Source organism: Solea solea, chromosome 16, assembly GCF_958295425.1.
Source record: "Solea solea chromosome 16, fSolSol10.1, whole genome shotgun sequence".
Classification (NCBI taxonomy): domain Eukaryota; kingdom Metazoa; phylum Chordata; class Actinopteri; order Pleuronectiformes; family Soleidae; genus Solea; species Solea solea.
In genome coordinates this window covers 9,362,139-9,506,317 of record NC_081149.1, presented here as the reverse complement: position 1 = coordinate 9,506,317, position 144,179 = coordinate 9,362,139, and the positions used below count along the sequence as shown (strand labels likewise).

Below are 144,179 nucleotides of genomic sequence, written 5' to 3'. Positions count from 1 at the left end.
CTAGAACGTGGACTGTGTTGTGATTGGCCAGCCAACGAGAGCTTTGCCCGGACTAGTGCCCGCACCAGGAGGTGCTACGGTGGTGAGAGGAGTGGTGAGGTATACTGATGACATCATCAACATACGGAAGTGCCGATCCGCTTCGCAGAGCCCAGGAAAACAATAAAACCCTATTTTCTCAGCAGTGGCTGAACTGTTTGTTCTGAAACTTTAGGGTTTCATAAACGAGGTAATGACGCAGATACACACACACACAAACGCAGCGTTAATTGGAGCTTCCGGTCTATGTCGCCTTTAATGATAGAGGAGGAAGATTTGTCACAGAGCAGCACATGACATGCGAATGTGCCAGGAGCCGAGAAGGGAGAGACAGACGTCTACAAGAGGATCTTTGTGCTGCTCAACCTGCCCCAAGGTCCTGTTGCTATGCTCCAACCCACATCCCATCATGCTGTCAACGTGAGGACGGCGGCTCATTAGTTTCATAATGTGCCTGTGTGAGAGTGTGTGTGCAGGTGGCGACACACGGCCCCGTCCACTGCCTCACATATTAATGTGGAAAAACTCCAGTGAAATACATGTCACAGGATTACGTGTCTGAGAGCTGAATGGCGTTCTCCCACCAGCTCCTCTTCTTCTTATTTCTTCAGCCAAGAGGCTAAAAAAAGGAGCAGCCATCACCGTCACATCCTCACTTTAGGAGGACAAGCTCGTTTTCGAGCCGCCACTGACACAAAAGGCCGACATCGATCAAGACTCTGGCTGTGCTGATCACCTATAGTTCCACAAACGCTGCCCAGGAGTCTGAAGCACAAGGGATCAGTGTGTGTGTGTGTGTGTGTGTGTGTGTGTGCGAGAGTGTGTTTTCCAGTGTCCCTCGCTGTGTATGTGGTCATATTAGATTCAGCTTGGGAGCTAATGGAGTTAAGAGGCTCTTGATTTTCTCCGCTCGTATGAGAAGCTACATGACAAACATGTGACTGAATAATCGTTTAATGGAAAAGTCCAACATATGACATTTAAATGACAACAACAGAGCAGACATGGTCGCTGTATTTGGACAGAATCTGTACAATAGGCATCACTAATGTTATTTTTATATTATATGATTATCATACTGTTATTAATCATATTATTATTATTTCCACGGGGCAAAGCTAAGTCTATATAAATGATCACTGAAAAGGTTGGAGTCAAAGCTTCAGCAGCACATGTCACTGAATAACTGCCATGCACGTTTATATAAGTGAGATTAAGTGTGAGTTTGTGTTTTCTTTTCTTTTTTACACCAGAGCTCAAGGCGATACAAAAAATAGCTGTGTGCACACACACACAAACACAAACATGTTTTTATAACTTTGTGAGGACACATCATAGACATAATGTATTCCCTAGCCCCTAACCCTCACAACTAAGTGCCTAAGCCAATCCGAACCCTAACTCTAAAACCAGGGTCACACTGTCCTCACAAACATAGGTTTGCACGTTTTTCTTGGACCTTGCAAATATATTAATACAAGTGCACACACACACACGCACGCACACGCACACGCACGCACAAAGCCAGTTCCACAGGAAATAATATCCAGGGGGAATAAAAAAAGCACTGGCAGTAGCATTAAAATGACTGCAAGTTACAAATTTAATAAGAACGACTTAATGAAATGGAACGTCTGCCTACAGCTACAGTATATTATTTGGTACTCGGACAACATTTTATGATGTTTGAATACCAAACAGAGAAAATGGAAACCCGTGATCAGGACAGGAACTGTAAACCGAGCGTCAGCTCGTCAGTTTGACGCAAACATCAGATAACGCTTCGTTGTTTAGTGGCACTGTCAACATGTGAAATTAGTCACTTGCCCTACATTAAAATACAGTTTATATACTCATCTGCCAGAGCATACTACTACTATAGTACACACATACTATACTATAAAAAAAACAGCATTTGTAGCAGTTTAAATTATAACATACTGTCCTGGATGCTTTTCAATGTGTTTTTTTTCACATTTAAATGCAAGTACTTTCTGATAGAAATGAAGTGTAATGGAGCAAAGAGAGGTAAGAATAGCAAATACACATGTTGCACAGCAGCCAGTTACTCACAGCGCTGCAGCCGAGGCCCGAGGACTCGATTTGACTTCTCGCTGTGATGATGAGCCACTTCAAATAGAATAAGAAGAGAGACCCGGGCATATATTAAGAAGCCATTTCACACAAGTGATCAATCTGTGCCTGTGAGGGGTTTGGTTGTGTGGAAACAAACGGTCAACACTGTGTGAAATGTCAAATACAAAGATATACAAAGTGTTTCCTTCAATTTAAATCACACACACACACTCAATAAAAAAAGTCTAATTATTGTGTCCAAATCAGTGAATCCAACTTAGTCTAAATGAAATTGTACTGAATTGACAGTCAGACTAACATACCCAGATACAAATATGAGAGAAACATTTTTGGGCTAAAAAAGGAGACGGAATTTATGCTTTGTCGTCTTAAATACTTCAATATTTTATTCCCTGCAAGTGCTTGAACACTGGGACAAGGACAGAAACATACTGAATTACTAATGCTATGACTCGAGTGAATTCAGACAAATTTGGCATTGCCGGGAGTTGTAAATAAAAGTATAACTTTGCTATGGTAGAACCTGTCAGCTGAATTCCCCACTTTTTATTTCTGTCTTACTTTGCCAAAGGAGTTGGACAGTAGTTTTAGTAGACTTCACTATGAAAACTCACTTTTAAATTGATCAATTCTTATTTATGGATGTGTATTCGCATCATCAGCAGGAATAATAATTATGTTCACACCGGAGACAGTAGCCACTTTCAGACATGGAAACTGAAAATCTCAGATTGACTGTGCAGCGCCACAGAACTGCTGCAGTGACAGATGGGGAAGATAAAGTGGTGCAGAAATGGTCTGCAGAGTCCACGACTCATGCCACTTTATATGTTTGAATTGTCTGAAGATGTTTTAGGACACGGTTTATCCACGTACAGTAAAGGTTTTCGCTGTTGCACTTGAATTTGTTAAGGTGTGTCTGAAATCAAAGCGACGAGTTAAATTAGCTACTTTTTTACCTTTACTTGGGTAGATTATTAGAACTATAATTCTACATTTACCGGGGTAGAAGGTGTTAGTTATCCTTCCACCAGACCAGTGCAATCTGTCATTTCTGTGCGCTACTGGCTGCAGCTGTGCAGATTGAGTGATGGAGCAGGGGATGATGTTGGATCAATCAGGAACGTCTTAATATACTGCAGGTGACAGCGTCCCGACAGATTTAACCCTGACTCCCAGCCTGAAAACTAATGATTAGTTACCCGCCGCTCATGCTCGCTCCTTCACATAAAACGTGCGTCTGAGTGTTATTTAAGTAACAGAGTAGCCTTCCTTCACTGGTGATGACAAGTGGCAATGGTGGCCTTTTGCAACCTTGAGGGAGCAGGAGACTATTTAAAGGAGTTGGCCCGGTAGAGAAAGGTTGAAATATCTTTCCTATAATTGTGATCTGCAGTTGAATCTCACCAAGCACCTCGTAGTACACGGACGACTCAAAGACGGAAATTGTGTGTGAAAACTAGAGCTGCACGATTATGGTCACAAACTATCGCCATTGCGGGAAAATACAAAATTGGTTTGACTGCACAATTGTGTATTTAAATCTCATTTTGCACAACAAGATTCCTGTGCTGAACATAGGCAGTTGTAGCAAGAAGAGATCATGTTTCTGCCCTCCCGTGTGCTGCCACTCAGTCAGGTCTGATAGTATTGCTTGACCATTTGATCAGATGAAGGTTCTAGCACGACTCCACTCGCTCAGCTCTACTCTTCTCTTTTTGTTGTTTTATATGTGACACAAACACACAAACTAGTCACAAGCAAAGCAGTTGTTTTCCATGTACGGAATTATTAGATAAAAACAAAATAGTTCAGTACTTCCTGCAGAGTCTGTCTGACGCAGTCACTGAACGGAAATACGGCTGAAGGGGCTGTGATTCGGCTCGGGATTGTCGCTAAATACACCAAACTCCTCTTTTAAATATTGAGATTTTAGAAATTTCCTTTGCTAAATGTTGGATATTAATGCATGTTTTTAGGATATTTAAAGTATTTTTTAACTGATCTACATTTCGGCATTGTTCGGTTTGATTCAGAGCAGGGACTGAAAAAAAGCACCAGGTACCAGCTACTATCGCTAATGGAAAAGCAAAAAAAAACAACAAATAGAGTCGAGCCGAGTCTTATTAGAACTGTATAGTGGAAAAGTGCCATTACATCATTTCTGTTCATGGAGACCAAACAGAGGCAGCATAATAACATTAACAACAACAAAATATCACCAAAATGTACGTGCTGCATCTTTGACATCTGAGAACACAAACAGCATAAAGCTGCTTTGTCACAAGCTGTGTTTCTTAATCAAATAACTGCAGTGTGTTTTCGCCCTATGGTTATATTGTGATTTTGATGTTGATATTTTGCAATTAATTGCACAACCCTAAATAAAACTAGCACAACATTCACACAGTGTCTACTTCAAGAAATACTTTGTAACAAAATTAAATGACGCTATAAATAGTGACAACAGTAGATAAGCCTTCTCATGCGAGTTATACTTACTTAAATGTCTAATATCAGATCAGATTGAAACTGAAGAGAATCACAACATGGCAAGATAAACACAGTGGGCAGTTTCACTCAATACTTCACTAGGGGGGAATAATTCCTCTTGCAGATCTCTGTTGCTGTACTCTCTCTGCACCCGCTGAGTCCCTGGCAGTGTGACCTGATTGTGCTCAGTTGGCCTGGTAGCCTCTGGCCCACCCCACCCTAAACCTCTTCCAGCCAGAGCTCATCCAGCCAATGATCTGCTTTGTTCCCCCGGCTCACACTCTCCAACCATCTGGACAGACGCCCAGGAGTAAGTCAGGATATTTGAGGTGAGACACACCACACGGCCTATGTGTGTATGTGGAAAAGGGAAACCGTGGAGTTTTTGAGTTATGGTTGTGCTGTATATATTATTGTGCACAGCTGTGGAATACAACAGAAAAGTTACAATGACAGCCAGCTACAAGTGACGCTAAGGGTTTTATAACACATAAAGAAAATAAAAAAACGTGGCAATTCATGGATTTTTTGCACAGTATGTAAAATGCAGGTCTGAGAGGGTTCATAAATCATGTAAACATACAGAGGCAAACGGGGGTTAAACAGCAGTCTGTGAGTGTGTGTGTGTGTGTGTGTGTGTGTGTGTGTGTGTGTGTGTGTGTGTGCATTTTGTAACCACAGAACAACAGATGCAGATATCATCCAAACAGGTAATGCAAGCAAGCATGTGGTTTCTCCACCACAGTCGCACTACAATTAAAAGATTAAATATATACATATATATGTACACACACACACACACACACACACACATATATATATATATATATATATATAATGTGTATATTCTAATAACAATGATAGAATAAAAACTGTCCTTGAATGCACCACAGAACAAGATTTAAATGAGTCCCTGGAAAGTACACTACCTAAAACTGTATTAAAAAAGCTGCAGGATGTTGATTTCATTTGCATGTTGTCATGAATGAAAATAAAAACCTGCCTACTATTGGTTTGCAGTGAAATATAGTTGTAAAAGGGAAAGGCCGTCCCCTCAGCATTCAGAAGAAAAAATTGTACTTCCCTTCTTTATTTTGTTTCAGAGTCACAGACTTTAAAATCTAATTATCTGGTGAAACTTAAAAAAAAGCATATTTTTATAATTTATTCGTTAGATCAAATCATAACAATCTTTACTAGAGGGGGAAAATAATGAATTACATTTACTCACTTTACTGTAATTGAGTAGATTTTTTGTTGTTGTCCTTGCCATTGTTTTTTTGGAAGTACTGTACTTTGCTACATCTTAAATCACATCCGTTACCGAGTAAAAAAATAATATTAAAATAAAATTCATGCACCAGAAACTGGTGAATGATGAGGACAGGTGAATGATGATGACAGGTGAATGATGAGGACAGGTCAACGATGAGGACAAGTGAATGATGAGGATATGTGAATGATGAGGACAGGTGAATGATGAGGACAGGTGAACATGTGAATTATAAGGACATATGAATGATGAGAACAGGTGAATGATGAGGACAGGTCAACGATGAGGACATGTGAATGATAAGGACAAGTGAATGATGAGGACAGGTGAATTGGCGTTAATTAAGGTCCCCGAGTGAGTTAGAAAGTTAAAGCGTTTGTGACCTTTGACCCATTTTGACTGATACATTATGTGTTTACATATTCTATTTTGTCAACACTTTTACTCTTGAATAAATTTTAAACAAGCTACTTTTTTTAGTACATTTAACTTAAGTTATTTTACTTGTAGGCCTACTTAAGTAAAATGTTATGAAAATAGTGGTACTTTTACTTGAATAGAATATTTCAGTCCTCTTTCCACCTCTGATCTTTACCTTGTCAGCTAGATTCACACTTGTCAGAGCATCTTTTTTCTCCTGATCTTCTGGATATAGAATTTGACCCATGTTTTTGTTCGTGTGTACAACGTATGGCTGTGCATCCATGCGTGCTGGTGTGAACTTAACAGATCCATGGAGTGACATTATATAATTGGGGGCTCAGAGGGAATGTTAAATGTGGACATGCCCTGCAGCTGAAATCAGTGGAAGCAGGAATGTCAGCTTGTTGGGATTGGGAAAAGCCCTGCAGCCAGAGCAGAGACACACAGTAAGGATGATCATGGAGCCTGTTGCCTCTGTCCGACAAGTCTGCTGTTATGTTATGAGACATCCAAGTTAGTGTCAGTCAACATTTAAAAGGCACATTATTGTACATCCATTTATGGCCAAACACTGAGCTCAGTCAGAATAAATGGCCAAATGTATCGTTTTTATCTAAAATATTAATTAAGCCAGGAAATGATCGTGTGAGTTAAGTGCCATTTGCCCATTTTTCCAGAATAAGTTTCAATATATGGCAGTTATTTATAGTTTACGGCATGTTAAAATAGTGTATTAACAATTTAAAATGAAAATAAACGAAAAGGTTTTTTTTTGTAGTTGTGCACGAACACCATATTTTGCGTGTTCAATTTGAAATTTGAACAGTATAACACATTTAAACAATTAAAATAACATTTGTTTGAGTTTATGTCCAAAAACAGGCCGAAAAATGGAAATTTATGTACAGGCGTTTTCCAACTCTCTCCTCTCTGGTATCGTGAGTGAGTGAAATTACCATAGTAACCACATGCAACTTCTCAGCTTTCAGAAAACATTGATATTTTTCCAATAGCACAAAACCGTCGTGTAATTACGGTAATGCAAAGTGTGCTTTCTCAAACGTGTCGTCTGCAATATGCTCGATGCTAAAGGATTAAGCCTGATCAGCTCTGCATTGCTCTGTCCTCGTTTTCTCAGTGTAGTGGTGTTTGTTCTCGTGATCTTCCTGCTCTGCACACAGGAAAAATATTCACTGTATTTCCATCACAACAGCAACAATAGTGCTAGCAAAGCAAGATGGCTGCAAACAGATTTGGGGTATGGCTGGAAAATGCCAAGAAGCACCCGCAAAAGCACTTTGATGGGATTAAACATTTACTGCCTGGACATAGAACACGTTTCACTTCATAGAATTCCTCAAGGGTCATAAATGAGTTGTTTTGTTAAGTGATTTAAATCAGTTTCTCCTTTTGTCCCTGATGGCAGTCATGTTCTAATTATTGTCATAATATGCAATAATATATCATACAAAAAACTAAAACTGAACCTTTTAACTCAATACTCAGTACTATTAATTAATCTCTAGTTGACTAAATGCACTGTCCCTTTGCTTTCCAGTCTGTTGTATTATTACATTACATTATATTACATTATAGAGGCACAATCCTTCAAGGCGGCATTCAATGTTCATCTCGATAAAATCTCAGGATCCCGTGAAACCAGAGACCAAAAATAGCAGCAAAACATGGCAGTTTTGTTTTTAGAAGGATTCAAATAAGGACAGAGTAATGAATTGTTGATAGTTGCAGCTGAACTTAGTATCTTTCATGCAGTGCTATTACTATGTGACTAAAAAAGGAACAACTGGCCTGCACATAAGAAAACACCAACACAAATGTGTCTGCATTATGAAGTTTCAATGCTTTTACTTGTAATACAGGCGACCTTAAAACAGACCAACAGAGCTCTACTTCACAGAAATGTCATCATTAAACCATCTGGCACCTGAAGTGACACTGGCCTTTGTTTCCAAACTAGAAACACGCTTTGAGGCCAAAGACATACAAACGATCAAAAACACTTCTGAAGGAAATCACATCATCACCACATCCACATAGTTTCCCTAACTCATGGATTCATCCGTCTGTCATCTGTCACGGTCTCAGTAAATACCCTCCAGACAAGCTTCTTAAAAATGTTTGCTTCAAATGAATGTCCTTCCATTCAACATGTGGTATTATTCACGGCGATGCTGCTTAATAAATAACTGACAAAGAAGCGTTCCCACTTGAATAACAGCAATAATATCTCTGGGATGACCATGTGCACAAAACAGAGGGCTTTAATCACACCGCGAAGAAAAACCCTCTGAAATAATCATCCAACAAGAAGCTTAACCTACATACAGCTCCAATTGTAGAGACAGGACATGCAACAGATCCAGACAAATAAGTTCACCAGTCCATGTGTCAGCTGAGGGCATTTGGGGTAATCGTTGAAACGCCCCGTCCCTTTCTCTTCTTAACCAAACACATGCAGTAGTGGGAACTCTAATCTGTCAAGACCTTTGGCAACACGCTGGTTTCAAACGGCTGTGTCCTTTCCACACGCAAACAGCATGACTGGACGTTTCTGCGCGCCCTCTGTCTCCGAGGCATGTTTAAACAGAGATTAGAGAATCTATACATTTGCTGCTATATCACTCAATAGCATCAGTGTAGTGGACGAATGCAAAATCTCAAGACAAAAGCAGATTCAAGGTGCTGCACAGGATCTTTGAAAAACACATTTAAAGACAACACAAGACAGAATTTGTACAACCAAGGTTGCAGATTGTGATCCACAAAAAAAACCCCCAACAACTATTAGTGGAGATAAAAGCACAAGGTCTTTGATTTTTGTTAAGTTTGTTTAAGATGATATAATGCTCATTGTGTGATTACTTTAACATGAGTGCTATGTTTGTTACAATCTTTCTTTTACAACTCCAAGTTCAGAAATTGTGAATAACATCTATGACAGATCCCAATTGTGTCTGAGTTATCAGACTGAAATTGGAGCACAGACAAATATGAGCACTGAAGCTTTAAGGACCCCATGGTCTCAGTGTTTTTTTTCCCAGGAATCATGAGAGAGGCCCCATAGCAGACAACCACAATTTAAATTATGGAAATAATTTTAATAACATTTGAAAATTAAATTACGGATCACCAGAATCATCAGAAAAACAGGCGTTTCATGGGCAGCAGCACCCTGACGTCTACCAATTGTCTTGGGTCACAAGACTGAGACAATGAAATAAGCGTATTCGATGTTTTTCAGCCTATGAATTAATATAAATTCATATGCTCTATAGGTTCTGACACGCTAATGCTGTTTAAAGACAGATAGAAATCCACTGCGTTTTATTCTATGTGACATTGAGATTTGATCTAAAACACACACACTCTCCGGACACGGCTGAATAATTTAGGTCAAATATCTGATTGTAATTTTTCTGACATAATATTGCAACTTGATTTGAAGTCAAGCTTCACTTTAATCTTTAATGTGTTGCAGATTTAACACAAGACACCACCAAAAAATCGACTACTTCACTGTGATGCCAGGAGAAGAATTTAAAGACATGATTTGTTTCTAACGTGTCTGTTTTTAGAAACATTCAAAAGCAGAACAAATTGCTGATTGTCCTGTTTAAAATTGTGATTCATATCAGAAAATGATAAAAAGATTAATTGTTCAGCTCTACCGGGACAGTAGATTGACCTAAGTATAAAATAACATTATTTAAAAGGTTTCTTAAGGAGTTAGCTGCAGGCAAATGGACTTCCATCCTCCTTAATCCTATACCATCTGCCCCTCATGCATTCTGCTGTCAGGTCACCCACTCTGCTCTCGCGCCCGTCCATGTCGTGTTCCTAAACAGCGTGTTTAACGACATCTGACAAGTGAACAAACGTCGCAGGGGCCCTGCCGTGTCCCTAACTAGGACCATGGGGTTGGGGGGAAGCCCCACACAGAAGCTCTGGGAGGGAATGTTGGAGGTCTCTGGGGCAGTCAGTGAGGGGTTGTAATGAGGCCCTGGATGAGAGTGTTGTTTACATAGTCCTGCGGTAGGGCAGATGAGAAGACCCTAAAACCCCCGGTGCTTGCAGAATGCAGACACTGGGTTTAAAGAGCTACTGGGACAAGACACAGGAGGAGATGAAACTCTGAGGTAAAGCTCAGAAAATCCCGACCAGACTAGGTTTGAAAGAACAGAAGGCTTATACTGTATCGCCAGGGTAAAACTGTTACCCATCAGTTTTATGATCAGGCAATCCTGCAGATTTAGGGTTAGATTACACCCACTCAGTTGGTGCTTTTCCATTATACAGTTGTTTAATGTCGTTTTCTAATGCCATAGTTCTATACATGACACTGCCGTGACGCCTGAAGTGCAAGGCCCTTGTGTAAAGTACATATAACATATAAAAGGCTACAAAGATTTTTTTTTTTTGCAAAACACTTATACAACTATACCTATGGGGATTATATTCAGTGTCAATACTAAATGTTACACACTAGACAAACAGTGTGTTCTTTTGGTGTCGTGTTATTGTTGGCCACTGTTATCTTCTTTCAAAACATTTGCTGGAGCACAGTGACTCCTGGGATAAGTTGGACATGCAAGGATCCAAAGGTTGGATACTGTATGTTGTCGTATGGATACCGTGCATGTGATACAATGCAGCCTCTGAACAGAAATGGCCCCTAAATTGAGACACAGTGTATATTCCTCCTATGTTGTTGAGGCTAGGGAACAAACTCATGTCCTCCTACATTCATGGCAACATGAATGTAAAGCATCTTGTGATTTTCAATTTCAAAACTTTTGGATAATCCAGAACACACACGGCAAACTTCATGTCTACCTGCTCACCTACATCTAACGGTCTCGCAACCAAGTCGCAACTGGCCATAACGCCGCCCGTAAGTAACAGAACTCCCATTCTGAAGCCTCACAAATTGCGATATGGTTTTGCAAACCAACGTTCAGAGGCATGAAATGGTTACCAAGATCCTATTCAATGGTGCCAGCTGGTGCCATCTCCTATGTGCCATTATTTGTTGTCTTATTTCCTGCTAAATGGGAACATAATTTACAAAATTGCCACCATGTGCTATTAAAGAAGACCTGGAACTAGTGATTTAAACCATTAACTCTGCAGGAAAATGTTTACTGGCATTATGACTCAAGAAGTAGGTTGATTTTCCCATAGACTTCCATTCACATGGAGTTGTTTTTTTTCAACCAGCATAGTTGCTGCCTTGTGACTACTGAATATATTTCTACATATGCATGGGTGACATTTGGTGTCAAAGTGTGTTTGCACAGGGAAGAAACTTACTGATATATACTGAATCATAGTTATAGTGAAGACAATGACATTATTTGCCCAGCCATAATGGCAACTTGTCTAATCACAGCATCATGAATCCCAAAGTCTTTCATTAGAAATGATGCACGGCTGGTAACAAACCGTTTAAAAGCCTGTGAACGTGATTCACCAAAGCTTCAGAGGAGGTAGAGACAGAAGCTAAAGAAAGACCTGGGGACAGACTTTAGAGCAAGACTCTGCCTGGCCTGTGCTGGAGCTAATAAAAAACTCTCACGCTGCCAGAATGTGCAACTGCAAACTCAGGCTACAGCACTCACTCACTCCGTCAGGGGTGTCTGTGAGGAGAGGCAGGACATTATGTATCTATGAGCTGACAGAACACAATGTTGGTGCTTTTCAAATGACACATCGCTTATTGGGAGGACAGTTCATCTCCCAAATGCTGACATGGCTGCTTTTTCCATATCTCATGAGCCTGGCAGGTCATTTCTATTCTTCGTGCTCTTTTAAATAACCGCTCGATCTCACCCTCGCTGAGCTGCAGCTGTAAAGTAAGAGGCTCTTGCAGCATAACATTCAGCCGCTGTGGACTCGGCCATCCTGCTGCGTGAGGAGGAGATGCCTCTGCTCTGCGTGAGCTCACACCCATGAGGAGAATGATCAGATTCAGGCAGTTGAATCAATGCTTTTCATCAGCTGGAAGAAAAGGACGCGCCGCTTTATTAGTTTAGCCGCGCCAGTCACTCTGTGTTTACATGTGATTGAATTAAATAGATTTAACTTTAACCACATTACCCTGAGAAAACCTATTCAATATTACACCTGATTCATTTCTATTAGAATGTCATAACTCTATTAACCCTTATCTATGGGGCGACATGTTCCCAGCCATTTCCTCTTTCAGTCATGCAGACTCAATCTTGCTAATTCTAAAGGACGTGCGTATGTGTGTGTGTGTGTGTGAGTGTGCACGTGTTTGTTTTTTGTACGTGTCAAAGGAAAGAAAGAAGGTAGGGCAAATAGGGGTTATGTATTGTATCAACACCTTCGGATTCGTTTTAAGACGCTGCGGACGGTTTGTGAGAGCCACGCCCTTTGGTCTTCTCAGCTTGTCATGTGTCAGAGGTCAGAGTGTTGCACTTTCTCACACACAGCATCTAACTCAGTCAATCCCAACACCCCCCCCCCCCCCAGCCCTGTGCTGCTGCTGCTGCTGCTGCTGCTGCTGCTGCTCCCCTTACCACGTCTCCCCTTCAATCATGGCCAACTCCGAGCTTTCAGCAAAGGTCAACTCCACCTTTACCCCACAGTGAAAACAGCTTCAGGACCTACTTAATGACAGGCCTGGTTGATTTTGTTAAACAGTGTCAAACAGAGTTGAGCGCTGAGAAGGGCTAAACCAAAAACACTACAGATACATGTGTTAGTTGATTAAAATTATTTAAAAACGTTTTTGATTTGGGTAGAATCTTTTTTGTTTTGTTTTTTTATGACTGAACGTTTTTAAATGCTGTTGCTTAAGAGACTGAAATGAAGTCACCCCTGTGGTCAGGTAATACCAGTAAGTTTCATTTCCTTCTCAGGCATTTATGAAAATCCCCATTTAAGTTTGGCTCATAAATACTCAATATTAGTCTGTCTCCACATGTGTATGTGGAGACAGACCTCTGCCTTCACTTCAGCCATAGCTGTGGGTGTAGGAGGTATTGTATCCCATCTTTTGAGTGAAAGCGACTGCAAATCAGAAATAAACTCAACAGTAACAAGGAACGTTATTTCAAATCCTCCACCTTCACGACATTTCTCAGGAACTCTCATCACAACTGAAAGCACAGCTACATGAAAAACTGAGTCATCAGTACAATCAGCAGTTATTTCCCTTTTTGATCAAATCACCACATTAAAAAAGCCAGGTACTAATTACCACGTGGATGCATTTCCATTCAGCCTTTAAAGGTGGCAACTTGATTATAAGAACGCCAATGTGTTTTGGAGAAAACTATCAATAAGAAGCACCAGGGTGTTCTGTCAGTCCTCCAGTTTTCAAGGACCTTGTCTCAGGCCAATGTGCAAGATGGCGGATGCCAGTCCTGCAGCAGCTGAGCATGCTTTGGCCCTGGCACTGGCTGAATCTTTAACGGGAATAAAATGAACATGAAATGTTTATTCGTGAAGCGCTACAGCTCCACGTATGATGCTGAGGTACAATACTTTATCTTTTCACACACCAACATGAGGCAATTACACAAAAAGTAATTTAAACTGTAAATTGGAATTTTGCTGGTAAGCGATAGTGAATTTGTCCGTTGCATTTCGCCCATTCTTTTTACACAACAGTAATGAACACACACAAACCACATACAGGAGCAGTGGACTGCACTTATCTGCAGCCGGGGAGCATTGGGGGATTGGGTGCCTTTCTCAGGCCCAGCCAATCCCTTGACCCATGCGGGCTTGAACCATGAATGATCTACAGTCTCATCTATTGTTTGCAGCATGACAGCTAGTTTGAACACAGTTCCCTTCATAGAAACATGTACTCATTCAGTACAGACTATTTTAACGCTGTGGTGCGTAACTTTTAAATATAAACAAATGTCTGTAACATTTAAACCATCGTTGTCAAATTAGTTCACAGGACCGCAAGCTCATCGTATGCAGGAGTTACGGCACGTTGATGCGTTTTTAACACAGGCGCCCTCTAACCTCACCAACACTTCGATGTGCGTGGTTAAGTTGAAAAAAACATACTTATGGTTCATATTCAGGGGTCGGACAAAATGACCCATAGTTACATTTCAGTTGTAAGACAGGTCGGAGTTCACACAATACTGTGTAAGCCAATTAGCTCCACACGAGCAGTGTTTTGTTTCTGAGTCTGTGGTGAAATTCCCACGCTGCACACACACAGTTATGCCTTTTAAGGAACTACTGAGCATGCATGTACTGTAAAGTGTGACAGCTTCATACAGCAGCACTGTGGATGAAAACACCAACATGAAAGGTTTCAGAAACAGATTCTCCAGTTAAAAAATAAATCAAACATAATTATAGACACAATGCATGGAATATGGGCTTTTCCCCCTAACACAATCTGTCCTCACAAACTGAGAATCAGTCATTCTGTTTCTATGTTTCACCGTTGACCCGGTGCTGGGTGCGGCCGAGTTGTTCACGATCGAGGGCTCATCCTTTTTCTGTAACCACAAAACAAGTGTCACCCTGAACAAGGGGAAAACAAAAGGCATCAAGTTCACGACGCTGCATGCACAGTACAGTGATTATGGTAGTAGCACGGGGATAATCTGGATAAGCTGAGCGTGAACGTTGAAGTCACACACAGTGCTTCAGCCTCGTCCCTCACCCCCGTGCTTTCCCCTGCCTGCGATGATTTTTCTAATTCACTATGTATTCATTTGAAAACAACAAATTGGTTAAAGTTCCAGTCTTTTACGCACTTCTTGTAAAATCCTGGTCATTTTTTTGTTTGTTTTTATTATTCCTTCATTGTATATTACAGTTTAGAGAAGGTCTGTGAATGCAGATTCAGTATAATCCACAACAATAGAGTAGGAGTGGGGATAAGAACTGTACTTCATTGTACTTTTTTATTGTGTAGTCAGTCTGAATTTGTAACAGGATATCTATCGAAAGGCATTTTGGTTTGCATTGCAACACACATGGTTCCTATGAAAGATAGAGGTCTTACCGTTCCAATCATTCAGGCTTTTCTATAACACTAAAAATAAGGGGGGGGGGGGGGGGGGGGGGATTTAAAGTAGTAACAATAACATCTAGTGATTTCCCCTTTTCTCCTTCTATCAGTAATACACAAGCCGCCTTGTGCCTTGTTGTGAGCACAACAAAGAGCAGTGGTATGAGATCATGTGAAAATGGAAAATGTGTTTAATGAGGTTTGATGGTAATCCCACACAACAAGAGCCATGGCAGTGGTACACGGTGTATGCACACACAACATGCACACAATATGTTTTTCTCACCCCCCCCCCCCACTCTCAGCGTATGTATTTAACTGTATACATGTGATTGACTCACATGTATGCCTCTGAGCAGAGGACGAAGAGAGCAACAGATTTGATCCAAGACTATATTCACATTAGATCAGATGGAATTTGATGGTTCCCGTTTTTAAACGGCAAGGGTCTTTCTTGCATGTGACTGTCATGGGAACATGACCGCCCTCTGAAAACAACACGCGCACACACAAACATCTTTGTGGATGCGTCACTAACGACAGAAAAAGGTTATATGAAGTCATAGACGGGTCAGATAAGATGTACCTTTATTCAGCCCACACAGGGGAATATCAGAGGCAGAACTTATTTTCTTTTTTGCTCTGCCACATATCAGATATTCCGTATATCTCGTCTCGGATTACTTGCAACGACGTGATGCAAATTGCATTTGAAAAAGAGAGCTGATGAGAGCGGATAATTTTATTTTCTGTTTCTAAACCCCCCCCCCACACTTTATTCACAACAGCCTGGTTATCTAAATGCTAATTGCTTGCTCGAGACTTTTCGTATCTTGTACTGCATCTACTGACATCAGTATTAGTAGATACACGTCTTAAAATAAGTCAATCACATTCTGCTCACAGGACATTAGCGGGCATACGGTATGTATCCCTCTTAACAGCCTGTGCTAAATGAACCTTTTATGTATTCATGTTGTCTATGTACAGTGCTTTGAGGTAATGTATGTTGTGATTGGGCGCTATACAAATGAATTGAATTTATGGTTTCGCACAAGAGTTCATGCTTTTTATTTTCAGATATCCAATCTAGTCATTTTGAACAGTATCAGGCCAAACCTGCATTTCTTCCACTATATGGGTGAATTGTTATTAAACGTTGCGGATGTTATGTCTAATGGTGTTTTTTCACTTTAACTTGGCTCGGCTTGACTCTACTCGGTTTGGTATCAGGCACGTCGTTTTTTATTACCATAGTACCTCCTCAACAAGGATTAGGGTTAGGGTTGGGTTCATCGTAGTCACGTTGTTTTATACACAACACACAAACTATTGACAAGCAAGATGTTTTCGGTGTATTGAATCATTAGAATCAGTTTAATGAAAAAGATAAGTTCAGTCATCCTGCATGACCTGAGCACAGATTCCGTCTGACTGAATTGACTGGGTTGTGATCCGGCTTGCGATCGCTTACTTTCAGCAGTGCTACACCAGATTCTACTGTTAAATACTGAGATTTTAGAAATGTCCTTGCTTAATGTTTTCAGGGTTTTTAACTGATCTACAGTCCGGCATTGTTTGGTTTGATTCCTGTGTCGGACGTCGCGCTCATGACTCTTCCAGTGTCGACACTCTCTGCCAATCAGTGGCCGGCAGTCTGTTGACGAGACTGTTACAAGCATGTGCTCACATTTACATTAGAATGCATATTGTGAACATAAATAAAGAAAATTGGAAGCAAACCTTAATCTTTGCTACATTAACATCTGGTATAATCAAGTCAACAAAGCATCATCCGTTTACTCTTAGAAACTAGTATTTCTGAGGTAATTGTTTTTATATTAAAGCAAATAAAAATGGTTCCGTTGTGTTGTTGTTGTTGGGAGTGCTAGGCCTGGTTGAAGACGCCAGTGTTCATCCGACAATGCAATGGGAACAGATTTGCTCACAGGATCAATACGGAATAACGGCTCCACAAACGCAAACACGGACTTTGCATTATATCCCACCAGTTCCTGGGGAACAGACTGATTGACTGAGAGCATTTCATCCCTCTGGTGTTGTTACAAAAGAAGATAATAAAGTGTAGTGCAACCGTGGAGTGGGGAAAAAAGCAGCAAAAGTCACACACATCGAAAATGAACACGGAACGAACACAGAAAGAAATAAGGCACTTGTTTACCAACAGCAGTTTGTGTGTTTGATCCTATTTCTTCTCTAATGCACTCCACAGTACATCACTTTTTAAGATTTGTGTTCCTCATTTGTCATCTTAATCATTTTTTCATTAAATACCTGAAGTCATCCTTGAACTAAATCTATATGTAGCAGGGTGGGGGAACACATTCTTGCATTTCACTGGCATGCATGACAAGGCTCATGAATAATGGCAGCACAAACAACTGAGCTAAATTGTTTATGCTGTACCTCCCATGTGAATGCATGGGCTATTTATGTGCTACTGACATGGTCTTTGTTTGCACAATCTCTCTATCTTTACCTACTACAAACAGAGGTATTTAATTATCAGTGAGCAGTCCATTTCCAGTCCAGTCTCATTTGCTGTAAGCCTGTAATAGGATTGAACACAGCAGAGGCAGTGTGGCACCTACCTCTTCATGCTCAATCAAAACACAAGTGTCTCTATAGAGAACCTGCTTTCAGGTGTGACGTGAAAAGGAAATGACAATAAGCAGAAGCTACAAAATGTGCTCACCTTGTGTGTTTGTGACTCTTTATGAGAAATGTTCTATGGCCTCAACATCATCACTAAAACAATGATTTAGAATGCTGCAGATAACATGAGGCAACATAATATTGGCAAGGGGGGGGAATTAGACCCTGAAGCTGGTAAATCAGCAATGCTGACATATTCATCTTCAACAAGGCTCATGTTATTTGTGATTTATCTTACAGCTGAAAATATTGGTGCATATGTCAGAAAACCACAGTCCGGAGATCCCGAAGGCAACTTGGAAACACTGTCACAATTGTCAGTCGACTTTTTCAACTGTAAAATCTGTACATTATAGCACGGTGGCAATTCTAACCAGCTTTAAATTGACCTCATAACGTTCATGATTTTCCATCAAGCTCAATTATTTATACTTATTTAGACCGTGAGATAACACATGGTCACCAGTGAATATTAAGTAATGAAATTAATAAAAGCAAACAAACATTTGTGGCAGCTTTGATATGTTCTTAATCACAGATCATTAAAAGGCATTACTGTTGTTTAAAATGCACCGAAGCAAAAATGCTGTTGGTCATAAAGTAAATTTAAGAACAACTGCCTGAACTCGAAGGTACTATTTTAAATGGGCTTTTGACAATAGAACAATTAGTTTAGCCATCAATAAAAGACATTCATTAGCACATCAGTCAACCGTTTGCCGGAATTCCTAAGGCATTGCCTTAAATCTGTAATATATCTAGAAAGATTGCTGATTTTTGAGCATCATCGAATCTGTCCGTCTCTTTAATACTTTGCCAATATTGATATGTGGTATGGCTTTTATCGTCCAGTAGTCTTTATAACTAGCAGCTGTTGCTAAGGCCACATCCATACAAACAGCCTTTTCAAGATGAAAACAATTTGCGTCCAGGACAGCATTTCAGACGTTAGTAATATGCATCCAAACTAAAACACTTAAAAGGTTATATCACATGACCAGTCAGATAACAGGGCATAATGTATGCATGCCCATGCAAACAGGAAGCTGACTCCCTTCTTGGCAGTTGTTTGCTTAGTTTCAGAAACGACTACTGACAAGAAACAACAACGGTGAGATGTTTGAGCAGGGAATTCTGTCATGTGAGAGATGACGAGAAGAAACTGAAAGTGTTAAAGTGTTAAAAGAAGCTTCTTTTTTCTTTGCAGCTGTTAGCCGAGCCGTGGCTGACAAAAAACGATCAGGAAGTGATTGTGGGTAAATGCAACATCGTTTCCAAAGGTTTCCTTTTCTGTCCGTTCAGAATAAAACTGAGCCAGCAGCTTTATTTCGACTTCTCCATTTTAGGGCCTCTAAAACATCAAAGCAGTGTCATTGTGATGTTTTAAACAAAAACAGTATGGATGTGCCTAACTGTGACCCATCCACCAAAGGGAAATGTTCAGCAGTGCCTTCTGCACTTATGATATTGTTTCACTATCTCCTAACTTTTAGTGAATCTACACTGGATGGTTATAATGTTATGACAGGTAATAAAAATCTCTCCTGGTGAAATGAATGGGATTTTTTAATTGCAGCATTCTTTAGTGGTGACTTCACACACAGTAAACGTTTGGCAATGTAAAGATGTTAACAGTGTGGTTATACAAAAAAAGAAATGCTTGCATGAACAGCATCACATTCCTAAATCCTAACGTATGTGGATCCCCAAAGAACATTTAAGCACAAGAGTAACGTTTCGTCTGCCAGGAAGGCTGAAGGTTTGCTGCATCTGCTGCTTGAAATGTTGATCATTTCTCAGTGTCTGTGTCTGAGTTACTGTAGATGCAGCTTTTATATTACTGGCAGATGGCAGTGCTCTTAATACTGATTCCACTGCACTGACTTCAGAAGTAGGCCAGCAGGTCAGGCTATATAAGGTTATGACCCACTGTGTGACCAGTGTGGGTGTGAAAAGGAGAAAATAAACTGCCAACACTCTGCAAATAACAAAAAGCTTTGATGTCACAATGAAATATTGTATTAGAATCCCTCTATGTCTACAGCCATATTTTTTTTTTTACCAAAAATAATGTGAATTTGTTCTATCCTTAAATTTACTTTTTTGGAAAGAAGATATCATTGGTTCTTCTCAAAAAAGGGCAATGATGTAGTGATGTCAATGTCCCATGATACACACCACAACAACTGTCAATAAGATGGAGAAAGAGTTCAGCGACTGGCTCATACTGATATTCAGCTTATAAAAATGATGCCACCACTAGAAAAAATAGCAAAAGAACAAAGACAATCCCCAAAGTGTCAAATGCACGTTATATAAAGCTACAGCAACTTCGGCAAAATCAGCAAAAGTAAAATCCTGCATGTCTTGCAGCTTCTAACATAAAACATGTATAAGAGGAACTGTTAATTGCCCCACAACCAATATGCCCCACACATGTCCTGCACTTAACAAAGAAAGTATGTGAACCACATTTTCAGACTGCACATGATACAATTTCCTTCAGGGTCCAGATGAAGCCATTCCTTCACATACTTAATGTATGAGAGATTAAGCATGACTTAAGGCCCAAGGCATTAATAACACACAAAAGATGTTGTGCAGTGTAGCTTTCCAGCACGACTATTAAAAGTGTCAGAAATCAATAACTCATACGGTGACTGATCCAAGATTTTACAGCAAACCATACTTTTGCAAGATTCTCAGATATATTACGGCATTCCTGAGTTTTACGGTGATAGTTCGGGATGTTTGAAGTGCGACTGCATGAGATACTTGATCATAGCTAGTGTCTTTAAAGTTAATTATAATATGAATAAGATATGGAAATTACCATGAGGTTACAAATCAGTTGATAGTGATAATTATCACAATAAAACGCAAGATCATTAAAGATTAACTTCTGCTCCTGAACTTCCTGTTGGCCAGAAAACCACAAACATTCATTTGAGGTGAAAGCAGCAGGGATGGGGATCGGTATCAGTCAGTATTGGTACTGATCCGAAAATGGTCAAAACCACTGCATCACATATCGGACGGATAAAAATGTAAAATCTGATTTGAATTCAATTATTTCCTTGCCTTGCAGCAACGTTTCTTTCATCTCAGCACAGAAAACACAGTCATGTATGAGAGAAACTGACCATGTGAGAAAAAAATCCCCAACAATATCCTTCTTTAGAGCACAGCCATATTTGTGTTCTGTCGTTTCGTGAACTTCCCACAGAGTAATGATCTGACCTGAGGATTCATACTGCAGGAGGAAGCAATTCACCGCTCTTTGCTCCCCAAGTGCTCCAGGGATCAGCTGAGCATGAGTGTCACAACCTTAAGCCACAGATGGAGAGATAAAGATAAAATTTGTTCTTATCTAAATTACAAAGTGAGCTCCTGAAATCAGTTTTGATAACGTCAAACAGATTATGCATATCTATGAACCTTAGTCAGCATTCGTAATCATGCGTGCTTCTGACTAGTGTCAAGTCGCCTCTAGACATTAAAAATAACATGTGGTATTTAGAGTGTCATGGGCAAGGCTTTGTGCTGTGACCCCACAGTGGCAGCAAACACCGTTCTGCTCCTGTATGTTTGGGCCTGCAGGGGAGTATTGTGTAAACATGGGGAAAATGAGAAAACCCGAGCACGGATTCCAATTCTTGGCTTATTGAGGGCTTGAACTCTGTCTGATGTCTCCTTACACCAATTTAAAGTCACAGCGACAAAACTGGAAGCACCCTCAGCGACATAAATTGGATTTCAAACGTATACTCCCCTCTCTTGATTTGTGGTCTCCTTCATTTCCCTCGGCGCAAACTTGCCTTTTAGAGTCTTCTGGCCTATTCTTGTTGTTGTGTCACTAAGATAATCACCCCGGGGTCTTATCATGCTTCTCAGTGTCAGCAAAGGTTGACTGCCACCCCTCCTCCCACTTACTCGCTGCCCAGAAAAGACGGGAAATTCCATAGAATTTAAACAATTGGTCCATTTACATCGGTGGTTCTCAAACTTCTGAAGTCAAGAAATATTGAGCTCTTGAAATAACACCATTATTGACAAACGTTAAAATACAGCGGTGCAAATGGGTCGAGCAAAGTCAGCTACAGACACAGGAGGCAGATTTATTCCTAATATGACAATTTGCTCACTTATCCTCCTCCTCTTCCTCACATATACTTAACCCACTGGTATAGAGAAATTAGATGAAGATGTATTATTATTACTTAATTCATGATTCATTTTCTATGCAGTCATACCCTGGTATGTACAGTAGAACAGTTGTTCTGATTTTACCACCAGTACCACTGGGGTTACACATACCACAGTTTAAGAAACATGGATTTATATAATAATATTGGGGGGAAAAAAATATTAATTGTGTTAGTACAACTTTTAATGTACTTTTTATGTAAACATGTCAGTCTGACTGAAATTGTAAAAGTCAGATAAGCACACCCACATAATGCGATTGGGAGTCGATCACTTCTGCATGTACACCTTCAGTGGAACTTGCGGTAAAAACATGGCAAGCATTCAGCATGGCAAGGATTTTTTGGACTGATGAGGAGACCAATTTTATGCTCTGTCGAAGTTCATGGATGGTAGGAAGACTCAGAATGGCCCTTAACATAGCCACAACTGCCAAATACAAAGATTTGACCCCTATTGGAGTGGAGGTGAACAACTATCAAGCTAAACTGGGCATTGAAACATATTGAATGAAAATGATAGATGAAGAATTAAGGACAAGGGGAAATATAGTAGTATGGGAAATAAAAGATCTTCACATCTTAGAGCTCTTTCTTACCTATGGTGCCTTTTATACTGTTGGGTCAAAGATTATTCATTGATCCAACACCCTACTTTTTATTTTCTATTTTTCAAATACAGCTGTACAGCCAAAGAGCAGGCAGATCTCATGAAACTGCTGATAAAACCCTGCAGATGTAACTCACCGATGATCAAATTTGAAAGTCTTGTGTGGAGCAGGCAGTGATCATGGGACAGAAGTGCACGCTCTGGATGCCAACAATCAGCCACGCTTCTCAACAGATGGATCAGACCACTACTGGCCTCGACCAAAGTCAGAGCTCATGCTCACGTGACCAGTGGATTAGCGTTAGCCCAACTGAAAGGGGGAGGAGGTTAGGGTGTATGTCACCACATGCTTCCTGATCACTTCCCTTTGAAATGATTTCACCTCTTCTGTCACTCACCCCCATTTTCAGTGTTATGAATGTTATACTTTTCACATGACTTCCTTGATCAATTGCACTGAAACTAAGGATCAAAATGAAATGAAATTCTTAACGTCCCATTTAACTCTTTCCTCCATACATCCACCTTTTCCTCCTCTCTTTAGAGCAGCAGGACTCCCATTAATAAACACAGTCACTAATTTGCAAGTGATTTCCGACACCTTTGACTCATAGCTCACTCATGTCCCAACCACTGTTCTAATCGGCTCACTTCCAGCTACTCGTGATGTCAGCACTGAGAACATGTCCCCAGTGCTGTCCTTACCACCCCCCACCCCCCACCCCCTACTTAACAGCACTCAGATTTTCTCATCAGCCTCTCCAGGTCCGCTAACTTTACACTTGTCTGGCAGCGGAGAGTGAAAATTTGAGAAGCACAGATGAGCTTAAGGGCATGCCATGCTGTGAGCACATGGCACAGTGGGGCTTGTAGGGTAACAGAGTTCCCATAGATTCTTTGAATTCCTTGACAAGACCTTGCTAAGCAGTATTTTCAAATCGTTTCTGCAATTTTAGATCTAAAACCATTTGGTAACATCTACATTAAAATAATGGACTGAGAGCCTTTTGCATTCATTTTAAAATCACACATAAGGATTGTGGCAACAACACTCACCAAGCTGCTCAAGATGCACCATCTACTTGTTAGTGACAACAGGGGCTGAGCTGGGCAGAGACACAACTATGTATGTTGTGTAGCTCTTCACAAATTACGCAAGCACCCCACCTCCCCCTCGTCTCATAGTGGGTGACAGTGATTACGACATTGATGGGAGGATCGTTAAGGAAAGAAAAATACAAACAGAATGGGAGAGAAATACGGAAATTGGAATTAGGTGATCCCCTCATGTGTCTGCGTAATTTATGGGTAACACTTTGGGTGACTGTCTGGCAATAGGAAACGGTTTACATAGGTCAATATGATATAGAAGAAGGAAATGAACCTCCAGCAAAAACTTTTTGAGGGTTGCAGATCACAATCCAAATAACATATACAGGTCACAACCAGCTATGCCAGAGGAAGTGCAAATTCAATTAAATCTGGTGCTGAAATCAACATTTTGCAACATGAATGAAATCGTGTATGACACATGGTGTATTTTGTACAGGAATTATTTCAGATTCTGCACATTGACAATGAAGACTAATCCCACATGCAGAAGTAAATACAAAGCTGTCAAGTGAAAAATCACCAGCCATACAAGGTAAATGTTGGGAGTCTGAAACTTTTTTTACTTCATGCTCCCAAACTCAGAATAAACACATTTGCATGTTCTCAGGTCTCCATATTGCCTTAAGCTGCATGATCCATGGATAAAACATTGGTTTCCCCTGTCTCCCCTGCTGCTTCACCTCGTGCAAGTCGTTCAGGGACACTGTGTGGCTGACAACTCATGCCCGATCATGTGCCATATGTCTGTGCCACCCACCGCCCACCAAAAACTCCTCCTTTTCACAGAAACTTGGGAAAACCCTCCATCCCAGCAGTGACAGAGGGAGCATGCAAGATCACATGGTGTTTGCCAACAAGGTTAAAAGCTGAAAAACACTGAAAGAGGACAAATTACCAACAAAATGAAGGTTATAGAACAATTCTGAGAGTCATCATCAAATCAATTTATAGACAATTCCTGTTGCCTGTTTGTAGAAAATTCAGACTTATTCATGCTCAAATTATATAAACCAAGAAACACCGAAGTGTAAGCTTATTCTAGCACCACAAACCAAATACAAAAGTATCACATTCTAACCATTTCTACCACTGCGATGAGCAGAAATGACTCAGAGAGCAGTCACAAACTTTTCACACAGCAGGAGCAGCATTATCACAGTGGGTGCAGGACATCAGTGTCACAACATGTAATTATTAGTTACAAAGAGCCATGGGTAACTGTGTCTTTGCCAACATGACGGTAGGGAGTCGAGACAAAATCTCTCCGTAGGTCCAAAGCAACCACAAACAGTCTTATCACAGGCAACTCAATAGAGGCATCCAGTAGAGAACAACACCACAAAAGGATGCAAACTGAGAGGGTGTAGTCTCTGCAGGTGAACACATGAACAAACACCCGGTTCTTCAAATGTCTGTGTGAATTCAACTCTTGTTATTGATGAAATACAAGTTGACAAGTCTGGATTTGAATTCTCACACTTTTTTCATACAGCACACCACAAAAGAGATATTCTTTTATGTTCATGACTTAAATTCAGTCATCATATTTCCACAAAAACTCACCAGAAGACTAACAAAATCAAAGCAGAACCAACATAAATATGGATGATGTTGTTTTCTGGCAGTGCATCATTTTTGGATATGATTTTTTTTTCATCAAGATATACTCTCAGACCTGATTGAGGGAGCGTTTTTGTTTATACAGCAACAGCACAAGGGTGGGCGGGGTTAAGAAGTTTTTATCTGATCAAACTAGTGAACGATTGGGGTTTTTCAGCAGTATTAGATACTCCTAAAACTTTTCTGTTCTCTCTGTTTTCATCCATACTCAAACCTGTGTGCTTACTCAGCATTGTGTGTTAAACGTTACACACTACAGTTTTAAACCAAACATGTGTCAAGTTCAGCCTTTAAAGTGTCATGTGACAAATGTACAGTTATTTGTAAACAAACACCGGAGTCTTGATTCTGGAATTGTGCTTTGATTGTGCAGCTTTTGTACTGAACTCAATGAAACATCCTCTCACACTCTTTCTATACCACACATCAGTGGAACAAATGAAATGACAGTTACTCCACTGTTTATATGTAACACACATAGACAGAGGCAGAATTCAAATAGCACAGAACTGATAAGGAATGACCAAACATAACCCTGCAGGAATATGTTCGGCAACAACTTTCAAATTCATGTTTCAGTTTTTCTGACAACACCACAATGGCTTCATGAAGAGAATCAACACAAACACCAGGAGCCTTAATATCTTTTAAAATAAGACACAGAATCTTGAGCCACAATCCTATGTATGACTATAGTGGTTATATTTTGACTATTTATTTCAAAAGACTAGTGCTACAACTAACAACTATTTTCAATTTTTCAATTAATCTGTCGATCATTTTCTTGATTAATTGAGTACTTGGTCCATAAAATGGCAGAAAATCGTGAAAAAAAGTTTCAACATTGTCCAAAACCTCTGGTTCTTAAATGTCTCCAAATTAATTTGTTTTAATGATTTCTTTTAATGAAAAAATTCCCATTTAAGAAGCTGAAAAATCAGAAAGCTTATTTTAAGTATAAAAAAAACCCACTCAAACCAATGTATCAATTATCAGGATAGTTGACGATTAATTTAGTAATTGATTAATGAAAATAATCAAATTAAATAATCGTTCCAGTGCTAACAAACACAAAAACATATGGTGAGATTGTACTTTTAGTGACTTTAATAACACATTGCCATAGAGACCACAATTAAATTTGTGGAAACTCAGTACTAAACAAATACATATTTTATCTTTTGATTTATTATTTATTATTACAATATGTCAGGCTGCAACTTACAATTATTTTTATAATCAGTTGAATCTAGTGATTATTTTCTCGATTAATGGAGGAATTGTTTGGTCCATAAAATGTCAATTTGTGTCTCCAAAACCTCCAAATGATGATGTTCTCAAATATTTTGTCTATAAAACCAAAATGTATCAGTTTGAATGATTTCCCTGTTTGCTGTGGAGCAAAGAAATAAGAAAATATTTACATTAAAAAAAAGGCTGAAGAATCAGAACTTGTTTTAACTATTAAAAAAAAAAAACAACTCAAAATCTATTAATTTAGAAACCAGTTTTTCTGTGAAATAGGAGGAAAGACACCAGAAAACATATGCAATTAAAAGGCTGGAATCAGTTGGCAATTCACCAATTACTAATTGATGGACTATTGCAGTCCAATAATAAAGCAAATTTTGCTTAAATAAATAGCTGGATTTGCAGTGACATTTCTGTGTTGACATATAGGAACCGTGTTACACTGTATGAAGTGTTTGCATGGTTGGGTTTATCTTTGAGCGAACGCCAGTCGTCAGAAAATTGTGATCATGTACAAAGTACAAGACTTTTGCACTTCAGTTACAGAAGCTGAAGCTGCATTTGAAAATAATTATCATGATAAGGGTCAGACGATGAGAGAGTGATTTTGTGAAAGTTGAAGAGATTTGTGAAATTTTAAACTTCTGAGGGTTTTTGTTTTGGACAGAAGACAACAAATATCTGTGAAACACCGAATAGTTGGTTATATCTCAAAATGTGTGTTTGTACAATGCATAAAACATTATATTCATATATACATATATATATATATACACATGAATATATATATACATACATACATACATACATACAGATATATATATTGGACATTTGTAAGATTACAAGTAAAGGTTGTATCAGAATACTGTTACTGAAATACTGCTCAGGCCAAACAGGAAATGAAGCACAACAGCATGGTGCCAAGATACACACACACAAAACCCTAACCTTAACCAAACCACAATTCACAGCCCTGAGCCCTAAACTTAACCATTTCCTCGGCAACGAGGTTCTGTCTCATTGGGACCAGATTTTCAGTCTATATGAGGATGACTACAGGTCCTATCAGGATCGGTGTTTGTAAGAGAATGACGTAAATCCATAGTTCTCAAACTGTGGTACATGTACCACTGGTGGTACGCGAGCCTCCTCTGGTAGTACTGTTCTACTGTATATACCAGAGAAGTGATGGGGAGTCGAAGAAAGAGGGTTTAGAAAATGAAATAAATAATAAAATAAATCAATTAAACAATGGTACTTTATAGCTCCTTATACCTTATATACCGCTCCATCTTTACCAGTGTGTGACGTATATGTGTGGAAGAGGAGGATGATGAGAGGGCAGTTTTTCCAAGAGCTCAACATTTAATAATAAGGTGGTACTTGGTATGAAAATATTGAGAAGCGCTGGTCTCAAGAAGCACTGGTCTCAAGAGTTGATATATATATATATATATACATATATACACATACATATATATATATATATATAAATACATACACACACACACAAACACACCTGTTAATCTTCATAAGTTTCATAAGTCTATTACAACATAACCAGAATCATGCACTACACGTAGGGCTACATACACACACGCTCTCTTTGTGTACTTGTTTTTGTTGCCTCCTCAGGACCTCGACTCCAAATCGTCTATTTCAGGACCAGTAGTCCTCACGAGGACCGAGGGAGAAGGTCGTTTCTGAGTCTCTGTTTAAAGTGTAAACTTAAGTGTAATTTACTAGGGTTGTGGTGAATGTTATGTACTGTAGTGACGAGGCTGCTGCTGCTGCTGCGGTGCAAATGAATGGGGAGTGAGTGCAAGAGCAGCCTGTTGATGGAAGGAAAACACGCAACAAAAACAAAACAAAATCATATTACACGAAGTATGTGTGTTTGCGTGTGCGCGCGCGTGTGTGTGGCAGACGCTGACACACACACTCCGCAGTTTGTTTACAAAGCGCTGTTAAAATATTATTTCGCAACCGGTGAGGAGGGGGACAGAGTGGACAGAGTGGACAGTGGGACGAGACAGCATTGACGTTCACCTCCCCACACACACACACGCACGCACGGCAGTTTTCGAGAGACATTAAAGTGTCACGCTTACCTCCGTGGAGTGGAACTGTTGTCCTTCCGAGAGCAGAAGCTGCTGCAACGTTAACCCACGACACGAGTGTCTCTCTCCCTCTCTCTCTCTCTGTTTCTCTTTATGTCACTCACTCACTTACTCACTCTGTCAGCTAGTTTTGCAGCTCTCTCTCCCTCCCTCTCTCTCTCCCTCTCTCTCTCTCCCTCCCTCTCTCTCTCTCTCTCTCTCCCTCTCTCTCTCGCTCTCCACCCACTTCCGGCGCTCTGTCACAAACACGTTCAGCTGATTTTCTTCTGTGTCGCTGATGATTGACTTGGATTCATCTTCTTCCATCGGGTATAATTAATTATGAATTGAAAAATCATTCAGGAGAACATTTTATTGACGAAACAACAAATCAATTCATCAAGAAAACAGCTGGTACAGTAGCTGGAAATAACAATAATAATAATTGAGTTGCAGTCTTACTATACACTGCAGATCTGAACACAACAAACGACAGTTGTTTTCTTCAGGGAGTTAATACAACATTATAAAAAGAATAATGTAAAAAATGACCAATAAAATATAATTAAAGACAGGGGCAGGCAAGTCTGCTAGTGATGGTAAAATAAGTTATTGTTATTATTATTATTATTATTATTATTATTGTTATCATTACTATTATTTATAAATATGGCATTGCATTTACACTGGACCAAAAGTGACCCATATTAAGTGAAATCTGCATATAGAGTAAATGCAGCCAGAACAGTGAGAAACAAAGTAATTTAGTAGTAATTATTCAAATGTTATAAAAGAAAAAGAAGAAAAACAAACACAACTCTGTCTAATATGTCATTTGTCATGGGAGTCACTCAAAAGGGAGTCACTGTTAACACATTATCGTTAGTTGATTTATTTATCAAGAGTACATACTTATTCTATATAAGTAGTACTGTGCTATTAGATTTGTTGTTTTAGTAATACTATAATGGCTCTTTATTAGTCTCTTTATTAGAATACAACCAGAAAATACCGTTTTTTTAAGTTACCAAAAATCGAATTGATTTTAAATTGATTAGTGAACTTTTTAACAGTTTAATTGCACTTTGTTCAAATGGTGTCTAGTTTGGTAGAGTGTGGAAGTTTTAAATGCCCCCTTGAAAGGAGCGGTTCAAACTGAGACAGATATTTTCATTTGGACACTCAGCATATTCTCGTCGTTTCCCTACAGTGGTCCATGTGGTCCATGTCCATGTTCAGTGTTTAAACACTTTGGAATTGTATCAGCAGTGGTGAGGTATTGGTATCAGCACATCGTGACAAGTAATTGAAATCAGCTTAAACTTGTTCTCCAAGTTTATTTAAGTATTTGATCTCCTGTTTTGTTTCCACTTTAAAGAACTTTTTGTTCCTCAGTCTTGTCAATCTATCCCTAAGTATTTTAGTTGAGTATCTTCATGTATTGTAAACTGTGTTGACATGGTGTGTCTTCTGCTCCTGACTAATGAGTTGTTAGTGTTAGTGATGAGTCATGACGTGTAAGCCGCTCACTAAAAATGAAAAAAATCTATTTGCTTTTGCAGTTGAACAAACTGCTTCTTCTCTTTTGTCTCTCCATCTTGGATTCTTTTTTGACAAACCTGTGAGAGCAATCAGAATATAAAGAGATCATTTTTATTTGTGCTTTGTTCAATTTAGCATTAGCAAGTTTGCCAATGTGGGTTGTGTTTTATTTCATTATTCTTTTGATTGTGTGTGTTTTAAACTTTATTTCCTGTGCAGTTGCACCTGTTCCTGTTGCTGTCTTGACATAAATGCATAAGTGGACAAACACAGTTTTAGATGTTACATATTTGTATTCACATTTTAATCATGACTATTTGTATATTTTTGATAACATTCATGGCACAAAAATCAATCAAGTTACAGTCACCCAAATGTATAATTTAAACACTACAATAAATAAATCTGTTGATATAATAAATTAATAAATTCAAACTGGCCTTGCTTAATGTCATCACTGCAGCACATAGTTTTATTTTTATTTATTATTATTATTATTATTATTATTATTATTATTATTTAATCTGCTGTCCAAATCCCATATCTGTCCATCCTCAATCTGGAGAGCAGCCCCACCTGCTGGTTGAAGAAAAACATTTATTACACATATTATTATTGGTAGTAGTGCAGTAGCAGTATTAATAAAAACAAATCTTAAAAAAAGAAATAAGAGAAAGACAATACCACACAAAAGAAGGTAAGACATAATAATAATAATAATAATAATATGATAAAAAAATAAAACACAAGATTAAAGAACAGAAATGTCACTGTTAGTTTTATTTTGATATTCTGTTTTTCTAGTGGGATGAAAGGAGGAATGAGAGAGACACGGAGAGAAATAGAAAGAGGGGAGCGAGGAGATGAAGGTGGTGGAGGCCAAAGATAAATCTGCCAAAATTAATTAGGAAGACAACGTGCGCCTGAGGCTTCACCGGCAAACAAGACAGCCATGTATGGAAAAGCCTGAGACAAAAACAAAATCCTCATAAAAGGGCAAGAGCCACCGCTGTGAGCGCGCACACGTTAATTGTTGTCTGTTTTGTTATTTATTCATGCTGCAGGAAGAACCATATATGTATGTATGTATGTACGTATGGGAATCAAAATAGCACATGTGTACAAGAAGTGAAGTCCTGCTTCTTCTTTCTTTCAACATTACTGTAAAACAAAAAGGAATAATGAAGCTGCACAATAAACTGACTTTGAGAGAGAGAGAGAGAGAGAGAAAAAACCCTGGTGACCCTGTGTTATCTGAAAAGCAGAAGAAACTCATGGTTTCTTTTTCCCGCATTCAAGTCAGGAGGACATTTATGTCTCTCTTTATCTGCAACACACACACACACACACACACACACACACACAGTCTGGTTTCTTTGACTTCAGAGGACATTATATGGATTTATGACTAATTTCCTGGAGATTTAATCTAACCTTAAACGTAATTACGATAGGCCTTATCCTAACCATACAACATGTCTTCACTTTAAAATGTAATGGCTTTATGTTTATGATGACCTGCTTTTTTTGTCCCCATTGAGGAAGACGAGTCGTCCTTACATAACTGTGTAAACAGATTCAGGTCATGAGTAATACCTGGAACACTGCAGTCACGTCCATTTACAAAAGTCATATCCATTAACCTTAACACTAACTTTAACCTCATTGCGACCAGGTTTTTGGTCTTTCTTGAGGACTAGATGGTCCTGACAAAGGTCCTAAAGACGTAACAAATACAAGACCACACACACAGTTTCATTGATTCTCCAGATCGATTGGTCGTGTCCCAGAACTGAGTGGTGACAGTTGCCTCCTCAGACGGCTGAGTCAGCAGTCACTGACGGTAATAGATTTTCATCTCCACTCCCACTCAACCTCCTCTAAACCAGAGAGTGTGTGTTTATGTCCTATCAAAGAGACAAACAAGAGAGAGAGCAAACATCTTCTTCTGCTAACTGCCTGTGTCTGTATGAGCTGCCGTATCTCAGCTGCTCATGGGAATCCCAGCAGTCACTGTTCATGTCACCAACCTGAGGGACAGTGTACAGTAGCTGGTGTTTGCACACATGCAACACAACATGGGGTTTCCAAGCAGGGAAGTCCAGAGATCATGTGTCGGGACCTTGTCCCTGAAGTGGCAGTGAGAAATAACAGTAACATACAAAAGAGGAAGTGCACCGACACCTCTGCACGTGTAATTACCAGAGGTGGAAAGTAATCAATTACATTTACTTGCATTACTGTCATTTATTTTTGTGTACTTGTACTTTTAAAGTCATTTTTAAAATATTACTGTGTGTTTCTTTTAAGTGCTGTACTTCACTACGTTTTAAATCACACCTGTTACTGAGTAAAAACAGAAAAACAAACATGCACCGGAAACTTTGGCAGTGAATGATGAGGACAGATGAATGATGAGGACAGACAGGTGAATGATGAGGACAGACAGGTGAATGATGAGGAATGACAGGTGAATGAATGATGAGGAAAGGTGAACGATTAGGACAGGTGAATGAATGATGTGTACAGATGAACAATGAGGACAGGTGAATTGTGTTAAATTGAGGTCCCTGAGTGAGTGACATTTGTGACCTTTGACCCATTTGGACTGGTTTACATATTTTATTTTGTCAGCACTTTCATTTGTAACAGTTTGCCTTTAATTAAAAACTATTCATGTGAGATTTGTGTCCCCTTGTCCTTATTGCACACCACAAGAAACAACCCCCAACTTTTACTAGTACATTTTAAACAAGCTACTTTTTTTTTACTTGCATGATTTTTAGAGCAGTACTTTTACTTTTACTTAAGCAAAATGTTATCAGAATAGTGGTACTTCTACTCAAGTAGAATATTTCAGTACTCTTTCCACCTCTGATAATGACACATGATGTCTCCTGTGGGTTTGTCTCAGACTGAAATATGTGAGACATTTTTTTTATATTTCAGTTTGTTAAAACTGATGCACTTAATTTCCCCGTGCAGTTTACATACACATACTGTAAGTTAGATATTACGCATTTATGATTTAACTTCTGCAATTCATGTTCATTCTATCATGTGAATATGAAAATGACTCACATATATAGATCATATAATCTTAGTCACGTGTGTTCTTCAGTTCCCGGACGTTGCCAGGAAGCTTCAAATAGAAATACAACAGAGACTTGCATATCTATAAAAACTGTATAGTATAAAAAGTATAAAAGAAAGGAATAAGAGTCATACACAATAAAATATTTACATCTGGGTCCATTTAAAGATAGAAAGTCCCAGAGTTCCTTTAAAGACATAAAAACGTTTATTAGTTTTTGTATTATTTATCACGTTGCTCCAGTGCTCGTCTTAAATCTTTGCAGTTCCCCCTCCTTCATTAACGGTCTTTTGTTGTTATTTCCCAGCCTGCACTGGTGCACGTCGGCACATTTCCAATAATGAACTCCACTGTAGAGCTGAGTTTGACTTTTCTCTCACCTCATCGCTTTGTCGTAAATCGAAAAAAAAAAGGTCAGTTCTTGTCCAGCAGTGGCTTGATTTGGCGTTGGTGTTCCTTACGCAGCATCTCTAATCTTTGTTACATCTACAACAGTCAAGACTGATTTAACTGACAGGAAAGTTAAAAAACTACTTTGAAAAATATTTGTATTACAAACGAAAGGATTTTTTTGCACTTTAATTTAGCTTATTACTGCCTTTGGCTAAAAATAATAATTAGAAAAAAGACCTAAGATCATTAAAAAATATCTCAAATACAATGCTTACTTATGGAAACTTCGGCATTGTGTATATCAAGTCTTCAGAGTTTTCAAAATTGTTCTACCAGCTGTGTCCCTTTATAAATTTCTGCATCAATCATTTTACTAATTTTATTTTCTTACATTTGCTGCACTTCTCCTAATGCTACATATGTTAATATTTCGGTTGTTTACATTAAAAATGAGTCTTACGCTTACTGAAACCGGTTTAAAAGATTTCACGAACAAGCCAGAAACGAATTAAAAACTCTACTCCAGCTCCTCTACACGTGCCTGTGTAATAAACAGTGAAAGCCAATTCATTCTAGATAGAATTTGAAATACACTGATAATGACATGTCAGCTCTTTGTTCACTTGTTCACACTGAATTTCTTTGATCAAAATTGAAGAAATCAATGCATCAATTCGTCGACAATGACAATGACACGTACCAAACAGTATAAAACCTCTAGGTCCAACTGGTTTTATTGCCATCTGTCTGAATAGTTACAGCATATTTTACAGAAAAACTTGACGTGTATCAGTTGCATTAAAGTCAGCTGACAACAGATAACTGGACTGTGTCGAAGGTCGAAGGTCACCTGCTACACACCTTCAAATGTGTACGTTATCGGTTTGAGTGAAAAAAAATCTTTAAAACCATTAACATTTGCAGTCGATTTGATAATAATTTGTCCCCAAACATAAATCGTTGAATGACTTGACATATCTGAGCGTAATTGACCTCACTCAGCGAAAACAAAAACTTGCTCACAGAATCACAAATTACAGCATTTTTAGAGGGAATTAAAAGAGCAACACCTTTACAAGTTATAATCACATTACAGATAAAGTTCACGGGTGATTTACTCTGAAGGTCGAAAAATCGTCCATCTTTCCCACTGTGTCCGAGTTTAAAATGCGACAAATTGATCTGGAAAAATATAACAAATATTCAATTTTGCGTAAAAACTGCAAAGAAACAAATTGAAGTGCAATCCAAAAGGTATTTTGAAAAAACCTGTGGCAAAACATTTGGCAGGACTCATTAATGCAACAACAAACAAGAAATGAATTGCAGTAAATTCTACTACAAACATCTCAAAAGCGATATATAGCTTATACACCAATAACTTTCATTACATTTTCTTACGCAAAGAAACATAAAAAGCACATCAATTCATCACAAACTTCAGGAGACAAAACAACGTTTTTAAAAAAATACAATTCCAGATACTATCGGGTGTGTAGAGACGACTGTGAAGACGAGGAAGTACTGAATGCAAAGTCAGTAATTAAGTCAGTATTGATCAACAGTTTCACAGAATAAGTGCAGGTGTAGATTCAAAGTCTAAAAAAGGTGGTAAAGTCTTTCAAAAGCATTCGATTTCCTGACTACTGTGTGAGTGCGTGTGTGTTTATTTTATACAGGAACAAGAGAAACAAACTGTACAGGAGGAGAAAAAAAGAGAAAACCATCATCAGGTCCTGGTTCACATGGAAACCTCTTCACATTGGTGACGCGACGTCCATGTCCAAAGTGAGGGATTCTGTGGGGAAAAAATTAAATAAATCAAAAATATAAGCATTAAACAGATGACATTACTTATAAATCAAGTTATACTGTGGAATGTTGATCAGACGGAAACATGGATTTGGTTTATAAGGACAGAGTTAAGGCCAATTCATAGTTTCCTAGCGTGCTTCATTCACCAACTATCATCAGTATTGTCACAATTAATCTTAATCTTAATCTGCTCTGAACACATTACATCTGCATTCAATCCCAGAGATGAGGGCAGGGAGATTATCTTTTTGGTTTGTTGAATAAATGTAAAGTTTTTTCCAGCTTCTACTTAAGAACTGTGCGTATATTTTGAAATAAAACTTTCTCTCTCTCTGACCACAGACTAACCTATTTCCCTTAGTAATGGAACCATAGACAGGTACAGTACATGTGGCCCTGGACGACATAAGCAACTCCCTGTGGAAACAGAAGCGTGAAGAAGCCTTTTACGGAGCAAACGACTCACCCAAATGTCCTGGATTAGCTTCGGCTTCATTGTGCATCAGAGAGTCGAGGGTACGAGGCGACATGGGGAACAGGTCACTGGTGTTTCCAGAGTTTGTGCTGTTTAAAAATAAAAGAAGAAGAAGATGACACATACTTAACATTACTACCTTAACAGATTCACAATGCTGCCATCCCGCTGGTGACATGTTAACAGGCCCTGTGTGTATTTAGAGTTTGTCTTCATCACAATCAGCACGTTTACATGCACAGTTTAATCGAGCTAAGGCCGTAGTGTGACTAAGACGGGCAATCGGACAACTTGCCGAGTCTGAGTACACACGAGGAGGAGGAAATAGATTTGATTGGCCGTAACCATCTGACTCCACCTCCGTAGGTGGCGCTGTATCTCTCTATAAGCTAGTGTGTATTGAATCAGTTTCCTGTTGACCTTAACGTCACAGAGATTGGACGGTGAGACAGATTGCACTGAGGTTCTGTGTGTTTCGTACCTGCTGTACACGTTAATCGAGATACAAACTCGACGGTGCATGGCTCTTGTGGTTGCTGAAAGACGCAACAGTACTGCACTTTACACACCGTCTCCTTCTGTATACGTGCAGGAGTAATCGGACTATGAATCGCAACATCCAGGTGTGTTAGTCTGATTAAGACTAGCTCGATTTTAGTCTGACATTAAGAAAACCAAATGATTGTCTTAGTCTGACTAACAAATTAGTAAACTCATGAATATATCCTGTGTTACACTGAATTCACACAGACGTGTCAGGGACCTTGTGCTGGGGGTGGCAGTCTGAGGTTAGCAGGGCAGTGTCTGTTGTGGTCGACTACTTCATAATGGTTGCCAATGTTGTGTGACACTTTGTGCAGTTTGTCCAACAAAAAACAACAACAGAGAGACCAGGTCACCTCCTTCTTTTGGTTGTGGAGTGTTTGAACTGGACACATAAACGTAAGTGCTCGCGCTGCCACTTGGAGGTTGAACATTTTTCAACTCCTGCCACACACAACGAAACTCCATTCAAAGTGAATGAGAAGCGTTTCAGTTGACGCCACGACCCCCGTATGTGTGAATACAGCGTACACGAGTGAAAACTGTGCCAACAGCTCATCAGCCTCATCATTTTCTGAAAGATAATGAAGCATTTAGCTACAGTACACAGAGTCATGATCAAATAAAGATGAAACATGAAGATTTCTCACAATAAATGGAAAATGAAGACATGAAAGCCTAAGTTTACAGACACTAAAGGCTTTTATGTTGAACATTGCATGTTAATGTTAATGACGTTAACTTCACATCAGTTGTTGGTTAGCACAGTGGTCTGGACAGAACAGGCCATTAAACACTTTCTTCTGTCTTTTCTTCAAATTTTAAATTCAGTTTCCTTTTGTTTTCTTCTTCTGTCAAACTGACCTATTTCCTTATTGATGAACTATTAACACATGAATGGGATTATCTGAATTCTCACACACTCATAATGCAAACTATTTTTAATCCACCCAAAGAGATTGAGATGACTGAAATGTCACGGAAACAAGAGTGCGACCTGAACCAAATTAAGGAGAAAAAAAAATAGATGAATGACAGGGAGGTGCATTTGAGTTAGTCAGGGAAAAACAAACAGGAAGAGTATGCCCGGAATCCCACCCTACCTTTAAACACACAGACAAAGTGACGTGATGCACATACAGCCCTACATGCCACCTCCCTACCCCCCCTGAATGCCTACCCCGGGAATCCGCTCCCAAGCAGATCACTGTCCGGCAAGTCCATGAACACGGAGGGACACCTACGGAGACAGGTCAGGATCTCACTGAGCAAACCTCACAACCAACCAGCACCAAACCCACGACCAACCAAGCAACCTGTGTACACACACCCCACTCTGATCTGACCTCAGTCAACATCATACTATCTAGCAGCCAATCCCACATTTAAAGATGCTCTTTAAATTAAAAAAATATTTTTTTACATTTCCAAATGTCAGCTGTTTGAAGTAACTTTTTTACAAATTGCCTAATATTGTAAATTGTGCTCTATTTAAGTGTGAATACAGCAAAGAAAAAAAACAACCTACAATGTCATTAGAAGAAATGTAACATTTTGAGTGGGTGCAGGTTTTTCACAGTGACTGCATTCTGATCGACAGAATTCAATAGACATTAAAAGGGGCAGAGAGGACCACTGCTTTATAGAATTCTGGCTCCCGATTGATTTAAGTGTGAAAGAGATTCCTCTAGACCCCATTCATGCCTGTATTAACATCAGTATGTCTAAATGTGTCCTCACGTCTCATCACTGAAAGCATATGAATGCAACCCGTCCTCAGGATGGATTAGAGACCACCTCCTCAGCTGAAATTCTCTGAAATTGAAAACCTTAATTGAGCAACTTGAGTAGAGCATTAATTCACAGCTTCTCTCTCTCTCACTCACACACACATACACACACACACACACACAAACACCCATAATAATGCTGACAGCGAACAAATATGTAGTCAGACTTGTTAAAAAACATGTTTTTGTTCTTGCCAACCGTCATGTCAGCCTGTACTTGAAAGAAAGAAGAAGGGGGCGCCCGATGCGATAGAGAATCTATAGTAAATCTCCATATTAGCTGGATTCACACACAGAGACGGTTTCTGTAATGACAGTGGTGACTCACACTGAAAGTACAACTAGCTTCGTTCTCCTTTCTTAGAACATTTGGAAACAATCGCCATGTGAAAAAGAACTTTAAAGAGGGAAGTTCACGTGTCGATCAAATTCTATTTTCCTTGAATCCATTTTTCACGCCAACCTTTATGCATGGCACAGACCACAGATACTACACAACAACAAAACGTCCATTTTTGGGTGCAATGTGACATATGTCATTGTCCACTATCTTGGAATCCGATCACAGTGCTCAAAGTACAGACCTGACTCTCGGGGTGTTCATTACCAACCCTATTATCACAGCACTTATGGGCTGAACAATGTTGTCAAAGGGCTCACTACATGTTATCTTATCAATATATTCATTACAGACAGACCTTATGATCATTTATGTATCCTAAAGATAAAGAAGGGATGACGGATACTTACGTGTAACACAGATGAACTTTGTCTTCAAGTACGGCTGAATAGCTGTCAGGGAAAAGAAAATATTTGTAATATTTGCCAAAGAAATTCTGTCCAGTTTGATTCTGGCCTGAAAATGGTGTCTAACTTGCCAACATGCAGTCCTTTATTATTTAATTTAAGTGCCTACAAAGGTGAGGTTGAATCTTTCCACTCATTTTCAGGACCTCATCATTTATCATAATTTTATTTAAGGGACTTATTTTTAAACTTCTGTATCTGTATGTTTTTATAAAATGTGCACCTTTATGGGCATTCAAAATAAAGGTAATTATGGACAGATGAAATGCAATTATTTTGACAGAAAAGTTTCATATCAGTGCATGTGAGGTCACTTACTGCTCGTAGAGTCTCCGCCAATCTCAGGTTCAGGAGCCGCCTCTGGCCTGCAATATTTCCCGAAGGCTTCCTCTTTGGGGATATCGGGGTAGAGGTAGACGAGAGGTGAAACCAAGATATTGGTGGCATCCATGATCTTGTAGCCCATGATGATGTCGGCGAAAGACATGCTGTTGAGCTGCTGCTTGGTGTACGGCTCCACTGACTGAATCTGAGTCTTACCTGTTGTCACAGTAGGGAAACTGGGTGTCACACAAAAAAACCAACAAGACTGTCTTAAAACTAACGGAATGGTAAAGGGAGGCTGGAAGCACTCACCGCTGATGTCTTTCTCGACCCATGTAAATGTTATGCCCCCTTCCTTGCTGCTCTCACTGAAGCGCAGCAGAAAAGTGCCAGGAGGTTTTGGACTGAGAATGGCCCCTCTCCCTCTCCTTACTGATAAAACCCATGATGTATCTGTAGATAAATGACAGGAAGGCACATAAACATACAGGATGTTAACTAGGCCCTGTATTAAAAATAGTATGTCTATTTTAAAACAGGCCAAAACACTTTGTAGGAATATAATGAACAGACATCTCCAGCAGAGACTCCTCAGTGACTTGACTGTAAACAAAGAATTGACCCCTCACCCTTCATTCCACAGTGCCAGGATATACTTCTTCACCAGGTCAATGATGTTTGTCCAGCCACACCCAGAAGGAGAAGCCTTTACCCGGCCATGTTTTCCTGTGAAGAGACGGGAAATAAATAAATTATATGTAAATAATATGGTGACTTAACACCACATGTAGCTGAAAGGAGAAATACCTTGCAGAACTTGGCCCAGGTGATCTGACAGCCAGAGAAGTTGACACAAGGCCCTGGAAGGATAATTAGAGATAACATTATACAATTGTACATTAAACAGTTTGTAGTTAAATGTTTTACAGGCACTCACCTAGTAGTTTCTCAGCCAGTGTGGTGAGCTGTTCAATGGTCAGCCCTCTCTTGGTCGTGGAGGAGAATTGCAGCTTAGCACCTCAGCCACCTGGTCCCATGTTCCGACCGGAGGCTTGGTGAAGAAGTTGACGTTCTGCGTAGACACAACACGTACACTCATTTCACACAAGTTTGTACTGTGAGGAAAAATAACAGCATTCTGCGGCTGAGAGTGAAACAGTAAACATTCCCCTCTATCTAGAGTTCAGCCCCTTTCCACCAGAGGGGTGCTGTGTCTTACCTTAGGGTGGTTTTGTAAGCATGTTGTACCACAGGATGGAAGCCCAGGCGTTGGGCATCTGGCAGATGTTGGAAATGACAACCACAGGCAGGGAATGAGTCTGCATGAAAAATATGAAAGAGTTTTTTCATGTTAAACTTTTGTCACATTAACACAGCAACTGAGGAAAATGTCCAGAAATGTATTGGTTCAGTTTTGCACAGTTTTATTGTTCACACATGGAGAGTGCAGCAGGAGACTGAACTAAAATCCAGGGGTGGACTCCAAAGACTCTTAAAAGGGTTACTCAACTTTTAGTGGTGTGTAAAAGTTAAACGTGTGAGATGTGTGTCCTTGTGGTTCTCACCCTCCAGATCTATTTTCAGACCTTGGTGATAAACTTCTGTCTCAAACGTGATAAGATGCAGCTCCTCAGTGACAATCAGAGAGGCCTAAAGAGGACAGTTTAGTTAAAGCTATATTGCAAAAAAACCTGTTTCTGTTTTCTGTGGTGAAAACAGATAAGATTTAATATCAAACTATCCCACTGAGAAAATAGAAGAGTACTTACATCACTATTGGTCCGGCCGCCGTTACCGCACCTCTGTTCTCTAAGGGTCTGTATGAAAAACAGGAAGTCAGGGCTCTGTATCAGGCTTTCATCAGAGAACATCTGATGACTATCAAACATTAAGTGCTTCGCCTCCATAACTCACCAAGTGTTTAAACTCTGCTGACAGGCTGCCATTGTTGGATTCCTCCATGTTCATTACTTTTGTGTTGGTACCAAGGATGTTAAACTTTCGTGACCTGATAAAGTCAAGAGAGGACAGAGAGTGAGACTCTGAGAGTAAAGGTTTTTTCTTTAAAAGTGTTCTAGAAGTCTTACCCTCGAATTGCAGCCACGTCACCCGATTCCCTGAAACATAAACAGATCAATTCAGTGCAGCACTATTTTCTCTTGATATGATTGCGTTTATCATAAAGAAACAAACAACTCGACTTACTTGTCAATGCAAACTTTAATTTTCAGCTGGTAATTGAGTTCAGGAAACTTCACCAGTAACCTAGCAACAGAGATGAAAACAATGTCAACAAAGTAATTTGGATATAAAAAGTCAGAGTTGCAGTCTCTGTGAAATTGCCACTGACACATTTGAACACTTACCTGACTTTATTTGTGAACTGCACCCCTGTTTTGATCACCAGAGGTCTGTCTGGATGCATGGGCATACATGGCTGTCTTTCCACGACAAAAGCGCTGGAAGAAAGAGTGTTTCATATTTCAGCCACTAAACTTCACACCTCTGTTGTACAGACTTTCATTTTAAATGTCAGCTCTTAAGATTCAACGCATGAGTCTATATCTGATGATTCACAGGGCGAGTGCGTTTGTTGAATTTAGACTGAGAGATGTGTGAGAAGGCAGAGCTTTGATCTTCAATTCTCTCTCTGAGCAGAAGTACAGTGAAGATTTATCACATGCGTTACCTCTTCATCAAATTTCTGAACAAGTCCACAATCTTCTCCTCCAGGGCAGGTCGGTGCTGAATGATGGGGTCTCCTTTGTAGGACACCTTCTGTTGAAGCTCCTCCAGCTTCTTGATCTGCTGACGAATCTGGAGTTGGGACTCAGCCAACGACGTGATCCTGTTTAGAAATGAAATACAGTTAATGTATTTACATACACATCTTTAAGCAATGCTTAATATTATGTATACTTTGACATACTGGTGTGTGAATACTAGTATTTTTTTTCCCTTATCCTAATACCTAATGAATTCAAAAGTGCATCATAAGTACAAAATGCAAAAATGTGCTTGATTACCATGTTTCCAGGCGATCCAGGCAGATGTTAGGTGGACCTCCAATACAGGCAATCTGCTGTCTTCTCTTCCAGTCTGCTAGTTCATCATCTGTCAGATTCTTCTGTACATAATCCATGGCTGTCAACAGGCCTCCCATCTCTGTCACAATTTGCTGCAAGACAAGAAGCACAGACATGTCAAGCAAGCTAAGTTAAGAGAACATTTTTGGTTTTTCAACTTCCTTTCATTATTGCTGCACGCATTGCTTCATTATTTTTTTTCTTAAAAACTTGATAAATGCTGCTTAGTGCTTAGTGTATCCAAAAAAATGGGCATCATACAGTATATCTGCCATTGGCAGCCATGGATCATAATAATCTCATTACACTCAGGCATTGGTACCCACCCTCCTGAGCTGGTCTAAGGCACTCAGCATCTGTTCAAGCTGAGCCATCTTCTGTCTTGTAGCAGCCGCCTGGCTGTTTCCATTCAGGTCCTGGGACAACTCTGAAATGTAGGTGGACATGTATGAGTGTACTTGAAGGTTCATAAAAAGGCAATTTTAAATAAACTGTCATCAAAAACAGTGTCGAGGCCAAAGCTAGAATATACCTCCTTGACTTTTCAGTGTCTTGTAATTGAAGTCAAAGTCATCTTGCAAGTTCTCAAGCATTTTCATTTTCTGTTCCATATCCTGTCGAGAAAGAAATGATCAAGATTTGCAGAACAGGAATCGTCATGTACGTTCAGATATTTAATAAGAGATGATCTGATGCAAACTTACCTGCACCCGCTTCCTGATGTCTTGAAGGTTGTGCTCCAGGATCTGCTGCTTTTCTGTGACTACTGTACCAGTGGGATGAGCTGCCTGACCGTCCTGCAGGAGAGTCAAAGAGATTCTAAAATGTAAAATCATTCTGCCAACACAAACACATTGTCTAAATGACATAATTCAATCTAAGGCTTGGTTAGTATGTTTCATACCTGTGCAGCAGATGTGGCAGTCTGCAGGAGCCTTTGCTCTTCCCATAAGCAGCGGGCAACAATGCGGGCAATATCCATCGGCTTCTCCAAGTACTTGCTCTGCAGATGCTGTTTAATCCTGCGCAGGTTATGCTGGTAGAGTACATTGTTTTCCTGCAGGAAACGGCTGTACTGCTGATCTATCTCTCCTAAGAGGTTGTGAAACACCAGTGTTGCATGTGACTCCTTATTGGCAGCGTAAGCCCTTGTAAAGGAGAAGACGAGATAATCAAGTTATTTAGTTCCTTCACAGAGCTGGTTTAATATTTAAAGACAGATACACCTGTTTGTGCCACCTTCACATCACTGCTTTTTGGATCTCATCAAAGTGTCACAGTAAGTACGAGTTCTTCAGCAGATATGAGGTTATATATTAATTTGGCCCTCATAACTTTAATCAGTATCAATTTGATGAGACATAGTGAGTTTAAATAAACTTGGATTATCCCTTCATAATAAATGTGCCCCCTCTATTCAGAATTATGAAGACCTTTAAAGACCCATCTCTTCTTTCTGGCGTTCAATTTTAGATGTGAACCTATTATCAGGACAGATTCTACTAGATGTTACCACTTTAAACTAAAAGTCATATCTCGATATTTTTTAGTTGAATGGCGATGCTCAATATTTTTTCCAAGCATAATGTTTAATGTTTATTTTTTCTAATATTTACATTGTATCTAATATGCTATACTGCTATATGTCCAAAAGTGACTGACAGTAATGGAAAATAAGTCAAAACTCTGTAGTGTGTGAACTATGAACGAGCTAGTTCCCGCCTCCTCTGCAAGAGCTGAACAATAAATCTAACACACCAAGAGAGGCGGGACTTAAGGCCAACAGCCAATCATCAGCCAGTCACACTCAAAGCCTGTGTCATGTTTGAGGCAACGACAGGAGAGCCGCAGTGAGCGCTGAAACGAAGTGGCCAGAGATGTAGCAGCAAATGTAGTGAGGAAAACTGCATAAAAAGTGTGGTCGTTGAACCCTCTCACCGGAAAAAGTGTGTGTTTTAAAACACCCACCTCTCCCACGGGTGCGACGCCCCGGTGTGTGTGTGTAGGGACGCAGGGAGAGGAGAAATAGGTGCGAACTTGCGGCTCATGCTCATTTTAACGCAAAATTAATTATATCGATACAATCGATATTGTCCCATGTTATATCTCGCTTAGAAATATATCGATATATATTAAAATATCGATATATCGCCCAGCCTACACTATTTTACTTTTTCCATGATTTACTGTGTTTTATGTTCTTGTTGTAGCTTTCTACCAAACAAAGCACGTTGGTCAATGCTGGCTGTATTTTAAACATGCCAGAGAAATACAGCTGACTTAATTTGAAATTTTTGGGAGGGAGAAAGAAGGTAAGATTTAAAAAAAAAAAAAGGAGGGAGACAATGGATGACATAACACAATGCTTTCTGTGTGACAAACTAAATAGCAAGTCAGGGTGAGAAGGCCTGTCACAGCTATTACACAATCATCTGCTCACATATATTTGTTCTAACTGCAATTATTTTGCGTAATTGTTTTAATTAATCTTTATACGAACAGCAGCTTACAGGTGGCACTCTTACAGTTATGTCATCTGGTTGAGCTTCTTCAGCTATGATTCCATAAATCATCATGGATGAGTTAAATGCAAAGCCCAACAACACATCACTTGTCTCAATGGGGACATGTTGGTTTTAAGCAAAATAAGAAACGTCCATCAATTAATAATATGACATGTACTAATTAAAAGGCTGATTTTTATGTCATGATTTCCAAAGAGTTTAATTATTTCTTACCAGTCTTGGCTCTCAATCCATGGAGCTAGAAACTGCCGAAGCTCCATGGGGAAGCTGTCACTGTACAGGTGGTAGAGCTGCTCCAGATACCTGGTCTCCAGCTGCTGTAACTGGTTCCATTGTGCCATCCTGACATACACCTCCTCAAACCTACATGAAAATGATACATTAAAAGTTGAGCAAGGTGTTCAGAAAGCACATGCTAATAAATCTATATTTAAAAAAAAAAAAAAAAGTCACACATCTTAAAACTGACCACAGAGAAATGGCTCAATGTCAGGTTTCCTCTGAAAAGGCTGACAGACCTTCAGGAGGCCCGCCTTTATGTGCACTCACTTCCTGTTCATTGAAACGTTAAGCCTCCACCGAGAAATACACACACATGAACAGCTGTCGACTCCCATAGCAGATGGGAGTTAATGGCCTTTGAGTGAGGGTTTACCCCACCCGATTTCACCAGAAATTGAACCAAAACCACATTACCTTCTCTAGGCTGTTGGGAGGCAATGGCAAGTATGGATTTGAAACCAGAAACCAGAGAAACACAGTTTATTTGTTAAGGATATCGGTCCTGGCTTTTCTTTTAATCATATTGTGCATTAACAAGCACAAAGCAATGACTATTATCCTTGAGCTCCACCTGGCCTTCTCATCTTACTAACAGCAGCCTGCAACCCAGAGAGCTAATGGCTGTGCGCTAAAAATAACCAGACAAACCATAAAGTTGTCTCTTTAAACATCCATCCACCTTCAATCATGAATACTTTGTTGAAGACCCTTACGTAACTTTTGGATACAGTTTCACTTTCATGCACATAAGTCAGTTTCATAGTGTCACTGGCACTGCACAATGCTGAGTGTTGCAGTGCATAAAGGAGAACTGAAATAAAGGCACAAGACATTTACAAAAGCTCTGATCCTTGGTAAAAGAGTCAACAATATCACTGTGATACAGACAGTGCTTATGGATATTTCTTTTTATCATAGATAATGTTATGCTGAAAAGCTTAAAAATAATATTCTATATATTTGTTCCATGTTCATGCATGACTCACACCGTTTGAACACTTGAACTTTGCACACTTGAGTCATACATTAAGATATTTGCAATCTTTCACATCACCTCCACTCAGTCCCAATGATAATTATCTGTTTAATCTTGTGCGACATTGTGTCAACAAAACAAGCTTTTTCAATTTCCTTCCTGCAGTCATTTTAACAAATTGTAGAAAAAAAATTGCAAGTGTAACAATAGCAGTAGGTGGAGGCCTGTGTTGTAACCAAACAGAAAGATGATTATATTAGTAAATTACAAGTGTGTTTTGACATCTCAACAGGTCCACTGAGAGAATGGTCTTTCATGACTCTAAATGATTGTGCAGGTGTCTCTGTGTCAGGGTTCAAGTCATGGTTTCAATTTATTGTTTAACTACATTTTAAGGCCACGTGTAACTATATAAGTATTCAATGTTTTGTTTAAATCAAGTTAGTGTTTCAGGGAAGCCACATGCATTCAGATAAGCAGTTCCGTTCAGCAGTTATTCACACCAACATCCTGAGAGAAGTTGGGTTTTTTGGACATAGTCACATGCCTCACACAAACTTGACAATTGTCATTTCCCTGACATATGAAAGTGGTGTATCTGAATGGAGTGAATTTCTGGGCATCTGAAACTAAGAGTATCACTGATGAGTCATTGTCAAAACTGTGGTATTTGTTTCAATTTTTAATCAGTTGAGTAAGGCTCTGTAACTTCCTATATTGCTGGTAATTTTGGGTTGGGTATATGAATGGTATTTTAACTAAAATATTTTACTTACAATTCCCCTGATATACAAGAGGTAAACAATGTAAAGCTGCATTGGCAATGAAACAAGAATAATAATTACATGATATGTTTCTGCATTGTGAAAATTAAGTGAGATATAGTACACACAACTACTTTGAATGTGTACCTCCGATTTGTTGAATGTTTGTTAACCAAATTATTTCTGCCACAAATAAATAGAATGGATTAACTTAAATCTAGCACCACATGAATGATGCAAAGTCACTGAGGCACCACTTGACTTTCATCACAAATGATGATGAGGCACCACTTGACTTTGATCGCAAATGATGAAGGCAAAATTAATTTGGATGTTGACCTGACAAATTCAATAGCTCCACAAAATCTGAATCATCAAGGCTGGTGTATATTGTAAAAGTTACTGTTGTAGTCACACACTTTGCAAATGAAAACCTTGTGGCTCAAGATGGTATGTAAACAAACTTTGTGAACATCATTGCATATACCAGGCCTGTCACATATTTTCTGATTGCCCAGTTTCCAATGCTTGGCACTTGTAAGGCACAATGAGCTATCCCATAAACCATGTGACAGATATTCCAGTAAGTACTTCCTGGAACTAAAAAAAACAAGGGACAGTACCAAGCATGCTGACTTTCAACTTTTGTGGTCTTTAAACAAGGGTGACACAACAAACCAGTAATATGTACGTCATTAAGAATGAATGTATTTGTTTAGTGTCAGCCATGCTTTGTTTATCAAGCAATATTGAATACAGTAAATAATCTGATATGGTACAGTATATCACCATGATAACACAGGTGGTTACATGATGATATTAAATTTACCAAACATTCAGAAGATTACAGGTGTTCACAGACCTCAAAATGTCATTTATAGAGACAATCGTTTGAGTAAATTGTATAATGGTGTGAGGTGTCTACACATGTTGGCCTGCATATTTAATCAACATCACTACCTGCTAGGTCTGTGTGTTGACTGTTCAGTTTCCAATAATTAGCAATGGTAAAGCACAATAAGTGACTCCATAAAACCAAATTCCATCTCTAAAATGTAATGTGGAGAAAGTAACCAGTGTAAGTGATTTGTATAAATGGTATACTGGTGTAAGGTGTCAGATAGCTACAGGAGGGAGGAGATGGGAGGATATGGGCGTGACGATTCAAAGCAAACACAAACAATGACCCATGTTCCAATGGGCACAAAAAAACATTATAATTCATAATGGACCTAATTTGAAGTGTCACAGTCCTGTTTGGCAACAACACACGTGGCCATTTTGGTTTTTGTTTAACATCAGCACAGCAGAACACGTACGATCACGACTCCAGGGGCTGAAGGTTAGGCTGTGATGTGACCAGCATCGTTAGCAGCAAGCAGAAGATTGAACTGGCATCAGTTAAAATGTGGAAACGTTACTACACTTATTGCACCATAGACACAGTGTGTAACAGCACGAGTGCGTTTTAACGTACGGCAGCTGCACTTAGAGCTACTGAAAACACAGCTATGCTCTTAATGAGGTAAGTTGTGACATAAGTAAAAAAGCGAAGTAAATAAAATACAAAAGCAGAAGAGGTCGTAGTCGCTTACCTCGTTTGTTTTCACTTCTTTGGAAAGTTTCTCCGAAGGAAAAATGTGGATGTTTAACTTATTACCTTATAAACACTGACCCAACAAGTCGGTGACAACCTTTTTAAACACCGAAGACACGTATGGCGAGTAACGACACAATAAGGGGGAAAAAAATCGCAATTTCTTCCTTACTATTCGGAAATCACTTCACGCAGACTCGTATGAACCTCTTCTCTCAGCCCATCCTCTACATTGCAGTCTTTCCAGCCACACAAACTTCACTGATTATTTTACTGACAACTCTGACAGCCAATAGAAGCCAGGAACTGTTCTTTAGCCAATCAAAGAGCGGATTTAATGCAGTAAAGGCGGGGCTTATCGTCTGGGTTGGTTGAGAACGTCGTGTTTACCGCTGTCTCAACTAGGCTGTTCCCACTGCTACACCCTCCCGGCGGAAGGACCGTAGAGCAGACACGCGCGCCGACCCGCTGCGGAGGGCGGACGAACAAGTCGACAGAACAGCCAGACTGGAAGTCATCTGAATTACTGGCAGTGCTGACGTCATCGGGAGTTTAATAACGCCAGTGCTGTTCTTCACTGCCCTCCAATCACAGGTCTATGTCTTATTTACCTTTCTCTTCCTTTTGTACGTAAGCACATGTACTGGACTAAGTAGTGCACATCAATATCCATACAATAAATAAAATAATACGTAATATGCATTTTTCAGTAAGCTTTTATTTGCATTGAGGTGATTAGGCAAAAATAGGTCTTATACACAACAGAAAAGACAAACCTAGTTTTCTGAAAATGCATAAAAGCTCCCTATAGTAATCATGTTTAACACTTTTATGTAACTAATCTCCTTTAAATGACACATATTAGCTGTGCATAACCTACATCACACTTGCAGCAGGCTGGTTCAGTTTTTTTTTTTTTTTTTTAAATAACCAGTAACTTATAAAAATGTACATTTTGTCAAAAACACACGTTTTCTTAAAGGGACCGATATCTTACAAGTGATTCACTGATTGATGTGCATGTCAATGTGAGGAGGATTTTTGTCAAAAAAAGAAATCAATAGTATTTCTAGTAGTATAAAGGAAATCAATAATAAATGTATTTATACAATGTGATGTCATGGGCTGATTCTTTGCATCATAGTCCACACAATCGCAAACACACACACACACACACACACACACACACACACACACACATCCTTTCTGTCTGTCCCTCTGACATCTCTCTACCTTGCTCAGTGCTCAGAAGGAGCACTCTCCTTAATTGCATCCCCCAGCCTATTGATTATCTTAATGGTGTTCCATGACACACAGTGGAGCTTCGGTGTGTCTACACCAGTGCATCAAGGTCACATGCAGCTTCTAGGCAGGAAAATGGAGCCTCTATATGTACATTCACCATCTGTGGCCCTGCTTTACATCATCAAAAGCAGCTTTGATGATTGAATGCTGCCTCTTGTTTTTTCTTTTTTATGTAAACTTTACATTAGAGCAAGTACAGTCCAGGTAGCTTCCTTCTAATCCTCAACAAACATCTTCTCTACAAGATTAATAATCATATTTGTTTTCTTCACTTTTCTGTCACTGTTTTTGTTTCCTTCCATCACGGTGGACATTCCTTGTTTGCGCAAAATTGCAGAATGCCGCTGCTGTGTTCTGGCATTTGTTAAAGTACCATGCCAGTCATCTTACCTTACCTGGCAGCGAGCTGTGAGCCTCAAACTGCATTTAGAATGACATTTGCATCTCCCCGTGTTAAAAAAGCCAGTCATTAAACTGTCATATTGCTCTTCAGTCCCTAATTCTTCTGTCTGCAATTACCTTTAATGGGGCCGTGCAGGTGTACTAGGATGAGCCGTAACCATGGCAACGCCATTGTTTCTTTTCCTCTCCTTTGTGCAGAAGTGCGCTTTGTTAAACTTTTAAAAAACATATATATGACGCAGTGGATAAATACAGTGTTTTCAAGCATGCATTGTAAAAAATAAATCACAGCAACGTTTGCAATCCACATTTTCGTTATTGTCGACTTTTAGTATCTCATTTTGTTATGGCTAAAATAAGGGACCTTTTAAGGATCCTGGAGTCGTAAGAGATACATACAGTAGTATAGTATAACTTAAAAACTCAGTTGTTTGTAATGATTGTCACAATAGTTTTGTCATTTACTTGGGAATAATTCATGCTTCTTTACACATCCATTTTCAGTACTTTACATTTGTAATTTACAGTACAGAACAATGACAACAAACAAGCATCACATTTTACAATAAGGCATAAACCCTGCTTCAGCACTTTTGCCCTAACACATTGTGAATTATAAGAGGTATTGTTCACTATTTCCTCCTGCCATCTTACTTCTTTGTCTATGTTATAATTGCTTTATTTTTACACTTTGCGTCACTGAAACCATCAAGCACCAGTGCACCAAGATGAGCCACAACAGCAAAACCGGTTACCAGTTTTATTGTTACGGTAGATTGGTGGAAACCCTTTCAACAACTTGCTGTTACCATCACTTTTAGTGCTTTAGTGCCATGGCACATGGGTGTATATCTGTGGCCTGTTAGAAAAAAGTTAAATTAAAAACATTAAATAATTTTCCTTGAATGATTCTAAAATACACCGATCAGCCACAACAACGGCTACCATTTTTAATTTTGTGGCAGATTGGTGTAACTTCCTGTTACCATATCATATATTATAATGTACTTCTTAACAGCAAAGACTATTTATACACTTTTGTACTTCTCAATTAATCAAACCAACTACAAATATTCTAAACATACATGTCTAAGCTATCAGCCTGCATCATGTTTTAAAAGCTTGCTTTGTTTTTGTTATGTTTATCTCACTTATATGCCAAAAAGTTGCAAATATGAAAGTCATCCGTATTGGGTACAGTAAAAAGAGAACAGAAAACAACGGATACCACTTGGATTGTGATCAAGTCTACAGAGTCCCCACGACTAATATTGTGTCCTTGTGTTTAGAATTATTTATCAAGACATCATTCCTTTCTTCATCTTCAAAACTTTCTCTACAGAGCTGGGAGGCTCATTCCCTTTGTGCCTTCTGAAGGCGATCTGGCTCCACCATGACCAGCTGAGAGTCCTCGGTCACCTGCAACAGCTCCTCCATCCCTGGGCTGTCTACATTCACCAGCTCCCCTTCTTCCACGTCCACGTGCACGCCAAGGCCGTTCTCCTCTCCCTCTGGTTGGCCCTCCGTGTCGGCCACCTCCTCCATCTCTGTGTTCTCCACAACCTCCTCCTCCCCTTCTCGGATCTTCTTCACATGGAAGGTGAAGGGGGGCACGCGGTACACAGAGGTCTTCGAGCGGGCATAGACAGTGTGGTCAGGGGTTAGGGACTTCCTCACCTTGTCTTTGGAGCTCTTCATCTTCGCCCTGCGCTCCTGGTTGGGGGTGACGCGGGTCCCAAGTTTGCCAATCTTCTTCTCCAGGTTGTGTTTGGTTTTCTCCAGATTGTCTCGGGTTTTTTGCCTCGTCTTTTCTAGGTTATCGCGGGTTCTCTGTCTGGTCTTCTCCAAGTTCTCCTTTGTCTTAAGTTTGGTCTTCTCCATATTCTCTTTGGAAAAGGCTTTCTTTATGTTGTCCACTTGCTGCTTGGTGGAGCGTTGGATGCGCTTGGTACGAGACTCTTCAATAATCTCCTCAATCTCTACCTCCTCATCTGAATTGAGATTGGCTGGAGGTCCTTCCTGTCCCTCCTCAGGTATCTGCTGAAGACCTTCCACTGCATTACCTTCAACAACTGTCTCCCCTGTCTTGGTTTTTGATGCATTTGGTGCCTTTACTTTGTCCTGCAAATTAAAATAGGAAAACAGAAGACTCTTGAGTCACAGCAGTACTGCAACACAGCACAGCAACATTTTCACTTTGACATTTACTACAAACATTTGCAGACATGATGGTTCACTGATAGCACTGTTACAATTCATGTAAATCATGGCATTTCATTTCATATGTCATGTGAAAATTATCAGCGTCAGACAGGGAAGTCCGTGGCCTTTGGCTGAAAATGAGATTGAATATGAGTGTGTGACTTCACAGCTTTATGTTCAGGTGGTACAGACTGCCATCTAGTGGTGTTAATTATATATCAAAAACCACATGCCAATAGAGTTACATCAACTTATTGTACAAAGGCAAGTCTTAAAAACACGAGAACATGGACTGGTGTGCATTTAATGACACAACAATACACATATTATTAAATTGCAGCTCTACAGTCATATTGGAAGAAAAACCAAGAATGCATTCCATAAAATCTGTAATTAACACACTATTAATAATTCAAGGCCCTTTTCTGTCCAATCTAACAGTTAAAAAAGGACAACGCTCAAGTTATTTTACAGATAAATGTCTGAATGTCCTGTATGTTTTAATAGGAATTCCATGACAGATTCCCATGTCCTTACTTGTTCATGCGGCACACTACAGTGTATTTCCATGTTGTTTGGCAGTGCACCAGATCTGCACCTGTGTGGATACCAGATATCCACATAGTTTGAAGCATGTTAATGTAAATAATGTGATCCCCCTGCGACAACCCTAGAGAGATTAATGGTCCAATTCTGCTGCACCTCAGTGCCACAGCTCACTGCTTCTCTTTGGATTTCTTTAGTTGGGTAGTAGTGGAGTTAAATTATCACTTATAAACCAATTAAATCGTCCAGTACATTCATCTTTTTCTTGATTCTTGGTCTCTTCTTCTCTTTGGATTTCATCCTTGCTCCAACTACATCTTGACTTTGAGGATACAGCAGTGTGTTTTTTATGTATGTATTTTATGAGAAATATGAGTTCAATTCATTCCAACTTCAGACACTGTGCTGTCATACAGTATAAAGCACTGGATTTCTATGAAAGCAAATGATCATTGATTTATTCATTTAAAATTGAATACTTTTATACTTGAAGCATCACCAGCTCATTTATGTAAATACCTTCATCTATTCAAAAAAAAGCAAACATGTTTACCAGCAAACCCTAACCTGTCAGTCCAATCACCATCATCGCGTCAACAGCTTTAATTAATGCATCACCTCTGACACGAGCATCCTCAGGATCTCATTTAATTTCAGGTGTAATCACTCTTCTCCCCATCTGCCTCGCTGTCACGTCACATTAAATCACTTCTGGTTCCATTTTTTTTATGGCTGCATGCACCACCACTTCACCTCCCCCTCTCCTCCCATGACATAACAGACATGGACCGAAGCCTCATCTATAGTGAAAACATGAGGTCATAGAGATTTTAGCCAAAACATATTTAGTTAGATTAGATTCCTAACATATGTTTATAATGTTTAATGCAGTTAAGGGTCCAGTATGTAATACTGTATTTAGGAGGGTTTAATTTCTGAATGTACTTTAGGAAAGGGACTTGCTATACCGAGGTCACCATTGTGCACAGATGTGTCCTGGTGTTTTGAAGCAGAAGCTTACTACTCGGACAAAGAAGAGTAGCTCTGCCTGCATAAATCTGGTGTATAATCAAAAAAAGTGGAAAGTGGAAAGAGTTGTGAACAGGTGTTTAAATCCTTTCTGGTCAGCAAAGGCCACCGTTGTTCCCTGAAGTGCTTGGGGAAAAGGAACGGAGAGTGGAAGAGTCCTCCATGTGTTGCACTCTACAGTCTCACCATTAGATGTCACTAATTATTACACACTGGTCAAATGTCAAGTGTGTAATAATTAGTTACAACGTTACCACTTCCATTTGTATTTCCCTTCCCTCCCACCTGCAATATAACCTTATAAGAGTTCTGACTCCTGATTGGATAAAGCATTTTGGATTTCCTATCAGACATGAGACTGAGAGACCTACAGTATGTCACTGATCAATCACCTTTAGTGCCAACTGTCTTCATTCTGAGAGATTTAATACATAGTTTAAAGCAGTGTTTTTCAACCTTTTTTGAGGCATGACACATTTTCAGATTGAGAAAAAATCTCTTGGCACCCCACAAACCAAAATATAACAAAATGATGTGACTAAATCGTATTTTTTTGGATAATTTCCCACGGCACACAGTAGTGTGTCGCGGCAGAGTGGTTGAAAATCACTGGATTAAAGTATTTTATTGGTAAATTGTATTGTAGATTCACTTGATAGGATTTTTTATATGGTGTATGTATGCGACAGCTGCAGTGAAGACAGACATGAACTTGCTGGTAAAAAGAGAAGGGAAATGACCTGCAGTAAACCACGATTCAAACCAGGACTTTACTACTCACAACTATTGTATCCATGTGCGAAAGTTACTATAATAAATAAAAAGAGTGTTTTTTTGTTATGTTAAATGATCAGTATTTATAAAAAATGACTTTAATCATGATATCTGACTTGATCTGACATCTGTCAGAGCACGTTAGAGGGGGCGAAACTCCACTTCACATCCTGCCATATGGTCCAATTATAAAATGGACATTGCCTCCTTATCTGGTGCCGTGTATGGTCTGGCTCTGGTCAACCCACTCTGTATAGGTTTATTTTGGGCTGGCCTTTCCCTCTCTCTGGATTCCATCAAACATTCTCTGGCGAACAGCCACAGCAGCATTCAGCCCCTAGTGACACCCACCACCACCACCTCCACATGGCACCATCCCCTCCCCACATAGCAACAGATAAACACAACGCTCTGTCACCATGACAACCACCTCCTCATGTTGTCTCAGGTGGGCGGAGAAGTTAAGCGGGATAAACAGCTGACAACAATATATACGGACATGAGGCCGCCAGTTGTTGTGAGTGCATTACAATTAAACTTGGAGTGGATTCTGCACCTGCTCTGCAGATAAGAGAAAAGCAAGGCAGTGCTTTATTAATAAAATAACCGGGGGGGTAATGTCAGTGAGCACATGACTCATTTGCACAAGAATATCTTTCCACAGGTTTAATCTGGAATATAACATATACTTTACCGGTCCAGTGAGTACGGATCAGTGAAATCTAATGGTGTTGATGCACAATGCACATCATGGAACTATGGAGAGGATGTGGCTGTTCTTCTTATACATACGAGCAATATGCTCAGTTTTCTGCCACTAAATCCTCCTAAACGATCCACACCGGACCTTTCAAGATCAAGCTACAATAGTAAACATGTGCACACCCACCCAGTGATATAAAAGTACATGAAAAACAAAAACTGTGTGCACTGTAAATAGCTATGATCTCATGTGTCCCTGGCAAAAGCTTGTTTTCATCTGTGGCGGGGTAAATCTGGCCACTGGGCTAAAAGTGAAAGTCAACGCGTAACGCTTACGCTTTAAAAATATGTATCTGTATACAAGCGCGTCTCTTGTGCTGCTGTAGAAAGTGAAGCAAAACACGCGAGTATGGGCACCATCATGTGTACACCCTCCCTGACACACACAGTGAATACCTTTCATACAAAATCCCTGGACACAAAGCAGTGAAGTCATGTACACAAGGAAATTGTGAACTATATTCCAGCCTAGTGTTAGTATAGTAGTGTATATTAGTTATACACTAACACCAATATCTGCAAAAAGTGGTTTTTGGTCACGTTTAAATCCATTATTAGGCTTTTCATGGCTCATGGGAACCACAACCAAAAAGAGAGTTGTTGCTATTTCCAACACATTCTTAAAACTTGACTCAGTCGTTTTGTTTCTGCGGAAATTGTGATCATATCGTCAAATTATGTTTGGGTTTCTCCGCCTGATTGCAAACTAAGAGAAACCCAAGGAAGGAGATGGCAAGTCCATTAGTGTGCCTGTGTTACCTTCCGCTCTCCTCCCAGTGAGAAGCAGTGGAGAAGTTGGAACACTCTGTGTGTGTATGTACTGTATGTGTGTGTGTGTGTGTGTGTGTGTGTGTGTGTGCGTGCATGTTTTCTCCTCACTGAGATGGAGGTCTGTTGCTAATCACCCTGGCATGAATCATACCTCATGGAGAAGCTGGCTAAAGTTAGTGGGGAGTCTCTCTGTCGCTCCCTTTGTTCTATTTGCACCAACTGTCTTCCGGGAAGGGAGGAACAACAACACAACAGATGCAATTAAAAAAAGTCTGAGGACTGAGGAGACTGAGGACACATTTTGGTACACAGCGATGAGGTATAAGTGAGATGTTCATTTAAAAAAAAAAAGACACTCTATATCTTGAAAATGTCTGATTTATGTATTCAAAATAGTTCCAATTTAATTAGAAAGGTTGTACACACATGGGTTTGTGTCACGGTTTACTTAATTGAGTCGCGATGGTTTATCATCTTTAAAAAGTGGGTCCTTATATAAAAATAGTTTAGTCGGTGTGTAGGATTTTGTGACATTTAGGGATGAAGTTACATATTGAAACCAAACGAAAACATATTTGCTCTCCAGCCAAGTGAATTAGAAACTTGAGATGAGCCGATACGATATGCAGTCTCAATATCGGTCTGATACTGGTCAAAATCACTGGATCGGATATCAGGGCAGATCAAAATGTACAGCATTTTAGCGGAGTCATGTTGAGGGCTTTTTTTAATTCTTCTTTATGGGAGAAGAATATTTGTTTCACAGATGGAGAATTACGTTTTTTCAAATACCTATAAAGGTCGAGCTCAAATGTGTTGTTAACAGCTTCATCATTTACAGTAACATGGACTGATATCAGTATCTGTACATACTCTAGTTTGTGATATCGGTATTGTATCAGACACAAAAAGTTATAATGCCTTTCATAATGCATAAAGACATTAACAGTGCTCTGTGGGACAAGTGTGTGATCTGTACTTTCTGAGTTCTGAGTGGACTCGGGTTATTCCAAGGTAAAAAAAAAAAAACCCACAACAGTATTTAATTTACAGTTGATAATAAATTAATTAAAACATAGTTTTAAATATTATACTGAAATTCTATTACTATATTCCCTTTAGATCCTACACACCAGGCTCTTAAAATATAAACCGAGCAGCAACAAGTGATTTTTGTAGCTCCAGTTGTGATTCCACTCCATAGTACAATATAAATAAAAAATTAGAATAGGTTTTATACATTCTTTTTTTCCCCAGATTATTCCAATCATAACTGATGTTGGCAGCCGTTTTGAAATGTAACAAGGTGGATTATTTTTTTTGGATAATAAATCCGTGTGCAGTAACGTTCACAGTCCCGGGCCCACCTTCGTGCACGCAGACGAGGCACGCACCGTTCCCTCAGAGGCATCGTGATGAAAGGTTCTCAGGGGTGAGTCACAGGAGCAGCTGTCGGATCGTGTCCGCTCTGTGCAGCTGTGCACTGAGCTTTCACAAAGAGTTATACCACTGACCCGTGTGCCACTCAGGACAGGGCAAGGCCAAAATGAGAGAGTGGAATGAAATGAAGGTGAAGGTTTGCATGTTAGAGCCCCTGTACAGGCCTGAATCATGATGCTGTCATCTTTTAAAGAGACCCCGCAGAGTTGCAGGCTAAAATAAGGATGCTAATGTACTCTGGTAATGACAGTGATATTGATTCCTCCCATACTCTCCAAACAATTCACAGACGACTGTATGCAGCCGCCTGCTGCCAAAGACGGTGCAAAATCTGTTTCCAAAGCCCTGGTATCCCGTTTATAACAATCTGCTCTGCTGGGCACATGTGTTAAGCGCCGTATTCAAACTTTCTGAGAGACAATTTATTTTCCGCACCTAGACACGGCTCTATTTTGAGACAAGAGACTTTGACCAGTCACAGGGCAGTTCAGTGACAGAGAGGACGCTCCTATTGGCTGTTCAACACGTTTAGCAACGGCATATGCTGCACAGGAACCTAAAAACTAGCGTGACCAGATTGTATAAAAGAAGGGATGTATTCTTTTCTGAAAACAAATCCCATGAAATAGGATGAAAGTAGCAGTTAGCCACCAGGGGGAAACTCTTCTTCTTCATCTTCTTTCGGCTTCTCCCTTCTCCATCTTGTCCCGTCCTTTGTGTCCTCTTATTTTACACCCACTGTCCTCCTTCACAACGTCCATGAACCTTCTCCTTGTTCTTCCTCCTTTTCCTCCATCTTCCGCATCCTTTGTCCAATATAATCACTATCCCTCCTCTGCACGTGACCAATCCATCTCAACCTTGACCCTCTTACTTTATTTTACAAACCGTTCAACCTGAGCTGTCCCTGGATTATATACTCATTTCTAATCCTGTCCATACTGGTCACTCCCAATGAGAATCTCAGCATCTTCAGCTCTGCTGGTTGCAAAAAAAGAACTCTGGAAGTCTATGTGAAAATGAGTTCATCGTCTCAATCGCTAGTTACAGCTCTTCTTCAATAGAACACGATGTCAATTTTGTAAATGAGTACATATAGAGTACATAGACGCCAGTGTGATTGACAGCTGGTATGGAATAGAGCGCGTAGAAGACGGAGCTGCACTTTCGAGTGAAAGTGGATCAGAACAAAGAGATCTCAAAAGAGTTAGTGAGATAATATTTTGAGGATGAGACTCAGCAATCCATTAAAACTTTAGCAATCCCGCCTACTGCAGCTTTAAGTGTCCAGTGGGATGATGGGATGGAAATATTACCAACCACTCCTGCAGTCTATGGGCTGATTCATTAAGAGAGAGAAAGCCCGTTTGTACACCAAATAGCCACCGTGGTAATATAACGTTAGGTGCACACCACAGGAAGGGAGTTCCCTGGTTTCACCGTCACAGTGATTTGTGATTTCATACACAGGACCCTAAAGGGAAAAGCCCTACTCCACTGCTCACTCTCTCCTCATCCACAGCTCTAACACCACAGGAATCCCCGGGTCAATGATAGAAAATGTACTTTTCCATTTACATCCCTGCATGAAGTGACAGCACTGGAATAATATTACACACAGTTGCCACAGTCCTTTTTCTCTCTAACAATGACACCCATATTTACACAAAGGAAGGAGATTTAGTTAAGTTTAAGTAAAATCTTCCAATCATGTGTTCGTAAGACACAAACAGGTGCATAACTCTTAATATACTAATAATAGTACCAAAAATACAAATTATAATGTGATGTGTGGTTAGATGAAGTGAGGGCATGCGTTGCCAATGTGAAAACAGCACTGGGCCCAGCTTTAGGAAATTAAAACTACTGAGTTCCTTCAGACTAAGACTCTGCCAGGGGTTAATAACACCTGGTATTCAGGAGGACGGCATGAGGCCAATCACATACACTGCTCTGCTTTGTTCTGAATTCAGCTGTTTGTGTGTGTGTGGGTCTGAAAAAATGCAGTGGAAAAACTGACACACGCAGAAGCCTTTATTCTCGCCGTCTTTCATTTTCAGAAGTGCAAATATTTTCGCTGTAACACAACACCGGAGCCCTTGAATCAACTTGTGCTACATTGCTGTTGTCAGTTTTTTGCTTGAAAAATTGATAGAAATAAAGATTAAAAAACATCTTTTGATCCAATCAGACAGAATTGATCAAATACTGCTTTAAAATTAGAGTTTACTTAAATGGTTTATGTATACTGATTTAAAAGTAGTTGAATAAGAGGCTTAAAACTAATATTTTGGTAATTTAAGTTACCTTTTGACATTATTTCATACATTGGTATAATTAAATTTGTGTTTATTCTTTGTGCCTCTGCCATAAAACAACACAATCAAAGGCACACGTAGGGTTTCTATGATTTTAAACATCATTTCCCAAACATTTCACCTTCAAACTTTCCCTTTTTGCTCTGATAACATAATCAACAGTTGTAATATTTGTAGATTAATCATCCTAATCTTTTACACACATGCAAAATCCAATCTGAATACTACCTGCCATGACCCACAGAGTGGCGCACTCTCTGTCAGAGCCTATAACTCAGCAGCCAGTGCCAAGAGCAGCAGCAGCAGCAGGACCAAACTTTAGTTTCACACGCAATGTGTTGGGTTACAGAAATAACAGTAAGTTATATTTAACGTAAAAGTATTGACACTCCTTTAACTGCAACTTGATGTAATTATATTGACAGACTATCTTAAGAGAGGTCTCTGAGGTTATGTCCACATTCATGCACCTAAAAACTAACTAACACGTGGAAATGTAGTCCCACAAAGAGAATTTTGTATCGTGCAATCACTCCGTCAATCAGTGCTGCTGATTTCTCAGTTCGGAACGACTCAATGAAACGAGACACTACGCCATTCCACTGCATGCTGCCGGGATATTTATAATCAAAAGCAACATAGTGGTTTCCTTTAATACAGTGCACCGATTGAGATAAATGGTTCGAGTGTTTTTAATCGTAGATGGAGGGAGTGTCAACAATTTATTTAGAATCAGCAGCTTCCAGAGAGCTGTGATGAGGAATGAGGACACATTGCTGTTTGGCAGCCAAGAAGCCTGCATGAAAACTACAACCGTTCAAATCTAGGGGGGGCGATCTGATGGGTGTTCCAGCTGGTAGATCCTGTCTGCTCGTGTGGGATGGGGATGTTCTGTGAGATGGGAAGGCAGCTGTGGTGTGAGATCAGGCAAGAGGGAACCAGAAGATAGTTTGAATGTGATCAGAGTGACTTTGGGTGTCTTCATGTGGACATGGAGAAGGAGCTTCAAGGAGAACAACTGGACTGGAGTGTTCAAGTCACTAAAGAGGAGTCTGAGACTTGAGTCTGGTTACAATGAGTCAAAAACTTGTTTAAATATGTTTTCGACCAGTTTTTTACAACGTGGACCAGCACTCAATAGACCAAAAGTACTCAAATGCTCTGCTTAGAGCTGACATACAGGTAAAACTAAGTAAACACAAAGTACACTATTTCAAAGAAGTAATTTAACAGTAACTGTATTTAAGTGTAAAATCAGTGTACACAAAATGTATGGTTTTGAACATCTTCTTAGGCAACTTAATGCAACACACAGACCTGTGCTTTCACATACAGCACTACCAAAGCAATATCTCTATATGCCAAAGCTTCTGTCAGCAAATACTTATAAAAGATATGTTAAGTACACTCTATATTCTGTGTTTGGACAGTGAGGTCGAAGGATTTCCAGGATTCTTTAACACTTAATTCAATCTGGAGCCAGGATTCCTCAAAGAGGTGGTCCTCACCAACCACGAACAAGGAATGAAGGCGAGTGCAGCAACAGATAGGAAGTGAGCTAAAAAATGACATAGCCTGATACAGGAAGTTAGAATGCAATTAATACACTTGTCCAAGTCTGGCTTGTGTATCCTGAAAGTCCTATAGGCTTGAGTACGACAACACCACTGTAGCTATAGATACATATTGTATCGATAGTAACTTACTCTCAGCCATTTTATTTTGTTCATATTCTAAAATAATAAAGGTGAAATAATGCAGCAGAGAACTGATAGGGATGAAAAGAATAGTTTTTTTTCCATGTCTGATTCCATGATCTTTTTTTGTGACACACATGTGACTGTAGATTAAGCTCAGGTATAAATAATAAAATGAGTGAAGGCTGAATTTTGTTTAGCAGCTTCAGTTTGGGGGACGTGGTTGTCTCACTGTCATATCTTACTGGGACACTTCAGTTCATTTTTGTCAAAAAACTGGACTGCTGTTTAACTCTTACATGTGCAGTGTTGCCACGTGTTCAAAGAGCAGGGCTCCTCTTTCAGCTGTGCAAGCGCCATGGGAAATCCACATCCTATATGTCAGACATATGTGCACGCAACGCCACATAGTGCTGGAGACTAGATTTGGAAACGCAGGTCAATGAGGAGAAAGTGCTGAACCCGTAAGTGTCACCGTTATATAAAGACACGGTCCAGTTTTGCCGACCCTTTCTGACCTGTTCAAAAATGCTTGTTCTTTTCTGAGTAAAGTTAAGTGAAGTAAAGTTTTATAACCATATCAGCTTAAAAATGATCTAATCAGTAAAGTAAACTATGGAAGACGATGTTGGCAGCTACACACGTAAAATGAAAGATGAGGGTTTTAAAGTGAAGACTGTGTTTTCATAATAGGGTGAACTTACTCAATTCGTGTTCTTTGTACCAAAGAATATTTAGTTGATGTCGGTGAATTCTGCTTAAACTAAAGAGAGGAAGAGACACGCAGAGGAAAGCCAACGTGTGGATATTACGGTCATTTCACTCATGCTGTTGCCGGCGAATCACCATCAAAAAGAGGGGAAAAAGCCTGTAGTTTCCATTTTTTGGCACATTTTTTGAGACAAAAACTCAACTCGTTTTATTTTAAATATGTTTTATACTGTTCAAATTTCAAATTGAACACGCAAAATATGGTGTTCATGTACAACTAAACTAAAGACTTTTTTCTTTTTCTTCATTTATATTGTTAATACCATGTAAAAGATGGACATTTTGAGGCTTAGGTGGTAAAGGGTTAAAAACCACAATCAACCACTTCCAAATTTCCAAATGAATCTACGATTGTCTGACATTTATTACAAACTTCAGGGTGGGTATCTTCATATTTTAAATTTGCCCAACAGGCTATAATCTGATAATATAAAAGTACACATCAGTATGGACTATATTCTTCCAAAGCTCTTTATTCTAATCAAAGATAGCATCACTGACCGACCAGAGGACACAAATTAGCCGCGGTGGCTCGCAAACACATTACTGAACAGTACTGGCTCGACATAGCCGCTGACATGCAATAGTGAAATGTGGAGCCTCCCAGATATCTTTCCAGTCACCAGGTGAAAGAGGAGTGCAGCCGCAGAGAAATACTCCGAGGAGACACGGTTACTGTACAAGTACTGTAGCAAATACTGAATGAGCTGTGCCCTTAGTTATGGATTAGAGTTGTAAGACAGTGGCAGCGACAGGGTGAAGAGAAACTGAGAAGAGGGGAGGAGAACAAGTGGGCATGTTTGCATGGAGATGCCAGCAGGATGAATCACAACACTAATTTGGTGCCGTTCTTCTGGTGCTGCTCGGTTTTCTTACTCCTGACTGCAATGGGTTTGGCCGAGTGATCCGTCTCTGTAATGAGGTTGAGATCTGATTTATGTCTGGAAACAGATATTAAGTCAAGGCGTGGTGGAATCACTGCATCTGCAGTGGAAGGGAGTTAGAACACAGTCTGGGTTTTAGCTACCAAAGCAAATTGGGTCGAGGCCGGCTGGCTGGTTGTTGGCTGCAACCTGAGCTGTGGAAGGTCTGTGAAGTCGGCGTGGAATAAGTAGACTGTAAGTGAGAAGTCTTACAGCTCCCTGATAGAGTTGACCACATGACTGTGTCGCTGCCCTTGAACTGTGGCCAAACACGCTGACTCCAGACACAGAACAGCACTGTCTCACACTATCTCACACACAGCAAACTGGACTCATTTACATAGTCCAACTGATAATGTGCAAGAGGAAACACACGTCTGACCTTTAGTTCTTATGACTTAGGCTCAGCTTAACGTATATGACATTAAATCATGTAAGGAAAACTGACCCTGTGTTACCCTAATTACAGATCATGAGATGTGTTCACCTATAAAATGATTAATATGCAGATTATAAACTCACTCATTTGTCACCCATGCTATAAAACAACGAAATATTTCCAGTTTTCTGGCAGACCATGGCCAAAAGGAATTGGGCTTGTAACCGGAAGGTCATTGGTTCAATCCCGGGACGGGGCGCCCCTGAGCAAGGCACCCAGTGCTGCTCCCGGCTTGTGTGTGTTCACTACTGGTGTGTAATAATGACAAATTTTGAATGCTGATGTCATCAAATATCTCAATTAAAGTCCCAACAGACATGAAAAAAGCTGCAAATTATCTAATTTTAAATGCTGAAATAATTAAATATTTGAAAAAAATGATTATAAACAAATAAATTGCAAGAAAATCAACTAACTGAATTAATTATTTGCAGTTCTTGATACTAAGATTAATACATTTCCAGGGGGTTAGGTTTAGGTTTTTAGCCATTTTCATTGCTGTGTGTTGAGGAAGTGCAACAACGTATTCCTTTTTTCTGACTTTGGTTCAAATTATTAATTCCTGTTTTGATAAATGATTTTACATATTATCATTTAATTTGAAAATCTCAGTTGGAAAAAGAAAAAAAATGAAACCTGAATAAACCTCCTCGGGCCATAATAACTGATCAGTTAATTAATTAGTTTGTCAATTAGATTGAATTTGATTAGTTCACTGATTAATTAGATTCGATGAAGTAATCCAAAAGGACATTGACAAAGAAAATTAGTAACTTTTAATTATGCAAAACAGATGCTCAAATTCGTTTAATGTGTCAAGAAAAGCATAGTATCCTTCACTGTAATACAAAGCCACAGATGATTATATCACCACCATCAATCACCATAAAAGCCACAGTATCGTCTATAAAGCATTTCTGTTAACAGTCTCCATTAAGGTTCATTTCCTGACAAGTTTTGCTGTGAACAAACGCGGCAACAGGAAATGAGTCCTGCAAAGCTCAGCTAAAAAAAAGTCTGTCAGCGTGAGACTAAATAAGGAGACTCATTTCTGACACAATGAGAATGATAACGTTTGATTCTCTTGAAAAGACAATTTCTCATTAAAAGGAGGAGGAGGAGGATATGACTCAGGGTCAGGGAGGAAACTCTGACAGAGGGAGTGATTGCAGAGTCAGTTTCACAGTCAGTGGCGTGTTCGTTTAAAACATCGCAAACATCGCAGCGCCACAGAGACACCACCCAGCTCTGGATGGCTCATATCGAACACTTTTCAAATCCTTAACAACCACCACAAAAATGAGGTGGGTTCCGAGTGGGATCACAATGAAGTGTATTCATGAGAAAAACCACAGTAAAACCATTGTTTCAGTCGTATCCAAACAGACTGAGAAGTCTGTGTCATTTGGTGAAATGGAGCTGCGCACATTTGATATTTTAGTCTCACAAACTCTGGAGTATATCGTGTGTTTATATCAGCATGCCTAAAATGTTTCCCCTCAGTATTTGACACCACAAATTACTCTGAAAGGGGCAATTTCGCACTTTTACTAACTATAATTGGCAGTGCTTTAATTAAAGTAAACTTTAAAATACAAGCTGCAGCTGAAAGTTATTTTAATCATTGATGAATCTGTTGATTACGTTTCTTAAAAGACGATTTGATGATACTATGAGCAATTTACTGTGGCAAAGGTGCAAAGAAACCAGAAAATATTCATATTTACAAAGCTAAAACATCAATTATTAAAACGTAGTATTCCTTGATCAATTGTTGCAGGGTTTTTCTTGCAGCTACACTGGACAGGAGGATTATTTCTAGACTGTGGCATTGCCCACTTTCACTCAAGTAAAGGTTATGAATACTTCCCACACCCATGCTGATAACGTCTTCAGATCCACACCCTGCTGTTGCCGGGGGGATCCCGTCCGTCAACATCGTCGCAGGTTTAATTATAAAGCATCACTGTCAAAGTCTTTCCGACCAGAAGTCCAGTCTGTACCCTATGTATGTGTGTGGCTATTCTCAGAGCACAGAGGCAGAACCTTAAAGCCAGTGTCAGTTCTACACAGCTGGAGTAATAACATGACAGTTTATCGCTCTCTCACACACACACACAGGCTGCCATTGACCTTTGACCTCTAGATGCCTACCCCTAAATCTAAATCTCTTATTAGAATCATTCCATTTTAACCCTTTAACACACACACAGCAGAAAGTGGTTAAACCCGACTGGGTGCTGATTTGCAATGCTGCCAATAACTCAACAGCCAATATCTGTCAGTCAGTCAATTAAACCGGACACTGTGCGGCCATTGTCTGGCTGTAAATATAGACTGTGGGAGCCCAAAAAAGCCACTGCAGCCCTGGGGCTATACAGCTCTCCAGACGACTCTGTAAATGTGACGGTGACTGAGAGATAAGAGCATTTCAGTTGTAATACTACGGCCAGGAAGTGGTGTACACCTGTTCTGTGCGAGTGGAAACACGAGATGAATTAGAAACTGAATACAAATGTGAGAGATCTGATGCATAAGAATTATTAGTGACATCCTCTAACAAGTGAACTACGTTTGTCCACTTTGGATAGGGTTGTCACTTTTTATTTGAAATTTCCGATGTGCGCTGTAACTTTCTAGTCAAGAATATACAGCCAGCAAGAGCATCAGACTGCCTGTCATTACCGAGTGGTCCAGCAGAGGGTGCTGTGAGCGCAGCTTGGCCTTAAATCTACTTTGAATCGGAAAATGAGACAAGTGACGTTATGTACACGAGTAAACTAAATCATCCACCTGTGTGGACAATCACAACACCAACTCATACATATCAATCATATATAATGTTGTCCCATTTGTGTGTGTGTGTGCAGGTGGCAGAATGTCTTCAAAGGAATATCTTGTCACATGATATTTGTTCTAACTTGTAAAAAGATGGTGACACAAGATGGCGGCCTCTGTAAAGCAAGGCTCTTAACTTAAGTTAAAACGGCTACAAACGCCAAACTATTCTTTTACCCTTAAACAAACATACTTATGGGTAACATATTCAATATCTGCCAAGAAAACCCTCCTAAATGTTACACACTGGACATGAAGAAGATCTCGAAACAAAGTCCACATCTGCAAAACTGTTGATGCTGTTGATACGGGATACCTGAAACCTGTGTCCACCATACGCTGATTTTGAGTTGAAAAGTTTGAAAAGACATAAACTGCAGGAGGCACCTGCTTTAAACCGGTAATTTATTAAGGTCTGGTACGTGTCTATGATTGGATTTCTGCAAGATGCCGATAGTGTAACCTGCTCCCACACCAAACATCACAGGAGGGGGATGTGAAAATGTCTGTGCCTGCCAATATAGACTCTGAAGTAAGCTCCCCTCACGCGAGGCTTGCAACTCCCCGATTCCTTGGCCACTAATGTTTTTAAAGGAAAATCTTCACTCTTTGTCTTCTTCTGATCATTTCTGGCAGACTGCACACCGAGAGGTTCAATGCTGCCCTCTACAGGAAATAATATCCCCAACACAGTTCTTCTTCTACAATTATGATGAGCAAACTGTGACTATTGTTTTCCCCCTTGTGTGGTAATTTGGAAAATTCCAGATCACGGCACATGTAAACCTTTTTCACATATCAGATAAGATAAAACACAGCTGCTTCTGCATGTTGTGAGTTGCAACAGCCAGACATGACAGCACGTCCTGCTAAAAAAAGGGTCGCTTGACAAGTCTCAAATGCACAGCGGTACTTAAACCTCTCAAGTGAATTCAAAGGCATCATTGACCAAACTGTATCTCACAGAAGAGACTCTCCTTTCTTCCTAAAATGCACCAAAATGAACACTTTCTCTTCTTATTCAAAGGCAGAGTTGACACGTGGTTATAAAGTGTGTCTGACTTCTGAGAAGTCATCATAATAAAAGTAAAATCTTCATCTTACATTGCTGCCGCCTGCCAACTATCTGTCCTCTGAGCGCTCGAAGGTTCATGGGGCGTTGGTTGTGTCTCAAGTGGCCTCTAATGCCATGTATTTATTGGGCTTATATTTTTATTTACACCCACTAGTCTTTCTTTAGTTTCACTGGGTTCTCATGCAAGTCGTCCTGTGCAGTGGGAGAGGTCACTCACTACCTGCCTTCATTTTTCCATGGAAGCCTCTGGTATTCTGGTACTCTGGTGAGAGAAGGAAAATGTTCGCCTCTGTTTTCCTTTTCTAAACAGAGCTGCAGTGTCTGATATGTCGCAAAAACGTTTCAGGAAAAAGTGATCCGGACAGTTATGTCATGGAGACCACAGAGAGTTGGCAGTGTGTCGGGTACACCTATACGCTCATACAAACACAATAAATCCTACATCCACGGCAGCTACAGTATTCAGGCTGTGCTGAAACAACCTTTGCAGAGGTGCTGACTCAATTTAATGGTCATTCTGGAGGCTGCAGTTTGTGATGCTGTTGAATATGCACTGATTAATGCACATAAAATGGTTTTCTGTGTAATGCTGCTGCTCAAATTCCAAATAGGATAAGGGTTACTGCACAAGACATGGTCAAATTGTGCCAGAGTGACTCTAAAACTGTGATGAGATGATGTCAACAGCTTGAACTTGATGGTCTGGGAAATGCAACTTCTACTGTGAATGCGACCAAAGTAATTTCAAAATGATTGTCACATTTAATCATCATCAAATAAATATTACTTTCTATTTATTGTATGATGAGAATATTGAGATATTTAAAAAACCAGGCTCACATGCACACACACCTGGTAGATGAGGACTTTGAAGTTGCGTCTCTTGAGCAGCTCACTCTCGTTGCTCTCCAGCTTCTTGATCTGGCCAGCCTGCTTCTCCAGGTTGCTGCGCACCATCTTGACATTGACACTGACTTTGCGTACTTTCTCCAGCATTTTATTGACAGTGTTGGTGGTGCCGACATGAGTCTTGGTCAACTTGGAAAGCTCCCCTTGGATGGATGACACGGACTTCTCCATGGCTTCCTGCCGGGCCTCGAGGCCCTGCTGGGTCTGCTGGATCTGGTCTACCACCCCGATAATCTTGTCTAGCAGAGAGAGAACCAAGACCCCGTTCATCTGGGCTTCACTCTTGCCCCCAGTGACCTGCACCAGGTCGGCATCCTCATCAGGGTCATCATCATCGACGGCCGGCTCAGTGGCAGCAGCCACCAGAGCGACCTCGTCATCATCATCATAAGACACCTCTGCCAGAGCTGAGTGCTCCTTCTTGACACCTGTGTCCGCCATGGCTGTCAACTCCAAATACAAACCACTTGCACACTAACTACAGAATACACAAGTGAAAAAACAACCTCAGCCACAATTATCACAAACTCAGGCCCCGGCGCTTTTCCCAATCTTCAATCGACAACTTTCTCCAGCACTTGTTTGCCTCCACCTAGTCTACTTTTTACACTTTAACTTTCTCTTCACCCTCCGTCTCTCACACTCTACCGTCTCTGTCTCTCTCTGCCTCTGCTCTGGGATGCCAGCCAGCCAAGGGGTGAAGGGCCTCTCACAGCTGAGGCATGTGTGCCCTGGCTCAAATGCCTCTGCTCCCTGTGAAACCACCCCTTCCCACACTTGCCCCCTCCTCTCATCCCCGGCTTCCCTTGCTGGGGCTCCACCCAGTTGTGTCCTGAGGCACGGGGGGAACCAGACTCCACCTCATATGGTGACATGACAGCGAGCGCTGTTGCGGGGAGAGGTGAGGACAGGAGAGGGGCCGTCATCAGGTGATTCCTGAGTTCTAGTACCATCGAAAATACAAAACACCAACCAGACATGACAGTTTGATGTCAAGGTTCAAAGAAACACAAAAAGATGAAACGGGCAAAAGATTTACCTGTTCACAAAAACAAACACAATATCCTTATTGAAACATTGAGCTACCACTGTCAATTATCATATAAAATCACAGTGTTATCTATAAACAATTTCACCAGGATTTTCACTATGATGTTGCCATTGCACACTTCCACAAATACTGATCTGAAACCAAAATGATGTTACTTATTTATGTACATATCAGTGTAAGTGTTTTGTTTGTGACATTCTGTCATTTTGAGGATAATATAATTATTTCCTGGTTATGAAACAACATACATTATGGATTTTATTGTACTCCAAGTATTTCTGGAAGTGATACATAAAATATTTACATTTATTTCTTCTTTACTTCTTCTAATTTTGTGGTATTTTTGAAAGACCAGGCAGAAACATGGCCTCCATCAGGGCTGTTTGATCACCCCATATTTATACATTCTCTCTACCCCACTGCTCATCAGTCACATTAAAATAGCTCATTCCAAGGTAAATTTATCACAATCAGCCATGTTTTTAAAGGGTCCATTGCTGTTCAGGTAATACAGTCAGTCAATATACCAGTTAAAGAAAATGTTATTTATTTGGGGATCACAATTCTTAATAAACAGAATGGTATAAAAACTCAATTACATGCAAGATTTGTTCCTAACTTAGACTCTGTAAGCGAGTAAAGAGTCCTCCATTTGTTACAATCTGCCATCTCACTGTATGATGTCACTGAACCTTTAATTGTTCTGGTGTTTGGTTTTTTTTTGCATTCAAAGATGCAATACATAGATAGATGTAAAAAAAATATACATATCTTGAAGTTCTCATCCTTGAATTAGAGTATCGTTGTAATTGGCTGTCAGATAATCTCTTACACACATATGACATCATATATTACACTTTGATATCACGGGGGATCAAAGGACAGGGGCATCACAATGTTCTCGAAAACTCCACTCAACAACGCAAGGAACACGCTCAAAATAATGGATGATTAAAGAAGGCATTCATGTAACATAATGGATGTCAATTACCGTGAAGCACCAACAACAACAAACCAACCAATTCATTCAGCTTCCTCTGTTGTGTATATTTTTTGTGTTGCACTAACGCACAAAGACAAGAAGTCATGTCTGTGAGTAGAAAGACGACGGACGCCTTGCCTCAAACTGAGGGTGACGGTGATTATGCAAAGCACAACACCCCTAACAGCAGGTCCTGCACTTCCTCCAAACCGTGCTGTGGCTCGCACCGGCAACATGACTCGTGCTACGAAGACTCGATTGACTCGCTCAAAGGCAAGACCTCGCAGAGCAAGTCATCAGACAGGGGGCAGAGGTCAAAACAAGGTCGGGCAAAGACGGGTAAAAAAAGTCTGGACAATCATCAAACTCCATACAAGCCCTTGCAGACAAGGCTTGAGAATGACATACTGATGAACACCAAGGCCCTGAAGAGCCAGGTGTGGGACCTGCAACGGCAACTGTCTGAGGCACATAATGAGAACAAACTTCTGAAGCGTGTCCAGCATCGCTACATGGTGGCACTGAAGCACTTTGAAGACTCAGAGGACAACATCACTGAGACAATCACCAAGCACAGGAACGAGGTTCGGGCCCTGCGAGCGCATCTCCATGACACCCGCAGGTGCAGGAATCACCTGTTGAAGAAGCTACGGGCCACAGAGTACGAGTTGCAGACCACAAAAAACTCCCTGCAGCATCTGCAGAAACTCAGCCAGGATCAAAGCCTGCTGGAGAAAGAGGAGCTTGTCCGCATGCTGGACAAAGCCACTGCCGAGCTCGAGGAGAAGGACAAGAAGATTCTGTACCTGGAGAGGGACTTTCAGCTGTGCAAAGACTCATTCAATCGCCAGTTAGCAAGTATGAAGAGAAAGCTCAGCCAGGCAAAAAGCTTTTCCACCGATCTACAGGAGCAGATTTGTCTGTTGACCAAGGAAAATGAAGAACACACAAAAAAGCTACAAGCACACAATATTTACTCCAATCGATTTGTGAAAGGAGCACCCAAACTAGACAAAGAAAACAAGGTGGTTCAGACTCATGGGTTAATTCTTCTCCCCGTTTACCACTCACCTTCCCCTCGAGGTGTTTCTGAAATAAAGGTTTCTTTTGAAACAAAACATCAAGAAACCGCTAGTAATGTCATGTCAGAGGAGAGTTACCTGGAGGTTACAGATGTCAATATAGACAATTTCTCCTCAGAGTCAGAGGAGGAGTTATTCGAGCTATTCGAAGAGCCAGTAAGGTCAGATTTTGAGATATTAGAAAAGCCAGTAAAGTCAGAATCAGTGATATTCAAAGAGCCAGCAAAGTCAAAATCAGATATATTCGAAGAGCCAGTAAAGTCAGAATCTGGGATATTAGAAGAGCCACTGATGTTACCAGAAATGCAGAAAATAGAGGAACGTGAAAGCAATGAGACGTCTCTGAATACAACCCAGTCAAATAGACGAGAACACATGCAACCACAGAACCCACAAATCAAAAAGAGCCTTACCTTTCAAACCCCTCAGAGCCTGCTCAAACTAACCTGCTCGAGGCCTGAAAGGCACGGGTCCTCGTGAATGTATCTATCAATATTGTACGATATAGAAAATAGCAAACTATGCAGCAGTAACCTGTAGCCCTGTCGTGGTCATGTTGAACAACTTTAATGCGTCAAGATAGCAAGATAGCAAAAATACTCCAAAAATAATAGTTAAGGGAGACTTATTGTTGTTGACAAACGCTGTGGCCTCAACAGGACAATAAATATGACATTTTGTCAATTGTTGCAAGGTAATTCTATGGTTTATATTCCACATCACGTGTTCTGAAATATACACTACACACACACACATCTGTGTTGGAGATTTTTTGTCGTCCCTTTTGTGCATTTCTCAGAACTACATGATCAACTGCCAACTATAAGTGCTTTGGCACACTCATGCATTAGATCAGTGATTCTCAAACTTTTTAAACCAGTACAGTACAATACAATACAGTATAGTGCAGAAAGATATGCTTGATATATGCTATACGATACTACACTATACTATCACATACCCTGGGTCTACACAGTAGAACAGTATTTCTGATTTTCCTCCAAGTACCACCAGAGGAAGCTTGTGTACCACTAGTGCTACACGTACAACAGTTTGAGAACCATGGCATTAGATCACTGCATAAATCACCTTATACAAAATGCTTGATCTAGTTGAAATGCCCAGTACAGTTCAGTTCAGTTTTTATGCATAGTATACTATACTATTCACTGCAGTATAATACAGTAGAATATAGTATATATATGTGTATATATATATATATATATATATATATATACACATATATATACATATACACACACACACATATATATGTATACATATATATAACTATAATACAGAATAATATAGTATAATATACTATGCATTAAATACTATAAACACTGTACAGTACAGTGCAGTTTAGCACAGAAAGATATGCCTGACAGGACTGTACAATACTATACACTACTAGCTATTATGAGTATTATAATAATAATAACAGCACTTGTTTCAACTGTTGTTTTTAAAGTGCTTTATAAATAAAGTTTGATTGGATTGGATGTAGTTTTCAGAATTGTGCGCAGTTCAAGTTCAATTTGTTGTGCCTATAAAGTAACTATAAATACATTTTTAACAAATGGGGATGCTTTACACACTTTGTCCACTGCGGGGCGCTGGACATTTACGACGACGGATCACATCCGGCAGTGTTTTTTCAAAATAAAAACCGGAAAACCAGACCTGCGACTCCATAGCGCCGTTTAGTGTAATTGTTGTCCTGTTGGAGCACAGAGGAGAAGGGAGGCATCTCCACGTCTTGCCGCGACACTTCCTCTTTGTGAAGAGTCGAGGAGAATTACTTCAAACCAGCGACCTGACCACAACCAATAGAGGAGGAAGACGAGGCGGAAATCTCGCAGGAGGAAACAGGATTTCCATCTGAACTGTAAGCACACTAACCAAAATACTGTTTACCACCGTCATTTTATACGAATATACCATGAACGGAGATTAGAAACGATGTAAACTACTCTACTCTACTAGCGTTCATGTTATGACTTAAACGGAAAAGGTAAATGTTGAGGAACAGGTGCGCTGAGTTAGCGTTAGCTATCTCCACAGCGCACACGTATTTAAAATGCAAACTCACTCATTGTTAACAGTCATCTCAGTTCAATAACTTAAAAGTCTGATGTCAGTTACAGTCCATATATACCTCATAACAATCAATAACGCATTGGGTAACATTACCTTGTTGTCTCGGTGTTGAAGTTTAACTGGCTAACGCCTGCTAATCTGACTACTATTCAGCTTTTACTCGAGTTTAACAACACCAACGGTAAATCATTGGCTAAAACGCAGCTATTAACACGGGTGCGTTACGTTATTAACATGATTTTTATGAAATTAGTGTTGACAATCAGTGTTAGTTGTGTAATTAGCTTTAATAGTGAGAGGTAGGTTTAATGTAGTAGCTGTTAGCTCACCAACACCCTCACCTTTGACAGAAGATGTAGTAGTAAACATGGAGCTATAAGCATAAGCTGTAGCCTCATTAGCTATTCAACTTAAAGATTTCTTTAACAATATCCTTTTTATTTTCATGATTCGTTCATAGGAAACTCCTTTAAAACGACCGGTAAATGTGCTCACAGCCTTACTGTGTTAAAGCTTACTAGAGCTACAGGTCACATGCTACCTTGTAATCCTTAGATAAGCCGTGTGTGGTGCTTTTATAGAAGGGGCTTACGCATCTGTAGCTGCAAGATATTCAGTGAAAACCACACCTTTTTCTTTTTAAGCCAAATAAAATGCTCAATAATTGAACTTCGTTTAGGCTTTTTGGCTTCCTTCCACTCTAACACTTGAGTATATCACACAATAGAATAAACTCCCTTTTAAGCACAAGAACATTCCTGCTCTAATCATGGGATCTGTGTGGGGCAAACTGATTTTTCTCCCCTTTCTGTCACATGCCAGCTTCTCACATTTGTGTTAAACTAACACCAAACTGACAAAAGGTCTTTTACATGTGATGTTCACCCTCATGTTCCATGTAGAGAAAAGTGTTAGATGTATAAGTAAACAAAATGTTGAGCTTGCTTGTATTTGGTGCCACTAATGGACATCAACATTGTTTCTATCCAGAGGTTTTGAGGCTGCACAGCGCTCAAGTCCTTCTGCATCATGGGGGAACTCTTCAGAAGTGAGGAGATGACGCTGGCTCAGCTCTTCCTCCAGTCAGAAGCTGCCTACTGTTGTGTTAGTGAACTGGGAGAGATAGGGATGGTGCAGTTTCGAGATGTAAGTCACATTCATCCCATCAGCTGTGTAACCTATGAAACTTTCATTATCCTGCATAGCAAAACAAATTGGGCTTTGTCCGTCTTTGGCCTTTTGTGTACAAAATAACTCAATTTATAAATTAATTAATTTTTACCACATTCGATATATGTATTGTTTGGTTGGATATCTATAGATAACAATGCATATTTCAACATATTTATGTAAATAATAGGCTACAAAGATAGTTTTAATGATTAAGAAATTGTTCTCTATCATATACAGTTTACTTAAAATCAGCCGTATACTTTCTACTAATTATGTCAGCATCAGCCACCAAAAAAAAACTCCCATTCCATCAAACTATCATTTGCTCCCAATCCTGTTTGACATTTTCTACCAACTTACTTCGAAAGGTGTAAGTCATCAAAAAAGAAGACAATATCAGTAAAACTGTTGAGAAACGACATGCCTTCTGCATCATGTTCATCATGTGCTCACAGCTGACCCCTCATTCCACGCATACGAAAGCCCATTCCTGACAAGGCCTGAGGGAACCTTTGTGTAAAAGTATCAGCCAGGCGGTAACAAAAGAATGTCAGCAGTGTTGTCTTATTCATCAGGTTACTCTAAGCTTGTAAAAAAAGCTTTAATATTAAATGACAAGGTTTTTTTATATATATACTTTAAATGAAATTGAAATGTATCTCAAGTCACTGTGATATTTTATTTACATATTTATGTAGCCCTCAAACAAACAGTTTGCCTCAATGGGCTTTACAGTCTGTAGAAAAAGTGACTCCCTCTATCCTTAGACCCTCTCATTGAATGAGGAAAAACGCCATTATACAGACCCTTAAAGGTTGAAGCTGTTGTGTTATGACAGTATGTGTTTACTCGTGGTAGTTGCTTTGATAGTCTAATCTACTCTGATTGTGGAAATATTAGTCATGCACATTTTGTATTATTATTTCTTAATTATTATTTCTTCTTAAACATGACAGCTTACATTCTCTCGCTTGACCCTACATTATTATTGTTTTGGTTTTTTTTCTTGCAGCTAAACCCTGATGTGAATGTGTTCCAACGAAAGTTTGTCAATGAAGTGCGAAGGTGTGAAGAGATGGATCGCAAACTGAGTACGTGAGCTCACATAAAGCACTGCAAATTGATTATTCCATCCCAATACAACTTTGTCTAACTAATTATCATTTATCATTATCAATTTCTCACTTGCAGGATTTGTTGAGAAAGAAATAAAGAAGGCAAACATGGAAGTAGTTGACACTGGAGAAAACCCTGAAGTCCCCTTCCCAAGGGATATGATCGACTTGGAGGTGACTTCCCTCTCGCTCTCTCTGTCTCTCTTTCTTAAATTGAGCTTCCTGCCACTAACCTCTTTGTGTCATTTACCAACAGGCCACATTTGAGAAGCTCGAGAATGAGCTGAAGGAAATAAACACGAACCAAGAAGCCCTAAAGAAGAACTTCCTGGAGCTAACCGAGCTCAAGCACATTCTGCGTCGCACGCAGCAATTCTTTGATGAGGTCAGCTTCATTGCAACCACACACATTGAAAAACAATACGTTGTTTCTTTCTAACTCACTCTAAGCCAGGAAGAGAAGTGAGACTTAAACTTTGGTTTAGTTTAGTTATTTTAGTTTATGGTTATGGACAATAATGGTTTCAACTAAAACTATTAGATTTTAGTTGAAATTAGATTTCAGCTTTACATTGATGTAATTACTCTCAGACACACACAAAGTTTTGTTTATTCAATCATTTAAATGTTGTTAGCACACTGCTGTGTATAGTACTTTTGTTGTGCTTGCTTCTATGCACACTGTTCATTTGCCAGACCAAAATCCTTCCCTGTAAACCTTTGCCCTCCTTTAATTCCACTTCACTGCCTCCACTAGCAAGATTATGTAGACTTGCAGTCTTTAGTGATCTTTTACAAGTTGTTATGAGCTTTGATTGAGGTGAATCATTTAACCAGACACTAACAGTGACAGTTCAGCCATTAACCTGTGGAATTCTCTCCGGCACCCTTTCTTCTGTTTGTCTATATTTTATCAGGTACATGTTTTTTTTATTGTCAGCTTTCACCATCAACTCTCTCTGAAAATGCTGTCGCTGTAATGATTATGTTGCTGCTGTAACTGATATGTTTACCCACTCTGATTTTAGATGGAGGATCCCAGTTTACTGGAAGAAACAGCTTACCCCCTGGATCCTAGTGATGTCACCAGAGGAGCTCCTCTCAGACTGGGGTGTGTTGTTTTTTTTTAATTTAGTAATTTGACTTTTTTTTTTTTCAATTTTTGATTCCGTGGATGTGACCATCTGTGTCTAAAATTGTATTGTTAAGAACCAGCCAATCACCTCCCACACACCAGCTCAGACTGAAAGGCTTAAGACAACAGTGGCCGCCTACAGTGGAAAATCCTCATAAACTTGCATTCCTTTCTAGTGTAGACATTTCACTCAGGGTTGAAAACTATTTATTATTATTATTATTATTATTATTGTTATTATTATTATTATTATTATTATTATTATTATTATTATTATTATTATTATTATTAGGTGACTGCACTGAATTTGCAACATGTGGCAAATTTGACAATGAGTTCTTGCTAAGATTGTTGTGCAGTGTAGGTTCCTGTTCCAAGGAAAGTCACAGGGAAGGAGATGACACCATCATTATCATTGCAAATAAAGCAGTAAATGCCAGTGAGTGCAGGATGAGTCATCATATGGTTGAATCTGAAGGAGAGGGTAATTGCTTTTGCACTAAGTTCCTATCCAATCCAATTAACCCAATCAATCTGGAGCAATGGGTATTGGGTACCATAGTGACAGGTTATTGTCCGTCCACTTATTCCAGATTTGTAGCTGGAGTCATTGGCAGAGAACGTATTCCCACATTTGAGAGGATGCTGTGGAGAGTTTGCAGAGGAAATGTCTTCCTGAGGCAAGCAGACATCGAAGATCCTCTGGAGGACCCAACCACGGTCAGTTCCTAAACTAAAGTTTTTGTAATGTTTCGATTGAGTGTTTTCCTTCCAAACAACTGTGTGGATTTCCCTCAGGGTGACCAAGTCCACAAGTCTGTCTTCATCATCTTCTTCCAGGGAGATCAGTTGAAGAACAGAGTTAAAAAGATCTGTGAGGGGTAAGTGAATTGGCAAACATTTATTAGGAAGTATCAAGTAATCGACTTCGTCCAACAGGATCATTATTTGTATTATCCGTTTGCAGGTTCAGAGCCACTTTGTACCCGTGCCCAGAAACGTCTCAAGAGAGGAAAGAGATGCTTGCTGGAGTAAATGCTCGCATTGAAGACCTGCAAATGGTAAGGGAAAAATGATCTTGCACTCATAAACACCAACTTGTTCAAAACAGTCCTCTTTGCTTTTGTCTGCTCAGCATGATTTCTTCATCAGATAGTGGATCTGGTTGAAGACATTTCACAAGTTGCATGAAAAGAGGAAGAGGTCTGCTCTGAATGCAGTAGAAGTAAATAACATGCTTCTGCAGCCTGAGTCAGTTATGTTGAAGTGTGATAAACGCTAATACTGCAAGATCACTGCCGCAGTAACTGCTCGTATGAGACAGATACTTGACACTTAGCATGTATCTTTGTCTTTGTGGATGCAGTGTTATGCCTGTCGCTACGTGGGCTTGAGAGCTAAATGACAGAATGATATGAATGATGAGGAAGGTCAGGCTATTTGGCTAGCAATCAGCTATGTGTGTGGGCCATTAAGCCTCTTGACTGCCAATGAGACTGTGACTGTCTGCAGACAGCACAGAGTTTAGACATGCTGCTATTTGCTGAGAATGTCCTTTTAGTCATTCAAACCCAACATTGCTTGTTCTTCTTGCGCACATGCATCGTAAAGGACCGTCTCTCTTCGAGAGTCGCTGGGGATTGTTTGACAAAGTAGTGAGAGTTATGCAGCGTTCACAGCTGGTTGAGCTGTGAAAAGGAGCAGCTAAAGAGATGCATTCAGTGACCCTGGATATATTTATTTTGTCACATCTGATGGTTCCACAGTTTTGAGTTTAGGAGTGGCTTCAAGATGCATTCAAAAAACCTTGAAATCCACTAAACCAAACCTTGCTGCTAATACCACCTTGTGGTATTATGCACCATTATGGACTATAACTCTTTTTTTTAATTAATGTACAGTCAATACACACAAATGTCAAGAAGAATATAAATGATATAGCGCTTGTCACCTCCTCAGGCTAGCCCAGCCATTGTGACCAAACCCATTCCAAACAGGAATATGTTTTCTAAGCACTTGTCAGCATCCGCCTTAGACAAATATTTTTGGGTTGGGTATCCAGGCTCTGCTGAGACCACACATCCCATATTTCTAATGAGAAGTATGGGATATGTATATTGTATTTCTAATGGGGGGGGGGGGAATGCCACTGCCCTTTAACTGACAAGTTACTGCTCACTTATACCAGTAAATGTAAACCCTCTCTATGAATAGCCAGGAATGTATGATTCATTGCTGCTATTTTTATTTGTCCTGTTATGATGAGCCTTTTCTCGTTGTGATGGATAACATTAATTATTTGAATCGCATAAATCTTACCAATGCTGACAGTAATATAAATGAGTTACAGACAGATGCAACAAATGCTGCACAAAATCAGAAATTAATAAAACGTACAAATGACAATAATCTGTGTAGATTCTTATTCATACATCTCATTCATAGTTATCCAAAACTACAACTGGACTTGTAGATCTAAGACAGTCATGGAAAAGATGTTCTGACCAAAACCACCTTTGTGTTTGTCTCTAAAGGTGCTGAACCAGACAGAGGATCACAGGCAGAGGGTCCTGCAAGCTGCAGCCAAGTCAGTGAGAGTGTGGTTCATCAAAGTGAGGAAGATGAAGGCCATCTACCACACCCTCAACCTCTGCAACATTGATGTCACTCAGAAGTGTCTGATAGCCGAGGTGTGGTGTCCCGTCTCTGACCTGGATTCCATTCAGTTTGCTCTGCGCAGGGGGACGGTGAGTCACTGAGCAGCAGTTAATGGAGACTATTTGGCACAACATAAAGACAGCCACTGCATAAAGTCACCAGCCATGTTTATGCATAGGACCCCATAGAACAGCTCTGACTGGTTGAGTGACAGACTCCACAAATCCTCCTGAGGTGTTATCCTGTGCTCTCCGACACAAACACATTATAGTTTGCTCCATCAAGCCCTCTAAGTGGCGCTTTTGTGGATCATATGTTCAGCATTTCTAGAACAACCCACATCATTTTGATCAGTCTCAGATCTGGTGGCAACGCCTAAAAATTCCTAAACTTCCTCAAACCAATTCCTGAATATTTTTCACAGGTCTTCAGAACGAGGCCACTTCAGTCAGTTAATACAGTTGTCCTGTAGCCTTGTATGAAGGTGGTTTCTGATAAATAACAGGCTGTTAAATCCTCATTTATATTAACTGAGAAAGCAGCAGGATGCATCTTATCTTTGTGTGGTTAGCTTTCAGCATTCTCAGAACACACGCCTTTTCCTGAAAAGATACCACAGCAAATTAAACCAGGATTTCTAGTGAATTTTGATTTCTGTGAACATCAAATTGATTGCCGAAATAATCATATCTTGATGACATTGTTCTCTGCACTTTAGGAGAAAAGCGGCTCCACTGTGCCCTCCATTCTCAACAGGATGCAAACTAAACAAACTCCACCCACCTATAACAAGACAAACAAGTTCACCTCTGGCTTTCAAAACATTGTTGATGCTTACGGAATCGGCAACTACCGGGAGATAAACCCTGGTAAGCGTGCACCACACCTTTCTTTGTTCATGGTGTTCTTACCATGAACACCATCGCTGTTATACTTCATCTCCTATGGCATCTTTTGTTTGAAAAAAAAAAAAAAAACTGCTGGTCGTAGTATTTAAAATACAACCACATCGCTCATTATCACTGTGTTTGCACATGCCAAGTTTCATATGTGTCATTCATTTGTCCTTTCATCTGCCACACCACCTACTACTCTACTGCGATACCTGCCTCCAGCGCCATACACCATCATCACCTTCCCTTTCTTGTTTGCGGTCATGTTTGGTGACGTGGGCCACGGGGTGCTCATGACCTGTGCTGCCCTGTACCTTGTGTTGAGAGAGAACAGGCTAATCGCCCAAAAGAACGATAATGAGGTATGAATCCCATCATCCCCATCTCATCAGTCCAACACCATTCTTACAGGTCACATTTATGCTTGTAATAACAGAGATGAAGCTTTCCAGAAACATGTCCGTTTGTCTTGCTTTCCACAAGATTTGAATTGAGTTAATGTCTGTGGCAGATGTTTAGCATGGTGTTCGCGGGGCGCTACATAATCCTGCTGATGGGAGTCTTCTCGGTCTACACGGGTATCATTTACAACGACTGCTTCTCCAAATCGCTCAACGTGTTTGGCTCTGGCTGGAGTGTCAGGCCTATGTTTGATCAAAAAGTGGGAGGCAACTGGACGTAAGTGTCATTGGCAATATCTGAAATGGAGCTCCAACCCAGGGACTCCTGTAGGTTTGCAGCAATGAATATGACAACAAACTGATTGGTGTTTTCTCACGTTCAGGATGGATACACTTGAGGGCAACCGAATTTTACAGCTGGACCCAGCGATAGATGGAGTTTTTCGAGGGCCGTACCCCATTGGCATCGATCCGGTGAATATATTTATGTTTTGTGATTAATATTCAGAAAATTCTGCCGAGTATAAAGAAGCTTTGATATTGCACAAGATTATATATTAGTTAAACATCAGATATAATTTATTGCTCGGGTCTAAGTCCTCTTTCATACTTTCCGTGTTCTGTGTTCACAGAGCCGTGCGTACACACTAACCTCAGTACAAAACCACTGTTCCACAGAGTTGGTCTGGCATTCTACACGTGTACTTAGAATCCCACATTCTAGTCCATTCCAATCTAATGGCCTGGAGCACATGCAGTTGACATGTAAACTCTGCACATTCACAAAATCTGAGCTGGGCGGGGGGGGGTTAGTTATATTATATTCATAATGACATAGACCATCGTGGAACAGATTGGTGTAATTTATGAACTGCACTAATTGGCAGTGCTAAATGTGTCTATTTTATATAATTTGACTATCTTGCCTTTCAGATATGGAACATTGCAACCAACAAGCTGACATTCCTGAACTCCTTCAAAATGAAGATGTCGGTTATCCTTGGAGTCATTCACATGCTGTTTGGAGTCTCTCTTAGTCTCTTTAACCACATGTGAGCTTTTCATCCACTTATTTACACGACCATTGTTCCTTCCTGGTAACATTTTGGTAACAGTTTTGTTTGTTTGTGGTTCCCCGCAGTTACTTCCAGAAGCCGCTGAATATCTACATGGGGTTTATCCCAGAGATTGTCTTCATGGCCAGTTTGTTTGGTTACCTAGTCATTCTGATCTTCTACAAGTGGCTTGCATTTGACGTGTTCACCTCCAGGGAAGCCCCCAGTCTCCTCATTGCCTTTATCAACATGTTCCTCTTCAGCTACGGCGACACACCTCTTTACAGAGGACAGGTCAGACCTGTGTCATTTACAAACTTCCATGTTTCTGTCCTCAAAAACAACCACTGAAAGATAATTGTCCTTCGTTTATCTTCTTTCTCTTGGATTTGTAGATGGGTGTACAAACGTTCTTGATGCTCCTCGCCTTGGCATGCGTTCCCTGCATGTTGATAGTGAAAACGCTGATACTGCGACGACAACACCTGTGGCGGAAAAATTTGGTAGGGTACAATGGGCAGGCAATGCTATTACGTTGTGGAATAAAATATCTTACTAGTAACGCAGAAGGCGATCCATTTGTTTATCCTTTCTTAAATGTGACAGGGTATGCAGAACTTTGGAGGCATCCGGGTAGGCAACGGGCCCACGGAGGATGAGGCTGAAATTATCCAGCACGATCAGCTCGCACAAAATTCTGAGGAAGAACCTGAGGTAAGAGAGACGTGTCTTCATAGCGAAAGCAGGAGTAACGTCAGGCCAGAAGGTACACGGGTTATAAGATCACATCCTTGAATAATTCAGTCACTTTGACCCAGTTGGAAACAAAAAGCGATACCTGATGTCTCCAGTTCCACTGTGGCAATACGAACATGAATTATGGATTAAGGACTGGTTTAGCAGAAATTTATACTTCCCCACTTAACAGCCAGTGGCCACAGGCATTTTTTTTTCAGTTTACCTGTCCACCTGTTTTTTCTTGTTCCTGTGGTCACAATATCTAATGAAGGGGATTTCTCTAAAAGTCAATTCAAATTATCACTGTTTAACATTTTGCTTTGTGAATGTAATGTTTTAGGAACAATTCCTTCATAGCTTTGGTACATGGATCACTCAGATGAAGTGAAAATATTTTGATGGACAAAGATCAAAAGTCACTATGATCTCAGAAAACCCCTTTTAATAAGGATTCTTTCAGCTCGAGTCATGGGTTAACAGTTATGGTGGCTTCACTGCTTAACTTCAAATTATGAATCTGTGTAGCCAGGAGCTGCATTGGTCTGCAAAGACCTTCAAGCTTCCATTGTCCATACTTGTCCAATACGTGGAAAGCTTTAATGTTACCATAAATTGGATGAATTGATAACTGTTAATCTTAAAATTGAACTTATACAACATTAACTGTTGCAGATTCATAATTTCATTCTAAAGTGCACATGTGTGGTTCCCCTTGTCTGTATTTAAGTTAACTGTTTTTTCTCATTACTTTCCTTCCATTTACTCATGTCTGTCTGTCCATCTGTGTGTGTATCCGTGTGTGTGTGTGCTGCCAATAACCAAGCGTTGCCTTTTGTCACCTGCTTTCAAGGCCCAAGAGGAGGAAGAGGTAGGACAGGATCTCACGCTGCGCCCCCCCACCCTGCAATTTATCCTCTCTTGTCAAAGTGCATGTTCAGCAAATTTAGTCTTTTTCTGCCTCTCCGTTTCCGCCCGCCGCTCTTAGCTGTGTCTGTCGTGTTTGCTAGTTGGTGGTTGGTCAGTGGTTTCCAGGAGAAGCACGGGGTGCACAGATTCCTCGAGCAGTGGGTGCCAGTAGGCCAGTGCTTCCTTTCAGTCTCGTGACGTGCATGAGGCATCAGCTGACCAGCTGATCTTTGGGTTCACGGAGTCTTAAGATGGTGTTGCTTTGTTCAATGTTGGGGGGGGGGGTTTGTGGCTCAACAGTGGCAAATGGTTTTTCCTGACAGTTATCTGATTAATCATGCACTCACAATGAACCAGAGTCCTTCTTTGTGGACCTCGGGACCTATTGTAGATATGTGGGTTTTCTACAGTTAAATGCTGACGTGTCTCTCTCCCCCGCAGTTTAACTTTGGGGATGTGGCAGTGAATCAGGCAATCCATACCATAGAATACTGCCTGGGCTGCATCTCAAACACGGCCTCCTATCTGCGGCTGTGGGCCCTCAGTCTGGCTCATGCACGTAAGTCCACACCGTCTAACCTCAGAGCAGCAGAAATGAAAGCCACGCACACGCACACACGTCATTTATTTATTTACATAACACTAACCAAAACCTATCCCTAACTTTAATTATAACCAGTTGTTACCGAACCCTAATCACAATTAGGGTTCCGGTCCTGACAAGGTTGGTGTTTTTGCCAGAAAAGCACACAAGTGCACGCACACACAAACTCACAGGGTTTAGAAAGAGCGCAATTATTTACCTAAACAGCAGAGACTTATTGCACATGATATATTGCAAATTAACTAATGTTCTCTTTTCTCGTATCTGATATAGATAAATAGCTGAACTGAAGAGTTCAATGCAGATTACGTGTTAATGTTAGCACATGCTTGGGATTTCTGGCAACCTTTGGTTGCTGTTGTACATGTCTGGTGCACACTCCTTTGCGCTAGATGTGCTGCAGCGAGTCTAAACGAAGCTTGATGCTGTCTGTATTTAAATGCACTGCATGCTGTACCTCTAAGTTGTATAATGTGTGTTTTGCATGTCTCGTGCACAGAGTTGTCGGAGGTGCTGTGGACCATGGTGATGCACATTGGCCTCTCTACCGCCAGCATTGGAGGATTCGTCCTTCTGGCCATAGTCTTTTACTTCTTCGCTATTCTTACGGTTGCCATTCTCCTCATCATGGAGGGTCTGTCTGCCTTCCTGCATGCACTGCGACTGCACTGGTGAGCTCAGCACTTTCCACAGAGTTGTTTTATGAACAACACATTTAGTGTTTACTTTTTTCTCCCTTGGGGAAAACCTGGGTGCAGCATGAATACACACTCCCTTTTCCCCAACTCCCACGAAACCACCAGCAATCACAGAAAACAAACCATTTTAAAGGTTTGTTAAGGTCTGTGGGTAGCCTGGATGTAAGTGGTTTAAGGGAAGTCCCACATAACTACAAGGCTTCAGTCTTATATTCTGCAATCTTTTTCCTATCAGCTCTGTTAACTTTGAGCTTAGACTCATGGTCCATCTACACCAGAGGAGTTGCTTTTGTTGTGAATTCCATTATAAGAACTACAGAGCTATAGCTCCATCTGGTGGTGGGAGCTTTGTTTTGTAACTTTAATCCAATCACACAGAAAATAATGTACAGATAAGAGGCAGCTGATTCTGTCTGAGAGAGGCTGAATACAATTTTTCTTAACTTGAAGCAAAGCTATGCAACTTTTTTTTTTACCTTTAAAATTAAAGCCTCAAAGACATTTTGTAAGTGGGACAATGGATCCTCTTTTATAAAAACTGGGAGGTTATCAAACGTCTGCGTTTGTTGTGGTGCGTGTGCTACAGCGGCACACATCTTTACAGTATAGTTTTAGTATCTTTGATGAAAGTTATTGAACACATATGAACATGTTAAATACACAGAATTAACAGGATAATCTGAGTAAAAGTCAAGTTTCTGTGATCCATCGGCTGCCACAGTTGCTCTGACTTCTTGTGGCCACAACTGTCACAAATCTAAGTAACCATCAGACTTGGATGTGTCCTCATTACAAACTAACCGGTTGTTTGTTCCCCGTCACGCTCACTTTTTCCTGGCCCGTGACCTGGAACCTGTCACATTTTGCCATTTCTGTCACGTGTGTGTGTGTGTGTGTGTGTGTGTGTGTGTGTGTGTGTGTGTGTGTGTGTGTGTGTGTGTGTGTGTGTGTGTGTGTGTGTGTGTGTGTGTGTGTGTGTGTGTGTGTGTGTGTGTGTGTGTGTGTGTGTGTGTGTGTGTGTGTGTGTGTGTGTGTGTGTGTGTGTGTGTGTGTGTGTGTGTGTGTGTGTGTGTGTGTGTGTGTGTGTGTGTGTGTGTGTGTGTGTGTGTGTGTGTGTGTGTGTGTGTGTGTGTGTGTGTGTGTGTGTGTGTGTGTGTGTGTGTGTGTGTGTGTGTGTGTGTGTGTGTGTGTGTGTGTGTGTGTGTGTGTGCGCGCGCGGTAGTGCACAGCAGTGCGCGGCTCCATAACACAGCACAGACGAGTCTTTGTTTCCCCGCGTTATAGTCTTTGTCTGGCTTTGCTGAATGTCATCCTGGGTTTAGAATCCACTGGCACATTGACAGAGGATGCCTGTGGTCCAGCCACTCTGCTCTATAATTGTCCTTTTAATCAGGAATTATGAGTGAATCAGCTTTCACTGAATGAAAGACATTTTTAGCTCAGTGATGCTTATAATAAGGCAATCATCATTTATTTCTAAATGCTGAATGTGGTCACATGGGTTATAATGTCTGACTGCCAAAGTAAAGGTGGACAAAATAAAAAAAAGAAAGTTTTCACTTGTCAAAGAGGTGTACTTGTTGACCTAACCCACATAACAGTTAAATATAATTAATTTCATTTATTTATTTGCTCCAACCAAGACAGAAATGCAACAATAATACAATCATCCACAAGAAAACTTATTATACCTGCCCCTACTCTAAACTGATATAATCAAATAATGGGCAGTTTGCCTGTTTCCATTATATATAATTTCTGTAACAATCATTATATCAAATATCTCTATTGTCAAATGAGTTCACACAATCCTGATTAAGCCTATCAGCTCCACATGACTCTTTCCATGTTTCTCACTGTCTCACAAAAAGTTTCAAAAGTGAATTCTTCTGCGTAAAAAACACTACGTCAATCAGCATTTTGACGGGATAAATGACTCCTGTCCCCGTTGTGCACTGCTACTGTAGGTCTGATCAGGTCTGATAGTATTGCCTGACAGAGCCTGTTTTCAAATGAAGGACGCAGCATACTAAGACCCAACAGAGGTAAAACAACAAGTTATGCACTGTAGCTTTAAAGCAAGGCTCCGTAAGTCTCAAAATGATAAAAATAAATAAAAAAAGAGCAGGCTATACTTTGACGATAACAATGAAAGGGATGTGACGGTTGCATTTTTTTTAACAAAGCCCTGCCCCCAAAACAATGGAATTTGAAATTTGGCTCTACTTTCTCTGCCACTTTTCTATGACTGCTTAACTTACTAACTTCTGGTCATTGTCTCTTGGTCAGCAGTGAATTCCTCCTGGTGTTGCGCTATGAGACATGAGCAGGGTCTGCACAGTTAGGCCAAAGTCATACTGCATTCCATGTCTGCAGACAGTTGCTACGTATTAATGCTTGCACGTGCATGGTCGTGGGAACCATTCATGCTAAAAGAATGACTGTGTCAGCCAGTCATTCTAGTCCTGGTGATTTCTTGTCATTTGTGTGTCCTTGTGTTCATGGGCCTTGTTTAGACTGCAGCCCAAATCAGATTTCTGACCAACTGTTCACATTATAAATTGCACACCCCATTTGCGTGACATAGTCTAGTCTCTCACATGGATTTCTATAGTTACAGACCACACCCCAGAAAACAAGTAGTCAAAATGGATGACAGAAATCTGTTCCAAATGGTTATGAGGATCCATGGCACAAACTTTATTGACTTCCACTGTGTCGGATCTTGTGTTTTTTAGCTGCCCCCCCCCCAAAAAAAATATAATGTCAGATAAGCTTGCCTGGGTGCACCCTGGCGAGCCTTTGCAGATACATTGATGGTACGAACCAATGCAGGTTGGTTCAAGTACTGAACACCAACCAATTATTCAGCGGTCTTGATTAGTCATGCTTTTTAATAGCATTGTGAAGAGACTACAAAATGGCCTTGTACATAACCAAAGAAAGCTTTAAAAGGTACTTTACAGTCTGTGCATGTTTAGTAAGCTAGTGCATATCATTGTAAACGTACATGAAGATACCTTCATGTCTAAATATGTTTGTTTTCTCCTCCTTTCACCATCTGAGCAGTTTTACAAGAAAACATGAAGTCGTGCACAGTACAGACACACTAGTGAATGGCAGGTATATGCGGCTGCTCAGTTATAAGGTCACCTAGTCATCACTTTTTTTAAAAATAGAGCCTGATCAGTTTCCAGAGGGGAAGCGGCTTAGATATCTTGGCCTCCAACAGCAGAGCTGCAGACATGAGCGGGTGCAGACTGTGGAATGAAGAGCAGAGGTCAACGGCCACAACTGCACCGCTCAGCGTTACACAACCTCAAAGTCATCATCATCATCATCACCACACTGCTTGCCAGACTCCCCGGTCATTGTTTTTTTTGTGTGTCTTCCCAGGGTGGAGTTCCAGAACAAGTTTTACACGGGCCAGGGCATCAAGTTCCTCCCCTTCACCTTTGACAGCATCTTGGACGGGAAGTTTGAAGAATGAGCTCCGAGACCTTTTTCCCTCCTCTTCAATTAAAGTTTTTCTTCCTTTCAGTATCTTGTGTCTTGTTGAGGCGTGATTATTTTTTCCATTATCTTGGGTGTTACCGCAACTTCACAAGAGACCCGACGACTATCTGTTCTTCTGCTGTTTGTTTGTCCACATTCAGTCGCTAAATCTGAGAAATCTACTCACAATGTACTATTTATTCATTCCAGAGAAAATAGCGTTATCTGCAGCATCTGTCATTCATGTCTTGTCACAGTTGTTTTACCTGTTTTATTTAGTCTAATGTTATTTATGCAAGATTCTTGCAACAAGAAGTGCAAATAATTAAGTGGGAGTGTTGCAATACAGATCTTAGTTTCCTGAATGATCAAATACTCATTCACAGTAAACTGACCATTTTTCTATTGGCATTATTCTGCAGCAACAATCAACAACTTGTGCAGAAAACACCAACACCTCTATTTAATTGCACACTGACTGTAGCGCTATAAAAGGGAATACAACTTACCTTAAAACAGGACGTCGGTCTGCGCCTTTTCCGTTGTGTTCTGCCGCTTATCTGTTTTCTTTCAGTCTGCACAGAGAGAGAGTGACGGTGAAACTGTAGGTGAATGTTCTGAAACGCATGATAAAATGATGCAGCCCAGTTTGTATTGTAAACTTCTGTTCCCTATTATGATATTTCACTTGTACGTCATGGTAAAAGATGTTTTCCTCACACGTAGAAGGGAGTCAGAGCGGCAAAACGGCTCGGATATAAATAATCCTCCACCCTCAGTTTTTAAGCACCGGCATTAATTGTACATCTCTCTGTCAATAAAGTAGAAACCTGGTTTAAGTTGTGCATGTTTTTCTTCTCCTCCCTCACACAAACCTCATGCAGCAGAAGTGGAGGAAAGCCATTGTTTATGTCCAAAATAGGAATAAAAATTTATTTATCTTCTTTAGTGGTTTTAATGGACCACATTTTACAGCAGCCAGGAAAAACACAGGTGTGAGTAATCAAGCTAATTATGGCTGCCTCAGTCTCTGTGTCATCGTTAGTGTTAATTAACTAACACCTGTGCTTGTCCTTCTGAAACATGGTGGAAAAGGTCATGTTTCCTGAATAACGTTGATCAGAGTTTCCCAAACCTTGACATGATGAAGTTATCAGATAAAGAAGATGAAAGATCAGGGGAAAAATGGTCAAATATTCCACTTTGACAATATAGTTTCACACATTTAAGATGAACTTTTCTGGCGTGAATTAGTTGCCAAATATCAGCGATTTATTTATTTATCAAATCGTTATCGCTAAATTGTTACAGCCCTAAAATCCTCGCTGCAGTAAATTCTTTTTATTTGTAAATAGATGAGCACGCTCTTTAAATCTTAATTGAGCTGATTACTGCAAAATATATTTTGACATCATACAATCCAAAAAATAAAATCCATCCATCCTCACCCTCTTTACAGTGACCTCGACTCCTGCACTTTTAATGTCATGTGAACATTATACACTGTTACAGTAATGTTTTAGTCTAAGTTATTGTTTGTTGTGACCTGATGTGTCACTGTGTTCTTCCTCCTCTTGGTGGTGCTGTTGAGTCGACGGTGTGACAGTTGTCCATGAGCGAGAGAGAGACAGAGAGAGAGAGAGAAAATCTCCAGCTCAAGCCAATAAAAACACTTACAGTAGTTGACTTCTTTTTATTGCCTGTTCTGCTGCTGCTGTACTTTGCGCCCGACATGGGACACTGGAGATTTATTTGGCAACATAAAGGGAAATGACCCATAGAAACAGTGACTACATATATATATGTTGAAACTACATTTACAGTTGTTGTACTATAATGGTCCTTTTCTTTAACATGTCACTTATCGCGTGATTGCCTGGTTTCTCCCAGCCTCAGCGTCTCCAGGCCATGACGTTATAATGTCCATACAGAAGGAGCCTTTTATTATGTCCTACACTGATTTTGAAAGTGTTAAATTGATTTTGTCAGCTAAGGGGAAGCAATGAACTTTACACAATATTATATACAATTTTTTAAAGTACCTGGAATGCAGAATAGCCTATGCACTAATGTACCTCACTTATTGAAGCTGGGCAAAGTGTTTTTACATTACTGGTGAATTCCTTATACACAAGTAACAAAAGTCTCATCTATAAAATTTAGATGTAATAAAACATAAACGTGCCCCAGATATGTACTTACACTGAAGTAGCAGACCACAGTGCAATTTAGTTTTATTCAAAAACTTTTTTTTTATTTATATGTAAAAAAATTTTACATATAAATAACATTTGAATTAGGATTTTCTGACGTGTGACTGTGAGCACAGTGTGTACCTGCACCACAGGAGGCCTGGCCATAAAAACCTTCTCAGGAACATCATGTTCTCTGTCTCGTTCTTAGCCACAACATCTCCGAGTAATAGCAGTGCTCTTTATTTATCTAACTTTTTTAGCTCATTTAACTTGATATTTCCCAGCGTGTCAAGTGTAACCATGAGTGAGAGCGAACCCCCCAGAAATCTTGTCATGTTTACAGTTTCAAAGCTCAAATTCCAGAGAGATTGACTCTATTTCTTTTGCTCCTTTATCTAAAGCAAACACAAACTGCACTTTAGTTTGACGATGTTGTGTCTCTTGTAAGGTTACGCTCATTTTTCTTTGGGATAACAGAGAGGATTTTGCAGCTGTAAGAGCTGTGCAGGGTCTTGGTCTCCAACAACTGAAAAACGAGTAAGACCTCGTTGAAGAAGGTCAATCTACAGCTGTGGCCTTCAAAGGGAAATCCATACATTAGTGTTTATGACTGACCAGAGTCCAGAACCTGGAAGATGATGTAAGTTTAAGACGCTGCACTGACTTCAGTTCAATGAGGACGTCCAAACTCCAACCTACCAGGCCAATAGAAATGATATATTTACTTAAATGGCCGTCATGAGGACTGTTCATATCAGAAATGTGCAATAGGAGTACAAAACATGTTAACACACACAAACAACAAACTCAAATGACCTGGCAGCCATTGGGTGTCTAGCTTGGTCAGTAGGGAGCCAGTGAAGTGAAGAAAAGTCAAAATCTTTGAGAAAAAAGGTATTGAATGAGAATATTTATGATGATATTTCACAATCTGCCTTAGCCCCTAATTAACCTAAACCCAATTCTAAACCTTACCCTAAAACCAGGTCTTAACCCTGAAAAAACCCTTTAAAGTTGTTTGGCCCACACAAAATGTCCCCACAAAAACATGTTTTGGACCTTATACAAGTAACATTGTATGCTAAAAAAATTATGTATGGGAACTTTTTTCACACAATAATGATGGTTCACTGCATATTATTCCACTTATTACATATTTAGCTCTCTGGAAAACTATCATTAGACACAAAATATGTAAAAATGACAGTCAAAGCACAAGCCGTCCACCAAGTTGACGCTGACAGATTTGCAGCCGTCTCTTACTTCCCCTGAAACGGTCTGTAGAATGTTGTAAGTGACCAAAAAGAATTTAGCAATCAACCCAGCCGTGTAATAACCTTTAAAGACACAGTATATTCTGTATTTTTGAAATGTTTTACATAGCTAACAATGCTAGCTAGCATTAATTCAAAACCCCAAAGGATGTCAGTTGAAGCTACTTAAGCTACTTAGAGATTTTCGAATGTTTGCACACACTTTCATGCAAATCCTGACAATATTTTCCAGGTATTTCAGTCGGGACTGAATTAAACGCTGACAGATTCACTGCACGTCACCACAATTAGGCTAACACAAGACCTCCTAACGTGTACTTTGACTTCCAGAGTGAAAATGTGGAGGTGACACAGTCTGTCCACACGTGGACTTGATGCCTCTTGATCCACCTGCAGCACGGCACAAGTGAAGACAAGTGAAGACAAGTGCCGTGCTGTCAAGAGGACACTGCAGACAAGTTGTCCCATCAGGAAGGATCTTGGCCGACAGACGCTTATGTTCCTGCGTTCATGCATGAGTGACAATCTGCTCCGTTCTTCTCCAGGTGAGTCTGGGAGACCGGAAGCCTCTTTTTTCTCAAAGGTCTCTTGAACCTTTCCACACAACTGGAATTGTATTGCCAGGTGATAACATTGTTTTTCAAAGACAACTTTCCACGCCCTCCCTGACCCTTAGCTATTGTTTTCAGGCTGGGTTTTTTTTTTTCCACACACACACACACACCGATTTGTCCGATTACATCAGGAAGTTTGCAGACAATATAAAAAAAAATGCTGCACATGCACATACATGCACATTATCTCCGCGTGGAAGCAGGTTGCATAACATTAAAAGGCCGGAGAGAAGGAAAAAGGGGGGAAAAAGAGAAAAAGAAGTGACTTAAAAAGATGTGACAGTTGACTTTTTGACTAATTAATTTTTCCTGGCTCCGGGGGGACACATTCTTGGACGCAACACGTTCCATGAAAGAGTCGCCAAGTTCCTGAAAAGGATGCAGGCTTTTATCTTCGTTTAAAGAGACAAAATAACTCAAAATGATGACAAATGAACAAGTGGGGGCAAAGTCTGTCAACACTTTGAACAACTTTCAAGTGTGTTTCGAGTTATTTTTGCTCACTTTGATGAGTCCCTAACATTTCCTCTATAGCACCACCATGAGGTGATGTGATAAACTGCCAAAATACAAAAAAAACAAACTCGCTGACCATCCTATTGGTTTTCTTTTCAGTTACCTGATTCTGTCCAAACTTCCACATCTTTCCACAAAGCTATTTGAAAAATAGTTTGAATGGGTTATAAATATTAGCGCGGAGAAATGACTTATGTAGGCTGAATTATAGTTGAGTTAATTAACTCTACTTCGTGGAATTGAATCCATGTACGTGTGTTTGTGTTCTTGTATGGGTGTCTTTGTGAGGACCAAAAAGCTAAAAAAGACATTTTGGCTGGTCCTCACGTTCTGTCACGACCTTGAAAGGTTTTTTTGGGGGGTTAAGACTTGGTTTTAGGGTTAGAATTAGGTTTAAGTTAATGGTTAGACATTTAGTTGTGATGTTTAAGGTTCGGGTAACGGGCTAGGGAATGCAGTGACTTATGTTATGTTGATGTATTTGTATTTGTTACCTCTTTAGGACCTTCTCTGGCACTGGTCTTATCAGGACCAGTGGTCCTCATGGAGACCACGATCAATAAACTGGTTCTAAAAGGTCAACACCGCATTTCTGAGACACCAGTTAAGTTTAGAGCTAAGATCTGAATTGTGGTGAGGTTAAAGTTAGGGTTAGATATTAACTGGTTGTCGTCAAGCACTTTGTTTAGGCTGCCCAACAGAAGAACAGCTGCACAGACATGTGTGTATGTGTGTGTGTAACCCTCTAATCCAGCACCATAGTAAATAGTGCTGCTTGAAAACACCGAGACCAGAACCTGTTCCCAGTCAGTCCAAAATCCTGGACTCCTTCCCGAGCTGGTAGCGAGCGAACGGACAGAGTTCACTGTGGGTACTCAGGCAAGTGTGCATGTGTGTGTGTGTGTGTGTGTGGGTGCAGTTTAGGTACATGTGAGCAGGCATTCGCATGCTCTGCGTCCTTCAAATCCAAACAACAAAAACCTGGCAGTGTTTTTGTTTCTTTCCCTGAACTTTACCCACAGTGAAATTGAACCTTTTTGGAGATTAACTCAGCCGTGTCCCGTGTTTTGGTTGGATTTCTTGCACGGGCTTTTGGGTTGAAAAGTTCTCCCCGAGCTCAGTGTGTCTATTGTGTGGCTCTTTGGTTCTCCGCTGTGCCCCCGCGCTGAGGAAGGATACGGTCGCCACAGACAAGAGGGAAACAGGCAGCAGCATCAGGTCGTGCTGTTCTTTGTTGAGAGTGCTTTTGTTGTGCTTCACCCGTTTCCAGGCACAAAATAAATAGCTGCGCTCGACCAAAGGCATTTCCCCCTCTCACTGAACGCACCACCATGAGAAACATATTACCTGTGGTCACAAGTGTTTTGCCTGCTCTGGAAATTCACGCGCTCTCTTTCTGTTTTCATTTCGCAAGCATTTCTGGAAGCACGTTTTGTTTCCATTGTCAGCTCGGTCAGCACAGTAAGCATAGAAACATGGAGGATTTCAGCCGGCTGTTAGAGAAATGTGAGGATCTTTCTGCCTTGTTTTTAATTCTCTTGTGATTTACTTCTACCAACCAGTGATGTCAGGATACTGTAGCCTACAGTGTCTTTGGCCTGGCTGTTTCTGCAAACCACAGATACATGTGAAGTCACAACACTTACAGTTTTCTCTTTGTACATCACTGCAGACATGCATATCAACGTGATAGCATTTTAAAGGTCCACTGTGTCATATTTTGTGAGGGTTTGCAGGCAAAAATGTTGTATACTACCAATAACAGGCGTGTCCAAAGTCCGGCCCGCGAGCCAATCACGGCCCTCGTTCAGATATCTGACTCCAGATGTCAAGCAACGGACATTTCTTCACTCCTGCGCGGCTTGGATTTGATTACATTGCCATTTAAAATGATAATTGTGACAAGGACATTTAAATTATTATAAAACAATGAAACAAGACCAGGTTGAAAATGCATTAACATTAGAAACTGGTCAATGTCTTTATTTCGTTTCAATCTTTTTTTATTAGTTTTACATTATTTGCCACTCCTGGTGAGATTAGAATTTTGATACATGAAATGCAGAGATTAATGATCTGATTAGTGTAATCCAGCTAAGTATTAAAGATCCATATGAATGTTTTGAAGATTTCTCACCCTAACCTTTTACTCCGGAATGTGTAGCAGGAGCAAACTAATTTAGAGAGACCGGCTGAGCTGTCAGAGAGTGCTGTGGACCCCAAATGAGCACATTCCTAAGAGGATGCAGTGAAAATCATTTGATAAGCCGTACGTTGTATAATCAACGAGACGTCTATGATGTAAAGATGGACTGAGGTGATGTTTATGGAAGGGACGCGGGGGGTTAAAAGGACAAAGACGCTGGAGGTTGCTGGTTTTTTCAATCCCGGGGAGGACAGATGTTGTTTTTCGGACTCTTTCCTTCCACGCTCCGCTCTCTTGAGGTCTCTGACATGTTTCGTGGACTCTCTCCATAGTGGGCAGCGTAATCGGGAACATAAGCGTGAAGGAATTTGCTCATTATGTAAGGTGCAAGGGGGAAACTATGCTTCTGAGAACCCGAACAAGATCTGGAGATAGTGAGATTGAGGACGACGGAGACGGAGAACAACCGGAGCAGGAGGTCAGGCAGATGGAGCTCGGGGAATGCTTCCCTTCAAGTTTTATGATTGAAATAGGTCATTCATGGAGGCCACGGTCTGGCCGAGCAAATGAGATTTTAATTGAAATCCACTTTGCAACAACCTCCCAAACTGCTTCACAGATGCTGCACTGTGGATTTTTTGCAGTAAAACATATAAAAAAATATGTGTAAACACTCACCAGGCCAGTTTATTACATTCCCAGTACACCTAGTAAAGTTGCAGGAGAAGCTTCTGGTGTGGTCTTCTGCTGCTGTAGCCCATCTGCTTCATGATTTGACGGGTTTTTGCATCCAAAGATGATCTTCCTCATACCATGTCACCTTTCTATCATTTCAAGCCAGGCAGGCCTTTCTCCTCTGATCTCTGGCATCAACAAGGCATTTTTTTGCTCAGTGGATATTCTCTCTTTTCCATTTTCTGCAAACCTTAGAGATGTTTCTGTCTAAAAATCCAAGTAGACCAGCAGTCTCTGAAATAGCACCACCTGGCACCAACATCATGCCTCAAGGTCAAAGTCATTTAAATTTCCTTTCATCCCCAATCTGGCTCTTGGTTTGAATTTCAGCCGCTCATTCACACCATGGCTCCAAACAGTGAGTTGCAGCCGCGTGATTGGCTGAGCAGATATTTGCATTTAACAAGCAGTTGCACAGGTGTTCCTAATACTACTCTAGGAAGCCACTTTGATCAAGACACGGTCAAAACATGCTACACCTGTAAGCTTTTCAGCACAGACCAAAGTGCCATATGTTTAACGAAGAGTCCTTTTTGAGTAAATAGGACGAAGAAAAGTCTGATTACAGTCACGACACAAAACATTTCATACGGCAGCCGCAGTCGAAACATCACCTTCTCATCAAACAACGTTTGGTTGTGTACTTGTAAGTGGTAGTTTCAAATGTTACAGTCTGGGACGAGGCCTTTTCCAGCTCCTCAACAGGTTTACATTTGGAAATTCCACAAACCTCAAGGGATCAAAGTGTGGCTGCTGGGATGTCTTTGGGATGTGCGGCCGCCGGGTTACTCTGAGATTAAAAACAAGTACCTATATATATATATGTACTGTATATATATATATATACATATATATATAAACATCTGTCTGGTTATCTCTTCTGACAGTTTTTGTCTTTTACAGTCTCAAGGGAGACAAATGGGTCCTCATTATAGGGTTTAACACAAATATTTGCTGCTTTCAAAAACCATTTAGCCAGACCATAGGTTTTAATCCACAAACACCGCTGAAAGCAGGTTATCTGGATGTCACAGTGAGCTTTGGTCGGCCCTTGTGTTTGTTTGGATGTGCCGGAGTCAAGTGCTCCTTTGCACCAAAGAGCAGGTTTTGGAGTTCACTCAGCCGGGACATAAACTGTCTCCACATCTGTCTCAAATCACCCGCTAATGGTCACCTTAACTATCAAAGTCAAAACGAGCTGATTCCAGGAATCCGTCCTGAGAAACGGCGCTTAATCAACCACATCAATAACCACGTATGTTTATGCCTGTCGCCCTGTGTGTGTGTGTGTGTGTGTGTGCACATGGGAACAAATCCACCTCCTGCAGAGTCAAGAAATCCATATGGAGGAAAGGAGGTCAGAGACAAAGGACAAGGTTTGAAAAAAAAAACACATGGGAAGGAGGCCAGTTATGGACATTTCTTGCATTCCTTGGCTCCATGCAACAGGAGGATTTTCTTTAGGGGGGAAACAGTAAGTCCAGTCAAGAGCCACCAGAGCAGGATCCTGCAGGGAGCCCCGCTCTCTCCTCACTGGACACGGCACAGCTGAACTGGCCCGCTGCCGACCGCAAGAGGAAGTCCACATTAAAGCAGGAATTCAGGATATTGGAGGGCAGGGATATTGTTCAACCTGACACGAGTAAACACACTCAAGAGTGTGAGCGTGAGAGAGGTAGACAGAGGGAAAAGATAAACTACAATGGAAAACATTACCCTGTGTTCCTCCTCACATGCAGGGTGCTGGCATTTCCTGTGCTGAGAGGCTTCTGAATATTTATGGAAGACTGGTTCAAGAGTATACTTTTATTCCTTTTTCTTCTTTTCTTTTCTTTATAATTCTCCGTTTCTGTAAATAGAAACTCTGAGAGGGAAAACAGATGCTTCGCCAGTAAACTGTTCCAAGCATGGTAATCTGTTCTGGTCTGCTTTTCCACTGACGTAAAAAGAGACCCACAGGTTAACTGACCTGTGTGTGGTATCTCTGCTCGTCATCAGCGGCTAAAATGAACGATGGGATCGTGAAAACATACAGAGGGATAACAACGTATGATGAGGTGATACAAAAACATGTAATGGTGACCCTGTTGTTGCTTTGTATTAGAAACGATGGGTCAGGACGCAGGGACACACACTTTATGTGTTTAATCAAACGATTTCCGGGGGGAGATTCCAGGGATTTCAGACCTCACGGAAACTTATGTGAGTTAACGTGACTTCAGAATATATAAATAGTAGTAGTGTCGGCACTAAACTGTGAAGAAGTCAAGGCTGAGAAGACGGAATCAGTTACGGTTCTAAAGAGAAGTACACAACATCCGCTTCCCGCTCAACTCGCTCTCATTGGTTATTGCGTGTTTCCGCTCACGCTCCCAATCACTGCTTAAGTCACGTTTGACACTTACGATTTGAAATCGGGACGACTTTGATGACGTTAAATTCGCGTCTGTTAATCCCTCACATGACAGGATAATCTGTTCAAATCATCTTAAAACCGGAAGGCAACCACCGAACCGAAATCTGGTCAATTATCCTCAAGTGTTATAGAATTTAGCTGAGGCTGAAACACAGCAGTGCTCCACTTTTGTCCCCTCATGATGCTTAATGCCTTCCTCATTTAAGGCCATATTGAATCCCTTAAAATAACTACTAAAAGACAATGTGAACATGTTTGATCTACATCGGATGTTTAAATCACAAACTACCTTAAAAAGTCCAAGTTTCCCCGTCAGGACAACTGATCTATTTTTACTAAATTCATTATCCTGCAGATGTCCTTATCAAAAAACAATCAAACACAAAGAGTTTGAAAATGAGTTTGAAAAATGCACATGTATTTGTTTTTTGTTTTTCTTCTTGGTTACATTTTGCAATGCATGCCATCAACATTTATTCACTTAAACAGAAAGTCCACAGGGACAAGTGCAAACCTGCCTGAAATCCATGAGCAGAAAACAACAATAAGTACAAAATAAGACTCATATATATATATCGATAATTATGTTATGACATTCATACACTGGTAAAAAAAACAAAACAATTATCCTTACATATTATATCTAATACTAACTCACAATATACATTTCAGTACTTTTGAGAATTCTTTTTTGTTTCTCTGCTCCCGAGTATCTGAAGGCAAACATCACATATTTATACATCTCTGGGCTCTTCAGTTGACCATGTCATCGTTCATCTATTATAATAATAACAACAATTATTATAATAACAATAACAGTAATAACAAAAACCTCTGGCCACTCCCCCGCCCCCCCCCCAATCATGACTGATGTTAAAGAGCATGATATCTAGTGGCAACAATGCAGTTACGTACAAAAACAAAACTTGTGCGACTTGTGCAAGAGCCAACGGAACAAACAAAGTGAAATAATAACAATAATAATAATAAATGAATTTGTTGAGGTTGACAACGTGGCACTTTGTGGAAAACACGTGGCAAAGACAGTGGATGGTGGTTTGCATGTACAGTACGTGGTGACGGGTGACTGTGCCTTTGGTTGGTTACGATCACACAGAAATCCAACAACAAACTAAAAAAGTGCTCGATTGTCCTTATAAGAATAAGAATGCTACCATTTCCATGTCAAGAGTGGCTTTGTATATTTAAAAAGGGGCCAACGTGGTTTAACAGAACACATAAATAAGCACAACAACAATAATAATAATAATAATAATAATAATAATAAACAGTGGGTGGGGCTTCAGCGTTGGTGCCATCCTCTTCATTAAGCAGAACCACCTGTCAAAACCCTTCACTTCCTTCAAGAGAACTCACCACAGACGATATGTCTGGGTCAGCTGAAGCGTAACATGTTTTGATGAGCGCACACAGTGAGTGAAGTCGTTTCCCTGCCTCTTCTCTTCAAAAAAGGCTTCATTGGATAAAAAAACAAAAAAAAGGAGAAACCAGTGTGTGTGAGTTTGTGTGTGTGCAGGGGGGTGAACTACAGCCCCGCCGTTAAAGCCGAGCGCGGTTCAACTTTTTGTCACTTTAATAAAAAGGCAGCAGTGCAGTCCCGCGACACAGTCTCACGTCCCTGCCGTGCACTCATAAATCAGCACGGACACTCGCACACAACACACACATCGACCACACATTCACACAGAGGTATCAGACTACACTCAGCCGAGACATCACAGCAGTAGAAGCAGCCAACAGCAGGCGCGCAGCATCCACACAGCACGGCGCCGCGGCGTCACTTTCAGGCGCTGCAGGCTCACAGCGCTCGCTTTTCAAAGCCGTCCACTCCCATCGAGTTTGAATTTGTTCAGTCCCTTTCCTTCAACTCAGCACATCAGCTCCTGCTGATTTCGGGCGATTTCAGGTCGCGTGGGAAAGAGGGGCTCGCTGAAGGAGAAGGCGCCGCGGCCCGCTTTTAGCCCACTTTGGCCCGGGCACGCGAGGAAGGAACCGATCAAGTCCAGGTCGGGGGAGGGAGCCGGGCTCTCGGGCTCCGACTCGGACTGGCTCGTCTCCGGCTCGTCCAGAGACGAGGCCGACCTGGAGTGGAGATGCGGGTGGGAGTGGGGATGGGGGAGCTGGTTCAGCCAGGGGTGGTTGAGGCATTCTTCTGCTGTGGCTCTCTTCCTGCACACACAAACACAATAACAGTGTGGATGAGTGGAAATTCCCCAAACAGTTTACATAACCGACCGATCGCCTCGATCTTCGGCCCATTTTCTCGCAGACGTCGGCCGTATTCATTTTCAACGTTTGGTTTGGAAAAACCACACACACACAAAAAAGAAAACACATTTTGCAATGAAGATCCCCCCTAACCTCCCCCTCAACCTCCACTTAGACACCAAGGAATCTTCCACTTTTTCCAGTGTCACCACTAAACTGCTGCAATTAAATGATACGGACTGGAGGTTGTGGCAGAGGCTGCTGCTGCTGCTGCTGCTGCTGCTGCTGCTGCTGCTTTTCATCAACAAATTGTGGTGGCAAATTAAAAGCTCTCAGTTAGATTGATGCATGGTTAGAGTATGGTTTCATAGCTTCCTTTGGAAATCACCTTCCTTAGCTTTTTTTTTGTTTGTAAATTTGATTGCATCAGTGCATGGGCCAGTTTACGCTCTATATTGGCACAAAAAAAAGGAAGTGTTTTTTCATCTGTGTGGTGCAATTCTTGTTAAAACACTCTTTACTCATTTAGGTGAATGCTGTGACGCACTTCCGTGCTGACGCAGACCTGACTCACATCCTTGATGATGATGATGATGATGGAAAATTTGCAGTTTTATCTTTTAATTTTTTTTTTTAATGTCACGCAGCCTCACCTGGGGTTTTTAACCAACAAGGACTTGATGAAGTCGACAGCCAGAGAGGAGATGCCTTCAAACGTGTCCAGTGAGTAGTCTACGTTGACTTGGGAGATGTTGAGGAACGTCTCCTGCTTGTCGTCTCCCAGGAAGGGAGACTCGCCTGTGAGCATGACGTAGGTCAGGACCCCGATACTCCTGGTAGAGGAGGAAGGGAAAAAAAAAAAAGACGTGAACAATTTGTGACATAGTGTGGCACAACACATTTGTCTTCCTCTATGCTGCGGTTAGTCACTAATGGATGAATATTAAACACAAACAGACGTTCTGTTGTCTCGTTTGGTTTCCCTGAGCGTTTGCTAAGTATTTGTGTGTCAAATACACATCATAAAATGCAAAAACAAAAAGACAACACACTGGCGAATGAGGAGTACCAAATGTATAATAACATATAACATATCTTTATGTTACAAATAACATAACAATAACATATCTTTAAGGAAAGATGTAAAATTTTGAATCTGCATCACGTCACGGTCCTAATTACGTCTTTATTCCTAGACGTAAGGCAGAATACTAAACGAGTCTTGCATAATGTCATTAGTTGCAGTCGTTTACTCACCACATGTCTGTAGCAGTGCTTATGGGTTCATAGTTGAGGATCTCTGGCGCTGCAAAGGAACACACCACTCCAATTAGTAACGATAAAAAACGACACTCGGTGAAGTGAAAAGACTCCAGGTGACCGCGGAGGCCGGACTCACCCACATACTCTGGTGTACCCAGGATTTCCCTGACTTCTGTGAGGTTGTCCATGCGCCTGGACAAGCCAAAGTCCACGATGCGGATGTCCCCCAAGGGTCTGGCACTGGTCAGCAGGACGTTCTGAGGCTGGAGGGAGAGAAAAACGCACGGATTAGATCGAAGAATGTTACGACTGATGATTATTGAAGGAGCCTAAGCTCTGACAGCGGAGATGGTTCAGTGAAACGCTGGTTGGACCGAGTCCAGCAGGATCTGGGGCCTCTGGCTAAGTCTATCAGACGACATGAAAGACAGGTAGGAGGTTTGGCAGGAGCACATGTTGTGAGCAGATGCTACGGTATGCAGTACGTGCTACCGAGCTCCACTCTGGGTCAGACTGGCTGTGGAGAGGCTGCGGTGGTTGGAACATATGAGATAAGCGACTAGAGCACAAGAGGAGACGGCGAGCCGCAGCCGGAGTCGTCCGTCAAACCACACGAGCGAGGGAGGAAAGTATGAGAGTCACCTCTTGAGAACACTTGGGTATGATGAGATCTATGTGGGGACTGTATGAGGCGAACTCTTGGGTTTTTTGAGGTGAAATCCTCATTTGTCTATTGTTTTTGTCAATGGACGATGGTGTGGACGAGTTTGTGGTTTATGAAGTGACCCAAATTCCAGTTTCCCGTTTAACGGCGAGGTAAAGCAGTGAACGTATTCCTAAAATAGCGCACACATAATAACACAGCCGACACAGAAGACATCCTATATGTGTGGCCGTCCCCTGTACCTGCAGGGCCGTCAACTGCAGTTACACCTTTATGTAACACCGGGACTTAGCACGCAACGCTAAACAATGGATTCAGAGTATTTCGCCATTTAACCTAGAACACATGTACGGTTGAGTAAAGCATTGTATAACATGTAACGAGACGCCGGGTTCAATTTTCAAGACGCTTACGTGTTAAAAGAAAACGTCGGTGTCGACACCTCGGGGGCCCGTTTAGAGAAAACATGATAGTTCAGTGGGGCTCCTTCACAGACTGGCTCCTCGTGGGAAATAGGGTATTGGGACACTGGACGCGCTGCGCTTACATAACGGAAATCGTATCTGCCTCCGTCTGCCGCTCGAGGGAGTTCCCCGTCCCACATCGTCGCGGAACATTTCAGACGCGTGCTCACCTTCAGATCCAGATGCACCACGTTGTTTCGGTGCAGGAAGGCCACGCCGGACAGGATCTGCTTGGCCAGCCGGATCACGTCTTTTTCTGTGAAGGTCTCGTCGTCATCGGCGACACACTGGTCAAAGATCTCACCACCGGCGGCGCTAGAAGGGAAACAGAGGAAGACCAAACTGAGCAAACAAAGACGAGGATAAGGGGTGAAGGGGAAAAAGAAACCGTACATGCGTAACCATCACAGAGCAGAGTTTAGTTTGGCCCACTTTCATTTTCTGAGCGTTCCATTTTAACTTGTCATAATAAATATTGCCTTAAACTGTACAAACACGCCTTTCCTCCGAGTATGAAAGCTGACAATGATGAATTCCAACTGATCCCATTAGTGCAACTGAAGAAGAAACAGTGTTTCCTCTCTCTTTAAAATGACATAACTGCATAACCCCCTCAATGTACTTCGGCTTGAAGGAACAAAGTCCATCCACATCAACAGGAATTCATACAATTTTAGGGAAAGTCCAACTCTGCACGCACCCTTCCCCTGCTCAGGAATATTCCTGCAGATAAAACCGGTGGTTTGAGATTACAGCATGCTCAGATAAAAACCTGCACAGCCTGATATATTGAACGTTAACCTACCAGTGTAAATCTAGAAAGCAGAAACGGCAATGACTGAACACAGCCTGGCAAAAATGAAAGCTTAAGCTTTAAAGAAGCCTGAGAAAGTGCAGAATTGTATGGTCGGTAACTGGATACCGTTCTGCAACGGCCCCAACCTGTGTCGCTTTCAGCTTGTTAGCTCATAACAATTTACACATAGTCCAAGGGATTATCCTATTCTGGAATTCAGTAATTATACACAACTTGGTGGCGACCTCACCGATTCTCACATTTTTGGGGATGAAATAGTCAGATTTCTGCCCGGTCTTGCTGTGCTTGTGAAAGAACATTAGGTTAACAAAAAAAAAAAAAAAAAAAGGTAGAGACATGGTGGATTTACAGTGGAAGCTTCCACTGGTCAAATCAATGCCTGAAGCTGACAGTTCACCCCCTAAAAACAACCCAGAACCATGTGTGGTGGATTTAGATGGTACACATGCTTTTTATCTTCAGAAGAGACGAAAAAAAAAACTTTTTGACTTTGCTCAGGGCATGTTTGTTACATAACCAGCACCACCCAGGCTCCTGTTAGCCTCCTCACCCTGTACTGCTTACTGTCCTCAGCTGTGAAAACAGCACAGTGTTTTTCTGTTGGATTTGGAGGATACACACTATTGGCCTTTATAATCTATTTGCTCCCAGCATCACATACATGACCTGCCACCTACTGTACAGGTCCTACCCCAAGCTCCCTCTGATGTCTGAAGAGCTATTGAATATTAATGCTGAAACAATTCAACAAGTCAACTATTTTGATAATTGATGAATTGGTTTTGAAGCTTTTTTTCATGATTAAAACAACATTTCTGATTGTTTCTGCTTCTTAAATGTGAATATTCTCTGGTTGCTTTGCTCCATATGACAAAGAAATCATTAAAATCTGAATCACGGTGGTTTGTGGACAAAAACGGGACATTTGAGAACATCCTCATTTCCAGGTTTGAGAAACACTGATCGTCATTTTTCAACACTTACTGACCATTGATGGACCGAACGATTACTCGATGAATCGAGAAAATAATGGACATATTGACCGATTAGTTGCAGCTCTAGTGAATAATATGTGTGTAGAAGTTCTCCTCCTCACCAGACCTGACATGAACTATTTCAAGCTGTCAGCAGGAAAAAGGATTTAATGACTTTTTGATGAAAGGCCATTTTTGCTGCACACATGCAGGTTTGGACACTGAAACTTCCCTGAACTCTTAAAATATTCCCTCCCTCCTGCAAAGAAGCTAATGTGCTCGCTCTTGAGCGTGCACGCCAACATCCTCCCGCTGCACCAACCACAAGACTAATAACTAGGGATGCACCGATATGACTATTTCCACCGATACCGATATCCGATATTAATATTGCTGCTATGGCCGATAACCGATATTTACCGATATCGATATATGTTTTTTAAAAAAAGTTTCTGAGATGATAAAAGTTTGTACAGAATGAAAATCATGCAAGCTGAATTTTTGAATGTCTTTCTTTATTTTCAAAACATGTTTTACCTCCAAATAACAAGGTCACATAAGACACAAGTAACCAACTACAAGTAAAGGTTTTTAGAAACCTTTACCACTTGTAGCAAGTGTGTAACTAAATTAAAGTACAGTTTAACTCCCTCAACTCACTAAACTCCTGTGAGAAAGTTTGGATCATAAATTACAAACATGAACATAAATAAAAATAATACCCTGCCAAAGTTACTGTAACCGAGATAAGGGCGTCTATACTGGGTACGTAAATAAAGTCAACAACCCTTCCTCCCGGCAACAACAACCGCGCCACTTCCCTTCACAATAAAACTACACAACAGATATGAGAAACAATACCTGACAAGCTCTACTAAGAGCTGCCATAATTAAAAAAAACATGTTAAAATACTTTATCAAACTTGCCAGTATTCATGGCAACCAGATATTTATTCAATTGCAAAACATCGGAAAAGTAGCGCCGACTTGGCAGGTTGTTGCGGGGTTCAATATGCGCTATCAACCGTCGGAACCCTCGGCTGGTCGTCAAGAGCAATCATTTCCATTACCTTGATCGTTATTGCCCTGGCCACTGTCTTCCTTTGGTCGAGTCCCAGCTGCGCTGCTTTCTTTTTGTCTGCTGCCTAATGTTACTAGCGTTAGCTTCCTGCCGTTGTTTGTGTACTTCTGGGTGGCGGTTTTTCAAATGACATGATCAAATTTGTGGTATTGAATGACTTGACGCGGAACCCTCCTCGCATTACCTCGACTTTGCAAGTGTTGCATAATGCTTTTCGCGTATCTTCTATTGACACCCTGAAAAATCGCCCACACCGCTGACATTCTCTCTCCTCCACACACACACACACACACACCTTGTGCTGCGCTTGCATCACTGACGCTGTCCCCTTCCCGACACACATACACAAACAGCAATTAGACGGGTATAAACATCGGTTGTTAAAATCGGCGCAGTTTTACTCATTACACCGATGCCGATATGTTAAAAAATGACGAACATCGGCCGATACCAATATTAATGCCGATATATCGTGCATCCCTACTAATAACCGACGAGAGCAAAAGGTATAAGGAAGCAAATTAATGGAGCTTCAATCTATGAATATAAGATTTTTTTTTACAAGGAAAAGGCTGGTGGTGGAGATCTTTCAGCCGTAATCCCATTCCACATCCTTTCCTTTTGTTTTTAATTCAAAGCTATTCTTGGCTGAACACCAAGCCGGGCGCTCATTGACGTCACCTCGACAAGCAGACTGTCAAACAGTTCCCACAGGCCTAACTCAGAACTTTCTGGACTACACTATAGTCCAATTATATCCCAGCGAGGACATTAGCGCTCTGGGTTACATTATACACGAGAAGGGGATATTGAATCAAAATTTACATGAAACCAAGGCTCTCGAAAAAAAAAAAAAAAAGGAAAATAAATGAAATTCAAGTCATGCTATGTTAAGGGAAGTCATGCAACGTTACAGATAGCCTGCAGAGAACAATGAATTTCAAATAAATGCTTGACGATTCCTTATGAACGTGCAAGCCTTTAGCATTACAGAGCGACTCACATGATTTACAGAGGTGACATCATATTCCAGCTTTAAGGCAGTTGAAATAGGTGGAAAAAGCAGGATATATAAAAGGGCTTCTCAGAGACGATGCACAGGCCAATTGTGACCGTCTCACAATTGAGTCATTACTGGGCTGTTTCTGTGGCCCGGACACATGCTGATGCCACACTTTTGAGGAGATGGTTTAAAAACTCGACTTCTTCTGACTTCACCAAGGATGTGGTTGTGGCGATGAGAAGAAGCTTGTGTTTGTGTGTTTATCTGAACAGGAGGAGGAGGAGGAGGAGGAGTGTGCGCGACACTTCACAGCAGTGCGGCAGTGCGCTGCTTACGTTTAAACCCACAGGAAATGGAAAATGGTTTGCATTTCTTACAGCGCACGCTGATGTCACGCCGTTTTTTTTTAACACATGGTTTTCAGAGAAGGGGGGGGGGGAGTTGCAGCTGTAGCTTTTAAGAAGAAAAAAAAATGTAGAAAGCTTGATTTTTTTTTTTTGAGTGATTAAATATTGTGCATTCTGCAGGGGTTTGAAGACTTGGCAGCTGGACAGGAATTGTGGACAAGTGTTGACTGACCTCCTGCTGCGTTTTCTCTGCAGGCATGCAGGGGTGAACTGCGGTGCTACTTCCCCTTTCACACTTCAGTGAGAGGTCAAACGCTGACCTACACAACGTCTTTTGTTCTGCAGAAGAATTCCATGTCAGGGAGGAGGATGACCGGCAACGGCTGGGGCAGAGGAGCCGTTCAGAGACAGGGTCAGGGTATCGTGGTTCAAGTGTAATTGCCCAATGTTATCTCCCCGTAATGAGGCGGGCAAGAGGTAATTAAGGCACTAAGTGGAGTTTCCAAATCTCAATTAAAGGAGGGACACTTTACTACAACAAACACCAAACCGAAACAACTCAGACAAAGTTCATCTCGGCCTGTTCACCTGTGTCGCAGAGAATACTGAATGTTCAGTCCCAGAAGCAGCAGCAGCAGCAGCACATCACTCTGTGTTGTCATGTTTTCTCACAGTGAGCAGAGATGTCACTCTGGTATTTAAAGTGATGCTTCCTGACAGCATTTAGCGCAACAAGAGACTGAGGTGTTGAGACGTAACCACAGAGAGAGACAACTTCCTTTTAAGGAAGAGTTGGTTTCGCAGCAGCGCAACGGATGTGCATTTTTTACGTGCGTGCGTGTGGTTTTTGTTTTTAAGGGTAAAAATGAGCTGGTTAACTCATAACTCTGAAGTTTTTCTTCTTTACAGGCTCACAAAATTACGTGGAAACACGTAAGCAGAGATGTATCTAAATGTCATGCGGTGAGGGTTTTTACCGCCCCCAATTGAAGAAAATTATATTTTGCTTATCAAGTGAAATGAGATGAATACACGCAACTAAAGTGCAGTAGAAGTCAATTTAGTGCTTCAGAAAGCCCCGGACACTCAGCAGGACAGAGAAATGGTTCATCGTGAGTGATTTAAGGGTTTTAATCTCCCTAATGATTGAGGACTTGATCATGTAAATGTGATGTGGTGAGGTGAGGTGAGGTCCCCCCCCCCCCCCAATTAAAGAAAACAATATTTTGCCTCGCAAGTAAAAATGAATACATGTAATAATAGTCCAGTTTAATGTTTATGACCCCCACTGACAGTAAACATGATAAAAAAAAAAAAAGTTTATTGTGAGTGATTTAAGGGGATTTTCATTTCCCTAATTTTTGACGACCACATCGCTTCACCACAGTTTTTCAGCATTAAAGTGAGGGAAGTTTGAAAGGACGTTAAATCATCACTATAATCTCCTCCTTATAGCCGTGCGTTTGCACACAAACGTGAACATAAACAAACGTCGAGTGACAAAATGTGATTTAGAGTCTCTTCTCCCTCCCATGAACTTTTATAGACCTTGGTGTTGCTTTTTCTGTCATGCCTACTGTCTTACCACTCAAGGAGGAGGATGATTTCAGTGTTGGTTTCGTAGACCTCGTGCAGCGCCACCACATACGGGTTTGCCTTGGCCGACTCCAGCACAGAAATCTCGTTCAAGATGTCCATGCGGCAGTCCTCACCCTTCCGTCGCTTTCGCAAGAACTTGGCGGCGTACTGCTTCCCCGTTGCCTTCTCGATGCACTTCTTCACCACCGCAAACTTTCCCCTGGGAAAACAAAGAGGGGGGGAGAGAGGGAGAGAGAGCGAGAGAGTGATTAGTGAGGAGACAGAATGATCACGACCACATTACTGGCTTTGCAAATAGATTTGGTCAGAGTCGGGTCTGTTCTGGATCCAAGTGGCCAGCGAGAAAGAACTGCAGCGAATGAAAGGTTAAAATTACTGGACACTCATTGCAGTTATTCTGCTCTGAGGTGAAAACTAGATTACAGTGCAAGATGTTTGCAGAAGCCCGCCAACAAGCCACGAGTGCAACACTGCAGGCGAGGTTAGAGAACGGTTCAGAGATAAGACGCTCACAAGTGGAATCATTTGAAAAATACAGGACGCTGCTATTAACCGCCGATGTTCTCAGATGCAAAAGGCGTCATTAGGGCTTTTAGCAAAGATTACCGCCGTCTACTATTCCCTTCAGCTTTAAGGAGGGTCTGACAGCAGGCAGATAAGGCTGACAGTTTTGGCAACAGCTGCTGAACAGTGGGCCGGGACCCGATAAGGATATAATGCCACTGCACATGCGGGTCGAACTAAAACAAAAGACGCATCAGCACTATTGCTGAATGTCACTGGTCAAATTCGAGAATTCATCCCCTGATGCGACGTCATCGCTGTCATCCATTTCTCTGCATATACACTGATGGATTCACAGGAGGTGTCAAGGGTCAGCTGTGGGTGCGGGCAGGATGTCCGATGTGTGCAGAATTGCCTCTGTGTCAGGCCGACCTCCATCACCAGCCGTCCCTCCCAGGCTGATAATGAGGCCTTGTCTCGTTTCCCCCTTTCTTTACAGCTGACAGCAGCGGGGACAAATGGAATTGTGTCAACGCCTCCGCCCAGACCCTTGGCCAAAGCCTGCCTCTCCTTTGACAGCCACACAAAAGCTGACCAGTCGGTTAACACAGCCGCTCACAGACCCGGGACCACCCACCTGACCGCGGCTGGACAGGCCAGGCTTTTGGGGGTGGGTGGGGGGGGGTTCACTGCTGTTACAGTCAGCTTGGAGCCTGAGCAGCATGCCAGAATGGATATCGCAACCTCAACATCTACAGTATGTCCAAGAAACAGCTCAATGTTTTAATGAGCAGCACAATACAAATACACTCAGAAAAGCCCTCAGGGAGAGTGAATACAGGATGTGAAGGAAACGTGTGAACTGGGCAGAGTGTGAATGAAGTGGCTAAGTCAGCATGGTGCCAGTCGTTTTCCCACACAGTGTTACTCCAAGCCCACTGTGCTCCAGACCAAAAACAGCAACTGTTCTGGCCGGAGTCTGGCCCCGGTCTGGCTACCACCCCGGCTGCCGCGAGGGCCGGCTCCTTCTCCCTTCTTGGCTCGTCTTGCGGAATGGTTGATGGTTGAATCATTGTTCTGAGTGAAAAGGCAAAGCCCCCCGTCAGAGCCTTTTCATCCTTAATTAGCCAAGTTCAGAGCACGCAGCGCACAGTGGGCTGGGAACGACATGTGGACTGAAAGGGAATGACCGCTGGCCGTGGAAAGGAGCAACGGGAGGCCTTTCAAAGGCTGACAAGAGGTCAGAGGTTACTAAACATGGCCATCCTCCAGCCGGCAATGTTCACACTCAGCCACTAGTTACTAGGCAGATGAACCACATGGTTGATGGATAGTAAGCTTACACTTTTAAATGGTTGTTCTGTAAAAGCAAGGCCCTTGACTAAAGTACAGATAAAAGGCTTAGTCTGAGGCTACAGGAATGCATAGTGCATTCATTTATGATCAATAAACCCTCCTTCTTGCTCAGTTTCTTTCAACCTCGCTCGGGTTAACACTCAAACAAAAAAAAACTGCACACATGCAGTTATCTAGATCAAACAGCTCATTCACAGACTCATCTTTAGGAGGGACCTGTCAGACACATGTCACTCATCAACTTTACTGTGCCACACAAAGCTGGAGATGGTGATAGGTTGATTTAGAAAACCACTTTCCTGCGGTGTCTGTGTTTTTCTTGTCTCTCTCTCAGCGGGGCACTGACTCATGTCTGAAGTGCAAACGCGAAATGACAGCACTCATTTGCTTGCTGCACAGACACTCTGACATGCAACACAAGTTCCCTTCCTGTGCTTCAGAATGGGCCACAACATTTTCTTGGTAAACACTTCTGCAGGGCACGTTTTTAAAAAATGCAAATTCCAGCTCCTACAGGTTCTAATACGGTCCAGACACCCTTTTCTAATGTACAGACTTCATAGCTGATCCCTTGGCATGCAGCTCTACATACATTCCTCTCCTTAATGCGATTATGAGGCCTGATCTCTGGATGTTGTTGGGTTGGAGTCATGAGAAGAGGAGGCAGGAGGACGGATGAAGGGTTGGGGGTCAGAGAGTGAGGGGAAGGCGAGGATGTGTTTTGAAGCTGCCGTGCCTCTCCTCTCCCCCCCATGGGTTCTGGATGTCTGACAGGGAAAACTGACTGCTCCCTCTGGACTCTTTATTTAGCCCGTCCCATCACACGCCGCAGCTATACGCGATGATGAAAAGTCGAGACTCGCAGAGGCAGATGCAAAATTGGCTCAAGTGGTGATCAAACAGCTGCTGCGTTAAGCGGAAACCAAGACGTCCACAGTGGTTTCTCCTCTTTAGCTCCCAAATGCTTTCAGGGTAAAATCATTACCGTCTGGCAGACTGGAGCATCCCGGCTTAAATATCACTGGTATGCGTCGGGCGGACGTACGTGTCTGATGGTACATGACACATTTTAGAATGCATGTCTTAGAGAATAAGGAGCAGAAAAACCGCCAAGAAAGCAAATGTGGATGTATATATTGAGGATTTGACATAGTGTGCATGAAAAGGAACAACACATGTTTCCTTGTTGAGTTATTGCTGTTGTGGACAACTAAACAGGAAGGCATTAACATGTTTTGATCTTACAGCATGTTTTATTTAAGGCTTCTGTTGTTCCTTTTCTGTGTTTTGCTATTTTAATGATTGAATGTTGACTTAAATTTGGTCTTTTATGTTCCCCATGATTGATCACATCCAGGAATGCACTTTTCAACCATGTTTTAACCCAAGTTCTACACAAACAATTCATTTTTATAATATTACATCTTGGGACAAAATTGGGAAGTTGCGCATGCGGCGTTTCAAGGACATTTCCCACGACTGAACCACAGATGTCAACAAAGAGGTGCAGTTTCCAAACACAGGGAGAAACATGACGAGACTGTGTGGACAGAGCAGCAGCTCTACATGTCATGACCAATAAACGTCATGGACTCACTTCTGCTCAAGTCATTGAGAGAGACTCCAAACTCCGTGTCATCCAGGAGGACGCATAATGTATGCAAGCGCTGCAGGGGCGCGCTTTACCACTGCGCTGTGCTGTGATTCTCAGCCGCAATTTCCCCCACAGGGCTGGAATGTGACAGTGGAAATGTTCAATTAACACGCTTCTCTTTTACGCGTGCAGAGAGCAAATCTTAACCGGATTATATATGTGCCACCTTAATCTGGTCAAGATATTTTGGTACCAAGCAACCGCAACTCAGTGTGGCCCCAAACTTTTCATATGGGGGGAAACATGTGTTCTCATATGACCCAAAATCATACATGTGCACAATATGACACTTAATAATAACAATATATTTATATTAAACGTACAAGAAGCACATACAAATGAAAGCTAATATTTTTTTTAAAGATAAACAAGTCATTTCCAAAAGATATGCGTTTAAAAAACGCATCACATTTAATAAATAACGCGTACAACTCACCTGCCCAGCTCTCTGCCGACCAGGTCGTACGCGGCCGTGAACGGGTCACTTCTTATCCTCGTGTGGATTTTTGTCATCATTCCGTTTTTGTTCATCGTGGCTAAATCTGGCATTGACGTGAAACACTCACTTTACAAAGTAGCCGAGAGGAGAGACGCGTTTGTGACCCACTCAGGTCCAAACTCGCATGATAAAGGAGTGAATGAGAGTCAGATTGAGTTGCTGCTGCAGCAGTTGTGTGAGACACGCACAGGCAGATAATCCAGGTTAGCACGGCAGACCGAGGAGGAGGACACCCGGCAGCAGAGTGTGACAGTCGGCGTGGTTAAATGAGTTAGAACGCTACTACACACTCCTGACAATAATGTGCTGCTCAGGCCCCGCCCCCAAGCGCTGACGCACAGCTGCTGCAGCCAATGACTGCGCAGGAGAGGAGGGACCCGAGGCAGCTGGCAAGTGATGCATTCAAGGTAAAACAGGTACACACACACACATAAACATTAGTTTTAGTAATGTAATGGGTTTTTTTTATCATGAAGAAGAAGGGATTAAACAGTGTGTCACATTTAGGATGTTTCTCTTCTGCCCTAAATGTTCACACTGTGCTTAATTCTCTAGATTTTATGTTGTAGCGATGCCAGTACAATAGTTTTAACTGGAAAACATCCAGAAAACATGACAAACATGTTGAAAATAACAGCTCCTACAGGTTAAAGTGTAAAGTATTGAGCGTGGTCATACACTTACACAATGACTGCTATTGGTAAAACATGTGTTTGTCCTATTTTTTCATGTCAAAATAGGTTTATTCAATGCATTGCTTGGGAATTACATACACATGTTGCATGACAGATAGAACAAACCTTATACACTTAAGGCCTGGGTCATGTTCTTTCACTACTGAAAAAGACCGTGGTGTTGTTCTGTGCTTGGTTTACCTTTGAGAAAAAGATGTTGAAGAACAAGTTCAATATTTCAAAATGTAAACATATCTGGGGGGGGGGGGGGGGGAACACAGCAAAAATGTCATGATGAATGAACTTAAACTGTGGTTAGTGTTAGTGACTATGGATAATGATATAATAATCAAAATTGTACAAAAACAATGGTATATACAATTTAATAAAGAATGGCAAATGAGAAACACAAATATTTTTGTCCTCTCTGGAGTGATTATTGATTTGTGTTTTCCGCCTGCCTCTTTTGGGCTCGGCTACACCACAGGTGAGACTGGAATTTATTTTTTTTCTCCCACACATCGCTCAGCCATGAATGTGCAGTTGCCCTGAGGCTGGAGCCTTCTGCATGAGTTTCTTTTTCTTTTTTTTTTAATCTGTGGGAGAGTTGTTTGTCAACCCATTGAACCTGCGAACCATTAAAGAAGAATTCAAAGAATCCCATTAGATAATTCATCACCTGGAAAGTCCAGCAATGTTGATGTGCAGGTGCCGCAGTTTCCTGTCACTGTCTGTGTTTCTCATCAGTCAAAAAAAAGACACAATCGTGTGTTTGGACTGTGAAAACAAAGGCAAACCTGTGAGGACAAAATGTGAGAGAACCAGTGTTATGATGACACGGACTCCATGGAAAATGTGTCATTTAAGTTCCGGGGACTTGCTGAAGCTACAAAACTGTGAGGAGACCAAGACCAAGACCTGTGATGACCCTGTGCAAACAGAGCACAAATCCCTCTCCTCACACACACACACGTACAGCACATCATCCCCAGCTCACTGTTCTTCCCAGACAATAAAGGAACTGGTGGTGAGAGCTGTGGTTTTGGCCTCAGTTTGCACCTCATGAAGACCATATGAGACAACACGAGTCGTTTGACGTCCTCAAAAAACACTGCTGTACTTTGTAGTAGTTGTAGCAAGACAAACGTGGAGTCACATGTTGGACATCAGTGTTTTCATTGTTGATTATTTATTAGACCAACTGTTTAGCAGATGAAAGATTCAAGGAAATGTCTGCGGCCACTTATTAGGTACACTTGCAAATATCTACTCAGCAAATGAAGTTCAAACCAAGCATCGGAGTGGAAAAGAAAGGTGATTAAAGTGACTTTGAACAAAGAATGGTTTGAGTATCGCAGAAACTGCTGATCTGCTGGGATTTTCATTTTCGTACAAATTAATCTCCAGTCTTTACAGAGAAAGGTCTTAAAAACTGAAAAATGCCTAGTGTGGGGCAATAATCTGGATGTGCCTCTTGTTTGGGGCACATCATTTGATCTACACAGGGGTTTAACAGGTTTTTTTTAATGCACCATTCCCAGCCAAACCACACATTTTAAAGGATAATTTGTTGCGGTTTTTTCAAAGCTGTGGGACGAGTTTCATGGCAAATTTCAAGCTGAACAGGAAGATGACGGAGAACAAGAAGCCTGAGCAATATTATTAATGGCTTCCATCCTCGTTGTCACAACCACGATATACAGAAGACCACCTCTGCACGTACAACACGCTGAACCTTGAAGACATGTGGGAGAGCTGCAGAAGAAGAAGAAGAAGAAGACCACTCCTGACACTTTATTAGCTTTCCCATGTACCTAATAAAGTGGCTGGTGTTTGCATATGTTCACACCATCATAGAAGGTATGAGACAGCGGAGGCCTAAAGCAGTGTCAGCCCGTATTTGTCATCTTCCTAAACGAGGAGATGACTGTTGTTGCTGATGTGAGGGAAGGAAAGAGGAGATGACAGGATGACACCAGTCTCTATATTGGGTTTTATGTCTCATGGCTGAGCACGTTGTTAGTGGTTGGTCACATGCCCCACATCGTTGTTGTTGTTGTCTATGACACAGAGTAGGATTTGTCCAGCCTCACCATACCAAAGCCAATTTTGTTGCCACAAAACAGCAAGCGATGTAAAAGAGACCTTTTGAGACGGGGCATTCCTCGAGTCCCATCGACTCATCACTGTCCAGCAGCGAGGTGACATAACCTGTTATGCCTCCTTAAATTGTTACCTTAAGTCTAAGGGAGTCCACTCTGAAGCCTTGACCCCATTTCTCATGAAAGCCGGAGGTCAGAGTTCAGAGGAGCTACGTACGCGAGCGAGCGCTACCCGGGGCCCCTGGAGACTTAATGAAAACACACACGGGCTTATTAGCCTGCCAGCCTACACTTTAACTAACATAAATATGAGAAGTTCAGCTACGGCCCGCAGAACGCCAAACACTTTCGGTGCCACGAGAACAAACAGTCTCAGTCATGACTGGGTCAGAAAACGTGGCTCCAGATTTTATATCGTAACAACCCCCGCGAGTCTTGTTAAAGAGATTTTTATAGGGCAAAGGGGTATTTGATAGTTTTTCAACTACTGCGTGACTTTATATTTATGATACACAGAATAGGATTCTGTAAAACCCTGAAAATGATCTCTAGATTCTGCTCCAGTGAGTCCAGGTATCTCCTCATGATGGATACTCAGAGACGAGAAGGGTAAAAGTGCTAAAGAGGTGACCACTGCATTATATGAGTAAAAGCACACTATGAAGCTTTCTTATGAGTCCCTTAGGTAAATGCGTTGGAGACAGACAGTCTCCTGTCCACGGTTTCAAAGATGTCCTTTCTCTCTTTCTCTTGTTTACGTCGCCCACGGGAGCGTAAAAAAAAGAAGAGAAAAAGTGGGTAAAGGAGGGGGGCGGTTTCATTATGTAAGTGTTTTTTCTCCAGTGACACTGTGCTGTTAAATGTTTGCTCCTGGTCATTTATGAGACAGCGGAGGCCTGTGCTGTTATGTTAAGATATATGACTTTGATAACATCCCAGACTTTTCCCTTCTGTTTGAATGACCACAATGACCTGCTTCCACCCTTGCTTCTAACGCGGAGGTATGAGGAAGTTTGCCATCGTCCGGCACCGGTAAATGTCTGACTGATGAGGTGTAACATTTTTTGGTTTGTAGATGAAAGCTTGTTCTGATAATAATAATAATAAAGATAATAATAACAACGCTTTCATTGTTTCCGCTCACTTGTATCGCTTCATTTGCGAGATGGTCGCTGATAGTCAGCCGCTTTTTTAATGCAAGCAGCAGTGTTCGTGAGAAGGAAAGAGCCAACAGCCTTTCTTAGGAAATATACGTCGTTTACAAGGCCTTAAAGAACACAACAGCAAAATGTCAAAACACTGAACACGTATGGAGCCTGATTGCTAGCTGTGTGAAATCCCTGTTTATGGTTCTTAGTGATAAACCATTGTTTACGCAGAAAGGTGATTCTGCATAATGAATAGGTTCAAACTCAGCAAGGCTACTTGCTAATCTTACTTCAGTCGATAAGTGTTCCCTGTCTTCTTTGCTTGCTTATTCAGTCGCTTCGGTACATGACGCTTCTGTCATGTGTTGTGCAATTTGTAATTAACAAGCGACCGGTGTACAGTTGCTCCGTGTCTCTGTGGCACTGGCAGATATAGCGTGTGTGTTGCCACTTGCAGAGGCTAACAGAGGGCTAATTTAATACATGATGTCATGCTTTCATTAAGTCTCTAAATCATGGCGTAATGGTGATGAGTCTAGGTCACACACTGGTGTGATCCCTCATCCTTTCGCGGTGACCTCAGAGTGGAGTGTCTGAATGGAGCGGCAAAGGTCCTGCACCTCATAAAACAAAACAGCCCAGTAGCTCAGGTTGATTTAGATGCTGAACACACCACCCACGTCTTAGGGCCTTCTTTCCCCTGCCGCTGCTGCTGCTGCTGCTGGTATCCATGTGGCCAACAAACAAAAAAAGAGCACAAACATCTCCTCTGTGGGCTGACAGTGGGGGGATCAGCATGTTCCCAAAACACTGGCGCTTGAAGTCATTCACCTCAAGGCTACGGGGATGACGTGCACAGCTGACGCTCGAGGGGTATTTAAAGATAAGTTCCTAATCTCTTCTCTGGCAAGGGAGACACAAAATCAGCGAAGGAGAGATAAAAATAAGACATCGGAATAGACTTGAGATCTAATTGCCGTGATTGTAATCTGCTGGCAATACACGGCAAACAGGCCAGGAGGTGAAAGCAGTGTGTGGCCCCCGCTGCAACACATACAGTGATCCCACTACTTTGTAATGAGGAGTCATCACAGGAGGAGGTGCAGTCAAGTCTCATGTGATCTGAAGCTCGTGAGTGAATAAAATAAAGTTGTATTTCTTTGACAGTTTTCTATGGACTGCTGAACAACACTTTTTTTTTGTCCAATACAGCCTGGAGTAGGGCCACGCGGTTGGTGTAGTGGTTAGCACTCTTGCCTTTTCGAAGCAAAAAGACCCACGTTTGAGAGATTCGGTTCTCTGGCTTCCTCCCACAGTCCAAAAACATGGATTATGGGGACTAGGTAGATTGGACACTCACCTTTTGACCATAGGTGAGTGTGAGAGTAGATAGTTGTTTGTCTCTATATGTGTCCCTGTGATGGACTGACGACCTGTCCAGGGTGTGATCCCGCCTTTCGCCCTATGTCAGCTGAGAGTGGCACAGCACCCCCTGTGACCCTCATGTGGACGATAAAGCGGTAGAAGATGGATGGACTCTTGTCTGTTAGGCATTTTTCTTGTTTTATCCACATGATGCTGGTGCATCACATCTCTCTTTACAGCCTGTGTTTCATGAACCATTTATGTGAAATGTAGGCATTTTTCTTTTTCCGATTTTCTGCATCTGTACATTTATTTATTTATTTATTTCTCTATTGGACACATTACACGTAATGAAGTTGTTGGGTTAGGGTTAAACTTGAATAAAAATGACTTTCTGACTTAACTTGATTGAGGTCTTGCACACTGTCATTGCAATAGAAAAACAACAATGTCCACCTTTATATTGTCCCCTATACTGTGAGCCTCTGCTTTCACTCTGTTATTCTCTTTGTCAGCAGGATAGGGGTTTCACCCAACAAAAAAAAAGTAAAGGAAAATGAGCTGCAGTCTTCTGTATCCAAAACAACAAAGAAAATAGCGATCACCTGATATCTGCTCTTCTGTTCATGCAGCAGCTCTGCGCATACCAACGTTTTTGCTGCGGCTGCATCTTTAAAACAGTGACGAACAGTGAACTGTCGGTGGAAACATCTCCTCGACAGGGTTTTTGATCTTATAAGGGACTTGTTCAGCAGCAGTTGAGAAACAGGTAGTCGTTAATAACGTGTTCAACGGGGGAATGTGCTGTTGCTGTAGAATGTTCATACAGTGTGTTGCAGCACCCTGATGTCCCAAGTGAACATGTTTGTCAACTCCTCTCGACCCCAGTGGGGAGTCATTTGTCAAATTCCTCGCTCCAGGCTCACATGCACGCACACCTCTGTTTGCATCTGGGTTTCAAATCAGCCAAAAACAACAGGCCTCAGCCTCCGATGCTCGAACCGGCGACAGTGCGCTTATATTTTCAAACGAGGCGACACTTGTGGACATTAATGACCTTTGAACAGCTGGTTTTGGTTCATCTTTCCTAACCATGAAAACCAAATGGAGGAAAAACTGACATGGTGTTCAGGATAAATGCAGCAGATGAGATTCCATGAGGAAAAACAAAGTAGTGCTTTGGGAGTGCACGTGTTTAAACTGCTGACCCTCTGATGTGCAGTGGAAAGCTTGAGCATGAACACTTTTGCTCAATTTTCTTCCTTTTTTACTGCCCACAGATATGAATTTCGGTTGCAGCAACTGATTTGTTTTCTCTGCGTGGGTTGATGCAGAAGAGCAGCACAGGAAGAGAGCGATGAGACCGAGAGAGGATGAAAGCTGTGATCAGGTAGAAGCAGCCTTTTAGAAGCAGACGTTTTGCCACATCCTGCCTCGCGTTCTGGCAATCTAACCGACCAGACCAGAGGAATTCACATGCAGTTGCACACACGTCTGCTAGACGCTCTGTGCACGTGAAGGCAGAAATCGTGGTCGAATGATCATTTCCTTCGGGCAAAAGGCACAAAAACAGTATTAACATGGACAACACAGACTTGTGTAAGTCGTCGAAAGACAAAAACAAAATGATTCACTGAGGATTGAGGGTATTATCTTTTCTATCTTTGTCAACACAGAATAGAGACAGCATGTTTTTGAGCTTGTCCTGCTGACTCGGCGCACAAGAATTCTCCCAACAGCTTAACAAAGATCGTCTAGATTGTTCAAAATAGCTACATGCATATTTAGGTATTACACCGCCCTAAAAAGCTGTTAGGGTGTGGGCATTAACAGATGCAGCCGGGCTTAACCATGGACAGACACACAGCACAGACAGACCAACTTTAGAAACCGAAAGGGCTTTCTCAGCTGTTGCCTCTGTCTCCGGTGTCCATCCCCCCGCCTCACAGCCACTTCATTGTCCCATTAATCCAAAAAAGAGGCACACAAATCCCTTCACAGCTCAATTTACTGTACATGCTTCATACCATACAGCACGTGCATTATTCAGATCATATCTAAGGGGATTTAAACACAACTATAGCCACAGACACCTCCTCAGACCACATGAAAAATGCAGTCCAACACGGTCCTGCACCCGTCGCCATCCATCAAACGCTTATCTGTGTGTGCCGGTTGCCAAAACAAACTGGTGTTGTCTCAGTTGTGGTTTAATGACACAGTAAAATAAAGCTGTTAAAAAATAGCAACTGTTCTCCGACCGTAATGAGCAGAATTTCCCAGCAACTCTAGATTAAAAGCGGAGGAGGTAATTTGGCTTTTCGCTCCTTTCAGCGATGCCCAGATAAAGTCTCATTGAGTCAGCTCGATTGTAATGAATATAAATCGCTCGAATGGGAAGGAGGCCGACGAAAATGAAAGACATGCCGGCGGGGTAGAAGAAAGAAGGCAGAAAGAAAGAGAGGATATGGAGAAGCAGACAAATCGGTTTGGAATGTCTGACTGAAAGAAATGGAAAAAATGTATTTTGATTGGCACGTGAAGATGGGAAGTGAGGAGAGGCGGAGTGGTCAGCAGTAAGAGAAACAGGCAGGGTGGTGTTAACCTCGCTGAAATGCCAATGAGAAAACAAAACGTGTCCAAGAAACAGTGACGGATTGAAAAGGAGAAGGGCAAAGCCGTGATGCTTCACAGAAAATCCTTTATAAAGCCGTCACCTCTGTGTTAAGAATGGTAAACAGGAATTTGAACACACACAGAGAAGATGAATGTTTGCAAGGAAGTCATTTGATAACAGCGATTTGTCATTTCAGAGTCTTGCCAAGGGAAATTCCTAATTATTTTCAAAGCCAGGCTTGTTTGAAGCGAAATACTCCTGCACACAGTTATTGGACGCAACAACAGAAAGACGCAACAAGTACATTTCCATTTCAACATAGTTTGTAGCGTGTCTACATTATTCACGTGGTCCACTGTCCTTCGAGGAATTAAATGAATGGTGTGTCCACCTATGAGTCCATCCATTAGCCTGACTGCTTGTTTAAAGAAAACTATTGAACGTGACAGAGAGACACAATCCTTACATTTCAGACTACAACTGTAGCTGCAATCTCCCATGCTTTAGGTGTCAATATGCCCAAATATGCTCAAAATAATTAGTTCTGAAGACAACAGAGGAAAACATGTGGTCTCTATCTGGTCCAAAAATGCATCGCTCTGGATTTTGCGATGTTTATCACGCTGTTATCTTCTTCTTCTTCTATGTACTGGCTCCTTATGTTATTTCTGGGTCAGTGCTGGGGGGTCAGGAATAGGGTTGCCAATGATGTTGCCAAAAATGAATAAATAAAATTATACTCTTTACAAATTGTACTTTACACACATTGCACAGCCCCATGTAGCTGATATACTGCCCTTTACATTGGCTACATTACCCCCACACACTACACACTTCCACAGTTGAGTAAAAGATGAAGTTTTGCTGTTTTATCTTTATGCATCTAACTTTCTATCAATAAAATAGTTGTATTATATTTTTGCAAGCTGGCGAAAGAAGCAGTATCCTCCTGTGGCCAGTTTACATCTCGCCGCGTCACTGCTGCTACGATACACAGGACTCACAATGAACCAGACGAGCAATTAAAAGTGCCCATTTTCTGTTATAGTAATATAAAGAGTGACAGACAGATGGAGAGAGCCTGACAGCAGGAGGCGGCGTTTATTTTCCCTCATACAATCTTCATTAGTGGATCTGTCATGGTTTTGCACTGTCCAAAAATAAGGAGCAAAGTGAGTTCCTTATCTGTTCAATATGCAACACATCTTTTATCTTTCAGCAACCAGAGTCAGGATCTGTGGAGCAGAGCCCTCAGGCCTACCTTCAGTCCCACTGAATGTACATGCAATAGTAATTTGATTAGTGTTACTCGGAGAAATTCAATTTAGTACAATTTATGTTGAACCAACATGTCGAATTAACACAATTCTTTCTAACTTCATGTATACTGACTGATATATAATATACTATAATACAACATATATTATGCTCTTTATGCTTCAAACGGCCCCCTCCCTCCCTCTGTGAGTCCCCAGCCTGAAAACAACCAAACTAACTGGTGCATTTACACCACACTGGGACATCACAGCCCAGTGACTCCGGTAACAGCAGGTAGATGTGACCATATGTCATCTGAGGCCTGGCTGGGGTCAAGGGTCAGCTTGCTCCTAATGATTACCTGCTGAACCGTGCTGCTTCAGTTATCTGTGTTTGTTTGGGTAGCCGTGGAAACAAGTCTTGGAACAAGCTGCTGCATCAAAGCAGCCACACACTTCCAATCAGCTCCAACGAGGCAGCTCTTTTTTACCATCCTCCGACAATGAGTTAAAGTAAAAACTGCTAAATAATATTGAAGTCTTGTAAAGCTATTATCCGATTTTTCCTTTTTCTGTGTGGGAGGAGAAGCAGTCTATTCTCATTCTCATATCCATCCCACCACAAGGCCATCGGGGAGAGCTTCGCGGTTTTGGTTTACAGGACAGTCTCAACTTCACAAGAGGTGAAAGACAAGCAAAAAAATCACAAGTGGCCTCATAAAATACATACAACAGTCACAATTTTGTGAGGTGAAAACCGCACACGGCGGCTTTCATGAGCTAAGAGTTCACAGCTTGGAATGAAATAACCTCATTCATCCAAGTTGTAGTTAAACAAAAGCCTCAAGGATGAAGAAGAAAGTACAGCTTCTACATGACTTTATGAATCCATCACACCAATTCTACCCATTCGCACCATGTCAAGCTGTGTGTGTTTTGCCTATGTATGATTTGTGATGTGTTGGTGTTTTGTCTTTGTTCATTTGTAATCAATGGGCGGCTAAAGCGCTGACTGTGTGGCCTTTTGTAACTTTCACCGAGGAGGAGGTTTGGGTTAAAGGTCAGAAAAAATGGATGATCTTTTCATTGACGCAAATGTCACACGTTCAGTGGGCGATTCTTTTCTGCACAGTGTGAACAGGTGCACTGTGTAATGAGAGAAACAATAGCATTCGTAATGGAGGATAAGCTAGGATACAAGCTTGTTAGCCTGCTTAGCTTAGCACAAACCCTGAAAAGAGCTGTCTGAAGGTAACTGCTTAAAACTGCATAGTGGTGTTCAGTTCTTGTGTCGCCATCTCCACGCTGCACACAGGAAGTGATTCATTTAATGCCGAGGCAAATGGAGGCAGCAGCAACATTGCGCTAGTAAAGTGAGAAGATTGACAGTTTGAGGTATTGCTAAAAACACAAAGAAGTGAATTCTATTGCTCAAAAACACTACACACTGCAGCATTAAGTTCTTTTAATGCTCTTTTTTGAGCATTACAGATCTTTTTTGACCCGAGCCCTGTAGGTTTTTGTGAAAGGGTTCAGGTTAATGCATGAAAAAGTAATGAAGAAGTAACCATTGTGGGGTGGACCTAATCACAAATGTCCATGCCCTCAAACATGCCGCATTTTATTGTCTATTTGACACTAAATGGTGTGATTAAGACCATAAACTCTTCAGGTAAATGACATGATATTATAATAGAGTTTTCAGGCACTTTTTTTTATAAAAGGTCTACGGCAGTGGTCAGCAATTGGTGGTCCGCAGTACAAAACTGGTCCGCCAGATTCAGTATCGGTAAACAAATCTGATCTTAAATGATTTGTTTATCTTTACAAAAAAAATTTAAATTTCATAGAGTTCAGAGCTTTTATTCTGAATAAAAATATGAACCAATTTGAACAGATTATGTTGCTAGAATTGACAGTTAACCTAAACTCAGTGTTTGGTCTGAAAAATAACATTGAAAACACTGCTATTGTCAAGGAGACAGCCAGGTTTAAGGAGTAAATCTCCATAAAATAACTATTATCAATATGGGTACGTATCTCACACACATTTGTCTTTGTAACAAGCTGCTGTTTAAAAACAAGGTCCACATTATTATTAGCTTAAGCTAAGCTTTTGTTTCTGACGGAAGATGCGATGTTTTGGCCCAATATTCAATTGCTATATTCAAAATTTTACTCGCTGATCCCTGGTCCATGGCAACACGGCAAGTACGAACAAATCAGCTTAAAAATTCTGGCTCAACATTTATTTACTTTTTCTGACAGCAGAGGAAATGCCATTGGTGCTAAATGCAGCGGGATTTACGAGTGTCAGGACATTTGTGTCAAATGTCCTCAATGCAAATGGTTTAACCTCCGGGGAGTATTAATGTGTTGAGTACATTTTATCGCTCTCTGCGCGTGACATTATATTTCCTGTGTTTATGTGGGGAATTTGGCCTCACCGTAGGAAACAGGGGTCACTGGGACCACTGGGAATCAAACTCCAGGAAAAAAGGGGGTGAGTGCAGCAACTTTCATGGAAAAACAAAAATACAGTTTGGATATACCTTGAATTGACATAATGACTATAGTGAGGATAAATATTGCTCACAGGCACACTGCTCTAATTTCCATAGAAAATAAAAGCACATTTTCTTTTGCCATCGTTTGTTCACACAAACAAATATTTCTTATTTGAATAATCCATGATATTAAACTAGAGCCTGGCTGCTTGTTTAGTCCCATAATTTTGCATTCAGTTTCCACTTCCTTTATCCCTGTTACCCCTACAAGACCTCCCAGAGAGACATCGAAACTGAAGTGTACATACACACCAGTATGCGTGTGTGTGTGTGTGTGTGTTTGTACCAGCCTCACAGTCCCAGCGATGACTTACAGCTCACGCTGACAGACACTAATTCACGTGTCTCTTTTGGCGTCTGCGTTTAAAAATGCTTCCTTTATTAGCCCTGTTCTGCTTCTCAGCTGATCACATCACAAATCAGGCAAAGTGACCCGAAGCCACCAATCAATGTAGAATTTTCTGAACATGCTTTATTTCCCCCCACAGTCAAATTTTTCCCCAGGAAGGAAATAGTTTTGGCCGCTTTTAAACAGAAATTGAACATTTAACAGTCTGGTTTTATAGCCCTAATGAAGTATTTTAGGTGTATGTCAATGTCAAATTAATTGCCCTTTTAATAATATTTTAGGAGTTGGAGAGCCGCCAGTTTTCAGGGATCTGCGGCTCCTTCCTCACTCTGAATGGGAACATAAAACACTGATGGCAAGGATTCAGAGCGAGCCGCCCTCCACGCCAATGTTTGTGGCCACAATGAGGGCGTGTCCCCACTCTGATGGGACAAGAGCCCTGGACAGGCGCTCGTCTAATTCCACACCCTGAAACCCCACAAATAAAGTCACTGGTAAGCACCATCTGTTGGGTTTTAACACAATCTTCCCTGTTATTTCCAATTGTTAATTTGTCTGGGAATCTTAATATCCTACAGTGTGTTTGTGTGTATTGGGTTAATGATCTCTGCTCAATTTATTCACATTTCGCGATTGAAACGAAGATTTCCATGTTCGGCTGCAAATCTTACACATCTTAATCTTCATTCATGGCCTTGTATTTATTACAGACAGGCCCTCTTGTGTTAACAGACACTGAATTGCTCCATTGTCACTGTTCCTCCTCGTCTATTGAGTGAAGTGTCTGCTAGAGAGGGGACCATATCACTGCTGTAGGATGGGGGGGGTTATTTGGTATTCTGTGCAACCATCGCCTCTGTGGACATAACTCTGAGCTCAGTGGAGATGGTTCTCACACCCCTCACTCTAACTGGGAGGGGGACAGGAACGCGACTGTGACCATTGAACTGTTGTGTCTCGTGAGCGTCGCGATGGTTTTGTGTAGGGTCAAAAAGAATGCAGCACCCAGGCGCTGGATCTTGTGGAATCTCCCCGCTGACGTAAGGCCAGCCCTTGCAAAATTTACCGCCACATCCGTGTGAAACCGGAGGCGAGACTGAATTTATTTGAAAACTGCGAATCACGTCATTAGTTTACACAAAAAAAAAAGCTTGACCCCAGTTGACATTATCCCTTAAAGGCATATCACATGTTATTATTATTATTATTACAACATGTCTTTGCAATAAGGAGGTTCTTTGTTCAGAAACTACAGAGTATGTGTCATGAGATTTCATGGATCATATATTACCATCATGTATTTCTGCTAACCTGAGCTGTATGTGAGCTCATGTTTCTGAACCAAAATGATATTATTTATTTATTGCTGCACTTTTGGCATTTTAAGGTAAATGCCAAGGGTGATGTTTAATTTCCAGGTTGTGGACTGGCAACCTGTCTAGGGTCTACCCCGTCTTTTGCCCCATGTCAGCTGGGATTGTCACCCGGCGACCCTTAGACCTTCATGTTACACACCACTGATTTTCAAATATTTGTGAAGTATGTTCATTTAGAAATGTCAATATGACCCATTTCTTCTTCACAGCACAGCAGATAATCTGTGTGCACAGTTTATAGGGCAGAGATTTTTTACACCAGATACTGTTTCTGACACAACCCTATAGCAATACGCTGGATGTGGCCCTGCTATGACTGTGTTCACAGCTGAGGATCACATGTGGATATGAATTTGGACTCTTTGCCCCATGGGTAACTCCAGCTCTAAAAAAAACATCACATTCAAACTCATTCTCTTGACTCAGCCAATTTCAGAAACACATGTAATGTTTCACAGTGATTGTAAAAAAAAAGAAAAGAAAGAAAAAGGTAAAATAGCATTTTTTTTCCTTTGGAGGAAACTTAGGCCAATATGACCTTGTCTTCTCTGAAGTCTCTCTCCTCTGAGACTTTCCCAGAACCTTTGATGTCCCTCCACTTTTGTCTGGACACTGATGTTAATGAGGAGAGCAGCATTATGTCCGCTGCAGTATGTGATCAGAAGCACTGATCAAAGACTCCCAGACAGGTCAGTCATGTGATCTGGCCGATGCAACGAGACAGCCATGACAAATGGTGAATTATATAAAGTCAAAGCTCACATGGACGGGGATCAGAGGAGGGATCTCTCGCTGCTTTCATGCACATAATCTCCCAGGAAATATTGTCTCCTCCAGTCCACATTACGTCAGAGACGAATATCTCTTCTTTTTTTCCAAGATTTATAAATTATTTATTCTCTTTAATATTAATATTTTAGATAAACATGAACGTCTACCTTCAGCTGCATCAATGATTTAACTCATGCATAACAACCTCGCAAGATCGCATGTGATGTGATCTATAGTGATCAGTCAGTGATTGACGTCAGGTGTCTGAAAAGAAATTTAATTTGTTAATAATAATATTTTTTTTCTCTTTTTTTTTAACCAAAATAAATGTCTGTTCATATAAAGTACATGTAATGTACATTTAAAAACATTCAACCAATGACACATCAGTGGCTTTCATCAATCCAGTTATGATGTATTATGCCTATAATGCTGTATGTCTTTCCTTCTTTTCTTTCCTGCTACCCTGGTTGCAACTAAAGTGGATTGAAACTAACAAATTAACGCAAAAATGAATAAATAAATGTAGTTTGCAGGCAGGACTTTAACTTGACATTGGGAAATAAGACTGGTAACTGAGTAAACATCCAGTCAAAAAAGTGGATGTTTGACAAAATGGCAACCCCACCCAATTTAAATTAATATGCTACAAAATGACATCTTATAAGAAAACAGACTTCATCTTAACTGAGCAGTTAAGGAACGACATTAACTGGCCAAACTGTTTCCGTTTCTCTGCCAAGGGAGTTGCGTAATATTTCCAACCACAACTGAACCACTTGGCCCCAAACTTGGTTTTCATCATTTTCTCAGTCACTCGCAGCCTTTTGAAGTATCAACGAAAACAAAGCAAGCATATTTTAGGATTGTTTGGGCTTGGTAGGAGGAAGGTATGCACTGTAGCTATACCAGGTGGCATTCTCACTGTGAAGTGTCAGGGTGTGAAGTGCATGAGCACCACCCTATAACGCTCAGACACACTAATCCCGTCACCATTGCACATGAGCCACAAACAAGGAAGGAATGTGAAGGTGAGTTCACAGTGGCTCGATGGCTTCTCGTGAAACCAAGAGAAGCAGGAATGTTACCGAGAATCAAACAGGCTCATCGGCTCCGTTCAGTGCCCATATTAGGCTGGAATGGAACGGCATTCCCGACATGCCCGTTGTGAATCTGCCATGCCTGTCACTCCCTGAATTACACTTAATTTCTTGCGTTCGGGCAAAGTCACGGAAAAAAAGTCGTCTTATATAACCATCGGCTAATAATCATGTGTTTGAGCTCCTCTCCTCCTGCTGCTACTTTATCTGCAACAGAAGTCAGCTTTCTAAACCCAAATTATAGGCCACTTATGCAATAATTACTAAGTATGATAAACTGTCAGCAGAAATGTTTGCCCCAGATTCAGCTGAGTGATCTGCTTAATTTGGAGGACCTCTGCAGATTCCAGCGGGACATGCAACGCAGTGTGTTTCCCAGAGCTCTCCGTCAGTAACCTTTGCTCCGTCATCTTAAGAGAGAGAAAGATGCCAAAGAACTTCTCCAGCATGTCACAGTGACCTCCATATATCTCTGCTCTAATGCACCTTTGACGGTCATCACTCAGCGTTATAAACGGGGGCGGACTATAATTCTGATGACAATATATGCAGCTAATGTGTGATAAGCACGTAGCACCATTTACAAGGCCCACACAGTTATTTAATGTGAAGGAAATTATGTTAAGTGGTGATAAGGGCCAGATGGTTCTTGTGAATGCTTTCAAAGATGCATCATCAGCTCAGACTGGGTGGAAAAAAGTTACATAACCCACGGTTTATTTCTTATGAAAACTGTGTTATTAAATAACTCCTTTCTTGTGGGAGCTAAAAAAAGTGTTTTTGGTTTGACAAGATAAGATAAAAAGCAAATAATTCTTCTTTGAATGCTATTTTTAAGAGCAAAAATACTTCTTTTTGAATTGAACTCTAGCTACCTGTTACATTTGAAAAGACATTAATGGGGTCCTATTTTACTCAGAGGGCTAATATGAAGCACAAGGTGACCACAAAGACCAAGGTTAAAATCAAACCGTCTGTTAAGTGAGACATAGAATCTCCTCTGGCTTCAAGAGAAAACTTTTTTTCTTTTAATGCAGAGATGAAATATCAGACAATGAAAAGCATTTTTGCCTCCAATCCTATTAAAATGAATGTGATATTTCTTATGCTTGGAAATGAAAGACTTCACTGTTGTTAGACGTTGCTTTGATATGGTTTTTAAGAGTATACTTTGGCCATGAAGGGATGTTTCGTGGGACTTTGGCTACAGCCACTCAGTTTTCATCCAAAACGCATAAATTATGCCTGCTGTCCCCGCTACCCCGGCATGTTTGGGCCCCCGAAAATTAATGTTCTGATAAAACAAATACTTCAATTGTTGTTTCATATTAATAGCACTTTCTGAAACTAAACAAACAACTGTCGTGAAGAGAATGTGCTTCATGTTTACACCAGCACGCACATGCCCAGAACACCTGACTGGTCACGCGATTCAAGTAGTCAGATTCATTTTGAAACAACACTAGACTGGGCGTAGATCGTTTTTGCTGGAAAAGCACTTTCTTCCCGTAACCGATGGATGTATGACTAACTGTTGCTCACTCACTTTGTTTGGTGTAATCGTATCGTCTAATCCGGTAGTATCACTTGAGAAAATATCGAGCTCTCGAAGTAACACCATTATCACAACGTTAAAATAAATAAATAGTGTAAATAGGTCAACTATGCAGACTTTGCACAAGAGGCAGATTTATTCCCAATAACATAATTTACTCTCTCATCATCCTCCTCTTCCTCACATATACTTCAGACACTGGTATAGTGGAATTATATTAAGATGGAGTGAGAGATAAGGTGACTCTAACTGTTATGCACTCCAGTCAAAATTCCTGAGTATTTCTGATTTTCTTCCATGCACCACCAGGGGAAGCTTGCGTACCACTGGTGTTTACACGTAGCACAGTTTGAGAACCACTAGTCTAATCACATGCCGTGACTTGTCCTCATATCTTGGCTAGGTCTCACGTGTAAAAGAGATTTTAATTAATACGTGACACCCTCGTAAAACAGCTTAAAGCTTAAATAAATAAATCATTCAAATCCAAATTTAAGGGTGTAGCTACAGGTAAAAGGAGACCTGTGGGGGGGGGGGGGGGGGGGCTATATTGAATCAAATCAAGTGGAATGAGACCTAGTTAGGAAGTTTAAAAAATAGTGTGATTGCAGTCTCAAGAACATAGTCATATCATGAAAATGTCATTTTTTTAAATTGTTCTTGCTGAGGTCAAATATATTTAACCACTCTGATTTGCTGACCCTGATTCAACTCAACTTACTAACCTTTTCCTGGTCGTGGTAATGATTTTACTCTCACCACCCGAGTAACTTTCGGTTGGAAAATTACATGTCACCTAGATACTCTCAGTGTGTGGGTGGAGTTGATGAGAGCGATACGAGGTGGAGTTTCTTCTCATTGCTGGGCAAAGCTGTCGTTTCACTGCAAGTTTGGGAATTCAACCAATGAGAAAACAACAATGACAAAACCAGAGCAGGAATGCTAGAAATGAAGACAGTTGACATTTCCTTTTTTCAGTCAGGTGTGAGAGAGAAGTGCTTGTTGAGGTAATAACAAGGATTAGGTCTGAACTGTGGGAGTGTTGGACATACTGGGCCTGTGCAGAGAGCAGGTGACAAAGGCCAGTGAGGAAATATGATCCTTTCAAAGTGCCAGAGAGCGAGGGAAGAAAAAAAAAAGTGCTTACGATGACAGGCCTTTATCAGGTTTTTCATGCCTCGGGTGTGAAACTTTGTGTCGCTGTGCTCTCGGCTGCGGCACAATTCACGTGGAGATTATGCAACTGATTTCTCATTGGTTTCCAAGGCAACAGACGTTGACAGAAGGTCTGCTGAAGTTTCACTGCATCCTCCCTGCAGGTGAGGTGGGGTATACTTGCCTGGGAAGAAAATGCAGGCTCTAACTCCAACATCAAGATAAACTTTGCTTTTTCAGCTAAAAGAGCTGAATCTCTTCAAGCTGTAGTGAGCAGGATTGATAGAATCTCATCTCCCTTTCTGTCCTGAACTCCTTCCACCAGATGAGCACAGACACATGCACATGCTTCATATGCAACAGATGATGTGCATAAATCTCATATATCTCATAGATTTAGTGTCTGACTCATTTTTTATTTTTTCGTATTTATAGATATCCTAAGACAGTTGTTAACAACGCTTGCAATACTCAGTGTGTTTCCATGCACACTTGAGTCAAACTATGGTTGTAGCACATCTACACTGTTCAGTTGAGAGCATCATATGGCACCGTTCTGTCACTTTCAATTGACTCCAATGTGAACACACTGGCAGGTGCGTTTAGATGCTCAGAGCAGAGCAGCAGCAACGTAAATATGAGGTTAGGGTTAGGAAGACGAAGATAGGGACTGAGGTTAAGCTGAGGCTTAGTGGATATTCAGTGTTGGCTCACAATCAGACAGACTTGTATTTTATTCCTTGGAATGGAATTTTATTGGATTAAAGAGCAAAATAATCAAAGGGAGTGCAGGGTAAAATAAAAACAGGCAGAGAAACACTTAAAGTTTAAGTGTCCCCAATATGTGTTGTTATTCCAGTCCACTCTTTTGTTCATCCTTTCAAAATCTGTCTAAAATATCAGTTTTAACTTATATGCTTTAATTTCTTCAGTACCGTTTTGTTTATGCTCATATAGGTTTTAGTAATCAAAGGTGAATCGATGTAAACTTAAAGATTCCATGACCTGGGTGACTCATCATTGTCACAGACATATCTACAGTCATGCAGTGGCATTTGTTTATGTTTGGACGACTAAACCCAGCTGTAAACAGAGAGGGTATCCAGGTAACCAGGTGTTGGGTGGAGTGCACCTCCATGTCTGTGGGTAGTCAAGAATGCTCACGGAGCATCATCATTTAGATATGATTAAAAAAAAAAGAGAGAAAGGGACTCAAGTGGTGCTGACAGCCAGGAAAAAGAGGAGGAGCAATGAGTGTGCGGGCAATGAGAAGCCATCTGGCGTGTGAACCGTGTTGACTGCGGAGAACTCGATAATGGGCTCATACCAGCACGGTTGAGTCACTTGCTGTGCCCCGACACACCACCATCACTTAATTTCACCACATCACAGGTGAGGTAGTGATGCATGGAAAACTTGGCTTTCTCCAATTGCTGCACCTGGAGCTACGAGACACGGAGCCAAGACATAAAAAATGTGTTGTGCTGCTGCTCAGTCTCACAATAACTAATACGCTGGAATTTTTTTTCATTATCTCCCGCTGCATTGTAGACCAGCAAACCTTCGCTGATGAGAGATAGTCAAAAATATTCTTGTGTACGTTAGCGGAACATAAACAGAACAAGCCTCTGATACAAAGTTCAGATACCTGCCCTGCAAACAAAAGTCTCCATGATGGTGCAGCTGCGGGGGGACGTGGAAACTTTCCTGTTTTGACATCCAGTTATAACTATGAATAAGATATGATAGTGTTCTGAGGTAAATACAGGTCAGGTAAAGCTTTTAAAGTGCTCACAGCTCGTGGATAATATTCTCTTACTTTATTTACCAAAAACATGTCATGATATCTTTTATTTCACATGATGAAACTACTACTGGAGTATATAATATAGTCAAGTCAATTCACTCGTTCATACCAGGCACACAAAATCCACCAAAGTTGTTTTACCATATCGGCTTTCGAGCCACCAAACCGGGGTTTTCAGAGCACTGAATCAATCCCTGGGGTTTTTATGCTTTGGGAGAATGATGATGAAATAGTCCTACATCTCCCTCGCGGTGGCGTTCTCTGTCGCTATCTCTGCTTCTGTGATTATGTACTTTGTAATGTATATTTGTTCAGCACCCAATGTGGTTGTTGTCAGACTATTTAATGGGCGTTATCAGCACACATCAGTCCCATATGTATGGGCCAGTAGAGGCCTACTTGCCTACTAATAGGCCAAGAAGTTTGTACAGAGCGTTCATGCTCAATGACAAAAATGCAGAAGATAACGGGAATTACAACAGAAATAAATACAAGAGAGGCAAATACTCACAGTAGCAGCACATTGAATTAGTCATGATCACGAGGCTGCGAGTTGTCCACGGTCACAGGCCCATCCTGGGTAAATGGAGACACAATGGTGCAGGTTTTGCCAGACTGGGGTCTTGTCGGAAGAGTATGGAAACCCAAGACCAAACCACCTCTGCTGTGGAGGTCTGGAAGAGGACAGACCACAAAAAATGAATCAAATTGAATTTTTTAGTAGATAGACTCGAATGGAAAACAATTTATTGTGCAAATATATGGTAAATATTTGAACATGAAAAAAGGAATTTGTTGATTTTATTGTTTTTAATATTTATTTTGAATGTCATATACACAAATGTAATTCTCTTTAGTGCATTGAATATCTACAGTGAATTCAATCTTTGTGGTTAAGTTATACAAATAAAGTCAAAAAAATTGGAGGAATTTGTTATGCGTTATTCATCTTTCTATGTATTTTATTTATCATTTCTGTTACGATTACTATTATTATTATGACTATTCATATTACTATTATTCTCTCATTACCCTATTCACCTTATCTATAATGAGTGTTATTCTGTTTTACTTGTATAAGTGGAGCAGGAGGTTTGTGACGACGGTGCAGCGGCATATTTGAAAGTAAAAGTAAAGTAATGTTCTTTAAATATGTTTTCTCTGTTGTGTCACTGACATTATTTGACCTCAAAATGTTACTTACTCGAAGAAAAACTCCACGTTCGCCGGTTTTCTTCTCACTCTCGCTAATCACGTGTTTACGGAAGCAGGTGTTCATGATGACGACAAACCACCAGCAAAACCTGGACTGGATTCCGCCGGGTGACTGGACTAGATTCGATTAGCTGACTTTTGTACAACAAGGAAATTCTTTTTGTTTTCTTTCGGTCTTTCTTTTTCGGGTTTGCTACTTTGAAATGAAAAACGACTGAACTACATTAATACAAAAACTACAAGAGTTTCTATAGAATTTCCAGAGGCATCGTGTCCTTTGGACTGAGTATCAAGTAAAACCCGTGGTGGATATTTTAAATATGAATGATTCATTGCTTGTTTCCACACAGAAATATGCATCACAAAAACAATCCAATCTGTGGGATTTGTGCAAATGTAAAATGCCTAATTTCACATGGCAGTATATTTGAAACCAGCACAGGTCTTTATGGTCCAGTACTGAAACATAGTACGACTAATAATAAAACAAACCTCCAAGCAAACACAAAAGTAAAACAAATATATACTCAACACTACAAAACGGAACTATTTCATGCCACATTTCATGTTGTTCAGTGTTGGGGTTTACATTTTTAAGGGTGTTCTTGAATAATGTGTTGACACAAAATCGCTGAAGCAAAACAAAGAAACAAAGTGACCTACCTTAACTTCGACCTGGCTGATATCACCGGATTGAATACAAAAATGAGGGGAAAAACACAAAGCAAATACAACACAATGCAACAAAAACTGTCCAATTTCCTGTCCAATGGGGAAAATAATGTTTTTGTGGTTTCTTCAACTCTAAAACAAAACGAACAACAAAGTGGTACCACTGAATCAAATACTGAAATCAAAACAAACAAAAAATAACTGGCCTATTTCAAATACCAGGAGGGAGACCTGGCTGTTATCCCTGAAAGGAAATAAATACTAAAAAATAATTGAAGAATTGGTACAAAGTCGAACACAAATGAACAAACTGACCTGAAGACAATGGAGAGGAAGTGCTTCTGGGTCTTTGTGCCTATGAGAAACAGGTGGTCTTTGGCTATTTCAGGTGTGTTGTATTCTTTGCCTCCTTCAATAACAACCCAAGGCACACAGTAGGATTTGTGCCAGTATAAAATACCTTTATGGCAATATTTAAAATGCCTAATGCATTGTGACCGACACAAATCAACACACGGGTCCAAACTGGACTCACAAAATTCCCAGCAAACAGTTTCCTTGTGCAACACTCGGGGTCAAAACAAACACAACAAAACTGAAAGACGACTAAAATCAAAAGACGTTGACTGACGTTGTCGTTGAGAAAATGTCCCTTTCTTCAAGGCTAATGTTCCCTGCTTTGATTGACAGTTGCCAGACACATTAACATGTCTGCAGACAGTTTAAGTGTTTCGGGGGAGATTTATTGAAGTGGGAAATTTGCAGTGTGACTTAGGCGTCCGACAAAAGTGGACACACTCTACTCTGGGCCAGTGTATGCTCTGTGAAAGGAGCTACAATTGGAGAAAATGTCCTTTTCTGCGAGGCATTGTCTGTGAAAACTTCAAGGGTGGACATTCTTTCAGACCTGTCTGGGCATCTCAAACAAGGAGGACTTCAGTGGGACAATTGCTGAACATTCTGCCATGACAATGAAACAGTTATGGCCTTGTGCATAGTGGATGCCAAGATGCCCTTAAGTAAATTGCCAACGTTCCCCTCTTATACATACACGCGTATGACATGCCTGAAGACACTGAAAGTGTTTTGGATATCGTAAGTGAGACATTTGAGTCCTCAGACAAAAGTGGACATCTCTTGGCCAACGTTTGCTTTGTGGTTGGAGATGCATTTGGGGGAAATGTCCTTCTCTGCAAGGCACTGCATGAAAGAAGCAAGAGAGGAAATGATTTCCGATCGTGTCCAGTTATCTCGAGCAAAGGAGGACGTCTGTGGGACAAAATGCTGAACGTTTTTGCACTGGTGATGACACAGCAGCTATGGTCTGGTGCATGCTGGATCCTTAACCCAGATGCGGCAAAGGAAATTGCTCTACTCTTGGCCAATGTATGCTTTGTGAATGGAGTTGTAATTGGATAAAGTATTCTTTTCTGCGAGACGCTGCCTGCAGAAAACATCAGGAGAGGAAATTCTTTTGGATCATGTCTGAGTGTCTCAAACAAAGGACTTCAGTGGGACAAATGTTTTCTGCACTGATGACACAGCCATGTTCCAATGCATAGCAGTTTAAGGTCAATGACTGTGACGTTTCATTATGAAAATGCCGACTTGTGACCTGGTTAGAGTTAAACCACATCTCTATGTTAAAGTATGATGATACTGTAAGGCTCCAACATGGGCCTGGGCATTTTTAACACCATTCTCCTTTCATTCCTATGAGAAATTGGTTCACAGTTTTTCACAATTTTAGTGGCCATGGTTATTGAAAAAGCTTAGATAAGACATAGCATGCCTTTCCTGGTCAAACCACATGTTTTGATGTAGAATGTGGGTTTTTTTTGTGATGGAATTGTGACAGAAAGTCAAAAGCTCCCTTTGCCTTTCAATCCAACAATCCAACAATCCAACCAACCAACCATCTAAGAAAGTCCTGGGCCTGAATTGATTACCTGCAGCCCTGGGAAGGAGTTGGAACAGGACGTCCCCATAATTAGAAGCAAGAAAAAATGCCTTGAGCAGTTGATTCAAGATGGAGTGGACATTTCCCATGACACCCATCCCCTCCCGTATCCTGGGGCTCTGAGGTTTTGTACACAAACAAGTCTTGTAAGCAGTAAGTCAGGCAGTGGCCCTGAGGGTTACAGCAAACTCTGCCCAGCCTCGCACTGTAAATCAAGAAGTCTGGAAAAACATACATGTATAAAATATGGTGCCCCTATCTCCTTCACGATGGGAATGACGGGACCAGACTGACCCACTGTATACTTTATTTTGGTCAGTCTCCCCCGCTGTGTGCCCACAGCAGGATTGTAATGTTCTTGCCCTTGAAATATTAAAACAGCATTAAAAATAAAGTCTGAAATGATCTATAGACTTGCAACTTTCTCACAACCTTCAGATGGATGGCTCTTCTCTCTTTTCCTCAGATTCAGAATAAAACATGCTTAAGTACAACCGTAAAACGATTAGGTGGGACTAAATCTTTTTGGTATCATGCTAAAGCGGTTTGAGGGAATTCTACTTTGGAGGCCATAAACTGAAAATGTGCTGATTCTGCCTCTGTACACACTGTATAAGTGTTAAGAACCATTCATACTTTCCACATATCTTCTCCTGTTTCAGCCGTGATGATTTTACCAGAGAGGAGTGAGCTCTGCTCCCTCTGTGTTACCTTGCAGAAAATAAACTCTTCGTTTCTCAGGTTCTCGCTTCACCCTAATGAGGCAAACCTGTCATAAGCTCCACGGTCGTCACAACAAAACAATTTGCCGGAGCCACATCGCTCATCACTCGGGGGCGTTTATGAGCAAGAACTTTTACGTTATAGCTCCTTTTGGTTTGCACAGTTTTTATTATCCTGGATTAAATTCCCAGAGGAGGGAATTCTTTTCCATCTTTCACTCTGGTCCCAGTGGGCCTGTATTCTGGATGGGTTTCACAGAACACAGGGTGATGTCTAATGTCTATTTACCAGGTATCTCTGCAACATGAAGTGCCATGTATGTAACACACTCAAAGCACAAGACCTCTGGAACTTCCTGTGGAAATTTGGACAATGCAGAGAAACACTAACCCTAACCCTAACCCTTGCAACAGCAAAAGAGCTGAATTCAGATAACCTCTACCTCTGGCAGAAAAAGAACCTGCTAACCAACTTTACCTCATCAGATAAAGACGCAGAGTCTTAATCAGGAAAAACCCATCAAGTCTAGACTTCAGCAGTCAGACAGAAGTTTCTCAAAGTGAAAAAAAGACTCTCATTGAAGTCGAGAGAATGAAATTGATATCAGATTTGGAATTCTGAGCTAATGTCACACTAAAATCCGGAGAAAAACTGCAATGTTTTTGTCTTCTATGTCATAGTTATGTAGCATATATGGCTGCATCCATAGGAGTCTCAATATAAAAGTGTTTTCAGAAAGAAAGAGAGAGTAAAAAGTACAATCTGCGACATATGTTTATACAACGTGTGACTGATATTCTCTGACTTCAGGAACGTTGTGTTTATACTACACATAAACAACATGATGTAGGTGCACATGTGGTTCCCATTTTGCCAGATGTATCTCCGCAACCCCGTCAGATCAAGTGTCAGGCTCATACGAAATATCCATCAAATAAATATGAAAATAAAGACGTTCGTGGACAAAAGTCCAATACAAAGAGGTGTACTGGAAAGTCACACAAGCAGGTATTGCTTTTGGATTCAGTGAATACGAACAAGGTTATGGCTATGATACCTTAATGCAACAGAACTGTCAGTGTGAAGCTGCGTTCACTTACAGTAGGTATTTCAACTATTTTTTTCATTAACCTTTTAGCGCCTTAACTATTTCCATCACGCATTTGTCACTTTCACTCGTTGCTACCATTCATCAATTACCTTATGTGAACTATTCCAACCATCCCTCCTTTACCTTCAGCTGTTTCACCTTCCTATTTCTAAAACTATTCCAGCCATCCATTCTTTATGTATGTTGAGTTATTTCAACCATCCATCCTTTCCATTACTGCTGCTATTTAAGCTCAGTTGCAGCTCTATGAAACCTTTTTTCACAGTTCAAAGTTGCTCCACAGCACATTGACACCCTAAGGTATTAGTGTTGAGGTGAATCATCTCAGAGCCTCTCGTTGTTTAAGGTTTTCAACAGTTTCACAAGCCCGTTATTCGACAGGTTCAGGCAAACACCAGTGAGAAATGAAAGCTCTGCATTCAGTTCAGCTGCCAGGTATAGCGTGACATTTCAGCGTCGCCACATTTACCACACCGCGCTTTTACCTGTTTCACTTCTGCTCATCTCACACGGAACATCCTGTGAGAACATCTGCTTCTGCAGCCACTTGCGCACTTACTATATCACAAACCTTGAATTGTGTCTACGCCGTGACGTTATAACACGTCTGTGTCTGTCTGAGAACAGCCAAGCGCAATGTGACTCATGCAGAGAAGCTGCACTGCTCTGTCCCTTCTGCACATCGGTCAGCAGCCACAGTGCCAAATCAATGACTGCTCCAGCTCATGCATTTCCCCCTGGAGCACGAGGCCTGCCCGCTGCCACAGCCAGTTCCAACAAACACTTTCCTAGCACTTTCTACCAAAAGACACACAGCTGTGCACGTGGGACATCCTCGCTGTTTCCCCGAGCCCCTGCAGGATCTTCAGAAGTCTGTTTACACTCTGCACTGTTGGCCTAACGTCTCTGGGAAGTGTTTTAAAGGCTTTTCCAGACAACTGTTTGCCTCCCCGCAAACCTTTCCTTGGGTAATTATACTGGGCCACAGAGAGACCGAAGGCCACGTGGAGAAGCAAGCAGCTCAGGAATGCATGCATGGACCACAGACTGTATCATGCTGTCAGGACACTCAGGGAAAATGAAGTGATGAAGTGCAGCCCAGGTGAGAGGGAAAGGAAATGAGACACAACCAATACAGCAACCGAAACTGATTTTTCCCTGTATAGTCAAAACAAAAAAAACAAGAATCAGCTCCTCTACAAGAACAGTAGCTATGCAGCATGCATGTATGTGTACTTCAAAGAATTGTATATGACCAAAAACCTCATAATAAGTTGATGGATACGATGAAAATTCAGTGTTGGCGACCAGAGTTCAAGCAGTTTGAGCTTTTCATCAATGTTTGGGAGCTGTTGATATTTAAAGGAGGTTCAAGGCCTGGTGTTATCTGTCCCACAGACTCCGGGACAGCAGCCAAACTGATGCCATCTCAATGGGAGGAATGCAACAAAATGGCAGGAAATTCCTTCTTGGTTTGCTCCCGTTTGCAAAAGTAGTTTTGTTTTTAGTTCTTTTCTTTTCAAAATCAAGCTGCTGAACTATTGAATTGTTTTATTTGTTTTTGGACAGAAACTAAGATGAGATGCACATGATTTTGTACTTAAGTGCAGAAATAAAGTGGCGATACATGCACAGCATATGGTGATGGGGGGAAACTTCATGTTCACAACATCAGCATAAACACAGGGTCTGAATTCAGGCTGTTTCTCAACAGAAACTGTCAGCTCTCACATTGTTTATTTTACAATCTACATAACATCTCTGGGAACACTAACTCAACACTAAGGAGCAAAAAGGACACGGCGTGAAGTTTTGTTGCCACCTAGTGGAATCTTAGCCACATTCACGCCAAGGTGTCCTGCTATTATAACTTATAAGATGGATTACTGGAAATAAAGAGTAACGTTTTCTTGACCTGGTGTTTCAACTCTAAAGCCCTGTGATCACATGTGACTTATTAAGATTATTTGGAATATGAAACACACACTTTAAGTCCTTGTGTCTCCAGAATTTAAAGCAACTCAAACCTCCTCCAACTACCTTTTTGTAACTTTCATCAGCCAACAAAGTCAAGTCAAGACCATGCTGGGTCACATGCCAACTGTTGCACATGAGCTTGATTTAAAAGCTGAATGGTCATCAGTGAGCTCACTGTTGTTGTCCTGTTTCTATATACAAGTGAATAAAACTGTCAAATGTATGTGCTGTCTCATACTTGGCCAATAAAGCTGATTTTGGGTTCTGAATCTGATTCTATAGGCAGTGATTGTTGTCCTTTGTGCTTCTCGCTGTGTTAATGGTCCTTCAAGCTCTCACATATCCATGGCCTATGGATAATGCTGTAGTGCAGGACTGTTATTTTGTATGTTTTGCTGCCACCTAGTGCTCGTGTCCAAGGCTAGACAGGTAGAAGGCATCATTTACCAGGTTTTTCATAGACACTTATGAACTGATGATGATATTCCAGAGCAGTCATCGCAGGTCTTGTGTAAACTACGTCTTTGGGCTGCACGACTAAACCTTCCACAAGGTTCTTTCCCACATCTCAGTAAAGAAAAAAAGAGAGAGATGGAACCACAGACACAAGGACGTGAGATAAAATGGGAGGACTCCAGGTGGCCGATAGCAGAACGATGTTTAGAATTAACTGGCCTTGAGGTCGAGTGTCAATGCTGAGAAGAAGACATTTCACATGCCTCCAGCCATCTGCCTGGCCCATTTCATTTTATAGGTGTCATTTCTGCACCAGCTGAACTCAGAGCATGGGTGAGCCGAGGTCCATGGACAAGAAGGTGGTCCTGATCACGGGCTGCTCCTCGGGGATCGGCCTCAGCCTGGCTGTCCGGCTGGCATCTGACCCCGACCAAAAGTTCAAAGGTAACAACAGCTGACACCTAAACCACAATGGTCTTTAATCCTGTTTCCTAGAGAGCCGACCCTGGGTCAGACCTCGCAAATGTGGACTCTGGTGTATGATCATGTGTTAATTGTAAGATGAGAAAACCTGGATTTTGAAGAGATGCACTGACCAACATTATTCTGTTATTATTATTATATTGTTTACTATATTCAGACAATGTGCCGCTGGCATTAAGGGGCCTTTAGTGTTCCGAGGAAACTTTCTCTACACCATTACACCACCAGCATGACACTCTCACACGACTGTCTGCAACTGATTCAATCCATGCGTGGAACCACTGTGGTTTTTCCATTTTCAGATGTTAGATGTGCTGAAGCGTATGTATTGATATGTTACACGATTGGCCTCTTATACCATGAAATGTTATATTACTGAAGTTTATATGATACTTAACAATATGTATATTTGTTTTTACGTAAAACATTAAAGAGGTTGTATGGATGATATGCAACTACAGTTTAAAACAGGTACGGCAATCCAAATTTAAAACTTTTCATTAATCTCTGATAACATGGTCTTGGTCTTTTTATGATGTTATCCAATGACATGTCTTACATATAGCACCTTTTAAAGGTCCAGTGTGTAAGATTTGCCAGGGAAGTATGGTGGCCTTCAACCACCAGAAAGTCTGTAAACAATCTTCCACAACGTTTTTCACTCTCACTCTCTGCCCTTTCCTCCGTCCTCTTTGTTGATTGTTGGTTTAGGCATGAGGCTTATGTGGACAGAGCAGTTTCTCTTTGTTTGCGTAGTAAGATTCAAAGCGTCGGAAGCCGCTGGAAGAAAGCGACCTCACCAAAACACCAGCATTATACAGTTACACAGACATATTTTTGCCAATAAACATCAAACAAGTGACTTTTAAATCATGACTGCTGCTTTCTGCTTAGTCTACGCTACGATGAGGAACTTGGGCAAGAAGGAGCGACTTTTAGAGAGTGTGAAAGGCCTGCACAAGGACACTTTGGACATTCTCCAAATGGACGTGACGGACCAACAGTCCATTCTGGATGCGAGGGACAGGGTGGTGGAGAAGAGAGTGGACATTCTGGGTAAGTCCTCCTCACATTGTGTTCAAATTAGGATTACAATGACCTTACCGTCACGTGTTGCAGTGTGTAATGCTGGTGTGGGCCTGATGGGGCCACTGGAGCTGCAGTCCCTGGACTCAATGAGGCAGATTCTGGAGGTCAACCTCTTAGGTACCATCCAGACCATCCAGGCCTTCCTACCCGAGATGAAGGCTCAGGGCCAAGGCCATATTCTCGTCACCGGCAGCACTGGAGGGCTTCACGGTGAGACAGGCAAACAGCTGAGGAGACACTGAGTGTTCCATATCGTGTACTATGAATGAAACTGCTAAAATAACACACCTCGAATCATCTCTCATAGGTCTCCCCTTTAATGTGGTGTACTGTGCCAGTAAATTTGCAATAGAGGGAGCTTGTGAGAGTTTGGCTGTTCTCCTGCAACACTTCAACATCCAGTGAGTTTTTTGAGTTGTGTTGCATTCCGCTGCATAGAAATGTCGATTGATGCGACTGACTCGCTGCTCTGTCCCGTAAGTGTGAGTATCATCGAGTGCGGCCCAGTCAACACCGACTTCCTGGTCAACCTGCAGAGGGCGGAGCTTGGTGATGAATCCCTCCAGCAGGTGGATACCCACACCGTCAGCCTGTATGAAAAATACCTGCAGCACTGTGGCTCTGTTTTCCAAAACGCAGCACAGGACACTGAGGACATTGTAAAGGTACATGTTGTTTTTTAATGTAGTTCCACAAATTTGTTTATTATAGACTGTGTTACATCTCCTAGGGGTGAGATGGCAGGGGTTCAAGTGCAAGAGATTCAAATGTTTCCAAAAGGAGGATGAGGGTAGGACCAAGGGAACCAAATGAACTCTCTCACTAACCATGAAATAAACAAACCAAAAATCCCTCAGTTACTCCTCTACAAAACAATACAATACATAATAAAAACAATACAGGGGGTGGCACAACCCATTAACTTGGGATATTAACATGTGTGTATGTTAAGGGATCCCCAATCTATTCCATACCCTTGTACCACAACATCCTCAACATGTCTCCAGCTACAGGAAGGACCTGAGGGAGGGAGAGTCCAGGCTGTGTCCTGGCTGCTGATTGGCC

At 41.0% G+C, this 144,179-nt stretch overlaps 6 protein-coding genes across 9 annotated transcripts in view; 3 read left to right on the top strand and 3 right to left on the bottom strand.

Moving 5' to 3' along the window:
* Positions 1 to 34,681: 34,681 nt before the first annotated feature.
* stat3 (signal transducer and activator of transcription 3 (acute-phase response factor)) lies at positions 34,682 to 49,198 on the bottom strand. The gene is given in 28 exon segments (XM_058652653.1): positions 34,682 to 35,763; positions 36,247 to 36,344; positions 37,979 to 39,380; positions 39,714 to 39,935; positions 40,032 to 40,134; positions 40,136 to 40,172; positions 40,349 to 40,398; positions 40,400 to 40,432; positions 40,434 to 40,445; positions 40,527 to 40,579; positions 40,657 to 40,728; positions 40,731 to 40,791; positions 40,939 to 40,950; positions 40,952 to 41,040; positions 41,288 to 41,369; positions 41,489 to 41,536; positions 41,634 to 41,727; positions 41,807 to 41,836; positions 41,925 to 41,984; positions 42,086 to 42,178; positions 42,409 to 42,567; positions 42,746 to 42,897; positions 43,132 to 43,232; positions 43,338 to 43,419; positions 43,510 to 43,602; positions 43,710 to 43,953; positions 45,544 to 45,693; positions 48,948 to 49,198. Coding segments are annotated over 25 exon segments (2,184 nt in total). The 5' UTR covers positions 45,672 to 45,693; positions 48,948 to 49,198; the 3' UTR covers positions 34,682 to 35,763; positions 36,247 to 36,344; positions 37,979 to 39,306.
* A 449-nt stretch (positions 49,199 to 49,647) lies between these two features.
* On the bottom strand, positions 49,648 to 69,899 carry cavin1a (caveolae associated protein 1a). Its single transcript, XM_058652655.1, has 2 exons — positions 69,094 to 69,899; positions 49,648 to 52,777 (listed from the first exon to the last, which is right to left on the bottom strand). The coding sequence occupies exons 1-2, from the start codon at positions 69,589 to 69,591 to the stop codon at positions 52,010 to 52,012; spliced, it is 1,266 nt and encodes a 421-aa protein (XP_058508638.1). The 5' UTR covers positions 69,592 to 69,899; the 3' UTR covers positions 49,648 to 52,009.
* Positions 69,900 to 71,259: 1,360 nt separating this feature from the next.
* LOC131474925 (lebercilin-like protein) lies at positions 71,260 to 72,810 on the top strand. The gene has a single exon (XM_058652654.1). The coding sequence runs from the start codon at positions 71,288 to 71,290 to the stop codon at positions 72,743 to 72,745; it is 1,458 nt and encodes a 485-aa protein (XP_058508637.1). The 5' UTR covers positions 71,260 to 71,287; the 3' UTR covers positions 72,746 to 72,810.
* A 1,145-nt stretch (positions 72,811 to 73,955) lies between these two features.
* On the top strand, positions 73,956 to 90,075 carry atp6v0a1a (ATPase H+ transporting V0 subunit a1a). Of its 4 annotated transcripts, none has more exons than XM_058652649.1 (22): positions 73,956 to 74,153; positions 75,356 to 75,511; positions 76,551 to 76,629; positions 76,730 to 76,827; positions 76,910 to 77,038; positions 77,682 to 77,764; positions 78,382 to 78,508; positions 78,587 to 78,669; positions 78,756 to 78,849; positions 80,323 to 80,535; positions 81,165 to 81,315; positions 81,562 to 81,701; positions 81,851 to 82,017; positions 82,124 to 82,214; positions 82,674 to 82,792; positions 82,882 to 83,089; positions 83,191 to 83,298; positions 83,402 to 83,509; positions 84,384 to 84,401; positions 84,881 to 84,998; positions 85,543 to 85,714; positions 89,138 to 90,075. In XM_058652649.1, exons 2-22 carry the CDS (start codon positions 75,395 to 75,397, stop codon positions 89,229 to 89,231), a joined length of 2,517 nt encoding a protein of 838 aa, XP_058508632.1. In that variant the 5' UTR covers positions 73,956 to 74,153; positions 75,356 to 75,394; the 3' UTR covers positions 89,232 to 90,075. The 4 variants fall into 4 exon arrangements, with proteins under 4 accessions (XP_058508632.1, XP_058508631.1, XP_058508633.1 ...); XM_058652648.1 differs by having other exon boundaries at positions 84,357 to 84,401; XM_058652650.1 differs by lacking the exon at positions 84,384 to 84,401 and having other exon boundaries at positions 73,957 to 74,153.
* Positions 90,076 to 99,544: 9,469 nt separating this feature from the next.
* Positions 99,545 to 113,840, bottom strand: stk17al (serine/threonine kinase 17a like). Its single transcript, XM_058652656.1, has 7 exons — positions 113,524 to 113,840; positions 109,560 to 109,772; positions 103,923 to 104,067; positions 102,761 to 102,887; positions 102,619 to 102,667; positions 102,015 to 102,194; positions 99,545 to 101,322 (listed from the first exon to the last, which is right to left on the bottom strand). The coding sequence occupies exons 1-7, from the start codon at positions 113,634 to 113,636 to the stop codon at positions 101,022 to 101,024; spliced, it is 1,128 nt and encodes a 375-aa protein (XP_058508639.1). The 5' UTR covers positions 113,637 to 113,840; the 3' UTR covers positions 99,545 to 101,021.
* A 29,087-nt stretch (positions 113,841 to 142,927) lies between these two features.
* Positions 142,928 to 144,179, top strand: part of hsd17b1 (hydroxysteroid (17-beta) dehydrogenase 1) — a 2,599-nt gene continuing 1,347 nt past the window's right edge. The window contains exons 1-4 of the mRNA XM_058654233.1: positions 142,928 to 143,081; positions 143,145 to 143,324; positions 143,422 to 143,515; positions 143,596 to 143,779. Coding sequence (XP_058510216.1) covers positions 142,931 to 143,081; positions 143,145 to 143,324; positions 143,422 to 143,515; positions 143,596 to 143,779 — 609 coding nt within the window. The 5' untranslated portion in view covers positions 142,928 to 142,930. The remainder of the gene's footprint in view (positions 143,082 to 143,144; positions 143,325 to 143,421; positions 143,516 to 143,595; positions 143,780 to 144,179) is intronic.

Bases quoted from the DNA above. Each gene is read 5' to 3' on its own strand.
- atp6v0a1a (XM_058652648.1), top strand. From the start codon at position 75,395: ATGGGGGAACTCTTCAGAAGTGAGGAGATGACGCTGGCTCAGCTCTTC. The intron at 78,670-78,755 runs GTAAGTGAATTG...ATCCGTTTGCAG, and splicing joins GTTAAAAAGATCTGTGAGGG to GTTCAGAGCCACTTTGTACC. The intron at 80,536-81,164 runs GTGAGTCACTGA...TCTGCACTTTAG, and splicing joins TTGCTCTGCGCAGGGGGACG to GAGAAAAGCGGCTCCACTGT.
- cavin1a (XM_058652655.1), bottom strand. From the start codon at position 69,591: ATGGCGGACACAGGTGTCAAGAAGGAGCACTCAGCTCTGGCAGAGGTG. The intron at 52,778-69,093 runs GTGTGTGTGCAT...TTTAATTTGCAG, and splicing joins TCAAAGTCCTCATCTACCAG to GACAAAGTAAAGGCACCAAA.
- LOC131474925 (XM_058652654.1), top strand. From the start codon at position 71,288: ATGTCTGTGAGTAGAAAGACGACGGACGCCTTGCCTCAAACTGAGGGT.
- stk17al (XM_058652656.1), bottom strand. From the start codon at position 113,636: ATGCCAGATTTAGCCACGATGAACAAAAACGGAATGATGACAAAAATC. The intron at 102,888-103,922 runs GTGAGCACGCGT...CTCTCCCTCCAG, and splicing joins TGGTGCATCTGGATCTGAAG to CCTCAGAACGTCCTGCTGAC. The intron at 101,323-102,014 runs GTGAGGCTGCGT...TTGTGTGTGCAG, and splicing joins TTGTTGGTTAAAAACCCCAG to GAAGAGAGCCACAGCAGAAG.